The following is a 121,345-nucleotide window of genomic DNA, read 5'->3' as shown; positions in this document are numbered from 1 at the left end:
CGCGTAAAAGTTTCACGCGCACACGTATTACCTTTACGTGCTCACGTAGAACAACTCTTAGGCGCTCACTTAGAAGTTTTACGTGCGCACGTAAAGGTTTCACGCGCGCACGTAAAAGTCATTATAAAAGTCATTATATAAAACAAATCAGATTTTCCGGGATTCTTTCCCCTCATTCTGTCTCATTCTGTCTTTCTTTCTATACAGTAAGGAGTAAGATTGTATGGACCAGTCAGTCAACGACTTGTACTCAAGCCTCTCTATTCTCTTACCTGTTTGCTGTGGTTCAATGTTGTGCTGGGGGGCTTTTTATTTCACCCACAGCCCAGATCACTACCCTTTGGTGAAACCTTGATGGAAGCTACCCCCCTGTATTTGGCTGCATTGACTTTTAAGGTCACGGTGTTTCACCTCTCCCCACTGTTGTACAAAATCATGGCAGCACAGCATGCTTTACTGGAGCCATGTCATAAGCAATGCCAACAATTGCAAGGATCAGGTAATTGTTTTCTTCTTACTCTCATAAATGGAATTTGGATCATCGATCACTAAGGGTTTCACAAATGTTAAAGATTTCTATGAAAATAACACTCTGGCTCCTTTCTCTCACCTGTTACAGAAGTATGTCATTAGAGGAAATCAGTTTCTAGAATATCTTCTGATCAATTCATCTATTCAAGCAAAAATAAACAGCAAACATCCAACCTCCATTAATTTCAGCATTAATACAAATGTGAAATTTTAACCAAAATTTACAAATTAATTAATTCATTAATGAATCAATTCATTAATTAAATAATATCTGTCCCCTCAAGTAAATGGGAAATATTTAGAGTTTAAATCCAATGCTGACTTCTGGCCCCAAATTTGTAAAAACATATTACGAATGCAAATTTAGAACTTATACAATACAAAGTAATTCACAGAGTTCAAGGTACAGCAGAAAACATTTTTTTAAATGGGCTTTAAAGACACAAAAATCTGCACACAGTGCTTGCAAAATGTAACGTACACTACTTACATGCTATGGCATTTTGACCGAATCTGTAATAAATGTACTACATCTTTGAATTCATGATATATATCTCACCCCTCAACTGATCTGTAACATTGGATTTTACTATTTCTATTGGGGGAAAAAACAAAGTAAACAACAATTATAACAAACTTGTACTAACTTTCCACTTTACTCCTGTTTCCCTTGGGTACAATCAGCATATTGTTCCTCCACTAATCCACTGATCTACTGTATATCCATGAAGGTGGGGGGAGGGTCAAAAACCTTTGTGGTTGTTGTCATTATTGGTATCATGTTCATACATTTTCTTTCCCCCTATGTTGGGATGTTTTCATGCTCTCCCTGCTGGCCATTGTCTGCCGGCCACCTGCCTCAGGACGGGGGATGGGTTGGTGCTGACGGAACTCGCTATGTCACATATATATCAACACTGCCCTCCCTGTCCCAATACTTAATTATACCCACAGGCCTACATGCATCCCCAACACACTGCACACGCACTACACACGTCACACACAAGATAATTCAATAATAAACGAAATAACCCCCCCCCCCCTTTTTTGTCTATCCCGTCCCACTTATGAATACCTGTCTGTCTTATGTCTCTCTCTTTCCAAACACAACACATTATACATTTATTCACACACACTACAACACACAGATTCACCAAACTGCACCCATCACTGTCTTGTCTTTTCTTTCATACTTTTTCACATTCCACTTTCAGAAAACTTAGTCCATTAATTATTTTACTTTTTTTTCTCCTGTACTCGAGGGGACAATAAAACATAGTAGACTACCAGGAGGGATTGGTGAAGGAAACACACTCATGCACGCGCACACACACACACACACACACACACACACACACACACACACACACACACACACACACACACACACACATACACATACACATACACATACACATACACACACACACACATACACATACACATATACACATACACATACACATACACATACACATACACACACACACACACAGACACACACAAAACCTTTTGTTTGAAGATTAAAATGCATATATATGCTTTAGGTTTTACCAAACATGGTATTAACCAATAATATTTACAGTATGCAGACAAAGGAAAAAATAACTAGATAAATAGAGTTTGGCTAACTCCACCATATCTGTTATTATATTTCTCTTATAGCTGTGTTTTCACTCACTCATTGCAGCGAAAACCTGTGGAGGGAACATTATGTTCCTGGTCATTTCATTTTCCGAGGCCTTTCATTCTCAGTAACTAGGTTTGGCTAGACATCCAACAATTAAAGGAGTACCGTTGGTTACAAACTTATTTTTTTATTTATTCAGGCACCTGTGCTTGTGGGAGCAGTCCTTCCCTGCTATAGAAACTTAACATAATATTAAATATTATTACTATAATACTATAATATTAACAAGATAAAAAGACTAAATACTATAATATTAACATGATAAAAAAACTTGTATTATGTGAGATGTTCATCCTTTGTCCCCTTCTACTCATCAAACTGTAATTATACTGTGACTCAGCAACACTCCAAAATTATTAGATGTAATAATTGTGTTTCAATGTTGCATTTTAAGTGAGCACTGACGCGCTCTGCCAAGATCATTACAAAAATCTGTGTCATGTACCATAAAAAAGTGAAAGGGGGGGGGCAACAAAGGTTGATTTGTAATAATTACAGTAGTTACTGACACTATGCTGCAAACTTAAGTCCAAAAGATGAGAGAGGCGTGCTGGGCTGGGAGGAAATGAAAAGACTGCAACTTTGTATGTAATTTTGATGATGATTAAAATAAAATGTTTCAAAGCATCAGCAGAATAAGTGGGACATTTTGAGCTACTTCATTTGAGCAGTTTATTCTCTGAATTATCTGAATTACTAGGTACATTTTATGAGGAAATTAATGTGACTTTTTGCCAGAGGTGAATCATTATAAGAACTGCAAAATGAACAATAATGTGTTCGTTGCAGAAATGAAACCAAGTTGTTGTACAGTAAGTCGAGTAGTGAGTGAGTCATCACTCACCCAAAAACCCTGAAAACTGTAAAGCTGAATCCCTGACTTTTCAAATAAACATGTCAAAATCTGCATGATAACATCTGATTTACATAATTATTTAATTTCTTATCAGTGAGTATAAATTATAATGTTGCGGCTGCAATTAACTTTAGAAGACACAATTATTTTTCCATATTATTGTGGAGGCAGCAAAATATATTACCTCAAGGAGGTTGTTTCAATAAAATTCAACTGATATTTGAAGTTCCACATTTTAAGTTGTCACTCGAGCAAATGTGGATTTAATTCAGGCCCTGGGAGGAAGTATTGTTCTGTTAAGTTTGTCTTTCACTTGGAAAGCAGTTAGGTTTGTTGCAAGAGTCTCTGCTGTCCAATCCAACCTATCCTAATCCCAATAACCAATTACAGCAGTGCATCTTTTCTCCTTCCCTCAACATTTATAAGATGCTCTGGCACTGAGGATACCAAACTATGAGGGATTTCCATTGTTATTTTGTTGAATTATTTCTGCAAATGTGGTAATAAATAGTGTTGGATCATTGTTTCAGTTTTTCAACACTGTTTTCTGTTTGGGACAGTTGAGAACTCCCGTTATGCCAGTCCAGTGCCCTCTTCTTCCTTCACCATCTCTTAGTAATGCAGATAGAATGTGGATTTGAATCGTCTAGTTGAAACATGGTCAGACATGACTGTCCTCAGTTTGAACTTTTTACCTTCCATCAAGGGACATGTGAGAAAAAAAATGTAAAACATCTCTGCATATATTTTTAACCTTCAGGTCACTATAATTTCTGAGTAAGACTGTAACAATAACACCCAAGAAATAAAGACTTGGCAATAGCTAGACTTCAGTAGATTTAATTACCATTGCATGCAAATGTTCAAAGATACATCTAGGGGGATTAATGAGGGAATAAGACAGATAACCAATAGTAGAATAGTTTTAACAGATCAGAACAAAATGCCTTAGACAAAATAATATGGTTCTCATAACAAATCATTCCTGCGTCGGACAGCAGAGCCCAACATGTCAGACACAATACTATGCCTGTTAACAGGAACTGAATGTACTCGCAGTGAACTCTGTAGTAAAGAGTACATGAATTGAGGATGCCTTCTGGAGTGAAAGATCTTCAAGAACAAAGAAAAGCCAGTGTAACTGTGAGGTTTCCCAACATAGTCCCCTTACCTTTCTTGTACCCTTACCATGTACACCTTGAAGCCACTAGGAGCCGTCTCAGTGCTGCTATCAAATAATGTCAATGGGAATAGTCATGGGACTCAATGGGAACTTGGTGGTTTAGCCTCCACTCTGCCTGTTTTCAGAAGTGTCCTTCAGTAAGACAATGGATCTCCACAATGTATCTTTTATGAAGTATGGTTTTCAAGAGTTAGTTAGTTGGTACTCTTCTACCTCACTGAAACAAAGTTTCATCTGTCTTTGAAAGTGATTCAATTAAAATGAATTGTTTCATGTCCACCTGTCATCCAGGTAGACTTGAAACAACTCTAACACTACACCTGCAGCTAACCCAAAAACCTACACCTAACTGTATGCTACATGAAAACATAGAAAAAAAGTAGCTTTTTTTGTACATAACTATTCTATACAGATTTGTTGTTACTCCTAGAAATTATCCATTTTAAGATAAGATAAGATGAGTTATTATTTTGTTATTGAGCTAGCATCCCGACACCACGACATACGATTCCAGTAGTCCTACAGTCCATCCAAAAAACAAGACAAATGACAACATAGAAAATCGGTACACAAGTGCCTGAGCTGCAGCCATGGTAGGCGCTGCCCTTATCATTAGCTGAGAAAGGATGACACTGGGAAAGAGGAGGGGGACCAGTCTTGGTTTTTTCTGTATCAGTTCCACAGGTGTCATGAGGGGAAAGGGGTGGGAGCAAAGCGTCTTGTTATCATAACATCCAGGGAGGGGGAGGGTTGTGGCTAGACCAGGCCGCCAGGGCCAGTCTGCTAAGGCTAATTTGATATATCAACAATTGTTATTTGGGTCAGGCCGACTCCAGTAATTTTCCATCCGCCTTAAAGTCTCTGGTTCATCTCAATGGCAACTCAAAACAGTTGAATTTGTGGTCAGTTTCCGCCAAGTCGAGCATCCAACTTCGTCAAGGTCTTTCCCATCAATGAATTACAAAACTCTAGCTAGTCTATGATTCTGTTCATGAATCTCGTCCAGTTTGCGATTTTGCTCACACAATGTTTGAGTCTGAGTGTTGATGACACAACCTTTTGCACGTGCCAGGCAGCCTTGTAAGGGCCTAAATAGCCGTCGATGTTTTACGAATTTGTCGATATGCTAGGTAACCGCCAACTCCAAAAAGCAGAAATCCTGTTATCAGAAATCCAATTATGTAGGCAGTATTGACAGACACACGATTTTCCACTTTTGCCAGGAGTCCATTATGTATCCATCAGCAGTCCCGTCGGGGCAGAGGACTAACCTTTGCCCTGTATTCTCATTGAGAAAATTTGGTAATTTGCATTTAAAGACCAGCTAACCAATTACATGATTTGAAAAATTTCAGGGATATGCAAAGAGAGGCTCCAAAGTGCAGCAGCAGGGCAGAAGGGGAGGGAGCGGGAGAAGAAAAGCGTCCACCTTCACCGAGAGCAGGGTGGATTATTGCCATGTTTCAAACTCATTTCTTTAATTTAACTAGTTTTACTGATGTGCTTAATAATTTTATTAGTAATCCCATAAAAAAAAACAAGACTGTGGGTAGATTTGCACATAAATCACCTCCTGACCAAAAACATAATCCTGATTCATGATTGCTGTATAAAACTACAATTTAATGATAAGAATATGTGTAAATTTGTGAATGGTAATCACTTTGAGATTGTCAGCACTAGTGAGGCACGGGTCTGAAAGGGTGACTTATGCAGTTAATGGTTTGTTTTTCTAGCAAAGCATCCAGTAGTTGAAGTGAAAATTGTTTGATATAAAATTGGACAAAAAAAACCCCAAACCCAAACAAACATATTTCTTTCCATGGGAAAACTTTGCTGCAGACAGTCACATTGCCTATTTAATTGGAAAGATCTTTTTATCAGGAATCATACCTGATTGAGACAGACAACTCCACATGAGTCAACAGCAAATTCTGAGGGTAAGCTCTGACCTAATATATTTTAAATGCTATACATTGTGGCTGCTTTCACCATTCCTGTTTCTCCTGGCAATCGACTGGATCATGAGGGAAACAACTACAGGCAGGAGATATATAATCCAGTGGACAATGTGGGAGCAGCTGGATGATCTTGATTTTGCGGATGACATAGCTCTCCTTTCACATACACATACACAGATGCCAGAGAAAACGGACAGACTCTCACAAACTGCAATAAAACTTGGTCTCAACCCCAATATAGCAAAAACACAGGTAATCAAAATCCATGCCAAAACCGCCAACCCTATCCTTATGAACAATACTGCTCTAGAGGAGGTACAATCTTTCACCTACCTAGGCAGTGTTGTGGACAACACCGGAGGGACAGATGCTGACATCAAAAGCAGACAAGGCTAGAGTGGTGTTCAACATGCTCAGGAAGATCTGGAGCTCAAATAACATCTCCTTAAACACCAAAATGCAAATCTTCAACTCTAGTGTGAAACAGGTGTTGCTGTATGGAGCTGAGACCTGGAGGACAACACACTCACAACGCACAAGTTGCAGACTTTTATAAACACCTGGCTCAGGAGAATCCTCCACATCTGGTGGAGGGACAAAATAAGCAATGTGGACCTGTGGAAAAGAACAAGCCAGGATCCCATTGACTTACAAATCCGAAAGAGAAAGTGGAATTGGATTGGCCACACCCTCAGAAAACCGGCGACAAACACCACCAGACAAGCCTTGAAGTGGAACCCCCAAGGAAAGAGGAAACAAGGTCGCCCCAGGAACAGCCGGAGAAGAAGAAACGAGGCAGAAATGGTAGAGAGCGAGCTCAACTGGGGAGATCTCGAAAGAACAACTAAAAGCCGAGTGAAATGGAGGACATTTGTCAACGGCCTATGCACCCTAGAGGAGCAAAGGGCTTAAGTCAAGTAAGTAAGTCAACATTGTGGCATCCTTGGGATCTATTTCTTTGAACACACATTTTAAGAAACAGTGGGTAGAAATAAAATTGATAGCGCAATCATTTCCTTAACTGTAGTCGTAGTAGTAGTAATGACTGTAGTAGTAGTAATAGTAGTAATGACAGTAGTAGTATCTTCAGGTTAATTAAAATTGTTGGCCAACAAACCTTGTATTCTTTTTTTTTTTTACCTCCAATAAATCAGTCTGCAGGAAATGCATATTTTACAAATTATTTCCAGTCTTAAGCCTAAAAGTAAATCACCTACATGTGCTGGACAAAACATTCCACTTACCATAGAATCATTCAGTAAGTTGCTGATATGTCCAATCAGCTTCATAGGGGGCATCATGAACTGATTTTGCAGGCAGGTGCTCAAATATATTGGTGGCCTCCAGCACTGGAAGGCTGAGTTTTATTACATGTTGTGCAGGAAGCAGCAATCCAGGATTATTTTTCAAACCTTCTTGGCTTTATAGAATAGGGAGCCTCTGCTCGCATTCAAGCACAGCCATTCACTTTCATGACAACACTTGTCCAAGTTTCTGTATGAGTCTGTCAGCATGTCAAGTTGATCAAATATATATATATATATATATATATATATATATATATATATATATATATATATATATATATATATATATATATATATATATATATATATATATATATATATATATATATATATATATATATATATATATATATATATACCCATTGACATTTTAAGCTTAAAAATGTTAAAGAATAATAAAACATTGATAACGATTGTGTAACATTTATAATTTATGCTCATGTTTAAACCATGTTTTTAAAGGTATCTGAATATTTTAAAATAACGGCCCATATAAGGCATTAACACTGTAAAGTCTCAGAATGACAAGCAAGATTTAAGGATACTTTTCAATGAGACGAGATCTTCACAAGGTCAGAGGCAGAAGAAGATTTTGTTTGCACCTACAAAAGGTTCGGAACTACTAACATTTTTGTGAATGTCAAAACGTGCAAATTTCACTCTGCAAACAGTTACGCACAAATTCGTTCCGCTCACATTTCATCAATGTGTCTTAAAGGTTTTACGAATATCTCCAAGCAACAGATGGATGTTAGACAATGAAACAAGATTGTGTTCTAAGACTTTCAAGCTGATGGCCGACGTCAATGTATCTAATTTTGGTCGTACCATCTGTTGCTTTTTGACCAACAATGAGCTTCATGAAATAAGATGTACTGTAAGAGAACTCAGCTACTTTTTAAAACCATGGTTGATCAGGTGCCCAGTGCTTAGGCCTAGGCTTTGTTGCAGTTTGAGTCCTCTGCTGAGTGTCTTCCCCATTCTCTTTCCACCGTCCTACAGTCAAAAGATTAAGTACACTACAGCCCCAAAAATGCATGCTGATAGTCCACAAGCTTTCCAAGGGAATATCCTTTGGAGTTTTTTGGCAAATCACATTAGCTCCTTGTTCAAAGAGGATGAGGTAAAAAAAGTTTTTTCTTCATTTATGTTTCCCCAAAACACATCCAAGGAGATTCACTTATGTTTTGGTGCTGGTTGTTTCATCTGGCATGAGGGGTTTTAATTCTAATAGGACTCAAGAAAGTCTCAAGATTATGAAGGCATCCTGGAGTGAAACATACTGCTCAGTGTCAGGAGTCTCAGACACAGTTTATGGTTGTGAGTCTTCTAACAGGATAATGACCCAAAATTCAAAACACTGTGTATTTTGAAAACATTGGACTCTGCGGTTAGCTCAGGCAGAGCGGGCCAAAATACCCGTCTGTCGAAATACCTGTTAACAGATGCACAGCCATTGAATTCACTGGTTGATAGTGATTCCTGCTAAAAGGTGTAGAATACAATATTAAAGGAGCATGAGGCTCCTTTTAAGAAATGAGACTCTCCAGCGCCACCCTTCGCCACAACGGCCGTCGGGGGTACTGCAGCCAACAGCGAAGCTGGCACGGGAGAACGGGGAGAACGCGCATGCAGCGTCATGTGACGTCACATCCGCAGGACAGCGCGGGAAATTCAGCCTCCGAATTGCAGCACACAGCCTGTTTAAGGCAACGGAGAGATACACTAGAGGGCTCATTCGTTTTGATTTGGAACGCTTCATCTGACATTATTACTAGAAAACTTAAAACGTATACAAATCTTTTTCATAAATCCTGCCTCAATCCTTCCCCAAGCTCCTTTAAGTTCCAGGTCCCATCAGTTTTATCTATGTGGTTTTATTCGTTTTATTGTGCAAAATATTCAGTTAAATCAGCAATAAAAAATTGATTTTGGTTAAATGTGGAAGAATTGATGATGGATGCCATTCAGCCTTTGTAAAGTTGAACTTATTTCAGAGATAGTGAACGTGAACTTTATGTATGAATTGGAAACTCTCTGCAAAGTTCTTCGCAAAATCCAATTACAGTTAAGATGGAGACATGATTTACCATTTCCATTTTGCTATAAACCAAATGGGCTTAATAGTCAAAAATTACATCCTTTAGATAAACCAGTGAAAGTCAAACTGCAGATCGGATGTTAATACAGTTGAATGCATTTGTAGCTTGACTGATGGTTATTCTTGCTGGTAAGAGCAGTAGTTCACTTATGTGGTTCACCTCTACAATGTTGTAACAATTAAACCCATGGGACTTAAATGTAGCATTGGGCATGCAAAAATACCTTAACCTGAGATATTTGGGCTCCACGAGACCTGAACCATGGTGTCCTTTTTAGGCAAGTCAATGGTTAATGGTGTGATTTTGACCATATTGACCAATCAACCGTGTTGACGTCCTGCACAAATGTAAAGGGATCCAATTGAGAAAAAAAGCCTATTCAATATATTCTGAATGTCACTAAACTAAACCTAATGGCAGGCCAATAAGGTTTTGGAGTCTCAACAACTGCCCTATGACACCTTTAACACACACTCCCTTTGGGTTCAGTGTATCTGTAAAAAAAAAGAAGAAAAAAACCCAAAAGATCAAATTCAAGGTCATTACAGGGAAACTGTCGGCCAAAACAAGAGGGCCTTAGAGCACATTTTTATCAGGGAATTCAATAATGCTACTACTTATTCATAATGTCAAAACTAATTCCGTCTCTCCCAGGAGGAGGAGCATGTCAGGCAGAAAGAGGATGGTGAAGTGCAGGAGGACATAGATTACTTTTCCCGCCTTGAGACTTCTATTTTATAGACATATTTTTAGATCAGAACTGCTAAAGAACACCAGGGTAGCACAAAAAGAGCTTTAAAAGAGTGTGTGATCATTTGATTTTGTCACAGTCTAACCCTGGAAGAGATGGATCAAAGTAGGGTATCAAAAAGATAGATGTAGCCACTATGTCTGAAATGTGAAAGCATCACAGATTTAGGTAATTAAAGAGATTACTCTTTACTTTCTATTTGTGCAAAATCTTGAATGCGAACATATTTCACACTTTAAAGTAATAATGTAGAGTTTGGCTTTATATTCATCCTGAGAAATGGGATATTTGTTTAACGTCAGCCATAAAAATGTAAATACCCAGAACATGTAACACAAGTCAAGTGCTGTGAAGACATTCAGATGGGACATACTGGAATAGTGTGCTTATTTTTGACTGCCGTGTTTTTTAAGATATCATGTTTCTTTGACAATGATTTATTTTTGTTAGAACAGCAACAGCCAGGATAATGTGAACGAGCTGTTGATCTGCTTTCCTATGAAGACAAGATGTAAGTCCCGTTTTGTTTTGTTTTGTTTTTTTCCATTTTTCAAAAAGAGAAATGGCTGTGAAAATAAAGAAATAAGAAATAAATAAATAAATAAATATCTGAAAGGAGTCTTCATTTTATCGGCTCAATTAAAGGAATAAAATTAAAGAGCAGAGGAAGGTAGAGCGCAGGCTGGGAAGCAAAGGTGGAATCAAGTTCAATTGAGCAGTTATGAGCTTTGTGAGCAAAGGATAGTTGAGGGGGGTACATTTAATGACTAGAACAGGTGCACACCCCTGCCCGAAGCCTCCTCATGTGCCCACACACACACATACGGCACATAAACAAGCCCCCCTGCAGGAGTATCTGCTTTGAGCGAGCTGTTGACAAAATGAAGGGAGGAGACAGAAGTAATGTAATGAGCGTGGACTCGACACAGCCCCGGCATGTCTCTGCCGCTTCACTGGTCATCACTACATCCCACAGAGAAACAAGAGAGGTCGCTTTTATCTGGCGTTGTACTCCACCCCCAACTACCCCCCCCCCCCCATACCCATTCCCACCCACCCCATTCCACTCAGCCAGTCGTCATGACAACAGGGGAGCTCCACCCAGGAAAGAGATGTGTACGCTGGGAGAAAGAGGATTATTGGGGTCAGTGGTCTCTGCGTCTGCCTCCGTCTCTCACGCACATCCACTCACAAGCTTTCCCACATCGTACAACATGATTATGCACGAGCACATACCAGCACAATACCTCAGTATTTGACAATAATAGAGACAGACGTTTGTGTGTTTGTTGTTTATTCTATTAATCGCCACCCTGGAGGCATGCTTTGTGTATTAGTGATCAAGCTGTGTCATTATTTTCACATTATAATGTTGTTTGCGATGGAGGTTTTGCCACTTTTCTTGAAATTAAGAGTAATAATTAGTTGTAATAGGGCTGTCTGGGGTCCTTTTAAAGAATTTCTTCAGTGATTCACTTTTTCACAAACATAAAGTTTGAGGGTTTCATGATTAGATAAAGAATAAACATAATGGAAGCAGCGGAAAGATTTACATTTATTCTAGTAATTCGTATGGATCAAACTCCTAAATCACTGTCAAATATTTCATAAAGCAAGTTAAATCTCTAGCAGCGCCATCCTTTTGCAGTAAACGTCTTCATTTCTCATTTCATTCCTGCTGTTTGTAGAGTGTCTTCATTTGTTAACTATGCACCAATTTACAAAAGTTGCCACAGAAAGGGCATAGTCACATGAATACTTATGAGGAACAAATAATAGACTATGCTAAATAACCATTATGATGATAGGATGACTAATGGAAAGGATATGATGAAGTAATGGTTCAATAATTATGTCTATGTCTGTTTGATGCTTCTCTTTATTTTAGGGACATGAAAACTGTTGCAAAACTACTTGTTAGCCATTATGTACTATCTATCTTTATTATGAAAACAATATGTAACGTTAAAAAACTTTGTAATATAAGAATTGTTTTCCAATTGTATTTGTTGATTAACAAATATTCAGAAAATAAATTACTGTACAGGATATAGAATAAGATAGTTTGGTCTTATTACGTACTCTGCTACAGGGATCACAGAATCCGCAAATGAAAGGCATGTTTTGCAAGTAAAGATATGTTTTATTTTTGACCCAATGGTTCTTTTGTTCAGGTTGAAAAAAAAATGATGCAAGTGACTATTTACAATAGTGATCGGAAGCAGTTTACAAATTAAATCCAAAGAACTAAAGTTTATATAAAGAAAATGACTCCAACGTAAACCAAAGAAACAAGCATAAGAACTGGACCCTAACCTTAAAATAATAAATCCACTAACTAAACCTAACCTTTAACAAAAACAAAAGTACAACAAAATTACCTATACTAAACTGACTATTCTAAATCAATCCTCCAAAAAAATTAGGCTTTTACATAGTCAGGCGTTGGAGCCATCTAGTATTGATCCTACTGCTTCCATTCACAAGTGCTTCAACAAACAAGATTTAGCAGGAACCAAACTTAAGGGCAGAAAGGCTGAGGGAAACCAAACATTTAGCCCCAAAGCTCACACAACCTCCAGGATGGACAGCACGTCTTCACACATGGGTTTGAGTGAGACGACTGCCAACGAGCACTGCTCCAGCAGCAGCTTTGTAGGGGGAGAGGTTCCCTCTGGTTGGCTTCCGGTAGAGGTGGGCGTCGCTCTTCATCAGCACACCTGCAGCAGCTCCAACTCCTCCCACACCAGAGGACCTGAGCTCACAGGTGATTTAGTGATGGCCAATTAAACCTCTGCACCCCAGTAGCAGACACTCATAAATGAATAAAAATAGTAAACAAAAATAGTACATTTACAGGGACGTAACACCCCCACCCTCAAAATCAAACATATGCCCTCAAAAATATGTTTGATATGATTTAACACCAAGCCCGAGATAGGGCATCAGCCAGAACATTATCTGCTCCCCTCTTGTGTCGGATTTCCAAATTATAATCCTGAACGAGGACAGCCCACCGCATGAGCCGTTGGTTATGGTTACGCATGCGCTGCAAAAATACTAGAGGGTTGTGGTCGGTGTAACAGACAACTGGCAGCGGACTTGACCCAACATACCCCTCGAAGTATTGCAGCGCAAGTAACATAGCCAGCGCCTCCTTCTCAATGGTCGAATAATTCACCTGATGTTTGTTGAATTTTCGTGAGAAGTAACAGACAGGATGATTGACCCCACTCACAGACTCTTGCAGCAGCACAGCTCCAGCTCCCACCCCACTGGCATCCACCTCTAGAGAAAAGGGACGGGAGAAGTCAGGAGCAGCCAACACGGGCGCACTGCACAGGAGAGATTTAATGGACTCAAATGCATGTTGACACGGAGGAGACCAGATAAATGCTCTTTTCGGACTTAACAGACTGGTCAAGGGGTGGGCAACGGTGGCGAAGTTGGCACAGAAAGACCTGTAGTAGCCCGCTGTGCCTAAAAACTGGCGTAAGCCACGCCGAGTGGTAGGAGCGGGGTAGGCGGAAATAGCAGCAACCTTAGCCTCAACAGGCCGAACTTGTCCTTGCCCCACTTCTTTGCCTAGGTAAGTGACCGTAGCCTTACCAAACTCACATTTAGCCAAATTCAGAGTCAAAGAGGCTTTCGCTAAACGCTCGAACACAATTCTGAGGAGTTTAATGTGCTCCGCCCAGTCCCCAGAATACACAATTAAATCGTCTAGATAAGCATTGCAGTTGGGCACCCCCTCCAACACAATGTTAACGAGCCTCTGAAAAGTGGCCGGTGCGTTGCACATACCAAAGGCCATGACGTCATACTGCATGAAATGATCAGGAGTAACAAAAGCAGATATTTCAGAAGCACGGCGCGTTAATGGCACCTGCCAGTAACCCTTAAGCAAGTCTAACTTAGTCACAAATGCAGCAGAACCCAAGTTATCGACACAGTCTTCCATTCTAGGGAGAGGATAAGAATCTTGCACAGTGACTGCGTTAACCTTCCTGTAATCAGTACAAAACCTAGGGCTGCCGTCTGATTTAGCCTGTAATAGACAGGGAGAGCTCCACGGACTCGAACTCGACCGCGCTAAACCATTAGAGATCAAATACTCCACCTCTTTTTTCATGAGCGCTCGTTTGGTGGGATTGACGCGGTACGCGTGCTGTTTAATAGGCCTGGCGCGCCCCACGTCAATATCATGCTCTAGCACAGTAGTGCGAGTAGGAACATCCCCAAATATTACAGGAAAATCGGCAACTAGCTGGACAACATCACTCCGGTGTTCGGGAAGTAAGTGACTTAAGTGATCTGGCAATTTGGCAATCATTTCCGAGTTGCATAACCGAGGATGTTGTGTGGGAAACGCACGCAACCTTAACCCATCATCCTCTGGCACCTGCGAATCAGATTCACCCCGAACATTAGAACCAATAGAGGTGGTTACAGGCTCTGCCGCTAATAACCCTACCTCTCTAACATGGAATGGTTTCAACATGTTCACGTGACAGACACGGCTCTTACGTCTTCTGTCGGGAGTGCCAATCACATAATTAGTGTCGCTAATCTTCTCCAGGATCACATGTGGCCCAGAGAAACGGGATGACAAAGCGGAGCCAGGGATAGGCAGCAGCACTAACACCTGGTCTCCTGGAGAGAAAGAGCGTGCAACAGTGGCCTTATCATAGTGCTCTTTCATCTCTTTTTGAGAATCACTCAAAAACTCTCTGGCTAGGGCGCATGCTTTACTAAGACGCCCGCGGAACTTACTCACAAAGTCAGACACATTCATCTGGGGAGAGACGTTCGCGTCCATAAATCTGTCCTTGAGGACCTTGAGAGGACCGCGAACCGTGTGGCCAAAAATGAGCTCGTTCGGGCTGAAACCCAACGACTCCTGCACAGCGTCTCGAGCAGCAAAAAGAACAAATGGGATCCCCTCATCCCAAGAACGTGAAACGTCGAGACAGTATTTTCGGAGCATAGACTTCAACGTCTGATGCCACCTCTCCAGCGCACCCTGGGACTCGGGGTGATAAGCGCTGGACACAACGTGCTCAATGGACAGAACTTGCATAACTTGTCTGAACACTTTGGAAAGGAAGTTACTCCCCTGGTCACTCTGGACTATTTTAGCAAATCCCCAAGTAGCAAAAAACTTAGTCAGAGCTTTGATCACAGAAGTGGCGGTGATTTTACGCAGAGGAACTGCTTCGGGAAATCTAGTGGCCGCGCACATAATAGTCAACAGATATTGATTACCTGATTTGGTGCGCGGCAGTGGACCCACACAGTCTATGATAACCCGCTCAAATGGTTCCCCTATGGCAGGAATCGGATGGAGCGGCGCAGCATGAATCGTCTGGTTCGGCTTGCCAGTCAGCTGGCACGTCGGGCAGGTGCGACAATACTGGGAAACATCTCTCTTTAACCCAGGCCAAAAGAAGTGTTTAAGAATACGGGCATACGTTTTTGTCACACCCAAATGCCCTGCCCAATTGTGATCGTGAGCTAATGACAGAACCTGCCGCCGGTATGCAGTTGGGACCACAATTTGGACCACTGCGCTCCAGTCAGATTCCTCACAGCCAAAAGGACACCATTTGCGCATAAGCAGTTCCCCTTCACAGAAATAACCCATTTGTTTTGTCTTGAGCGCATCAGCGCTCACCACCGCAGCAAAACATTTTTCCAGTGTAGGATCACTTTTCTGTGCCTTAATGAGGCTTTCCTTTGTAACCGGCAGATTTAAATTCTCTTTTGGGATGCCGATTACCTCCCCCCCCTTAATGTTAACACCCGATCGCTGTGCCGACACTTTAGGAGCAGAAGGCAGGTCGTTCCCCGCAAGGGCCTGCATCACAATGGAATTAGAAAAATCATCCTCACTTACTCTGCGTGCTTGTGCACGAGTGATCGCACACACCGCAAAAACGTCAGGATATCGCTCTCCCAACTCGTCCTGCTGAACATCACCAAAACCAGGATTATCAAGTACCTCAAGCACAGGATAGACCTTTTCACCAGCAATGTCATTGCCCATGACAAAAGAAATGCCATCAAAAGGCAATGCATCGCGCACTGCAACTTTAAACTGCCCCGTAACCAGAGCAGACTTCACATGAATAGTGTGCAGCGGTGCCACGATGAAACCCATTTCCACCCCCCGTATAATGGCACTCGACCCGCAGGCAGTCTCTACACCCAAAGGTAAGACCCCTGACAGTATCACGCTCTGCTGAGCACCAGTGTCTCTCAAAATCCGAATAGGAATAGACTTCTCACTGTTAGACACAGAAACAAAACCATCAAAAATGAACGGTTCATAACTTGGATCAGGCCCGGGGCGGACACACACAGAGGAATCAGAAAGTTTTTTCTCTGTCTTAATAAGACCCAAACTTTTAGAACCATTTTGCATGTTTTTCCACTCTCTTTTCCTGCACTCTGCAATTAAATGCCCCGGCTTCTTGCAGTAATGACAAACCCGCTCCTCTTTTTTCTTTTCTCCGCCGTGCTCAGAAGGAGCCTGGCCTGCCTGCTGTGCGCTATTACGCACGTACCCCGATTTACTCTGCGAGCTTGAACCCGCTGGCTTCACATTGAAAATGCTTTTGTGGGTCAGAACAAACTCGTCGGCAAAAACCGCGGCCTCGGACACAGTGGTCACTCTCTGTTCATTCAGATGCATAGCTATACGCTCAGGAACACATCTCTTAAATTCCTCTAATAACATGAGCTCACGGAGCGCTTTGAAATCAGTTACATTGCTGGCCACACACCACCTGTCAAAAAGGCTCTCTTTCTCTCTAGAGAACTGCACAAAAGTTTGACTCGAGCCCTTGACATGCTGTCTAAACTTCTGTTTATAATGTTCAGGAACCATTTCAAATGCTCTCAATACAGTGGCTTTAACCACATCATATTGCATACTTTCCTGAACAGAGAGTGTGGCGATAGCCTCCTGCGCCTTGCCGTGCAATTTACACTGTAACAAAATGGACCAATCGTCCTTGGGCCAGCGTAAGGCAATAGCCACACGCTCAAATGCCCCAAAATACGAGTCAATTTCAGACTCACGGAAAGTAGGAACAAGGCCAATATTTTTGGAAACATCGAAAGGGGAAGCTGTACCCAGATTTGGGCCCGGGGTAGCACTGGTAACGGGACCGGCATAGAGCGATGAGGATGATGATGATGAAGTTTGTGTGACTGCAGCCGCAGTCACAGTGGTTGCGGGCGGGGAGAGAGAGACACCAGACAAGTTAGCGGACATAGCAGCCCGCTGATTCTCACTGTCCAGCTCCAGCTGGCGGATGCGGATTTTTGTCTCCGATTCTATTTGGAGCCTCCTTAGCTCAACCTGAAAGGACCGCTCCCGGTCTCTCTCTTTCTCCCCTCAATCTCTCTCCCGCTCTCGCTGTTCGGTCTGAAGGCGCGCTATGCGCACCCTCGCCTTAGCCCTTGCAGAGCTACTTCTGGAACTCCCAGAGTTGGCCGAGTCCGAGCTTGATTCTAGGCCCGGTGACGCCAGGCCGGGAGTCAGTGTTGCCGCCGCTGCCACGACTTTTTCGGGCTCCACTGTACCTCCCAATTCGGGCCTATCCTCTGCATCACCTCTTAGCGCCACATTCGCCCCCGTCTCGGCCTTCTCCTCCTTCACCCCCTCCTGCTCAACCACTGCCGGAACCACCAGTACCCCCATGTCCACCAGCTTCACAAAAATCACATCCTTAATTTTCCGTTTAACCAAGGCCTCATTCACTACAATCCCGTAGTTATTCGCAATGATTATTAAGTCATCTTTGCGACAAGCTTCAAATTTGCCAATGGTGGGATCACCCACAAAATCCTCCAAATCAAAGACCACCATTTCTGCCTTTAACCCACAAAAAAGCGTTTACAAGTCTTACCTTGCCAAATAGAAAAAAACAAAACACAACCTTACTCACCAACCATGCCTTTTAAAATAGACGAGCCCCCATATTACGTACTCTGCTACAGGGATCACAGAATACGATAAATGAAAGGCAGGTTTTGCGAGCAAAGATGTGTTTTATTGTGACCAATGGTTCTTTTGTTCAGGTTGAAAAAAAAATGATGCAAGTGACTATTTACAATAGTGATCGGAAGCAGTTTACAAATTAAATCCAAAGAACTAAAGTTTATATAAAGAAAATGACTCCAACGTAAACCAAAGAAACAAGCATAAGAACTGGACCCTAACCTTAAAATAATAAATCCACTAACTAAACCTAACCTTTAACAAAAACAAAAGTACAACAAAATTACCTATACTAAACTGACTATTCTAAATCAATCCTCCAAAAAAATTAGGCTTTTACATAGTCAGGCGTTGGAGCCATCTAGTATTGATCCTACTGCTTCCATTCACAAGTGCTTCAACAAACAAGATTTAGCAGGAACCAAACTTAAGGGCAGAAAGGCTGAGGGAAACCAAACATTTAGCCCCAAAGCTCACACAACCTCCAGGATGGACAGCACGTCTTCACACATGGGTTTGAGTGAGACGACTGCCAACGAGCACTGCTCCAGCAGCAGCTTTGTAGGGGGAGAGGTTCCCTCTGGTTGGCTTCCGGTAGAGGTGGGCGTCGCTCTTCATCAGCACACCTGCAGCAGCTCCAACTCCTCCCACACCAGAGGACCTGAGCTCACAGGTGATTTAGTGATGGCCAATTAAACCTCTGCACCCCAGTAGCAGACACTCATAAATGAATAAAAATAGTAAACAAAAATAGTACATTTACAGGGACGTAACAGGTCTCCAGTAATTCATCAATTATCAATTATTAGGTTGCCTTGATTTGTTTGCAGATTGTCTCATGTTTAACTATCAGTGTATTAATTATAAACCAACCATTAGCTTTGTAATGGAATTTGATTAGGAGTTCACCATTGTGTAAAAATTAATTAGGAAATGGAAGTGGGTGGAAAGAGTAGGGTAGGAAGTTAGCTGAATCATGCTTAATTCAGTTACTGCAAGTCAGCAATTATTACTTGGTTGGCTTAATTCATCTATGCTTACCTCAGATAATCTATGATGCTAGCTACCTTACATTCATTCTGATTAAATCTTTTCAAACATCCCAATCATTTTCAAAATGTCAAATAAAATCTGAAACGAAGGCTGCAGAGCTGAAACAACAAACTTCACTGGGCAGTTCACAAAGCTAGGCTAGTTGCAGGGGCCTGCGTGTCTGGCAAGCCTACCAGTGTAGGTTCACAATCACAAACCAAGTGTCTGCAAGTCACGGTTGACCTCCACTTCTCGTTTCAGCTCTAGTAGGACTTTTTTAGTCCATTAGTTGATTTGGAATGATCCTGAAATGGTCTGAGATGAAAAAACTCAGAGTAGAATCCAGCTGCTGCAAATTCTCGAAGAGAATGAGCTTGAGACAGTCCAGCTAATGCTCTCTGGTTAGTCATGGCCAGCAGCCGTCAACTGGAAGTAAAGGTAGCTGGTAAAGGTTTGCTTCACCTCCAAACCCTTGTAGGCCAATGTGACAGAGCAGACTGTGTCAGAGTAGCTTATATTATTATTTTCATGAGCAAGTATTAGGAGTTTGATTTCAGTCCCACAGAAGGTGCACATTCTGCTGTGACATGTGATTTAACTACTGTACTTGTGTCTATCCATGCAGATGCAGTAATTTGGGAGCGGCCATGATTGCCTGAGAGCTCTGATTGCTTTATGGGGAGCACCTTGTGTCTATTGTTGTGATTTGCTGATTGCTTAGCCAGGGGTGGAGTCAGGAGAAAATATAAAGGGGAAATGGTTCAGTACAGAGGAGGCTGCCATGGGGAGAGGTTGATGCCAACACCTCTGCTTAATTATGATTTCTGTTTTTTTGAGTTGCTTGGTTTTTGTTGAAAGATCTAAGTTGTCCAGGCCTGGAACCACATTAAAACTTTACTTTTTTTTGCAAGCCTGCCTTCCGTCTGTCATTAAAGGGTATTTTCTTACTGACAAGTAGCCGTTTACAATCCACTCGGTAACAGCCAACTCACAACCTCTTTCAGCAGTTCTACAGTTAACAGTGCAACAAGCCAATTTAACTTTAAAATAATCATGATTATGCTCTTTTAACTGTTAACGCTAACAGTGTTGCCATATATTAACAACTCAGCTTTGAAAGTATTCAATATTGCGTAACATTATTTAGTACATTTTATTAACACTGCACCACTTGAAGACACATAGGCCCGGTTTCACAGACAAGGCTTATATCAAGCCAGGATTAGGCCTAAGTCAGACTAGTAAAGCTAGGTAATTTAAGTGGCTTGCATGAGCGTGGCTTACATTTGTCTTAGTTAGTCCCAGACTGTGGAGTCCTGGAGTAAGCTTAAATGAGAACACCTCATTAGCCTAAGTGGGAGCACAGTCTGTTAGCTTAATGGTGCTCACAAAAACCTGGAATGGAATTGAGGACAGTTTTGCTGGAGGGAATTTTGACACCAAACATGGCTGAAGCTAAAAGAACACGCTCAAAGAACTATACTATGTATGAAAAAACTCTACTTAAACAAATTGTGGGAAATCATGCTGTTATTGAAAGTAAAGGTCATAGTGCTGCTATTGAACATAAGAAGAGGAGTGCTTGGGCTGCCATTTGCAGTGAATTCAACTCAAATGAAAATGAAAATCTAATAAAATTAGAAGAGAGAGCTGTTCAAATAAAGATGCAAGAGATAGCTATGTAATGTAATGAAATATGTTATGAAAATAAATGTTTTCTCACTTGACAAGAGTGTGAGTATTGTAGTCACCACAACCTACATTTTAGAACAGCCTTGGTTGAGTTTCTCATTTAATTTTTCAGCACACTATTTATATATGTTGTACACAACAAACACTATTAAGGCAAAAACAAGCCATAATCAATGCATTCCATGGTTAAATGTATCTTTTTTCTAACTGAGTGCTGCAATGTGAAAGCAGTTCTGAGTGCAAGTCCTTGTTGGTTATTTTCTGCCACCGGCATGGGCACATCTGGATCATTCTGGTCTTCCATTGGAGGGTCAGGACAATTATGCTGCTTCAGGTAGTTGTGCAGAACAGCTGTAGCAATGATCACCTTGCAGCATCTTCTTGGCTCAAAACGAAGTGCATTGCGTAAACACTGGAATCGATTTTTCCACACTCCAAACATACGCTCGATCATCCCTCTAATGCGAATATGAGCTCTGTTGTATCTTTGCTGCTCAGTTGTTGTAGGATGTGGCCAAGGCGTGAATAAATAGGAGCATATCCACTGTCACCAAGTAGTATTCCAATATGTTGCCCTCTCTCAAACTGAGCACACAATGAAGAGTTGTGAAAAATCCTTGAGTCATGTGTTGCTCCTTTCCAACGGGCAACAATGTTTGAAAACTCTAAATTTGGAGTGCAAACAGCCTGAACATTGATGGAAAACCAGTTCTTACGGTTCCTGTACTCCTCAGCATCATGAGTTGATGGACACTTGATTTCAACATGACATCCATCGATACAGCCAATCACTCCTGGGAAGTTCCCATATTCGTAGAATCGCACTTTATAGTTGGCTTGCTCAGCAGCATCAGGGAACTTAATGTACAGATTTCTCAGTTCACAAATGGCACTGCAGACATTGTGAACTATTCTACACACTGTTGCTTCACTGACACCACACAAATCACCAGTTTCACGATGAAAGGTTCCAGATGCCAAGAATCTCAAAGTGATCAGAACTTGGAGAAAACTGGGTACAGGCCTTCCTCTTTGAGACATGGAGGAAAGTCTAGGCTCAAGCAAAGTAATTATCTCCAGTACATCTTCTTTGTACATACGAAAGCGGTCTCGGAAAGTTATTTCATCAAACTGATTCAATGGATTATTCCTATCCACAAGTATTTGTCTGGCTGGCCTCTGTAGCGAATATTGGTCTTCATTTAGATATTCCAAATACCCCATGCTCCCAAACCATCTGTGCTCCCTTTCACAAACAGGACTAAGCCGAAGTTAAACCTGCCTCTTTGCAGGATTAATATAAACTTAAATTTAGTCCTAGAGTAGCTCTAATCCACCCTCTTGCAATTGGCTTTGTTAAATCCAGAACAGACTAAATCTATGACTATTTTAAGATATGTCTGTGCAAGTGACTTAAAGTTAAGCCAGCTCAAACAGCATTTTAGTCTGAGACTAGGCTTAAGCCTTGTCTGTGAAACCGGGCCATAATCTATTAAAACGACATGCCAAACTAATGGAGGTTTCTTCTCCACTGACATGGGAGCCATGGTGTCATTTATCTCCCTTGGTATTAATAAGAACATTATCGCATATGTGACTTTTGGAGATTAAGTCAGTCAGTAGAGAGTAACAACTACTACTACTACTGTCATTTAGCAGAGGCTTTTATCCAAAGCGACTAACAACTGAGACACACACCATGGAGCAATTATGGTTAGGCCCACCTCTGTAGCCACTAGACTACCACCCCCCAACAGGTTTTGCTGTCATTCTTATTTTCAAGAGTTGCACGAACCATCTTTTTTCTTATCTCTGACTAGTTTTAGTGTTCAGACTTACTAAATGAATACTAAAAATAGACAGAAAGTTTTAGATCTCCTTAATTTTGGTAAAGGGTTTTGCATTTTTTCACAAACCATAAATAAGCACACAAATAAAACTCAAATTAATAAATAAACAGCATTTTTGGAATTATGCCAAAGCTTCTAATCACTCACTTTAACGTTGAGTTCACTACAAACAACTGAATAAAGTCCAGTAATTCCCCAAATAAAATGTGAAAACAGTCCAATAGAAAAGGCCTTTCATTCAGAACAGAAGTGAGAGAGCTTCCCAGGCTGGCAGGGAGGATTAGCAGGCACATTTACTGCTATTTCACGTCCCTGTCTGGCTCAATTCGCTGCTGGCCAAAGAATCCGAAAAGCTCTGGAAGGTCGGCGTTAATAACAGCTCTGGGTCCTCTTGGATAGATCAGACATGTCTGAGGGGGGTTTTCAACATAATTTCTCATGAATGACTGGGCAGATTTTCAGGCCCAGGAGGTCTCTTTTTTTTCTTCTTTTTCTTTTCTTTTCCTCTTAAGACCTTCAGTACTGGGTAGACACATCCCATCTTTTGCTTTTGTTTATCACCATTTTACATAATTTACACTTCCCCTGTGAGTATACTGTAACAACACTGCTGTTAAATGTAACATAAAAGTTAAGATATTCGATATTTCAAACTGTATAAATAGTCTTGCCTATATACATATTTTTCAAATAGTGGATACTATTTTGTGATTTGATTGACAAAGAATTAAACTTGTCAAAAATTATGGATAACACTATGACAAAGGCTTTTTGTTTTGGTTTTCAAGACCTTTAAATTTGGCTTAATGAATATTAAATCTCTCCTGTCTAAACCTCTGGTGGTAAATGACTCGGTTTGCGAACGTACTGTTGATTTATTTTGAATTACAGAAATCTGACTGCAGCTGGAGAATCATGTTAGCAATAAAGAAGAAACAACTCCTGCCATTTGAGTTTTCACTTTCCTCAAAGCACGGGCTACGGAGTAGGTGTGGTAGCGATCTATCGCTCTAGTCTACTAATCAGCAGTATACCTAAACTATACTATATATAGTTGAATATTGTGCCCCTTTTTTCAGATAGTTTTATTCCTGCTTAGTACTGAGTGCAAATAAAATAATTACAGTGGAAGGCTTAAACAGTCATGGAGATGCTGAATATGTCTAAATAATGCCTAAACTGCATTGGTCTTTCCTAAAATGAGCATCAGCTTAGTCATTTTCTTTTCACATATGGCATAGGAAGTGAACAACTAACAGTATCCCCTCCCAACCCACTGTTATCTGATTATTTTAAATAACCTATGGATTTTCATCAATTCACAATACAGCATATGAGAGCACATTTGATCATAGTAGGTGTTTTTATCAGAGAATGCTATAACTAAGTTTAAAGAAACCATTATTTCATTTGTTTAATTTTGTTTAAAGGAAATCTTCACAAACTTAGTCCTGCATGGGCAGAGTTCCTTGTCAGTCGACAGGTCTATGACCTGAACGTGGCATGCTCCATAGTTTAAGTCAGAGCTGCATACCTGAAAGCAGACTTTGAGAAGGCAGGACCGGTTATGGTGTTCTGCTAAGTTAAAATAATGTCTAAAACGTAGTCCAGAAAGAGAGCTTTTTAACATAAAGAAGAGCTCTTCACATAGTTGGAACAGCTTTAATTGAGGATGATAAGAAAACCCCCAAGTTACTCTTCAGCCCTGACTCAGAACCATAACTCAAGGGTCACAGCTCTCTTGAGCTGTGTATTTCTTTCACTCTCAGTGGTAATTACTTTATTAGCTTTTCACAAATGAAAGAGACATTTTGTAGTAGCCCTCTCACTCCTGCCTCTGATGTACCACTGAATGGAGCAATTTGGGGGGGGGATTGTTGAACCGGATTTGTGTCTGGGCTGTCCTCTTGAACTTAACACAGCATATTTTCAGATTGGAAATAATCAATCAATCCTCATCACAGCCTCGGACAAAACAAAACAAAACAAACAAACAAAAAAGGTCTATACTCCCTAAAAAGTGAAGAAAATAAAGTCTGATTTTCCATGTGATTCTGACATATTCTGATGTGGGTTTATTAGTACGTTTGCTTCCAAATGTCGAAAACACAGGCCTGAAAAATCAGCAAAGAAATCAGACAAATTGAGCCAGACTAAACAAGATATTGAAAACGAGAACCCATTGTCTGAGGACAGATTTGAAAAAGCTGGACTTGTCCTTTAAGTAAAAAAGAGTATTACACCTACATGAAGCTGTCAGAAGAAAATCACAAGATCTTCCAAAATTTTCCAACCAACTCATCCGTGAATCCGGCAGTTTGGCTAATTTGTGTTCCTTCATCCGGTCTGAAGGAAGCACTGAGTGAACTAATTTGATTTAAACCTTTTATCTCAGAGTTGTTCCACAGTTTTTAACTCTCCGAGCCTTCCTGTTCACCTCCTGTAGCTTCCATCAGCTGGTATCTTCTGCCCCCTTGTGGTTATACCAGGCAAATACACACTTGCAACCTCCAAAAATGAAAGCTAATAACCCTGAAGCTGAACGCCCCGTTTCTCACTTGATTCTATAATATGAATGATCCATTAACACTCTTAATTTAATCAAAGAAATAAAACTACCTGATGTCATTTCTGGGGTTAATTGAATCCATCAAGCATGAGATTAAGGAGCAAGTGAATGGCTGCTGACTGCTTGTTACCAAACACTGCTGAAGCTTGGCAGGTGAAACCTGAGGCCTGGGGGGGAACTATTTTTTCTTTAAAGCAAAGTTAATTATAGGTTATGTGAATTCATGCACAGCCATTACGTTCCAGAAATGAAGAATGTGCTGAAGTTCCTCCACAGCGATGTGAAACTAATAATAATAAAATAAATGACTTCTTCAAGTTAATGCTGCTGAAGATATGTTGTTTTTTTTTAATCATTGGAGTCCTTTTTTCCTTTTTTAACTTCTGCACTGTGGAAAATAAAGATTCTACTTGGTAAGGAGGCAGACATTCTAAAACATAATCATGAAAACTGTATCTTTATGGTTTCAGACATCTTCAGGGTTTCCAGGGTGTGAAAGTGCTTCTCTATCTTCCTAGTTCATATCCCTGACTCTCTTCACCAGGAAGGACAGCAGTGACTCCAGTCTGGAGCCATTACCAGGTTACCAGTTTAACTGCAGGTCTGGAGCGACCGGGTTCTTCTTATTTTATCATGTGACTCGGGGACGGTTTGATACAAGCAGCCGCAGGGAGACGTCCTGCTGGGGGAGAATGTTCAGCACAGTTTCAGCTGGGGTGGGAGGATAAAACTAGGTAAATAATTACCAATAGCTACCCCAGCATTTTAATATCAGTTCCCTTTACTACTTCATTCATTAAAAAGCACCATGGAAATAACTGCACTCAGACATTAATAGTATTTTTTAGGAATAATTTATTGCCAGTAGGAAAGCGTGAGCTTGTGGCAGTATTCAATAAAAACCTCAACAAGACCATAACGTTGCTCAGACACACACAGACACCTGAAGAAGTCATGTGTCCATGGATAACTTTGCACTATAAATATATTGGGTCCCATTATCTTGGTGAAAAAATAAAGAGGTTTCGAAGTCAAAATGTACAAACAAACAAATTAAAAAAAAGAAAATTACACAAGAATATGCAGTCGTTCATTGAAGACCCTTTTTGAAATGAGCAAGAGACAATAAACTTTACGAGTACACTGTGTTCAGAAAAGCCACGCTCTTCTCTTTTCTTTTCATGTTTATTTTTTTAGTGAATGTAAGCACAGTAAGGCTGATGTCACACCATTTAACTCTTTTTTTTTGTTGAAAATAAAAGCATAGAATATCTACAAAACCTAGTAAACTTTGAAATCAAAACTGTACATTTAAATTTACATTGAAAATGAGGACTTGTATAAAACACATTTTGCTTGGTTTTGTTTATAGAAACAAAGATATGTTCTTCTTTTTATCATGATTTTTTTTCTTGTACAGTGAAATGTTGGACCTTTTAAAAATCCTCTTCCTGTGTGAGATGAAGGGTATTTAAAGGGGACATATTATGCTCATTTCAAGCTGTCTGTTCATGCCAAGACAAGAGTAGCTTTGCTTTGCACGATTCATTCCCTCAGTTCATCCACTGCTTCAGAGAAGCCTTTAGATCCTGTCCGCCTCCCTAGCAGTCAACTTTCCTCTGATTAGCCGGCTTGGTGCACATCTTTAAACACGAGCACAGCCTACTTTCCTGCCAGTGTGAAAGGCCAGAGAACAAATTGTAAACATACACAGCAATAATGTATAAGCTTTGAGTGGAACTGGAACCTTATGCATCAGTTTTTAGGCGTCTCAATTTGACATAGAATTCAATTCAACCTTATTTAACCAGGACACTGACCTTTAAAAATCTCTTTTATAAAAGCTTACTGACTGAGATGGAAAAAAAAAATATCAGTTTGAGAGTGGGCAACAATGGATTTACACGTTCAACTGCAGCCTGTAAACAAGTTGTTAAAAATAAAACATGCCAGTTACCATTTCCATCTTTTATCTTTAAAGACCAACAATATCTCAGCCACAAACATGTTACTCTGCTGTCATCAAATAATTGCATAGTATGCTCCTATATTTGAATGCTGCAGTACTTAAAATGCTAGCTATAGTACTCAAAGAGGTTTCGTGGGAGCATGTACATACATTTACCAAAAAGACTAATTAGACTGTACTGGCACAGGCGACCATATGAGGAAATTTATGACAGCTGACATCAGCTGGACACTAACATAGGAAAACAATGGTTAGAAAAGTCTGATGCCTGATATTTTGGCCCAAACGGTATTTTTTTTGGTTAGTTTTTTTGTTATTTTTTGTATTTAGGCACCACTTTATATTGACTTCTGACACAAAAGCATAATATTTCCCCTTTAAGGTGATGGTACCGCCAACTCAAAGGGCGCTGATTTAAGCAGATGTAAAGAGACTCCAGAATCACTCCCGAACTCAGATCAACCCCTCTGCATGAACTGAAGTGTGTCGTACCCTTCTGTGTGTGCGTGTTTGGTGTTGGTGGTGTGTCAAGGGCTACCGTCGGGTGTAGCTGTGGGTTCAGGCACTTTTTTGGGGAGGGGGGGTCCAGTGTCAGACTTCAGTGTGCTGTTGGGAGTCCAGCGCCGGGATGGCCAACTGATCAAAGTTGCCTTCATCACCGCTCTCGTAGTCGCTTATCATCGCCTCCGACTCCTCGCAGCACGCCGACATGTCTGAGCACGAGGCTGTGGATGTGTACAGAGACATGGACATGTTGTCCAGAGCTGAAGCGTCAAAGTCCCGACTACAACCTAAAGGGTAGCCCCCTCTGTAACCGCCGGTGCCCATGGTGGATGCAGGGGTGACGGTAGCAGAGGTGGCACCCTGGCCCTCGGTTTCACCCCCTTCACTGGGGTAGGAGTGATGCGGCAGATACTGGTTAAGGCTGTAGAGCTGGGGCAAGGCCGGGCGCTGGCGCATCACGCCGGGGCTGCCTGAACCGGGCGGATCCAAGTCTCTGCCGATGGGTCGCAGAGTGTCACATCGGTCGCTGTACTCTGGCAGAGGTGGTGGTGGCAGGTCGTCGTTAGCAGGAAAGTCTTCTGGCGGCGGAGGGAAATCACTCTCAATGTCAAAGCCGCCAGGATAATAGTCGGTGTCGATGGCGTTCGGGTCGTTGTACAGAGGGGCGGGCGATTCCACAACCTCGTAATGTGGAAACTCCTGGATTCCAGGAAGTTGAACACTTGGCATCCAATCAGAGGTGTCCCAGTGATATCCTGTTTATTACCAAGAGACCAAATAAAAGACACGTATATTAGTAGTCTGCAGTAAACTTTCATGCGTCACATCCAGCTCATCACAGTCACCTGGTTCCGTCGTGTTAAGGTTATAAACCCACATCATGCAAAGGGGACACTGGTCAAAGTCACACCAACACAAAACGCAACGACACTTTGTTTACAACGTTTTTAGACATCAAACACCAGTCACAAACTTATAAAACAAAATTAAGAAAAAAAACACACATTAAGAAATGCTATGTCCATTTTTTCTGCTTTCCTCTTTTTAGAATATACCAGAGATTTGTCTGAAATATTTTTTGAGAATTTTCTCACAAAATTCGATTTTTTTCCAATTAAAAACAAAAAAATTACCTCAGGCATAAATTTATTCAATGCATCCAGGTATGTGTTTGTACAATAAGATCGAAAAATTGAAAAGTTTAGCTTTTCAAAAGAATGTGTTCAATCTAACACACCTACAATATTATTATTATTATTTTTTTTAATGCATTTGGCTGTCTAACTGCCCCATTTTTTGGGGCCTCTAAGCCACACCTGGCTCTCACAACACCTGTCATACGAGTCGTAACCCAAGTTTGGCCCGATTCATGAACTTTTGGCTCACATTGCACTTGCCAGCGCCTTAACTGAGCCATACGTGTGAAAAGCATCCCAGATCGGGTTAAGGTTAAAACATTTAAAAATTATAATTGGGAACGCAGAAACACAATAACACGAACACTGACCGACGCTTTTGATCGCACAATGTAATGTCACAGCATCAAAATCATGCAAAGGGATAGTTTGAAATGTTTTGGGGGAGAGGAATAATCTCACAAAGACAGACAACACCTCGTAGGAGCAGTGCAGTGAAAAAAGCTCTGTGTCACACCAGCTTCACCTTACAGCCGAGGTTTAGCACACATTCGTTTAGCTTCAGGATTAGTGTTAGCGGCAGGAATCTGAGGGACAACGGGGAACACCAGCAGAAAAACAAAGATGAAAAAAAGTCACCTCTTGGGTTCTTGAGATCATGAGCCAAAACAGACTCTTTATGTGAGGCAACAAGGACGAGAAAGAGAAAGAAGAAATCACATTAAAATCTAAGTGGAATGAACAACCGACATGAATGAAATGACGACAATGAAACACTGAAGGGTACATTGTGACTGACAGGTTACGTAATGCTTAACAGCTTTGCCATTTTCTTAAACAGACTTCAGGAATTGTGTAGTCAAAAGTTAGACCAAACAAATGTGGATACTTGAAGGCAACAGTTTGCTTAATTTGTTAATTCTTTTTTAATTCTGAAGTTGGACATCCTTTGAATTTAAAAGTATTTAAATGTTAGGAGTTGGATGAGGTTTGTCAACATGCTGTAAGATAATGGCAGCTTTACAACCCACACATGAAAGGACAACACTACAAGCAGATGGAAGCCAGAAGAGTACCTTCTCCTTCCACCGTGTCAACAACGGGGTTGACAAGGTGGATTACTGTCACTATGGAGGCTTGTGAGGTAGAGGCAAGGAAGGGAGGGGGGTCGGGTGAAAGAGACCTTGCGTTAGTACAAATGCCCTTATCACTTATGAAAACATTTAAAAAACACACAAACATGGAATGCGGTAGGAGTGATGGCAACATACGTGACACCTCCCACAAATATTGCAGTCCTTGCACTTTTTAGTCTTTTCTGCATCAACAGTTTCAGAGGGGGTTTTATGGGTGGGGGTGTGACAATGTCAGAGAGTTACACACTGGTGTGTCGTGTGTGATGAGCAGGGGGGGGTATTTGGTTTTAATTGTGTAAGATAACACAACAACATCAACATACTGAGAAGCTACAGGGTGCCACTGACAGTACAGATGGAAGAACCGGTGAAATTCCCCAGGGACATGAACACTTGTTTGACATCTATTTTATGTCTGATTCACATCTTTTTTTTTTTTTTTTTTCTGTTTTAATTTGATGGTGTCAATGGAGGTTTTGATGACTTGTGAACAGGAAAATCCTAACCGTGACATCCCAGTGATGACTGCGGGTGATGAAATGGGAAATAGTAAAACAGGAGAACAGAAACAAAATACCATTGTGAAATGTCCCTCGATGTTTGCTTTAAACATTCGGCTGTTGCTACGTTGTGAAAAAGGACAACAAAAGATGGACAAAAATGGAGAAAAACATATAAAAAGGAGGAAATAGTATGCATTTAAATGAAAAATGTCAAAAAATAGGGTGAGTGATTTTAAAACAGGATATAACTGTTGTTCAAGGAAGTCATCAAAGTCATTTTGAGACACAATTGCAATAAACTTTGGAGTGAAAGAATTGTAATAAATAATCCCAGGAGAATTACACCGTACTACTGTGACTGCCTCCTTCTGTACCAGCAGTGACTGAGAACTTACAGGCTGGACCCCCTATTTAAAACCTTGTTCTGGATCTGTGGATTGATTTTATCCATATGGGAGCTGAAGCCCCGCAGCAAAAAGAAAGAGAGAAGAGACGTGACCCCACAGCCGCTACTGGGCCATCCAATACTGAACATGCACAGTGAAAAGTGTTAGAACGTAAATCAGTTCTACAACACAAAAGCAACTGCTGAACAATCCTGCAAGCTGATCACACAAAAATGACAAAAAAACAAAAATATAAACTGAAAGTGCTTAAATGTTAAATATAGAAAAACTAGCTTTTTTCAAACTATGCTGTCAGGTTTGTTTTCCTCAAATGCAGAACAGAGAAGGCTTCAACATGGCAGCGTACCGTTGTCGTCACAGGACTCTGACTGGAAGGAGCTGAGGGACTGGACCTCAGACATGCTGCCTCTGGTGTTGTAGGGCTGACAGGCGCTGTCCTCCACCGCCTTCTTGGTCAGACACGAGTCCAAGTCCACCACTTTAGCTGCGAGAGACAGCAGGACGGGACTTTAGTAATTAGTACACAGCCTTCCTACTGTCATGTGGAAATCAAGAGGCCCTACAATACTGATGCTGATCAGATTTTAAATACACAACCTTCCTTTGGCAGTTCTTGTTAGGAGTTGAAAATTAACAGAAATCTACTGCTCTAGTCATTTCCATGGAAACTGATATGGTAAAAATATGTGTGGTATTGTGTAAGACAGTTGTAGTCATATCATCATCATATCATAGTGATGTGACATAAAAGTGTGAGTCTGCAGTGTTTTATTTAACCAACAATCTAATTCTCTCTGCTATTTTTGTCTTTCTGATCAGCTTGGTAAAACTAACAATGCAAAATTTTATTTTTCGAATATATGCAGGAAGTCATGCAATAGAAAAACTGATTTTGGACTATAAACTTGCCTGGTGTAACATTTAAAGGTTAAAAAAGAAAATCTTTGGCATAAACTACCTAAAAGTGCACTAAGTATTATCTTCAGTTTCCTTTTCATTTATTCTAAATAAGCTTCCATTTTTCTGACATTTTTGAAGAACACAATTACAACTGTGCTGCAATTACTGATGGAGACGGTTTAGATATTTCCTGATCTGCTCCTGTGAATGTTTATATGGACTTTATTTAAGCAGCCTAGTATCTCCATCAGGGAACTCAATGACACCAAACGTGCCAACTTTAAAGCCAATTCATGGTAGAGCGTGCTCATTAAATGCAATCATAGTCAGCTGAATCCAACCGGTACCTTTGATCAGGGAACTAAAGCTGCTGCCACTTAGAAACAAACTTACCGTCATAATCATAGTCCCAGTTTGGCTTCTGGATGGAGTCGCTGTCTGACACAGAGTTGGAGGGAGGGGGAGGAGGGAGATTGGGTGCTACGCTGCAGACGGCCACTGTTTTGCGATGTCCATGCACAGAATCTGGGTTGAAGGTTGTGAATTCGGGATGCTCTGGGATGGCTGAGCCTTCGAATGAGTTTCTGTCCAAGTTGTTCCGCGAGTCGCTTGGAATGCTGGGAGTGTAGGAGATGGGACGCACTGGCACCTGGGGAGGGACGTCCGAGTAGATGTTCTTGTTGAGTTTGGCATCAAAGTAAGGTCTCTGGAGGAAGGAGGGGGGCATGTTTGAAGATCCTGGAAGCTTGCCATTGTTGTCTGTCTTTGACTTCCTGCGACAGGCCTTCTTCCGGATGATGATGAAGAGGAGGACAAGTATGAAGATGCTGGACACAAAGACCACGATGCCAATCACCTCCTCCAAGCCGATGTTCCAGGACGTGGAAACAAATTCGTTTCGGACCTCAGCCCGGATCTCACACATCTGCCCGTTGAAACCCAGTGAGCAGTTACAGTTAAAGGAGCCGTAAGTGTTCTGGCACTGGCCCCCGTTGCTGCAGGGGTTCTTCATGCACTCGTCCACGTCAGTCAGGCACCTGCGCAACAAATTTCTATTCAGTGAGCTGTATGTGCTGCAGGAGGAGGAATGGCTGGATATAACTGCAGATGCAAACTGTCAAACTTATCTAGCTGAAGAAAATTAAATAACTTTAAAACCGGGATACCTGTCTCCTTGGAAGCCTGCTTCACACTCACACACTGGACCATCCAGACTGTCGATGCACTTTCCGTTGTTTTTGCAGGGGTTGTCTCTGCAGTACGGTCCTAACTGGCACCTGCAAGCACAAGGTTACTCAACCAAACTGTATGAGATGCAAAATGATTCAGTTTCCACAACATCGTGTCAGTGTTAGTGTTGTCAACAAGGGGCAACCCCGGAATTCAGACTTGCAGTTCTCCACGTGACCACTAGGCTCCAAAAATGTTAAAATGTCCAACTTTACAGCAGAAATGCTTTTAGCCTCCAGAGCTAGATTTCCCATCCATGACGTACTTTATCAGTTTCAATTCATTCTATCAATTAAATGTCTACAAATTTCACAAGCCTGGTACATTCATTGAAACCACAGAAACGGCTAATAAGCAGGTTGTATTTTCACTGTTGTCTATGTTGTGACTCACACAATATAACCGTCCCCTGCAGGGCACCGATGTTCTTTTTATGAACGTGAAAGAAAGCATACCTCTGTCCTGAGTACTGCCCTCTGCACTGGCAGTAGAAGTCATCTGCACGAGGCACACAGGTACCGCCATACAGGCAAGGGTTGGAGGCACAAGGACTTATGGGAATCTCACAGTGTGTGCCCATGAAAGAAGCAGGACACTTGCAGAAGTAGCCTGGGAAATTCACAGAGAAAAGAGCTAATGAGGGAAAGAAAAAGCACTGTGCAGGTAGCGAGGGGACATTTTCTAATCATAACTCCACTGGTGAAATGACTTCTTCTTCCCCTTTTTAATTAGGCTTGTAGTTGGGAAACACTGCACAGGTATTTTACAAAAACCCTCTGGTGATGGTAGGTAACAATTCCTGTGCAGGTCTTTAATGAAAAACAAATGCAGATGAAATGAGTTTGTGTTCACAGCGGACGGTGCTGACTGCAAATTTCTGCAGCACTGGGACACTTGAAAAAAAAAAAAAACAAGCTGTCATGTCAAATTATAATAAAAGTATACAGAAAAGTCCAACTACATGCTTGACTAGAGTAGCTGGACTTTTGTCCACTTTTCAGTTTCGAAAGTATAACTTCTGAAAGGAACTTGAAACATGAGGTCAGTGAGTTACCTCCATTAGGCAGCGAGGTGCAGCTCCCTCCATTGGTGCAGGGGTTGCTGGAGCAGCTCTCAGCAGGTGCCAGTGCGCAGCCTGGAGTCACGTCCACAATGTCCTCCAGAACTGCATGGGCCCGCTGAGCCCTGGTGTTGAGAGGCAGCTCCAGGTTGTTCAGCGTGATCGCCTCGATGCAGCCGCGGAGCCCGTTTATGACGGGGAGGCTGCGTCCAAGGCGGGCGGAGGCGTGCTGGCGTACGTGTCCGCCAAAGTAAATGCTGTTGTCAAGGTTGAGGGTGCGCAGAGTGCCCGGGGCCGTGCCAGAGGCAGCGTGCACCCGGTCCAGCACCAGTTTGGCATAGTTTCCGTCCACCTCCAGGGTAACGGAGTGCCACTCCCCGTCATTAACTTGAGTGCTGTGGACCGACACCAGGCCGGGGCCGCTCCCACAGTCGAACTTGTACTGCAGACGGCCGTTCACTATCTGTGTCGGAGACAGAAAATACAGAGTTACAACAAATGAACTAAATATACAGCATGTGTCACAATAGGCCATTCATCTCATCTGCTGTTCTTTGTTCCTTCATCAGGATAACACTTCTCCTTATTCAAACTCAGGATGATTAAATCATTGTCATGAATCTGGCTCTGACACAGGGTGCGTTCACTAATTGGTATTTAATCAACTAATACTTTTAATAAAGCAATAACACAACTAGAATAACTGAGCAGCATCAGTTTTAAGGGGAAGACAACAATACAGTACATACAATACAATACAACTTGCGGTCAAAGCCTCTAAAATGCCCACACTGTAGATACGAAAAGCCTTATATGGCAGCCTGATAATCAAAAACCATCTCTTATCCAACCCGGGTCTTTGTCTGGCATGCAGACGGTTACACCAGACAGACTCACAAAGGAATGTGTGGAAAACTGCTATTCGTTTCCCTCCCAGAACTAAAATAGCTTGTGTGCTTGTTTTTCAACTCGCCACAGCATTCCCAGAGTCCCCTGTGTGAAATGAGCTTTAAAATGACTTTTTGAACCCTTCATTTCATTCACAGGCATGGCTGGTTGATCTTAAAAGAGAGAAAGGCTGGTTATATGTTGATTAAAGGCTGGATTATGGTTCTGCAACAAATCAACGCCGAGCCTACACCGCAGGTTGCACCGCGTCGCGCACCCCACGCTGCACCCCACGCCGCACGCCACGCCGTGCCTGTCGCGCACCTCCCATAAATTGTAACTACGCGTCAAGACCGAGAGGGCTGTGATTGGTTTGCTTGGTAGCAATGCATTTCCGGTTTCCAGTTCGTGAAGCAGTCGTGAACTTTCAGCGCTCTTTTCTTCGTGTATGTGTGATTTATTTTGTTTTGGTTTTTTGCACAATAGTTGTCCTTATCTCTTTGATTCACTGTGACCGGAAAAGTGAGATAAACCATTCAGGAAAAGATCGCAGCGCCCCCCCCACCGCGGCGAAATGGAGTGACGGAGAAGTCCGGAGGTTTCACGACGGCGTCACGGCAACGGCGTGTGCTCTGCGTTGGTGTAGCGCAGAACCATAATCCAGCCTTAAGCCTTTCTGATATGGAGATGTTGGGAAGTAATAAACGAAAAATTTCAGGTAGTTATTAAGTTACGGGATGGAAAAATAGGTTTACACAAACCTCAAGGATGCTGTAGTCTGTCCCTTTTGCATACATGACCGTGGCATGGTTGGAGAAGGTCCTGAGCCTCAGTGAAAGTTTCATCAGCTCCTTGTTGTCATTGTCCATCAGATGGTACTTCACATAACCGCTTCCACTGAACGTCAGCGAGTGGCCATCTGACAAGGAGACACAGGTATAAACTACGAGCCAGTACACAACAATACTTTCATCATCAATACACGATGCCAAGTTAGAGAAAGACCTTGGACAGAAGAGTCTTACCAGAGCATTTGCCCTTCTTCCCTTCAGGACACACACAGCTGTACACGGTTTCTCTGGGATTTGCGATGCACTCCATACCCTCCGGACAGGGGTTGTTGTCGCACAGGTCATTAAACGCAGGACATCTGCCACCTAAATATCCAAATACCTTATTTGAGAATGGCAGCTCCAAAAGATCAAACTTAAGAAGTATGTGCATCTGAAGCGTAATCGGCGTACCGTCACATTGGCAGGTCGCCTTCCTCTGGTGTCGCGGGGTGACAAAGCTGACGCGGGCCGTGCTGTAAGTGGTCATGGCTGTTTTATCCAGACTGATGACCTCATCGCAGAAGTGCAGCGGGCAGTCCAGACCTGCGCAGAGCTTCTGCACCACCCGCACGATGCGGACCCCAGTCATCTCCTCGATCACGGCTGCAGAGGAGTTCAGTTTCCGGAAGACGACCTAAGAAAAATCGTAGAGCAAATGACTCAATCCAAGTGTTTAGTGGCTATTATCAGATCGATTAGCTGTTAAACTATGAATCACCAACAGTTTGGATGTGTATTTTCTTAATCTCTGTGGTGTTGTTAATGAAAGAATAATCAAATGATGAATCAAGTCATTTTTTGCATGCAAAGTCTTGTTTCACAAAATGTTTTATACTAATTTTAACTGGAAAAATTCACAATGCAAAAAATAATTGACTTCAACTGTAGGAAAATACCGAGCCCAAATTCAAATTACGCTAACAACGTCATCTCTCTGTCCGGTATTGTTGATTGATTAAGCTGATATTACCTCCTGAGACTGGTACGGGCTGCCAGATCTCTCCAGGGTCAGCAGGACATCCAGATCTCCTTGCTCTGATGGTTGCAAGCTCACCAACTGAACCTCACTCCTCCTAACTCCAGCGATGTTTCTCAGCGCTCGCTGAAAGTTGCGCCAGTAGTCTCCGATGAACTCCTCAGGGGCGATGTTTGCAAAGCGCACCGCAACGGAGTTATCCAGGGCCTGACGAGCTGCTTGACGAATGTGCACAGTGACGTCAGCGGGTGTTGTGAAGCGTCCGTCCGTCACCGTCACATTGAGCGGGTAGTGACCCACGTCCAGCGGCTGCACGGCGATGACTTTGCCGTCAGAGGCGGAGACTGAAAACAAGGCACCGCTCTCATCCGTGGATGGCGAAGCTGAAGGGGCGAGGCTATAGGTGAGAGTGTCGTAGATGTCTTGGTCGGTGGCGTGGATCTTGCCCAGGACACCTCCGGGGTATTCATCACCGGCTATGGATACAAAAATGTCGAGTGGAAGCACGGCTGGAGGGTAGATGCTTTCCTCAATTATACGGACACTGATGAAGGCGGTGGAGAAGAGCTGGGGCTTCCCGCTGTCCGACACCTGAATGTGAGAGAGCAGGACATATTTTTCTAACAGCAGAGGGCAATCACTGCTCACATCCCAACAATTACTGCACATCTACCAGATAAAACATTTGCAAGATCAAACATTTGAACACACTTCCATATGAAGAGGCACTGGTTCAACAAAGAAGGACCCAAATTTGAGTGTGCATCTTGTGTACAAAACCACATAACACTTAACATTTCATATCCCATCTGCCTACGTGTTTTTTTTCTCAGTTCTTTCTTCTGAGGTGGCACACAATTGAGCCAAATCAAAGCAAATGTCTGTTTTCCAAGCTTCTCCTGTGAGATCCACTGTGAAGCACCTGTTTCGCTGTGCGCCTTCTCCAATTCAATCTCTTATATGAAGCTGCTTGCAAGACTACTACGCCATACTTTGAACACTGAAGGAAGGTTTAAAAGATGATATTGGCTGGCAGGGGAACAGACTGAGCACGCCGGAAGGGTATGGAAAGGGAAAAGACGGGAGGCAAACAGAGCAGGTTGCCACTGCTTGACAGTTAAATCAATGCATCCCTTAGATTCTTGTCTCTTCTCGGTTCTGTGACTCACCTGTGCTTCAAGTAGGTAGTGTTCTTTAGTCTTCCTGTTCAGCGCGCCCACAGTCACAAGAGCTCCCTGCTGATTGATGCGGAAAGCATCGCCCTCATTCCCATCCACAATGGTAAAGGTGAAAGGTGGGCCGTTGTGAGATGCGTCTCGGTCGCTTACGGCAAGCTGAAGAACACTCGTGCCTTGTGGCCGATTTTCCTGCGGGATAAAAGAAAAGCGTGTTGTGGTGAGAAGAGAAGATTCTTTACTTCTGCTTCACATCCTTCTAGAAGTTAAAATATGCACTGATAGAACAATTCTAAGCTGATAAATAACCCCTAAATTGGTCGCGAGGAACATTTCTTTAAAAAACAATTGTACCTGAATATATGGTTTGCAGTGGGTAAATTAAATGACTATTGTCATTTAAGGACAGAGTCTTGGGATGTTTTTATGTTTATGGAACTGCACAAAACTTTCATTCATGGTTCCCAGGTGATGATGCTAATGACTGTTGTAAATGTAATTAAATCATCAAGTCATAATAAATCTGAATTTCCTTGAACCTTCTGTACTGCGTCATAAAAAGATAAAATTCCTTTTGGAGTACTCCATCAATATCCATTTATGATGTCTTGACGCCAACGAGGCCAACCGAGTTAGCAGAAACAGCAGACAGCAGACGACAAACAAAGTCCCTCTTCTCTCCGCAGGCTTCCATTCATCCACCTCCTAGGCACAAGTCTGCTACTTACATCCTCGAGCACAATGACTGATCTTGATTACCTCCGACGGTGTGTGCACTACACGCATGATCTGTGTTCTTTTTCCCGCTCTCATTTGGTTGGTTTTTATGCTTTACATTGATAACAGCTTCATGTGAATAAAATAAAGTTGAACAGGAAGTGTTTCATCTTGACCTGCTTTAGAAGTCTGTCTTGTTGACTAACCATATAATTTATTAACAAAAAAAAAAGGATGGGCATTGATTCACACTTCAAAAACAAAAGTGCTGTTTTGGTACCATAAACTTGCATTTTATTAAGTTATAAGCAGCAGATGGTGGGGGGTCTTCTGCGGTTGCACGGTGATGTCTGTCCAAAGATATCTTGGAAAAACATATTTTCCTTGAAAATATGTTTGACGAGTGTAAGGCCTTAAGACCCTGGATACACATCAGCTCGTGCTACAGCTCACTCACAAGTTCTAGTTTCAAAAGATCAACATGGCAAAGGCTGGTGGGAAATATAACTGTGGATCTTTTTTTTTTTCCACATTTCTTCCTCCTGTCCCTTACACAATATCTCATACATTAATCTTTCTGTTATCTCAACAAACAGGAAGGAATCATCTCTTCGGCATTTAGAAGTTATTTTTTCTTCTTCAAAGCGTGACTTCAGGTGAGTCTCCTTTTTATTCTTCCCATCCTCCTTCCTTTCACTCAGTTCCTTTTTCAGCATCTTGCACATTCCACCCTCGACCTCCCTCGTTACAGTCCTCTCCTTCCAACCCTGATCTGCATTTCTACACTTAAGATGCAGCTTCTGTCTTTCACTCCCCTCACCCCCTCTTCCTTCCCTCTTCTTACCTCTGTTCTTGCTCCATCCTCCTACATACCTCTTGATATTCCGGTTGCACAGCCTCCCATTGTAACTGTTAATCCTTCTCTCCCTCCCCATCACAATCCCTCCTCCACCCCTTACACTCCATCCTCCTCACTGCTTTTTAATCAGCTATCTACACTGGCCCCTCCTCCCCCTCACCTGGATGATGAGACTGTAGTTGGCCTGGGAGAAAAGGGGTGGGTTATCGTTGACATCTGAGATGTCAACGTTGATCTTGGCACTGCTGGAGAGAGGAGGCACCCCGTTGTCTGAGGCGACCACCATCAGAGTGTATCCAGATGTCTGAAAGAAAGAGAAAGCTTGTTGGTAAAGAGATCACTGAACGAGCTTCTCCGTTAGATCCGTCATGAGTCTGCTTGGTTCTTGCACAGATCAGTAGATTATGCTGTGTACAGTCAGCGTCGCTGTCTGGCGTTTCTCTTACTCTCTCTCTGTCCAGCTGGCGGGCGACTTTAAGCTCCCCTCGTAGCGGGTCGATGGTGAAGGGGCTGCCCTGGTTACCGTCCACAATGGAGTACTGGATATGATTGTAAGAGGGCCCATCAAAATCCTCAGCTATCACCTAAAATTAAAAACACACAACACAATCAATCAGCGATCAATGAGAAAGGATTGCTTCGAAATTTAATTATACTTTTAGCTTAAAAACGCATTTTCTAAATCAGCCTCTAGACAGTTAGTGGGAGGCCAAATTAACGACTCTCGGATTTCACCGGGGAGACTTTTTATTTGTTATTTAGGCAACATTTGTGTTTGTGCCATCCATCACAGTACTTTGAATCGTTTTCGAGGTAGCACTCACAATTCATCAATATTTTAATCAGTCTTTGATTCTTATGTTTCTGTTGTTGAAAAAGCACACCTGCATGTTTTCAATGGTGTTAATCTTTCAAGTACAATGAAGAATAATGCTTTCTGAACCTTATTTTATTGCTGCTTATACTGCATTTGGTTGCATTAAAATAACCAATTATACACCTAATTTACAGGAAAGCTATATTTTTTAATTCATGGGGGTGAAATCTCTTCCAACCATCTTCATTTCTGACAATGTTTGAAGCTAGTTCTGCTAGTGGAGCTCTGATTCAGCTCCACTCGATCCCTTCACTAGCCGGTGTTTGGCTAACTGACTACAGTCTGCAGAACTGGCGCTGGCTAGTCGGGCTGCAACAAGCAACTATTCTGAAAATCGATTAGCCATCGACTATTGAAATGATTAGTCGACTAATAGGATTTTAAATCTCATAATTATTAAATGGCTCTTACTTAGCTCTCAGAGGTTGTTTAAATGATGTGCCAACTAAAATTAAAAAACAAGAAAGATGGACACTTCATTCAAAAATACATCTTTTAATGGACTGGTTGCTCTGGTTGCTGCCAGAGCCGGTGGTCAATGAGCTACAGGCCAAGCTCCAACTGTCTTTGAACGGGGCCGTCCCCGAACCCTACCGGCACAACTCAGAGCAGGTTGCAGCAGTCTGTTCGTATAATTAACAGCACAAAAGGCCATATTATCTTTAAAATAAGAATGATTATGCTATGCTGTGTCTTTATTCGCAGCTCACATGCCAAGTTCACCAAAAATGGCAGCTAGCTGTTTAATGGCCTCTATATTTTAGAAAAACTTTACACAAACAATTCAGTAAGTCCAATAAAAATAAAAAGCTGACTTTAAATTAATCTCTGAGGAATTAAAAAAGGCATTTTTTAACATATTATCAACAACTGATCAACTTGAAAATATGTATTTTTTCCTTGTAGCCTAACTCTTCTAAGATCCACCCTCCTTCAAACACACCCATACACCCACACACTGCGCATGGTTTTAAAAACTACTGTAAAACCACTATTGAAAGGGTTCCCCAGGGAGAGCAGCAGACAGAGAAGATTCATACGTACAAGACAATGGCAAGTATTCATTATCACTCTCATTTTCAGGTGCATTTGATATAAAATCTATAAGGAGAGTTCTTTCGTAAGAGGAGGAAAGAAGAGGTGGACAGAATCAGAAGAAGAAGAGACTTTAAACATATCTCATTTTCCCTGAGAAGACCTAATGAGTCAGATGCGTTTTAATTACAGTGTTTGAGCATGTGTGTCAGATATTGCACAGGAACAAGGGTGCAGTGGGCCTGAAGAGCATTGGGCCCAATTTAACTCCTCCACCAGATGGTGGTTTGCCACAGGTGCAGGTATGTGATAGTGTATTCAGTGAATAATGGGCAGAGAGCAGACATGCTGCAAGGGAGGAAACCAACAACTGAGTGAAAAGGTGGCTGAACGGACAGATTTCACTGGAGGGAGAAATAAAACGTGTCTGACCCTGCATGTGGCTTTGGAGTAATTATAAGTTATATCCCCGAACCAAACATCTGATGTATCCAATACAAACATTTCCCCACGGAGAACACGTGCATCCTCACCACCAAGACAGCCTTTCCAAGCTCGATGTCCTCGCTGATAACGACCGTGTACACGTCCTGGTTGAAGATGGGTTTGTTGTCGTTGACATCAGTCACGTTGATGTTTACGGTTGCCATGTCGCTGAGTGGGGGGGAACCGCCGTCTTTAGCCTCGATGGTAACGTAGTATTCATGGGAGACCTCGTAGTCCAACGGCTCAATCACAAAGACGTCACCTGAGAAAGAACATAATATGAGGTTTTTGTAAATTCAGCGCAAATTAAGTTGTATAGTGTGACAGCCAGCTACAATAACCTAAGTATGTTATTCACGGACTATTCTATCCACCCCGGGTCTCTTACCGGATGGTCATTAATGTAAACTTTTGTTTACGGTTATAACTGAAGCAGTTTTGAGTCAGAACAGAATATTTATTTGGAGCAAAATAGATAATTATGTTAGCCAAAGGGCAAATGGCGACGCCAGAATAAATGGCGATTTTAAACCTCTGACAAGATCTCAAAATGTCATTACAGATAAGTGATAGCGTGAACAGGGTTCCTGCAGAGAGATGCTTTTTGCATTGGTGGACAGCACTTGTCGTGACATCAGTAGCAACTTGTACAGTCTTGTGACAGTTTAGCAGCGAACAAAAGGGCATTCGTATGCAAAAGGTTCTTTCTGATGCATTTTTGATACACATATATATCTCCAAACTGCATCGATACACACATAGTTTTGCTGCTCCATCTAGTAACAGACGTAGGGTTAATTTCACTCTGGAATATTTCTTTAATGGTTCCCTGTGGCTTGTACTCCTACATGTAAACATTGTCATTCCAAGCTTTAATGGCAAATAAAAAGACAGCCTTAATGTAACTTAAATCAAAAGAATATAGTCTATGATGATAATTATAGACATACAGCAAGCACGTCTAACGAGATTAAGCTGCTTTTTGGTGCTGATGCCAAGTAGCCATTTGAGGAACTGCAGCTTTATGTTGGCTTCATGTTTCAGCCCTGAAGCTGGCATTATTTCTGTGCTTGCAGCAGGAAAACAAAACCACATCCCTTTTTTCCCCCCTTTTCTTCCTTTTGGTGTTTCATTACACTGATTCAGCAAGCCAATTACAGCCCAGCCCGAAACAGATTCCCTGCTAAGTCCCAGACAGCTAAGCATTGTTTCTAGTGAGTTCCAAAATAATTTCATTTGTTTACGAGGCTGTGCAAAAGTCTCTGGTCCCCCAGTGTTGTTGTTTCATCAGTTTTAATGACCATATTTATCTTTCAGTCTGTTTCTGAAAATGCAAACATAAAATACAAAAATGGATCAGTTGGCCGATTATCAAATCTGCATCGGGTGACCACCACCTCCCAACTGGCCCACACTTGGCATCCATGGCAGGGATTTTTCTAGGCCCCTGATAAATTCCCAAACACCCGCGACTGGTAATGGAGACACACGCTAATGCTGGAGGCCCCCAAAAACTACCAGGGGCACTCAACTAGAGTAAGGAAGAATCAGAAAGTCCCAGACATGCATACCTGTGCGTGGATCAACGCTGAACATGCCGTGCTCATTCCCACTGATGATGCTGTAGGAGATTTCTCCATTGGCATCCGAGTCGCGGCTGGCTGCTTGCACTCTGAGCACCTGAGTGCCCACGGCCACCTCCTCAGACACGGTTGCTGCGTATTCACGATGCTCAAACACCGGTGGGTTGTCGTTGATGTCCAGGACGGAGACCACCACCTCGCAGGTGGAGGAGAGGCGTGGAGAGCCCTGGTCGGTGGCGCGGGCCTTCAGCTCATACACTGACTGCACCTCGCGGTCCAGTGGACGCTCCAGACTTATTACACCGGTGTGCTCGTCAACTAAGAAAAATCCATCAGCAGAGTTGATCAGCGAGTAGAGGATCTCGCTGTTAAGACCTGTAATGACATACAAAGGACAATTCAGGGTTTGTTCTTTTCTATTTTTGCAGCATGGATGGTTTTATTGCACTTGGGCAATCATTACTGCTATTGTTGACATAGCAGCTTTAAGTTTCAAATGTGCTGGAGCAAGTTAACACTTTTGGACAATTTATCACTTGTGTTCACATGTGTGTCCTACTCTGTGAAGTAGAAAAGGTCAGTGACTCACTCATCTCAGATGTGTTCATCTGTATCTTTCTGATGGCAGCCACATCTTCTGTACTGACTGGAACTAGCACTCAACTGTATAAATAATACTTCTGCTATCACTTCAGGAGCTCTTCTTACTGTCCAGCTTTGACAGTGTCAAGATGCTCCCTCATGATGCTCCCTCACACATAAAAAAAAAGAAGTGCTTGTTCTTCAGACTCACTTTTTCATTCCTCCAAGACTGGGGTTCAATTACAACAGCAGTTTGGGTATGTGGCTCCCCTGCTGCCTCAGCAGACAAGCCGGTGAGACTGTTATTGTCAATGATAAAACTGATGACTCCGTCACAGAAGTCTCCTTATTTAGTACAGGATTTAAAAATGAGGCATATTGAATGGAGTCCTGGTGTGAATTTAGAATTACTGAAGTAGTACTTCCAACACTGAGTCCAAAACATCCATCTTTGACAGAGTCGCTGATAAACAGGAGCTGTAAACATCTAATCCACGCTTTCCTCATAACTCATGTCCTCCCACAAGCAAGACAACCCCAGAAACAAGACAAAGACTGATCACAACAATAATCATAATGCATTTCCACGGGTGGTCCCCATTTGGAAAACCCTATTATTGTGCCATTAATAGGTAAGTGCCGCCCGATCCTCTCAGGATCTCATTATTATGCTGGACAGACGACTGCGGGGAACCCAGCTTGTACGGTGTCTCGTTGCTTTCATATGGTCTGATCAAATATAAAACAATTGCTTAACAATGGTTTAGAGACCTGTTTTGAATAATTATTGCCCATACTCTGGCGTTCATGTTGTTGTCTGTGTTTCCTGAAACATTTATTCTCATCTGTTACTCCATCAACAGAAAATGAATGGGCAGCAGTGCAGCTCGGCGAGCTTTAAAAACAGAGTAGTTTGTAGTTTAAATGTTTGATAATTGGAGCAATTTAAGAACAAAGAACAATGGCAGCTCATTAATTTAAAGGTAGGTAGATATGTGAAACAAAACAGCAAAAGAAAAATCGAGAGCTATCTCTTCCCCCTTCCCTAGGACATTCAATGTCGTAGGGAATGTCCCAGGGACATTCATTGAAGTACATTATTTCCTTAGGACATTCAATGAATGTCCTAGGGAAATAATTCCTGTGGAAAATCATTTGAAATAATCATGATTTTAAAGTTGATCAAAATATTGGGTATTATGATTTTTCTCCATTGCTGGGTAGCTTAAAAAGATGTTTTGTCTAAAGATATATAAATAAATAGCCACACCATACTAGACTGGACTAGACTGGACTGGACTGGTTGGTGTACATAAGCTAAAAGATATTTTATTGTAAAGTAAAATAATTAGGGCTGTCAGTTTAGCACATTAATTAGATTAATTAATTACACAGCTTATTAGCGCGTTATGAAAATTAACGCAATTAATTATGAGTGGCAAAATGCACGAGTATTTTAAATTTGGCCCATTGAGGGAACCTTAGGCCACTTCGCAGTAGCAGGTGACAGACCTGGACGCGACTCAGGGGAGCGAAGCCAGCAAATCTTTGCTAGGGCCTTTGAATCACCGGAGCTGCTCCAGCCTGAATGATCATTTAAACGCTAAACACGTCCGGACAAGTTCCACTGTAAACGTTACAGGTACTAGTACTTGAATTGCTGTATTGAGTCAGCTTTAGTTTTAATTTTGAATTGAGAGTCTGCTTAAGTGCCTATTTGAGACTCAGCCTTATTTTATTTCTGAATTGTATTTATTTAACTGTATTTGCATTGCATTTTTGAATAATGCACCTGGCCTAATTGGTTTGCTGATGTGCTTGAGCTTTTTCTTTTGAATTTAATTTATGAAACACACATCACCAATAAAAATGTGGATTTCAAATCTTATCTTCTTAGTGTATTCAATTGATTAGTCATGCACTGCAATTTTGCATTGTCCTAGAATTTGAATTCTTTGTTTGGGGACCTTTAGCAGATATGAGATTAAAATGTGATTAATTAGATTAATTAATTCTAAATCCTGTAATTAATTACACACATTTTTTTAATCGCCTGACAGCACTAAAAATAACATCAAGAATATCAGCTCTACTCAGTGCTTTAAGTGGGCCGGTACGCACCGGTACGGAGTACCCCCACTTCTCAATATTAGCCTCTGGCGTACCGGGACTTTTTACGGCATACCGGGACTTCTCATGAGCTCACAGTACTCTGTTCTCTCCTTGCGATTTGGCTACAGTGGCGTCGCAACGCGACTGCCCCTCGTGAGACGTTCACTCGTAAAGCCTGATTTATGGTTCCGCGCTAAATCGACGCAAGGGTAGGCTGCGTACCCTACGGCGTAGGCTCTGGGTTGGTGTAACGCGGAACCATAAATCAGTTTACGGAGGGCCCGCGAGTCGAGAGGAGGAGAAGTATTCAAGGATTTGGGGAATACAAGGAGCTGAGGGGATCCCGGACACCAGAAGCTCTGAAGCCTCTGCTAAAAGCTGTCCATACATTGCTGTGTATACCAGCAGTACTGGAGATGAGGGGGGATGAGGGGGGATGAGGAGGGATGGCATCCCTCCTGAAATAAAAACGGTCAAAATCATCCCCCCTGTAAAACTGCCATCCCTCCTTTCCATCCCTTATGTCATTTCATCAATGAATGTGGTTTTACTGCTATTTCAACATTTAGAGTCATCACCAGAACAATAACAACAGAAAAATAACTTATTTGACAATTTTCACCTGTTTCAAGTAAATTTTCACTTGAAATAAGTAGAAAAATCTGCCAGTGGGACAAGATTTATCTTCTCATTACAAGAAAAAAAATCTTGTTCCACTGGCAGATTTTTCTACTTATTTCAAGTGAAAATCTACTTGAAACAAGTTAAAATTGTTGTTTTTTCCAGTGATGAGTCTTGTTTTAAGTGTAATGAGATTTTTTTTACTAAAATGAGACATTTTAACTAGAAATAAGACAAATATTCTTGTTAAGATTTTGAGTTTTTGCAGTGATCCATTTTACTTATCCTGTGAAGGACAGAGTCATATTGATAAGTTCAGAAAACTGTTTTTTATTGTTGTGTTTTGATGTATTAGATGTAAGCCCAGTGGATATTTAAAGCTTACAGAAGGCTGCATTTAACTGCTGCTATGTCATTCCTGCAGTATTTCTGCAGGTGTTTTGGTCAGTGTTATTATTTGTAATATATTATATTATTTGTAATCAGCACAAATTATCTGTCCCCATATGATAAAATCCCCCCTGACTTTTTTTTACAACTCGAGTACTGTCTACCAGTGAATGTGAGCGTTTTCTTGTGTACACATAATTTGTTTGGAAAATTCAATAAAACAAATTTCTTTTTAAAAATCAGGATCATGTCCTAGTATTTAAATATATCACTTAATAATCTGCTGTTACCCACTGCCTAATTTACCTGACATCAGTTGAATAAGGGGAGTACCGGCACTTATTTTTGTCCACTTAAAGCACTGGCTCTACTAGAATAAAACACAGTCTTTAGAAGGCCATATCTTTAAATCATCTTTCGAAAAGTATTGTAACAGAAGCTGTTAGAAACATTAAGTAAGGTAAAGGCTTCAATATATAACGGGAAAAAATTAACAGCTGAAAATATAGTAAAGCACAGGTACGTACATATTGAATTTTATTCCTGGTCTGAATGAAAAAGTACTATTTTTTGCATTGCAACATTATTCAGGGGGGTAATTTTGTGATTCAGACTTCACGCAGCCTTCAACCATCCACCATCGCTGTTGAGGACCTCCATCAATGCTTGTAATGTCAAGTAAATTTGATAACTGCAAACTAATCTTCATCACAGGTGGATTTCATTTCATAGGCTAGTGGGCCGCTCTTTCGATATGTGATAAAGGACGAGGTAGAATCAGAGAAGGAATTTAGAAGTTTATCACAGATCAAAAGGGCAGCAGTCTGGTTCGGTTCCTCCGTCTGGTTCATAATCACTCCACGCTGATAAGTGCTGCTGCTCAGAGATTGTAACTGAAGGCTGAAACGGCGAGGGGCTATGTGGGTGAGTGTCAGACATCGCTGTGCGATCATAGAGGCTGTGGCGCACAGCAAGCAATGAAAAAATGAGTCCACTTTGAAATATGCAGAAAATATGGGCTGGTTTTTTTCTCCCTCAACAGGACGGTTACATCAGGTTTTGAAATGTGATGGTTGGCTGCAAAGACAGCTGATTGAAGAACGGGTTCACTTGGTCAAACCTAAATTGCCTACTTTTTGAGCATGCTGCCTGTTTCTTCAGGACCAGCTGGATGTGCTCCAGGCTTGAAACAAAGCAGGGAAAATAGCATCTTGATAAGTGCATATCCACATGTGTGGGAAAAATACTGACGAAATCCCTCCCCGCTTCCACTCACAGTGACTACTAATTATTTCTTCCAGCTTAACTGTAGGGTGCACCTTGTTTTCTGTGGCCTTTCTTAAAAGCGCTTGCCCCTGATATTTAAAATTAAAAGCTCATTTGGAGCCAGCAGAGCACATATGTCCCCATTTAAAGGGGACACACTGTGAAAACATCCCTTTTTCTCTGCTTGAGACCATTTATTTGGGTGTTTGAAATTCCTAGCAGCTAAAAAAACTCATGCATATTACAGCCCTATTGCTTTGTGTTGGGCAGACTTGGTGTGAACATTTTGCATTCAGTGAGCTGTTCAGACTTTCAGGGCTGTTGCATCATGGACCCTGGTCAGGGTACAATTATCCAGTCTCACCAACTTTATCTCCATTCAACTCCACATCATTTGCGGTGCCTCAGACAAGGCCGTGATCTCTAAAGAGTCACACCAAACACAAGTGTGGACTCAAACATCTGGCTCCGCCCCCAAAAACCAGCGGCTATAAACGGAGCTGTAAAGACAGGGTTGAAAAGGAAGCTGTTATACCGCTTCTCATTGGATCTTCACCCCAAATAATTGTGTCAAATATGTCACAGATGTTTCATTAAGACCTCAGGAAGTTGTGAAGATCCTTTGAAAAAACATATGACGTCCCTCTGTAAAGCATCTCTTCCAGAAAAGGACTTCCAGATTTACATCGGGGCCAATTTCTAACTTAAACCCCTTTCTTTCTGTTTCATCTCTGAGTAGCTCCAGACCAGAAAAAAAGGTGTTACAATAGCACCAACTCCTCGACCCTCGTGAAGAAATAACCACCCGTGTTCGGAGCTGGTGGTGGGTTTATGGTAACAGACCAGACCAGCAGAAACTCGCTCTCGGTTGATGAAAATCAAATCAACTTTTATAACTTTCTAATAACAATTTTAGAAGGCTTTCAGTCGCGCCCTCCCTATCATCTGAAATGGCTCTTCAAGCGAAGATGTTCTGGTTCACTAAACTCAGGAGTGCAGTGTGGAACAGCAGGCCCACCAGTGTCTTAGGGGGAAAAAAATCTCAAGTAGTCCAATTACTAAAATGACATAGTTTAAGCCCTCAGACATTTCCATGTGTGAGCGTCTTACTGATTGGCAATGTTTGCTGAAAGGAGGAGATGCCTGAGATAAACATGTGGCCCTGTGGTTTTGTGCCAGGGAAATGGAAAATTGCAATAATCCCTTTTGAGAATTCAGCTTTAAGGGAGAGGAATTTCATTAGACTGTAAAGGAGCTTTTAATTTGAGAGGTTGATCATTCATAAAATTTCACATTTGTTATCCTTCCCTCTCTCCAGTTAGTGTGAAGCAGCTCCACAGTGAAAAGATAATGTGAGCATAGTGTGTCAGCACAGAGCCAAGATAAATATGCAAAGGCCTTAATGCTAAAGACTTGGAAGATTTACTCCCGAATCACCAGACCGCAGTGTTTTATTGTGAACAGGAGGAATGCATTTGGGTTGCCGTTAGCTTTTCACAAGCATCTGTTTAACCATTAACTTTTTACAGTCCCGTATAAATCTGAGTCAAAAACAAATATACCTGAGAGTTTTCAGTGTCTCTAAGGTCAATCTAACAAATCACTCTTATTATTTCAGAGCAATATTCAATAGGCAAGGCATGGAAAGTTGATTTATACAGCACATTTCAGCTACAAGGCAATTCAAGGTGCTTTATTTTAGAGCCTCTAAAATCCTAAAAAGGATTAAAAACTCCTCAAGCAGAAGAATACTAGTAAAATAAAGACTGAAATAGCTGTAACCCCCGAGACTTGTTTCCCAAAGACACCTGCCACTCTGTTACACATCACAACACAGATTAACCTGATGCCGCAGGCTTAATTAGCTTTGTGTTGACTAGTTCTTGAATGTAGAAAATGTTTGTTTATATGTAAAAGTTTCACAAAGAGGGTTAAAGGGTTGAACTGCATTGTTTCTGAATAACAATCATTTACCTAATTGACCATTCACCAAAAAAATGTGTTGAACAGAGCTGTTTACCTCTCAGCATGTTGACCCAGCGTGTGGTAACAGGGACCAATACTCATTTAAAGAGAAGGAGAATATGGGTGGTGGCTTTTGTTCTTTCTAAATCTTTAAACTGAATTCGGAAGAACTAGCGATCAGGTCTTCTTCATGGATCAATGAACATGAATATGCTGACTTTTGCCTGGGATACGTTTTCATTCTTGTTAAAAAGCATTTTCACCGGCTTCTTGTTCTAAAATCAGTCAAGTGTGAAGACTAAAACCTGAGCTGGATACAGAGCTTCAAACCAGCTCATGAAACGAAAGTCGGTTCAGCTTAACATGAGCCCCGTAAATGCTACTTTAATCCAGCAAATAAACAGTTAGTTGATAAAAAAAAAAAAGAAATGAGTAACCAAGCTTTGTTTTACGGGGACCCCTTGTATAACTGACAATGTCTTTTTTTTCTTATTTTTAATGCTTTAATGGTTTTTATTGAGCCAGAAAATGGGGCAGAGATGCAGCAACGGGTAACGGCTGCACAATAACCTGTTTTTCTCCAAACAGGGGGCACCTGCTCAACCCAAAAAATGTCAAGTTTGGCAGACCCAGAGGTTTGCCAAAGAGTCAGTCCACCTATTGGAGTCCATTAGTAATCAGCTTTGTAAATGAAAGGTTAATCGATAAAGTAAATCTACAAATATAAACTCAGCTGAAAGAAAATGCAAAGCAACAGCAATCCAGCTGTCCAATTTCTCTAACGGGCCTCTGGCTGACTTCCAACGTGAAACAAACTATAAAATAAATGATGGAAAATCCTGTGTAAGAGGTAATGTCTCATTTAGTTTCTCACAGGAGTGCATAGTCATGTAAAAGTTGTACTTAAAAAGAAAAACTCTCACCAGCGTCAATGTCGTTTGCCAGCAGTTTTGCAACAAATGTGCCCGTCTCTGTGTTCTCAAAGACGGTGATGGTGTAGGGATCGGATGAGAACTGCGGAGGGTTGTCATTGACGTCCTCGACCGTTATGTGAATGTCAGCTTCGCAGTACCGCCCTCCTCCGTCCACTGCTCGCATTTTGAACCTGTGCTCTTCCTGTTCCTCGCGGTCCAGGGGATGCAAGGTCTTCAGTTCCCCTGAAGTGATGACATAAATGTTCATATAGCTCAGATATGTGCTTGTAGCCAATACGTCAAAATAGTTTAAGAACAAACCATGATGTAGTCGCCTGTGCACTGCCTTATCCAGTGCTGATTAACCACATAAAAAACTTCCAAACTAATGGCTTTCACAAGAGAAGAGAGGGGAATGAATAAGTAATTGATGCACAAGAGGGGGTAGAAAAAGGCAAAGAGAGAGGGGCGATGACGGAAACCATCAGAGTTGGCAGCCTAGAGCAGCTTGTAAGTGTCCTGGGAAGTGAGGCAGCCAACATTACCACAACATCTTTGGAAAACTCCAGAGCCTCTTGGCGGTCCTAATCAGCAACACTCCCACTTGTCCACACTAAAAAAAAAGAATCATTCCTACTCCATCGCAGTAGCGCTGCTGCTGGAAACTCAGTACAGAGTGCTGCCAAATAAACAGCTTTGCAATATTGTGCCTTATTTTATTTGATTTATTTTGATATAAGAGCAGATGTGCTCTGTAGCTGCGAAAAACTGCCAGCTTAGTTTATAATCTACTGGTTTAGTCTTTCCAGTGTTTTTATTTTGCATTAATTAAGAAGGTGGATGGGGTTTGATCAAGTGGGATTGTGTTGAGTTTTCAGTCTTCTTTCTTCATCTTAGCAGTCGCATGAAATGTCTGATTTAAAGCATCTCCCGGGGGAAATAATTTGCAGGCATGTAGTAAAGCAGCCATTAATTCAATAAAAGTGTGAGACTGTGTGCTTTAACGCTACTGTGAGGCTTTCGGCTGCCCTGCAGGGAAATGTTCTTGGCTCTTTAAAAAAAAAAGAAAAAAGAATAAGTAAATAACTGGGTAAATCTTTCAGCTTCTCTCTGGCTGACAACAATTCTCATATGGAGAAACTCACTCAAATACATGCAAAAAAAAGGAAAAGATAAAACCAACAAAGTAAGCAAAAACATTCTGCAGAGGGATCACAATTCTCATGTAGAATGTAAAAGCGCTGTCATGCCGCGCAGCCTTTTTGATTTTTGCGCCTGAGGGCTGAGGGCCAGGAGCACTTCACGACAGGCTTTAACACCAGTGTCCCACATGCTGCTCCCCAATAATCCCAGTAACATCCAGCACAGATTGAGTGAAATCCCAAAAGGCTTGCGAAAAGCAAAAAAAAAACAAACTCTTCATTCAAAAAACATTTCAAGTAGAGACACGTTTTCCCTCTTTGCACTAAACACCAAACGGTTACTGCTATTCTTACTGTTGAACATTTGAAAAAGCGCCGGTTAAACTGCATGGAAACACACCTGTCTCGGAGTCAATGATGAACAATTCGGATCCAACTCCCTGGAGCTCGTAGGAGATTTGGGCGTTTGAACGGATGTCAGCGTCTGTGGCAGAGACCTGCAAGATGAGCCTGCCGCTTGCGGAGTCCTCGGGGACGCTTTCACTGTAGAGGGACTGGAGGACAGATAGTGTAGCAGGGAAATTGGAAGAATAGGAATGATTAAAGGGAATGCCAGGAAGAAAGTAGCACAAAAAAAGAAATGTACTGAAATTATAACCAAGTACCTGTTCGCATACTGGGTCGTTGTCATTGGCGTCGAGCACCTTGACCTCCACCACAGCCTTGGCTGTGAAGATGCCGTCACTGGCAGTAATGTTGAGGAGATAATTGTCTCTCACTTCACGGTCCAAAGGTTTCCTGACAGACACCTTCCATTCATTCTGGATATGTTCGATGGCAAACTGGCCGAGTGGGTCTCCTCCTGCGTATCAAAATAGATACATAAATAAATCATTATAGTACGAATAAAAAAAACGGAAGCAAGAGGCAGCCTGAGTAGTTTTAAAGCTCTGTTCTCTAACAATTCAACCACCAATTACTCAATCAATCAATCAATCAATCAAACAATCAGTGAAGTAATCAAACTGTCACTTCTAAAGCACACAGCGCTGGTACACAAGAATTCCTGTAAACCATGAACAACAAGCATCCATAAAACAATAATATTGCCTATTCTTATTTCCTCTTGATAGTTCCAGTTTTCCACACATGCTAATTGGAATTTTCCTCTATTTAAAGGCATGATTGAAATATAATGGCTTGTATATTTGCCTACATCTTGAGCAGATTAAGCAAGACTGATATAATAGAGCTTTGTTATGTTTGATGCATGAGATCTTATCATCATGTTAATCAAGTAGAATAAGTTGATCATCCTTGCCTCCGCTCTGCATCTGGAAAGCTGTTACACAAATAAGTAGAGTAAAATCTGGGCTAACTATTTGTTTAATAAAAGTTAAAAAACCCACCCGTGATAAAGTAGTTCACTTGTTTGTTAATGTCTTCAGAATCGTCATCTGTGGTGCTGAGGATGGCAATCACGCCGCTGGGGGGCGGGTCGTCTTCACTGACTGTTCCCTTGTAGATCTCTGCAGTGAAACGCGGGGGGTTGTCATTCACGTCGGCCACCGTTACCTCCACCGTGGTGCCGGTTACGTGTTGAACCGCCTCGCCTTGGTCAGTGGCGAGGACGGCGATTTTGTATTTGGCCGTTTGTTCACGGTCAAGCTCTTTTAAGGTGGTCACCCATCCTGTTTCACTGTTGACTGCAAACAGCTCCGATATTTCCTGCGAGTCCTGCTTGGGGTCCAGGCTGTACACGACGTTGCCGTTGGTTCCCGAGTCGAGGTCGGTGGCTTTCACTTGAATGACTTGAGTCCCACTTGGGAGGTTTTCAACAATCAAGGCTTCATACGGGTCGGCCTCAAAAAGCGGCTTGTTGTCATTGACATCTTTAACTTGGATGTTTACATTTACAGAGGAAATGATCTCATGATTCTCATATTTGGCTTCTGCAATCAAACTGAGTTGATACCATTTGGTTGTCTCATGGTCAAGGCTCTTCTGCAGCTTCAAGGCCCCACTGTCTCTGTCTACAACAAACACTTCATCCCCATTGCTCTCGGGAGTGTCGCCTTTCACGAGGCTGTAAAGGAGCGGTTGCTTGCCTCCAGCCTGAATCACATCTATCTCTGTGCCGATGGCAAGGTCCTCTGCAACAGTGTGACGGTAATATGGTTCGGCAAATTTGGGAATTAATGTCTCTGATGAGACGATCCTGATGTAAACCTGGACAACTGAATGCTTGGGTGGATTCCCAGTATCCTTTGCTCTCACAAAGAATGCGTAGAGCTCATTTTCAAGTCCAATAAGGCTTTCTTTGGTAACAATAACCCCAGAGGTTTTATGGATTTCAAAATTCTCCACCACATTTTCCACATCTGCTTCCAGTGAATACTCGATGTCTGCATTACTTCCCTCGTCCATGTCAGAAGCAGCAATTTTAAGCACAGAGGTTCCCCTTGGGACATCTGAGGCAACGGTAGCTTTGTATTCAACTGCTCTGAATTGTGGAGCATTATCATTGGCATCTGTGACAATGACATTGATGATACAAAACCCAACTTTTCCACCGCCATCTTTAGCTATCAGGGAGATGGGAATAACCTTTTCATCGTTTTTTTCACGATCGAGGCTTTCAAGGGTGAAAATCTCTCCTTTTTCATTGATGGAGAACTTGTCTTTAGCAAAGTCGTTGACAATGTGGTATGTTATTTGGCCATAAATGCCTTCATCTTCATCTGTTGCCTGTGCTTCTGCTACCAAGGTCCCCACAGGTGAGTTCTCAACAAGCTCTACTAAATAATCCGTCTGGGAGAAAGTGGGATTGTGGAAGTTGGCACCAACGACTATTACCGTGACGAGGGCCGAGCTCCTGAACACACCGTCAGACACTGACACATTCAGGTTGTAAAAAGGCTGCATGTGTGGCCGGCGGTGGTTTGAAACAGTGATGGCACCAGTTAGTTTGTTGATGGCGAAGTTCTGCTCTTCGTTTCCAGATAAGATTGAGAACTCCAACTTGTCTGCATCTGAGCTGTCGGCATCAGATGCCTGGACTTGGCTGATGAAGTGTCCACGGGGGGCTAATTCGCTGATAGTGGTTGTGTAAGTGTGCTCTGTAAACATGGGAGCATTGTCATTCAGGTCAGTCACATCTATCGTCACAACGACGTCACTGGAAAGGGCTGGAATTCCCAAATCCACTGCTCGGACTCTCAATCTGTGCTGCTGGGTCTCTTCATAGTCAAGAGCCTGAGCTGTAGAGATTACTCCTGAATCACGGTCGATGGTAAAATAATCGGAACTCTTCCCCTGTTCCTCAACTAGCTGAAAGAATACTTCTTGGTTACTGCCAGTGTCAGAATCTTTTGCACGCACCTGCAAAATAGATGTGCCAATGACGGAGGCCTCGGAAATATTGGCATAGTAGGCCCTTGACAGGAAAACGGGGGCATTGTCGTTCACGTCCTCCAGTATGATATCAACAAACACCTCAGAGTGTGCTCCAGTCAGGGAGTCTGTGGCTCGTACGTTTAACTTATAGGCGGGATGTTTCTCAAAGTCCAAAGGTCGAATTACATGAATGACTCCTGTGTTGAAGTCAATCGAGAACTGTTTGAAAGGATCTCCCTCGGAGATGGTGTACACAATACGGGGGCCTTCGGAATCATTGGCCTGCACATGGAGCACAGGGGAGTGCAGCTGAATGTTTTCAGGGATTTCAATGCTGTAAAAGGACCTTTCAAACACAGGCACTGCTTTGTTCACCACTCTTACTGGCACTTCTGCTTCTGCTGAGAGAGGCGGTTCTCCATTATCCCTTGCCACTATGACTATGACAAAGTCTTTGTTGAGAGAGTCTTTCTCAAACTTCTTTTTGAGCGAGATTTCACCGGAAGGGCTGATTGCAAAGTTCTCCTGATGCTCTTTTACGTAATAACTTATATCTGCATTTGAACCTGCATCTTTGTCCACTGCTGCAACCTGTCGGATAACCTGGCCTTCCTCTGCGTCCTTCTGAACCAGGCCGTGATATGGAAGGTTGACAAACATAGGCTTATTGTCATTTACATCTTCCACAACCACAGTTACTAAAACATGAGCTGGATCTTTATCTTTGTCTTCTCCTGAGACCTCAACAACAATATCGTACGTGTCCTGTTCTTCACGATCAAACGGGATCCCAGTGCTTGATACAACCCCGGATGTGCGGCTGATTTTAAACCTGCTGTCTGGGTTCAAAATTCTGTAGAACAAAGGCTCATTCACTTGGTTCCCAACGGCAGCGACGACTGCCAGTGTTTTCCTGTCCGAAGAATTTTCTTGGACGTAAGCTTTGTAGGACTCCTGGGTGAACTTCACCTTGCTCTCCTTGTTTTCCTTCACACTGATCTTCACCCCAGCGATGGAGGCAAACCTGCCGTCAGAAACTCGAACCTTCAATTCATATCTGCTCCTGAGCTGCGTGACGTTCTGTATTGAAATAATCCCTGTCACTGGATCCATCTTGAATTTATCCCCGATATTCCCCTCGGAGATGGAGAAGAGAAGCTTGGAGTTGGGCCCAGAGTCTGAGTCTGTTGCGTTGACTTGAATAACTTCAACACCTTTGTATGTTGGGACAATGACTGCTGCCTCGTACAGCTCTTGACTGAAAACGGGCGAGCAGTCGTTAACGTCGATGACCTCAATGGTCACGTTGGCCGCCGTCTCTGCAAACAGTCGTGGCATCCCGAGATCGTGGACCTGAACGGAGAAGTGGAAAACAGTCTTCTGCTCGTAATCCAAAGCTGTTGTGGTTCTGATGGCCCCAGTGCTTGAGTCAATGGCGAAATAGTTAAGAGCAAAAGGTTCTACGATTTGATAAATGAGCCTGGCATTCTGGTCACAGTCAGCATCAGAGGCATGAATGACAAAAGGGGTGTTTTCGTGGGTCAGAACAACACTGTTGATGGGGGCCGACTCGCTTATCACTCCCCTGAATTCCCTCTGGATAAAGACTGGAGGATTGTCATTTTCGTCTTTTAGATGAATGAGAAGTGTGGCATTGCTGGCGAGTCCAGCCATGTTGGTGCCCTGGATGATAAGCTTGTACTGGGGAATGGTTTCATAATCTAAAGTTTGCTGCGTTACAACCACTCCAGAGTTTGGATTTATATCAAAAGCGCTGTCGATATTGCCGCCTTTTATTTGATAGAAAACAGAGGACTGGCTGACGGCTGCGATGGAGCTCACAAAACTTCCTGGATTGGCCGATTCACTGATTTCTGCAGAGAACTCCTTTTCGGTAAATCTGGGGGCTGCGTTGTCCGACACTGTCACCACAATGTTCACGGTAGTGGTGGTGGACAGCGGGGGTGTTCCACTATCGGAAGCCTTAACAATGACTTCAAACGCTGTCTTGCTGCCGCGATCAAGTTCTTTGGCCACTGTGATTGTCCCAAGCACAGGATCAATAGCAAAGGAGTTTGCAACATTCCCTGCAAGACAGAAGAAACGAGGAGGTTATATCATAGCAGGGTTTATACAGCAATCCTTATGTTAAATGTAATACCATTTTAATACTTTTTTCACTACCTTCAGATTTTTTTAAAAAACTGTCACAACATTAAGTGTTAATCACGGACCTTTTAACATTAATACAGATTTTGACCTATAGAACACTATACAGAACAGATTTATAGACTCATTGATGTTGACCAGATGTTTCACATTTATTTCACTTTGTGAATGACAATAAAATAGACTGCTTAAAATGTAAAAGGTAAAAAATAATACCAATTTAAAAAAGAAATAATACCTCTGATAGTGAATTTAACACTTTTAATGGCCTTAAATTTGGCAATTTTAATTTATCACTTTTTAATACTTTTTAAAACCCAGCGGAAACACTGCATAGTTTTCCGCATGTTGTACCATCAGGACACGTTTAAAGAACAACAGAAGTCATCTGCCATTCCAACCCACGGAACAGACTCTAAACAAAGCACGCTACAACTCACCATATAGTAATCTCTGCTATTTAAAATATGCTTTTCTAGACAAAAATTTGCAGCATGCTTCTTGTAGCTTGTAGTTAGTGAAATCCACTCATCTCCCACATACTGGAGACCTTACAAAGTCCCTAATATATTCCTACTCTTTGTCAAGTATTTCATTCACGATCCGGATTCCAGTGGGCAGCGCTGATGACTCATACATCTTTAATGAGCTACTTCAATTTGCTTTTCTTTTTTTAAATCAATGAAAGCTCCTAAAAAAAGGGGGGAACTGTGTATCAAGTGAGCAGAACAGTAACTAAGCAGGAATTTACCCGATTCAATGCTGTAAACAACTTCAGCGTTATGACCCTTGTCTTTGTCGAGGGCAGTGACCTGCAGCACGGCTGAGCCCACGGCCGCAGACTCGAACACACGGCCGGAGTAAGGCGTGCCTATGAACCAGGGGGCGTTGTCGTTTGTGTCGTCCACGTTGACAATAATGCGTACAAGATTCCTCTTTACTGGAATGTCCTGATCTCGAACCTGGAGGTGAAGATTTCAAAAGAAGGCTTCCTCTCAGAAAAAATTCATACTTGAATGCATAATCAGTTATCATAATAGTCATATTTCCGCTCCTACCATGACGGTGAGGATGTGACGATGCATAGTCTCGTGGTCGAGTCGCTCCGTGGTGTACAGAGTGCCTGTTCCCGGGTCCAGTCGAAACTTCCTGAGGCTGAATGGATCTGTGCTGCTCAGGAGTGTGAAGGTCAGTTTGTTTTTCTCATCCCTGTCCATGGCGCTGATCCGCAGGACCTCAGTCCCAGCTGGCTCGTCCTCAGGGACGTTTACGACGTAGACGTGGTGGGAGAACTCTGGCCGGTGGTTGTTGGTGTCAATGACGCGGATAAGCACCTGAAAATGAAGATGAAAAATCTGTTTTTAAACAAATATCTTGTGCCATTTATCAAATCACCCATCTTATTCCTTTCACACCACGATCAACACATCTGAGTTCTGCTGAAATAAAAAATGCATTATGGTGACATATGAAATCAATACATATGATAGCAAAAGCAATAATTGAACTCAGAGACCACTTGATGAATCTAACAGTAGCAAGAAAAGATGGAGGGTGAGAAACAGCAACGTGTCTGACTCATCTGGGAACATTTCTGTGATAAACCAAATAACAGCAGACTGTCAACTGTGGATGAGTGAAAAGGATACTGTCATTACATTTATGATAGCTAAACAGGCCTCAGTGTCCTTGTTGGGAAGACTTAATATTCTAACCATCAATTAACAGAGAAAGAGCATGTACTTTTATTTTCTCTGCTACACACAAAACAAAGACTTTAACATCCCCAAACTGTAAAATTCCACTGGGAGCATGTTTTATCAACACCAGCCACTCGTCTACTGGACTTCCGACAGAGGATTATGGAGAGCTGCTGGAATGCCATCTTTGCTTCCCGGGCCAGCGAGGGACTTCTACCATTGCCAAACATGGGGAACAAAGGGATCAGCCCAGATTAGACACCTGCATACCAGGCACCAGGGGGTGATGTCCCACAAGGGAATGCTTGAACCAGAGCTGTTCGGCACAGAGCGACTGAAGAGGCTACAGACACAAAAGCCTTGACCAGGTGACGGCTCACTAGCTAACCGGGGTTCGTCAGATCTCAAGTCAAAACCACTCCCCACTTGTCTTTGTGTTCATAATGGTGTTTGTTGAGCAGAGTGAGCTGGTATGGGAGGCAAATATAGACTCAACCTGACAGGACTGATAACATTTACAATCTGCTGTGTGCTGTGATGTTGGCAATGCTGCTGAGGCTCACAGATGACATCTTGCAGGGGGAGCGCTGGGATGCATGCTGCCTATCAGTGCCTTATTCTGGCTCTTTTTTCCATCGCTCTTGTGTCACGAGTAACTCATATCACATTCATAATCAGGAGGTGTAAAGTAAAATAAAGTAACATTAACAGTCCCCAGAAGCAGCGCGACAATCTGTCTCATTCCAAGCCTGTCTTCTTATGCCAAGCCAGACGTTACATAGCACCGACTCCCTCATGTCTCGAGATCCGCCATTTACACAGAGGCACATATGCATGTACTCAATCTCCCACACACACCAAAACAAGCAACAAAACAAGCCTATAAATTGTGCACCTTATTGTGTACATCCAGACAAAGAGGTTTTGCAATGTGTCTCAATGTGGCCAGCGTCAGATAACACACCTTTTGAATGGCTAGAAAGGTGGAAAGAACTGATAGTTTTGTAAAAAAAAAAAAAAAAAAAAAAAAAAAGCAGTAAGGAATGGAATCTGGTCAGCGGTATCTACGTCTGTCTGCAGTGCAGTGTACTATTCTAATAACCAAAAAGCCAACAAAAGGCTATTTACCCCCACAACAGTGTATGCACACAAACGTGGCGTTCCCTTTGCAAAGAGACTCTGCAGCACTTCAAAGGAACTTTGCCCCAAACATAACAAAGCCGCATGATGCTGCCCAAACTCGGCAGAAATACTGTTGTGGAGCAAAACTCAGTATTCTTTGTGTATGGCTTCCTGAGGGAATGCTGAGGAGGAACAAGACTGGAACTGAAACACACATGACAGATGGAGAAACTGAAGATAAAACGGCACAGTCAGGGTGAGAAGAGACTAAGAGAGAAGTGACAGTGGAAAGAGAAAAAAATTAAGAAAACTCTGGGAAATGGTTAAATTAAGAAAAACACCGGCTGGGGATTAACATTAAAGCAATAAACAAACAGAACCTTTGGCTAAGAGAGAGATGCAGGAGCCTAGATACAAGAATCATCTTTGATACTCGAGGCAAGAAAATGGTGAATTATGGTTGAAGAAAATGAGCCTTGGAGTGAGACATAAAGAGATCCTTTGTAATGCGAACTGAGATAACACGAGAAACAGGAAACCATGAACAGATTGTGAGCAGAACAGCTTGAGGTACTTCTGCATGGCCAAGGGAGGATGTCATGTAGCTGGAGAGAGGTATGGGAGGGAGGCTGGGCTGCATGCCGAGGCCGCCTTATTGGCGCAGTTTCCGGCTATGAGGTGCCCGAGCTGGAATGCAGCATCAGCTGATCCTTCAGAGACGCCTTCAGAAGACTATGCTGGTCAAATCGGAAACAAAGGCCAAATATCTTCCTTAGACCCAACCCTAAATCTCTTTATCGCTTTCATTTTAATTTACGGAATATTTTCAAAATCAAAAAAGTGAAACCTCTTCTGTGTGGTATCCAGAACAGGACACGAGGGAGCGGCCTTTGTGTTTGCCGTCCTCCTGTGCCATGCGTAGGAGAGGAAGCCCCCTGCCAAGTGGCAGGTTCTGGGCAGAGGGAGGCCACTGGCGCCGAGTGATCCATCATGTTCCCAAAACAGGATTAACACTGCCCACTACCCACAGAGGTCCGAAACTCTTGTTTGCACTTTATTGTACCAAACAGAATAATCATCAGTCCAGTATTCTGGGCCAATAAACAGAGACTTGGAAAGAAAAAAAAAGAAAAGCTGAGGAGACAATCTGAGAGAAATACCAAGGGGACTAGAGAGCAAAAGAGAACAAAAAGAAAGGAAACATTCCTAGCAGAGAGAAAATAGGCCAGCCCGTCTGCCAGCACTGCCTCCACATGACTTTGATTTGAGGAATAGATAAGTCCAACTTTCAGTGTTCACAGGGTGCACTGTGTCTCTGTTTGGCGATGTAAATCTAATTAACAGTCAAAACACCTGTGAGTTCTTTCAAAGTAACATACACAAAGGAAACAAATGTATACTCAAGAGCAATTGATGATAACTAATTTGCCCATACATTCCTGCTCCAGGAATATCTTGAGGTATTCGCTGTATTTTGCAAATACAAAAACAAAAATATAAATTATAATCCTGTATTTGTTCAAGTGCTTGCTGTTAATTCCCAGTACCATAGTGCAGAAAATGATGAACTACAAAGGTTTAAAGTACTTTTGTGTTTTAAAAAGCAAATTGATGGAACTAGTGAACTTTAGCTGTGTGTTGGTGACATCCACATGTGGCAGTTGCCCTGTCTCGACCTGGTATTGACATCTGTCCTGAGTGATGCCACCCCAAGTGGAGACTGGGCATTAACATGCATCACCACATTCTCCACACAAAAAAAGCGAGAACATGATTTTTGCTTGCACAGACCATATGTGCTGTTTCTTGTTTTGTTTTGGTTTTTCTCTGCGGGAGACAACAATGCTCTACACCATGCCTAAATGCCAAGAAAATGAAGGCAGCCCCAGTGTGTTGTTGTCAGTTATGAAGGCTTGTTGTTTTGCACTTTTAAAGGAGCTTGAGGCAGGATTGAGGCAGGATTTATGAAAAAAATTTGTATACGTTTTAAGTTTTCTAGTAATAATGTCAGATGAAGCGTTCCAAACCAAAAAGAATGAGCCCTCTAGTGTATCTCTCCGTTGCCTTGAACAGGCTGTGTGCTGCAAAATGTGCTGCAATTCGGAGTCCGAATTTCCCGCACTGTCCTGCGGATGTGACGTCACATGACGCTGCATGCACGTTCTCCCCGTTCTCCCGTGCCGGCTTCGCTGTTGGCTGCAGTACCCCCGACGGCCGTCGTGGCGAAGGGTGGCGCTAGAGAGTCTCATTTCTTAAAAGGAGCCTCATGCTCCTTTAAGTTACTTTACTTGTTTTGCAGTTCAGTTATTTTGGGTGCTTGTTGTAAATAGAAAGGACAACAGCTAGGAAACAATTCCAAAGAGTAATCAAATTGTCCTTCAAATTAAATACTAACTGCTATTTTAACTGAAAACAACTCCTTTGTCCCATGTAAATATGTACTGAAGAAAGAGTGCCTACTTTAACCTGCATACAAAATGGCAGTTACGTAAGAGGACCGTAATTCGACCCAGGACACAGTGCGCCTACACTGTTAAAATAATGAGTCTCCGACCACTTCTGAATGTTTAAGTGAACAGATTTCAATCCGTACTCAAATGCATCCTGTGTGTGTTTATACCTGTATTTAAGGCTGCCCACTTGCGGTCGGCTCACTCTAAACGGATGTTAATGCCAGGTCTAAACAGGGCAAGTGAATCTGCAACCAATTTGAAAACAATCCTCAACATCCTCCATTTCTAAATGTGTATGAGAATCTGTGGTAGCCACGAAAAATGCAAAAAAGGCAAAACTTTAGAGACAATATTCAGGCTGACTGTACTGGGTAGCTACAGAAACGGCACTGTGGATAAGAACCTGTTACATGGCAAGATATGAGTCACTTGCACTATAGCAAAGAAAATACGACAATTTCTAAGTTTAGATTATTCTACACAGATGGAAAGAAAAAACATTTGTTATTTCTTCCAACAGTCTCCTGTAAAATGTCATATCCAGACTAAACACTAGACACATATTCTTTCATAATGGAATATAGAAATAAAAAAAATATCAATAAAGATTGTTTTAGCTATTTATTTATTTATTAGCTTAACCAATGTTAATAGTATCTGTACTTTTCAGTCAACATGCCCCAAGCAGCAAACAATATCATTAAAGTATAGTTGTGGCACATATAAACTCAATAAATCAATTCCTTTGACAGAAAACAGCTGATCAGCAGTAATCAGCTGGCTCTGCAGTATCACGTGCACAAGGACTCGTCTGCAAAAGAGCAGGTTAGAGCTCAGATAATATGCACAAAATATGCTCATTTGAAATCTGAGCACAGTAAACGTGAGGCTGCTGCTGCAACGGACCTGATGGGTATTAAAATCAGATGTCTTGAGCTGAGCATCAACAGAATAATTATCATTCTATTGGCTTCCATTGATAAAGAAACATTTTGCCAGCTTTGGCAAACAGTGCAGTATTGATTCCAAAATGTGTCTGATGAGCTCCTTGGAATATCACAATTACACACAACATGTATACAAAAAAGTAGCCACTGAGTTTTTAGAGCTAATCTGACTGAATTACCACCCATTACTGTGACAGGCTTAACAATCACAGTTTTACTCAAAAATAAGCTGCACTGAAAATAAGACCTTTTGAGCAGGTTAACCTTTAAATGTGATTAATTTCACTTCAAAATGTCACTGCATGCAGTAGCGTGAGGGGCTTTTAAAGAGCACTCTGTGGACAGAGCTTTTAAGAAAGTATTTAAGGAGTGAAAATTACAAATGAAGAAACTGCAACTTTTTAGCTCTTTTTAAGGTTCTGCACTAAGCTAAAGGACATGCTGCTTCCGCAGATGAGCTCCAAAATGCCAGAGAAGGCAGTGCTTTTTCCAACGCTCAGTGGAGCACAGCAGCCAGATGATGAAAGGCTTTATTCATAGGGAGTGACAACAAATAGATTCTTTTCCAGCTACAGTTCTCTGAAGCTCTGCTTTGAGGACAAAGGACAAAACATTTTGAATGTCGCCATCCTGTATGACCCAAACTACCATGTAAAAATCTTGAAAATCTAATGGACAAGGCATGACTGTCTGAACAAAGGCCAAAGACAGCTTGCCTGCTTAAAAACGTTTTTATCGCAGCACTTGAGCTTTGGTATCAGCCCGGGCACAACACAGCTATTCCATATTTAGTTATCTCGTCTCTTTGGAAAAAGCCGTGCCGGTCCGGTGGGTTCAGGGAGAGACGGGGCAGGAGAGGGAGGAGTTCAGAGCGCACAAACATTCACACCTGGAACAAAAAACGCTCCAGCTTGATCGCGCCATCACTCCCACAGCTCAGCATCAATCATACTGGTGATTTTACTGAATCCCCATGTGACGTCAGCCAATACTTTCAAATGTTTTTGCAACATGTAATCATTCTTAAAGTTGAAACAAAAACAGCTCATGTGTGCGTTCAATCAGACTCAAACCAAAGGAATGGTATTTCAATTTCGAGCAGCGACAGTAACGCCAACGCAGAGGACAGTCTGGCCGCTCCTTCACTCATTACTCTCCTTTTAACTCCTCGCATTTCTCGCATGAGAAAAACAGAACGACGACAACTGCCTTGTCAGCCTCCAACTGTTTCATTAGCGTTTCAATTACCTGAGTGCTGACAGTTCGTGTCCCATCTGTGGCTTCCACCGTCAGGTTGTAATTTGATTTCTGCTCGGTGTCCAGGGGCCGTGCCACGATCAAGGTTCCACTGGCCTTGCCCACGTCAAATCGGCTGTCGTAATTACCACCTGCGAAGTTTGTGTGTGTGTGTGCGTGCAAACAATGGAAAAAGGAAAAAAGATTAGAGACATCATCACATAGTTGTGCGCATGTAGCAAGGTTACGCAAACACTGAATGAGGGCGTATAAACATCAATTTTCTGCTCTGAAGTAGATGAAGATAATAATGAATACACTTCAGAGGATGTTGTTGACTTTTTCTAAATATTTAACACATAATGGCTCTTTCAGGCATTTGAACATAATAAATATGTAACTGTACAATACAGTATATACGCTGAATAAGTGAACCAGACGACAGTGAATACAAAATGATGCTATGAGCACACAAAGTAATGTGACATCAAAAATAAGTGTAAGGCAGGAAAAATGGAGCCCAACATCAACCCCATGGCACAACACAAGGCAACCACAACCAGCAGGCAGCACCGACAGACAATGGCAGATGATCTCAATACATCACAGCCTGTTAGGAGATCCCAGCAGCTACCTTCAGCTGTACAGTTGTGGTCACAAGCCATCTGAAGGATGTAAAACATCTCAGAATCCTCTATGCCGTCTTGCAAAAATCCAACCAAACAGAACATTCCAGAGAAAACGGGAAAGCAGCGAAAGATCACAGAGAAGAAGAGAAGAAAAAGACATGTGTCAGTAAGAGATTGATTAGTTGGAGACAGGGTGGGAGGAAGGAAGAGGAGGGAGGCATTTTCAAAAGGGCGAGTCGTTTTAATTCCTCACAAGCACACAGTTACTGCCATGACTTAAAAACGGGAGACGGAAAAGAGGGAAAGTTATGTTTGAACATTATGAAGCACTGCTGCTTATCAATACAGGGAATATTAAAGTGAAGCTAAAAAGATACTGACTATCAATATAAAAATGATTGATTCTGAGCAACTGATTTAGCTCAGCTGCTAAAAAAAGAAATAGAAGATTAACTGTTTATATCATATATTATAAATATCATTTTTAATCTTCTTTATTTAGACTAAAAAGCCATGGCTGGCACAGAAAATACATAACTCTAGGGTTTAGGACTTCAATTGCTTTTTTGATGACAAAATATTAAAAAAAAAACAGTCCTATTGTCTCTTATATCAGCAACCAAATGTGAGGGTTTTATCAACAGAGAGATTAACTGAATGGATTCGACAGATTAATGACATCATAAGTCCTGGCTGACTGACTTCCAAATTTGGTCTGAACTTTTTTTCTGTTGGTCTGATAATTTGGATCTGACCTTCAGTTTGGCTCTTGCTTAGTCTGAAGTCGGCAGCTCGGGGCAGGACTCCTACATTAAATCAAAATAAGCAGCATGCCTCCCCTGAGAGATGTTCTGCACCTGTGGACCTCTGAGACTAAACTGGCGTCCTCCTATCGAGAACAAAATTTCTTTCTTGCATTTTTGTGTCACCAAAATGTTGAACTAGTGGCTGATATGAGCACGGCAGAGGCCCCAAACCCTGGCAGATGCAGCAGGTGAATTTAGCCTTGTAGCTAAGCTGGTTAGTTTTAACAGGTTTAAAAAAACTGGATTAGCTTAAGCTCATGTTATGTCTCCATGTTGCCACCTAATTTAACCTCAAATAGTCTCTGCTGCTTTACTAAAGCTGCTTTAAACAAGTTTATATGGTATTTTCCTAAAATTATGGTCATGATATCCATTATATATTTGGCAGATATGTTGTTACATTATTTAGAATCGTAAGGCAGTCCTTTTAAAAGCCAATAATCTTAGCTTTTACTGTACTAGTAAAAAAAAAAACAATCTTGTCTCCATCACTGTCTGTTGTTCACATGCCGGCCCACATCACACACACACATGTTCACTATGTTAGTCTAAAAGAGGTTTTCTGGCTACAAAACAAAGCTCTAACACTGAGTATGTATTAAGATTGCATGCTAACAGTGACAAATCTGCAAGGAGCAGAGGCAGTACCTGTGATTTCGAACCACACGGGAACATCGGAGGACTCGGTGGCGACGACGCCCACCATGTGTGCCACAGGATCGCTTTCCATGACAGAGAAGGTGAAGGGAGACTCCTCGAATCGAAGGGGAGATGCATCGGCCGGCACTTTCGGTTTAACAATCCATTCAATGTGCAAGCGACAAGTGGAGGATCTCTGTGGACGTCCGTTGTCAACAGCTTTGATCTGAGAGACAGGGAATAAGTGTCTGAGTTACATTGTATTGTGTGGTGGTTTTTTTTGTTGTTTTTTTTTTTATCATTAATGAGTTTCTGTGCAACTCCAGCAGATCTGAAGATCCCTGAAGCTCTGAGATGTCCACGCTGGCTGACGTTCTGAATAACACAACTGAATAACAAAACAGTGTTTAATCGAATTTGGTTGGGATTCAACTTTTTGTGAGATGTTTACTGTGATTCAAACAGAGCTGATCAACGTATCCCTGCAACAGAATACACGCTGAGACACATAAATTTGGATAAAAATCACTTTGACTGTTTGTATCACCATCAACTGTATCGCTGTCATTCTGTCAGATATGTGTGATGAGTGAAGCGGAGTTTGAGAAGTTTTTGGCTCCCTGCTGGAACACTGACACATGCGCTAGCATTCATTTTCACCCACACCACACATTTCCTTCTCAGTTATCCATGGATGAAGCTGCCGCAGCACTGTGCTACTGTGAAGAGACTGACAAAGTCTGATGTCAAATCAAAACAGACAAAGACTTACTGAAGGTTATTAAAACAGCTCAACGAAGCTCAACTGCATCAGAAAAGGAAATAAACATTTTTGTAATCTCGTTGTCTTGACTGGATTTTGTTGAGAACACACTCCCAACCACCACATTTCTTCAACCCCATAGCAGCTGAAGGAGTCTGCGTCATGTTTAAAAGACCTTTCGTATGGCCTGTGATTTCAAACCACACTGTGTGTTAGTTTTTTATTTTCTTCTATGTATCACTCTATATTTGCTTCTGCCAAAGTCCTGGGTGGGAACTGTGGAGCATGTGTGGAGGCCAGTTCCAGTCCAGGTCATTCTTTTGTGCAGAGATTAGCTCAAACTTTGACAAATTTGGTCTACTTCGATTTCAGTTGCAGTAATCCAATAACGTAATTTTGATAAGTCTTGTTCATAAATCATGTAAATGCCCTGATAACCTTCAGCACCTGGTTGTGTTTGAGCTGCAGCTTCTGCTCTCCGACTTCCTGCAAGTCGCACCTCCATCACACTTTTTCATTAAAGAAAGTGAATGGACAGATTTAAAAAGAAGAATGAATACAAAGACATCTATTTAAGTCAAAGACGTCTTTGGAAAACGTTAAGATTTTGAGTCTTTTAGTTCTTGTTGCTCTTAATAAGTGCTTTTACATTGCCGTGGTGGTCACTGTATGATGCCCCCCATGATGTTCATTATGATCTCTGCAGCTCCAAATGAATGCTGTCATAAATATCTCAATGAAACGCATGCTGATATAGTCTTTCATATCTGCCTCCACAGACTACGCATATACACATATTACGGTTGCTAAATGGATGGAAATGAATAAACACTCGACACAGGAGGATATCCAGTCTCAGGTACTGTTGTAGAACTGTGATCTGCAGCCCACACTGTGGTCGCTTCAACCGCCGTTAAATGAAATGTGTAAGTGCTATGCTACGGATTAATAAAAGTTGGTTGAAGGGAAAAAACACTGGGACTATTATGTAAAATAGTCAGAATATGTGAAAGGGAGAAGAAATGGTGACAAAAAAAAATCAGTGAAAATATCTGACAGGAAGATAAAGAAAACAGTCGTCTGCAGGGCTCTAGAAGAGGAGAATAAGGCAGTAAAACAATAAAAAAAGCATCTGCTGTAAAACATTTACTGCTCGCTGGAAGGCTCGCAGGCACAGGCCAGTGTAAAACTCTGAAATGAGATACTCACTGTAAGAATGTCATATTCTCCAGCAGAAGAGAACTTCTTGGATGACACCACGCCGGTCTTGGGCTCGATAAAAAACTTGCCCTGTTCATCTCCGTCTTCGATGCTGTAAGAGATTTCAGCGTTTGGCCCCTCATCACGGTCTGATGCAATCACCCGATAAACCGGGTCTCGCCTCATTGCCCTTTCCCTTTCAGGCCTCTCCCTCTCGGGGATTTGAATCTTGTAGATCTTCTCCAGAAACAATGGCCTGTTGTCATTTTCGTCGAGAACCTGGACTATGACACGGACGGTGGTGGATTTAGGGGGAGTGCCATGGTCGGTGATGGTGATCTGAGGGGGAAAGAATGAGTGTATTAAGTGAAAGGCTTGGGAATGGCAAAAACAAAAAATATTATCTGATTATGGGCAACTGTAAAAGCACCAAGTCTTATCTCTTTGATCCACAAAGCATTCTTTGTCCTCATTCAGTCATAATTTTTGTGAGCAGAAACAGTGAATAATATTAGAAAGTATCATTAAATAGTATGGATACTATACCTGGACTTTGTTAAGATCAAGACACCCTGTGCTAAAAATCCAAAGCGTCAATTAATTAAAGAAAAAAGTCAAACAGAATCCCTCTTCACTCTCAATCCTCTTTTCAAACCAGGTCATTCTCGCAAACTTGGAGCCAAGATTACAGGAAACTCCCTCAAAGACTGGCTGACAGGAGGTCTTTTCTAAAACAGATTTGTCGCTACCAAAAAAAAGAAACCAAAACCAGACAGCAACAATAGCAGGTCAAGCAATCTGATGAAAAAAGTTATAAGGGGCGTAAGCTTTTCCTGCCTAAAAATAAAATCTGCACGTTTTCATCTGGATTGTGTTGAACACATAAGTGCCTGAACTGTGCAAATATAAATTGTGTACTATATTGTTAATTAAGTACTATTAATTCTAACTAACCTGAGCTGCACTGATTCTGCTGCTTCGTGTCTGCACAAGAAGATTCCCAACTGCTAATAAACATTTACAGTGTTCAACTAAGACCAGGGGCTTTTCTTAAACCTCCAAACTACTCGGTATAAAACACAGCATCAAACAAGTGTCATTAATATAACCTTGGTTTAGAAATGAGGCATGATGCTGAGTGTTACTGGCCGCTCTCACTGTTTAAAAAATAAATTAACCCCAACCCAACCACCCCATGACATCACACAATCGGTTTTTGTGAAAAGTGCTTTTGAAGCGTCACATATTAATCCAAAAATAGGCCAGAATGGACAGGCCGGGAAGCCGGCTGGATCACACCCAACCGAGCTTGGTATCTCAAAACCTTTGTCTTAGTGTATATGATCCTAACTGTTGAGACCTCAGGTTCATTCTGATCAGATTTCTTTAAACATCTTCATTTTGGATTGTTGATACCAAAACGAAATCCGAAATAAGCAGTGCCGGAGTTGAGATGAGGACCACGCCGTCTAACCATTGCTGGCTGATAATCCAAATCCTGTAATTGTGCATATATTCGTGGGTTCATATATTTTAACCTGATGAGATATGTAAAATGCAGTTATCATGGGTTTGAAATGGACATACCAAGTTGTAAATATATGTATTTTATCATGAAGGTTAATAAAGATGATTTAACTTGCCTTTGGAGGCAATTCCCCAGTGGTCAATCAAAGAACTGCACATTTCAAGGGAGTAATCCCTTGATTGCACCAACTAGCAAGCCAAACATAGACTCAAAGGCTTTTCTTTATTCTTTAATCTATCATGGATTAATCAGTATAGAGGACAAGGTGAAATTTTGTCTAAAGAAAAGAGCCACATCCTGAATTAAATACATTTTGTTATTGTGTAAAAGTAAGACAGTTAAAACTATGTCTGAGAAAAAAAAGGCAAAAATGTGAGTTTTAACATGAGGTTAAAACATACAATTGAAAGGCAGGAGAAATGTCACAGTCATTTAAAACTATCTGCTAAGTGCTTCAAGAAGAAACAACCGCAAGTGCAGGGCCTGGGGCAAACCATTTGGTACCATGCCTTTCATCAAGTAAGGTGTTTTGCTTTCTTAAGCTCTTGATTCACATGAGCAGAATAAATGAACAGGATGACAAGAAACCCGAGTCTCAGTGTCTTTTCATGGATGATTCAGCATGTTGTTGCCTTTCCCGTGAAACGCAACATCTCAAACTAAACAAATCAGTAATTAGGATCTCTCATGCCTTATTGTATAAAAACCTAGAAAACTCCCCCCTGCTTATTATAGATGTGTGAAACGTATTCAAATGAAGTACATTGAAACTACCATGTATGTAACTGACTGTACGCACACTGTAGCTGCACAGCTGTTCATCACTTGGTTGATCTATATGTAACATTCTTATCAAACATATTTATCTGATTACAATGCAAACTGCAGAATAGACAAAGAAAGTCTAAAAGTGTAAAAGATAAACGGACACAATCCTTTATGTTGATTTTCAGTGTATACTATAACGCAAAGACCAAATGAAAATGTTGTTGTATAAATGAGATCAGTGTTCATTAAAATAACCTGTGCAAAAGGACAGACTGGGATTTTCCAAGACTGCTACGATGAGCATGAAAATAGGACATTCATTGTGAGTATGTCATAGTTGGGGAACATGAATGTAATAACCGGTCCAAACACAACCCAATCATAAGAGGCCCACCCTAATGCACAGCCTAACACATTCCCAGATGGATTCAGATTTGATCACTCAGGACACAGTTGAAGGTGGTCTGGGACCCTTCGAAGTCTGAGTGCAAAAGCACCAGGACAAATTTACAGGCTACTTTAAGAACATCATCATCATCTTAGACGATGGCTCTTTGATTTTGCAAATTGCCTTTGTGATTGTAAAATAAAGCATGCGCTGTATGTAAGTGAAAATGACAGGCAGGGGCATTTGCACATAAAGTGGGAAGGTCAGATCCTCAAGACTAGGCACACATTTTAATACCAGGTGTAAGCACATGTGCCAACCAACTGGACACTTGCCATTGCACGGATGGATGGATGGATGGATGGATGGATGGATGGATGGATGGATGGATGGATGGATGGATGGATGGATGGATGGATGGATGGATGGATGGATGGATGGATGGATGGATGGATGGATGGATGGATGGATGGATGGATGGATGGATGGAATAAGAAAAGTATAAAAAATGACAATGTTCTTTTAAATGTTCCAGTGCTTTAGGTGCTTTATTGACATGCAACCTGCATGTCATCCACGACTGCAGCATCAGTAAATATCAATTCCATCAATCATCCAGTTTGTCTTTTTAGCTTACTGAAATAGCACTTTCTTCTGTTAGTTAATACATGTTAGTTTCACTTCTCTGTATGTTACACTTCTTTCAGTCGATTTGTTTGGCAACACAGCAACTCTTTAGTCTCCCTTTTTTTAAATTCTTTTTGTTGTGCATTTACTATGTTCAAAGCATTCCGCTTTTTCTTTTCTGCCCTGATGTTGTGATGTCTTTGTGGGTTGACCTGCATGTTTCCCTTTTCTGACCTTCCCATTTTGTTAGGACTTGCCCCAAATGCTAGACAGGTGGGTAGCTAGCTGGTATCCGGTGACCAGTATAATCCTTTCCATTCTTGAAACTGACAACTCTCTTGTTGGGGCCGTGTCTCTTGTCAATCAGTCAAGTGCAGCTTGTTAAGATGCTCTTTTGACTGGATATTTAGACATACTTTTGGGATGATAATAATACATATGAGTAAATGGAAAGTGCAATGTGATTCCATATATTATTCCTCACAATTAAGCTAAGAAATTAAGACTTTTGTCTGTGATTTTTGTCTTCTAAAAAATGGAAAAACAGCTGAAACAACCGGCTCAGATTATCCACCTTTTGTACATTTACTGAATAATCATAAAAAATGAACTGAGTGGGATCTTATTTCTGTTAAATGGGCCAGAGTGCATGCTGGCATGGGCTCTCGGCGGCAGATGTGAACAGCCCATTCACCTCTGTTTTAACATTACAATGTGCTCTCTACAGTCCCAGGCCTGAATACTCGGCATGTCCTGGCATGTCCCACTTTTGCTATTTACCCACCCCCTCCTTCTGCAAACCAAGGCCTCTGATCCTACCGCTAGAGCCCACGCTCAGATGGACAAGAGTAGCTTTGCCGTTTCTCAAATTCCCCCACTGCTTTTAGCTCTCTCTCTCTCCTTTTCACACACAGACACACGACAATTACCAACCCCCATCCATCTCATCATAAAAGCCGAAGGGCCTCTGTGCTCCCTCCACCTCTTCTTGGCATTTGGTGCAAACAATGCTGACACAGCCCTCCCTCTAATTGCTCCACATGTTCCACATGGCCCCACATGTTTAGTTTCCTCTCCCACAACAAGGTACTAAAAAACCTGAGCAGTAGTTAAGACTTTGGTCAGACTTGCCCTGCTAGCACCCAGGTGTTAACCGTGGGGTTTAAGGAACTCTAAAAATGTGAAACTTATAAAGATCTTTCTGTTGAATAAATATGTTACCAACAGACACAAACTTCATTAGTTGTCTTTTTTTATATTACTCTAAAGCTAGTGTTCAATCATTTTCTTTTTATTTGAAACTGCCCTACTGAGTTTTATTAAATAGAATATGAACATTCTCCTAAACTCCTAAGAGATATTCAACTCGGCTATTTTTAGCTATTTTTCCAGAAGGTTCTGTTTCTTTGTGCTTTGAATCTCAGCATCTGATTGAAGTTTGGTAATAAACTGACAGAAGACTTGCTTAAAGGCGATTTTTTTTTTTTCCCCCCCACAACTTGACAATTTCCTGTGGTCTTAACTAAATGTGTGTAACATGCTTTGGTCATTGTATTAGAGCTTTCAACATCCATGTCCGCCACCTCCACTCCTGGTAGCTGGTTTTAGGGGCTTGAGTGAGCCACTTCAAATCAAAATCACATCGTAACTCCTTCATCACATACTGACTATGTAAACCTCGAGCTTCAGCATCACTCCATTCCTCTGTTTCTTTTAGGTTAGATTCTTGGAGGCCGATGTTAAGAACCGGTGGTCATATGGACCACATTTCACAGTTGTTTACAAGGTTGCTTTTGAAAAGGGGCCACTTCTGGTTCTGTGCTACTGATGAACTCGATAAAAAAACTGAAATTTGAAATCGTTTTATTTTTCACAGGGGTAAAAAGAGGCCAACTTTTTTTTTTTGTTTGTCTCTTCAAAATATAAGTCACTTAATAAAGTAGTGATTGGCCATTAGAAGCTAATTTCTTTTTTATTTGAAGTGAACTATGTATCCTCTGAAGAACATTCGCTTTTAAAGGTGAAGTGGCTACATCTTAAATGTCCAGCCTTTTCCTTGAGGCTGGTACAGCCTCGTCAAACAACCCCTTCAACATTAAAACCTACGATAGTCTTTCATGTCAAATGAGACTGATGAACAACAGTCATAAACGAAGCTTAGGCAGGACATTTTTTTTTTATGAAAAAAAAAAAAGATTTTGCATTACACAAACTCAAAATTTTTGTACCTTCACAGATTCTGGACGAAGCAATTTTACACCTACAGAAAGCCACTAGTTAGAGGAGGAGATTTGGGTTTTTGTTCCTGGTATCCAATATGCTTCTCAAGTTCAAAACACAGTATGTGGTAGAATGCTACTATTCTACCATACTGAAACTATCGGGGTTGACGATGCAAAAGTAGATTTTATCGGGAACTGGAGTGAGTAGCCATTCCTTATTCCTCGCTTTAATCGCTATCATTTTAACACCAGTCCTATAATATAGATACTTCAGGGAAATATACAGTACAAGCAAAATATAAACACTGAAAAGGCTCTGGCACCAGATGCAGCAGCACCAAGTGTCATTTAAGGATATCCAAACAAACTTTAAACAATCATTAAAAGGCAATCAGTCTGCCCCTCTGTCATGATCAGAAACAAAATTCAAAAGCGATTATCAACCTCAGGTCTGTGGTGTGAAAGAGGGAGGGAAGCATCCAAAGGAGCACAGGGCAGAGCTCAATTAAATCCCACAAGTTTAGACATTGGCATGTTGGTTTGACAGCAGTTTCCTGTCTCTGCCTGCACCATCAGCGTGACGGAACACTGAGAGAGAACAAAGTAAAAAGTACCTAGGACCTCCAAACCACCTCTGCCTTCTCATCCGGAAATCGGTATGAGGACAAATTATTCCAAAAAAGACCTTTGATGCGTACTGTAAACATGAGGAGTTTTCTGTTGGCAACATGTGGCAGTCAGGAGAAGTTGGATCCTGACTGCCAGGTTGCAAAACAAGGCAGTTAAAAAATAAAAAAAACAAAATTCAGAATAAGGTCTTTTACCTCAAGAATGTGCTCATCTTGTTGCTCCCTGTCGAGTTTCCTTGAAGTCGTTGTAACCAGACCTGTCAAACACAATCAAAAGAAATAAAATAAATCATAAAAATGAATTACCTGTGTCAACAAAGTAACATATTTTACATTTCCTTGGTTTTTTTTCTTAAGAAGATAAGTCATGAAAATAAATCACCTAAAGATGCCAGACAAGAATCGGGCAGCTGAAAGGGCAAAAACTTCCTACGGTTACCTTACTGAACTAATACATGCCACATGACAAGTAAAAATATTAAACATAGAAACACAATTCTTACAAACTGTCACGTTTTCGTGAAAACTACTGGAAATTAATGGATTCTCGTAAGAAAGGGCTCACACATCATCTTTTGAATGAACAGCTATCAAATACTGAGACGCCTGAAGGAGAAAGAAAAAAAACTATGTTGGGTAACATAATATGAACGCTGCTGGATATCTCATCAGTCACCCATCAGTAGGTGTTTTCATCCTGTTCAAGGTGGGAATGATGTGCCTTCATTGTGCAACCATGTTCTGAGCGTAAGAACAGCCTGGAAGGCTGATATAGAATATCTCTGACCTGCCAACAGAGATCACCACTGAAGCAAATTGGCTTGTATGTGGTAAGCACAAGGACTGTACAAAAATAACTGGTCAAACCCTCTGGGATGTCACTTGGGTTTTTTGAAGAGTACTTTCTCTGAATAGTTTAGTTTAGAGACTCTGGTTAATACCATATAAGCAGGAGCTGCCTCTGCCCAACTCCAGTTAACCCAAAATAGGCAGAACGATCAACCCTGGTATCTTGAAGGAACACGTTACCGTAGTTACAACAAGCCAGATATTTAAGCTAAGCTTGGCTCATGCTAACCCATGATGCTAACTAATGCTACCATTTTAAATGATAGTTTACACCCTTTGCACAGTGAATTTCAGTTTCTCCCCTCTGGACAGAGGTTGTCAGTCCCATTTTGTAAAACAAAACGTTATAAAAACAGCTTTGTTCCAGCTGCAGTGACACTGGTGAACAAGCTGTAGTTTGCACAAAAGTTGCACAAGTCACTTTTCGGAGCACGATGTATTTTACAATGTTTTTATCTTATTGCTCTTATCCATTCCTAACTTGGAGGAAATTTTGCTCTTGGTGTTTTAATTCTTTTTTAGCCTCATGTCTTTTATTTCTTATATTTATTTCATGAACTGCAGCACTTTCTGTCGAGCCGAAGCTGTCTCTTGTTTTATGTGTATGTGTTCTTCTTAAATGTCTTGTTCCTGAACTGATTGTCTGTTTTCTGCTGCTTGTTTAACTCTCGACTGCAAAACCAGTTTACCCTTGGGTATCAATAAAGTAACCTGAACCTGAACCTGATACATTCATCCTGAAATCTTTCCATCCATCTTCATATTAGACATCGCTACCAAAACAAACATCGTATATAACGGCTGAATCTAAAACAGTTGTGGCAAACTCTGCTGGAACCATGGTTGGTTATCCATAAGCTGAAACGTTTGCCCCGGTTGGAGCAGCCGGCAGATCCAGCTGGCAGCCTACAAGCAAGCTGGCCATCCTTCAGCTTGGACCTCAGATATGCTCCAGGCCTGAGCCATTCCAGACCAACCCCAAACCAGTCGTGGCATTCTGTTTGTGTAACTAATTACCATTAATTGAAGTCTACCCTTGCAGTTATTCAAGGAGCTGGATGTTTTGGCACTTCTACATCTGTTTGGCAAGTACGCTGGGGGCTCTATCGTGTTACGCACCATACTTGCCAACAATGCTGTTGTTACAAGGCTGACTCTGTAACAGGGGCTTGCTCTTTGTAAGAACACATAAATGCAGTCCTTTTTCAAAATGTGTGAATGAAAAAAATGGAACAGTGGCAACTTCATGAGGAGTTTATGGCACTCCTATTTTGTGAAAATGGCAAGGCAAAAGCCTAAATCTCAAGTAACACTTTTCCCTGTGGTCCTCCCAGTTCCTGGTTTATGCCATTGCCAGACAGTCCTCCATACTGCCTGACATATGTGAAATATCACAAAGATCTGCAAATAGTACCCAAACAGCAGTGTAGCCTTGACACCCTACTTTTAGTTTCTCCACAAGCTGAGTAAATAGACAACCAGTCAGACATCAGCCACAGGTCTGAGCACTTTTTGTCACAAGGAAAGGAAAAGAACTGAAGTGTTTCGAGGGTCTTTTAGAACTCTATCGTCCATTTTAAGCATGGGATTTATGTCGGGTGACATCAATCACCGAGACAAAAGTAAAAATAAACCTAGCTGGAGTCTTGAGTCTTGAGTTCCTGGCTAATGTAATTTTGCATCAAACTCAAAAACAAGGCAAGGACTGAGAAAAAAAATGGGGGAAGGGTATTGTTACATTTCTACATTATAGGCAACATTGTGCTCCTACTCCAAGTGTAATTACAACTTTGCAGAAACTGAGTGTAGAGTAGACATGCCAACTTCGACCGCACCAGAGCTTTCTGCTCGCCACACTGCGTCTGATTAGCATAAAGAAAAGGATTTCGGAAACCCAAACCCATCAATGGCACATATGCCTGCAGCAAGAATAGCAGGCCACAGCCTTCAGGTCCACAGAAATAGCTATACTGAGCACTGAGATTGAGGGAGATTGAGGCGCGTGTGCTCCAGCTTTTCATTCCCTTTTTTTTTTTTTTTTTTTTGCTTTTTAGGCTTTATCTAATCTTTAGCTGCCGGTCGCACATTTAACATTCGTTGTTACTTAAAAATATGAACTGAAAAACCAAAGTGAATACTAAAAGAAGGAGCTCTCTTTTTTTCTTTCACTGCAATGGTACATAAACACAAACTCTCCCACCGCTGCTGAGTAAAAAGGATGTTCAAACGTGGACAAAATATGATTAGTAATTTTCTTACGGCCACCTATGATTATCTTTATTATGTTTTGCATGCTGGCTGAACAAGCGTTATCATTGAAATAAGCCACGCTGACCAATAACGCATATGCCTCAGCAAGGCCGGCGATGATGGATAAAAATGTTTTTGAGCTTACCTGTATGAAACTCTCCTTTGTACGGTAAATGCATTCAACAGCAGAAGCTTGCATGTGAAAACATTTACCACGGCAAGGTCTGCTTGTCAAACGTATAATTTCTCTGCAAATAAGCTTCCAAATAAAAAAAACAACCCTCCGTGCTGTGCCTTTCTATAGCAACAAGTACAACAAGAGCAAAACAATTAAAAATAACAAAAATGACTTGCACCAGCCCAATCTGGGGAAAAGAAAAAAATCATTTGGGTTTAACTTAGCCATGTGAGGTATTTGGAGAACTCCCACTTCTTAAACATAATTTACACCTCAATGCTGAGACAATCCTGCCACAGGATAGCATGTTAGTGTTTTCTTTCTGTTTATGGCAGTGTTTAAGGACTGAAATTTGTTAAAAATATGAGTTAGACAGAGTGCACGAGACAAAAAGTTGGCAAGCGAGAGGGCAATAAACCGGAGTGGAAGATTTATTTGGGCCACACCACACTCTCCTTATTTGCTGAAATAAATATGGAAACAACTAAAAGCGCTTTGCAACCTGGATGATTATTAGTTAGAATTATTCACATTATTTAGATCATCTTAAATCTGTCCAAATTGATGCAATCTGCCAGGTGGTATGGACAAGTCACCAAGGACAAATTGGGAAGATGTTTTCTTGAAGCATATACCTGAACATTCTCTCTACAGACTAGGGCTGGGGATCAATTCAAATGTCAAGAATCGATTTTATTCCGATTCTTAAGATTCAGAATCAATTATCACGATTTGATTCGATCCGAATCCGAATCCGTATTACAGTAGAACGCGCTCTCCTTGCGTGGTTGTCTGCACAAACAGACATGAATGCAAGCTCATATTGCAGCCTTAACAGTCCTGGGGAAGTTGCTCTGCCCCGTACCTGGGAGTAAACCGGTGGCTCTGTAGCTTCTGCGCTGCTTTCTCAGGCGGCCGCTTCGACAATTTTGTTTTGTTTATGAGGGCAGCGGGGGCGGGAGGGGCAGAGAAGAGCGCAGTGTCCTCCGCTTATAGTAACCCCTTTTGCAGCATTTTTTCTCGAAAAGAAAAGTTTATTTAGTCCAAGAAAAAAAAAAACTTTTACGCAAATCTTTAAGCCTTTCATGAGTTTTCAAATCCAGTGCCTTGTTAACGCTACGGCTACTCTTCGACGCCATGTTCATTGTGATACGCGCATGTGTGAATTAAATTACTACTGGGATTTAAGTTCACCAGGCGAAAATGTAATTGATTTTTAGTAATTAATTTGAGAATCGATTTAGAATCGGAAAATAGTTGTTTTTTTTCAACACAGGCCTACTACAAACTGATCTCAAACAGTTTATTAAATTATCTTATATCAAAACTAAATAAATTAATCATCTGTATAAGCGACAGGGTTTCGAAAAACACCACCTAATTTGTTATGTGTGAACCAAGCCCGGTCACTGGACCAGTGGGTCGTCTGTCAACCTCTTCTCCTTCAATGGACGGGTGTTGCGCTTTCATGTGCTTTTGGAGCTGTGGCTTTCGAGTCTGGTCTGAAGGAACAGCTTTGTATTGTGTCTTTTAAAACTCTTGCTGACTCTTACAGATATAAACCTTGATTGGATGTGGGCACGTTCAATTAATTCTGCACCTCCACCAAAACAGATCCAATTGGATATAAATCTCTTATTACTGATAATTTCCTGTAGGATAGTGCGCTGTGTTCGGGCCAAGTACTTAAACATTTTAAAGAATCTCATCACACTTGATCTCCTTTTATGGACAAAGCTGTTCTGTTGTGTGTTTTATTGGGCCTCACGTCCTCTATTTGCGTTTGAGCCGTAATCGGCCGTTGTCAGCTCACTACCAAATTTCAACCATGTGACCTGCCACCTTCTCTAATATTCAAGCACTAATATCCCTTTCAGAAAATAATAAACAACTTCTTTCCGGAAATACAGACTTTCAAAGATGTGCATCTCCTCACTCATCTGCCAATTCAAGTCAGCCAGGAGTGGTCCCAGAACTCTGCTGGCACCAGCGTTCAAGTCAATGGAGGTGCATACCTCTCTGTCACTACCTAAACGTTAAGGAACTGTAAAATAACTAGTTGCTAAACCAAGGCTGACCAAAGAAGAACACACACACACACACACACACACACACACACCAACACACACAGAAGCCATTCTCAGGCGTGGGCTGAGCTGGGCCGACAGTAATTACAGCCACGCTGTTTTGAGAGGGGGAGTACAACAACAGCAAGGCAACAGTGGTACTCTCAACAATCTCCCTTTGCGCTACAACCGCTGCTGCAAAATGGGGGTCTGAGGTGAATTTAGGACTCTGGGACGTTTCTGGTGAGGTTCATTCCTGGGTACTGCTGCTGTGATTAGCAGTCTTGAGTGTGACACACATATTTAGCCTTGACAATCGCGAATGTTCTGGCCCCGAAACTTCAAAGTCCTTGAGATATTTAGAATTTCAGATGAACTGGATGAGTGTTGGAACATTTGTAATCTAATTGCTCATTATGTTTCTCCTGGGAAGAATATAAAACATTTTTTTAGCTTTCCCTGAAGCCCAAAGTTCAAACACTGGTAGCAGTAACAACACCCCCACGGTCATCTTTAATTATGTGTGCCACTGGAGCTAAAAATTGTCAGATCGTGGTGAAAACAATCAAAACTAACGGAAAATTCTCTTTTATTGACAGGGAATGTTATGCTTGACATGTCATTTAAGTCTGTGCCCTCCAGAGCCGAAAGTGAACAGAAAACCATGAGTTGCCACGGCTGCTGCAACAGCTCAGACAAAGCCTTTCTTACATGTGCGGTCCTTGTGGAAATGAATAAAAACCACTAAGGGGGGCTAATGTTTACTTTAGGGCTGAAATATCTCAGCACCTCACAGTTGGGAGGCTTATTCGTAATCTGAAAAGACAGCTATGTCATGGAAGAGTTGATAGTATGGGGGACATTTAGAACCATCGTAGAAGAAACATCGCAACCATGTTCAGATACGCACATATGCAATCGGACAAGCGAGAAATATTGTAAGTATTAAAAAATATATATATATCACATGAGGAAATTGCTAGTGACTTGATTCTTAGACAAGTTTAGCATGAATGCTCATAGTTAAAATCCAAGCCCTGCACGGTTTGGTTCAGAACCCCAGAGCTTCAGTGTCGTTGGATCACTGTTTGCTTGTCTTGTGATCAGGAGTTTTGACGTTGCTGTGGGTTCACACTTAATCCCCGATTTACTACGTGACTCCTGACTCATCTGTCGGGTCTTTATCAAACAGTTGAAGCTGTCGCGACAGCATTACAGACAAGTCTCTCTTGTCAGCAGCATTAAAATATAATTAAAGGAGCTCCTGGTGAATCAATCTGTTTTGCCAAGTCTGTTATTGAAGAGAAATTGATGTTTTCTTGATGTCTTGTCCTCTCTGAGACTGTCACAGTAATGCACAAGAAATCAAATCAGAGCGAGAGCCTTTGCCCATGATCCACCCAGTCTTCTTCAGAGAGCCCAGGAAGTCAGCCTGTGGATCTTATTACGCTATTTGATTCAATTGCAATATTTGATTCACTACAAATGGGTACTAACCTCTGTGTATCTTTAAGTCCACTGTGTATGCAGGTTACTCAACTTTAACACTTTCTTCGATAAAATCATGTAAAGTTTCATGCGAAATTAAATTGTGCTGGATCCTCAACTACCAGAGCAGGAAAAGGTTAGTACTCAGTTATTCATTAATAATAAATAATATCTCCTCTCATTACTAAATGCATCAACTGTTAACCTGAAATGACATTCTGTGCAACCATATTATTTTTTTTATTATTATCATCATTTAAGTGATCTGAAATGTAGACAAGTATATACTGTATGTACCATATAGGCTACATAAAGCCAACAAATAAGTGATGCAGTATTTGCTGCATTGACTAAATAAATAAATGAAAACATTTTGCAAACAGGTCATGTTTTTAATCAATGCTTTAACATCTGCTACTTCTAAGATTGTTTAAATGAAGTGATTCTGTACACTCAACTCTTCATGAGGAGCATCTTGTTGACTGTAGCAATACTATAAACCTGAAATTTATGAATAAAAAAAGCGTCTAGAGACAACTCTGTTGTATTAGACGCTATATAAATAAAAAAAATACAAAAATTGAATTGAATCTGCTCTATAACCTTACGAAGACGTTCTGGTTCACTTCCATCAAGTCCCACATTTTGCTTTTTTTTCTATTTGTACTTTTATACTTTAAAGACAATTTGCCTGAAAATGTTGGTAGAAAGAGCCAAATGTATAACTTTTATGCCAAGACTTTCACTTGAGCTGGTTTTTGGCTTTGTTGAAAGTTTACACACATATGGTAAACTAATATGTTCCTTTTCTTTTTTTTTCTTTGTCAAATAATTTGATGTGACAAAAGTTTACTTCACAGGATTTAGTAGTTTAGAAGAGAAATACATTTAATATTAACTGACACAAAATAACACTTAAAACAAAAACATTTCCATGTCCATCCAATTTTCTGCGCATATATCAATGGACAACCGTCCCCATCTCTTTTGGGGGCTGTGACAATTGTTTGGCCTAAAATTGCCGGAAACATCAGGAAGTTGTTGGAAGTATCCGTTTCCTATCTAACTTCCCCTGATAGTGGCCGGGGCTTTGGTAAAGTACTGATAACACCAGCATGTGTGTGTTTTCCCTCCTAAACAGAGAACACATTAGTAAAAGTTGATATGCCCACCCACGAGTGGGTGATTTGTTGCTGCGGATCCCATTGTCAATTTCCCTTTCCTTTTCATCCAGTCCCCAGGGATGGCCACTGCTCATAAAACCTCTTGGCTGCATCCATCCAAGCGTCCCAACAACACTTGAGCAGATGTTTTCACCCAAGAAAAAAGGCAAGGCTACAAATGTTAAATACGACTGCCAGGAAAACCCCTTAAAGCGTTGAGATAGTCACAAATGTGCAGCTTGTAAAGCTATTTCTGATTAGAGCAATGCTCACGTCAAGTGTGACTAAACTGTGGCACAAATCCATGGTGAAATCTCATGTGTTCCACTCATTTTAAATTCAATGATAATCTACGTGCACAAGTCAATGTGGGTCGATTAAGAGTAGCTGTAGAAGGCGCTGATACAAGACATAGCTTTCTATGGTAGGGCTACGACAGTAGTTGGGTAGTAGGGGTAATGAAGTAGGGTAATGAATTCAGCGAGATAAGATAGCTATCAAAATCTTTTCTCCAGTTCTCCCTCTTTATGGCTTTGGTATGGAAAACTTCCTGTGTGTTGTAAGTGCGTGTGTGTGTGTGCGTGTGCATGTGCGTGTGGGTGCATGCGTGTGTGTGTGTGTTCTGACTACTGTTTCTGCTCGGTTGCTCTTTCCTAACACACATATGTTCTGGCATAAAGCCTCTGGTCAAAGTCCACAGCCCAGCAGAAGAATTCCAGAGAAGACAGGAAGTGATTCTGCAGGTAATAAAAACAGAGAAGCTGGGTAACTTGTGTCAACAATCTCAGATCAACTGACTGAGAGTGCTGACATCTCTGTATAAAAAGAAAAATAAAACTAGGCAGGGAGTGGGCTGGCAGTCTTCTGTGCTGAATGTGTGCAAAAAAAAAAACAACATAATTGTTGCAAATTAACATCTAAATAATAAAGACCCTTAGATTATTCTTCCATAAAACCAACTGACGTTTCCCGCAGAGCACATTCAACACGTGCATTTGTCGATTTCTTTTTTACAGATCTCCTGACATGGAGCCCGTGAGTCTTTATCCGAGGGAATCCAATTCTTCTTTAAAGCTTTAAAATGAAAGCTTCAAGAGCCTCAAACGACTGCTGTCACGTTTGTGGGCGGGTGGGGGTCTGAGTTCACAGACAAGTGAGGATCAGCTCATCTTTTGAATTTTTAAATCTGTGTTATTCAAATTCAACTGTATTTTACTGTTTATGGGGACATAATTCATATGAACTTCCCAGGAAAAACCTTCTCTATGTAGGACTCCGCCAGCTTTCCTCTCCCTCCTTCAGTGCTTTCAAAAGCAAGCCGTTAAGGTCTATGCTTTTAGATGTTGCTGCTGCAATTGTGACTGCTAGACGGGAGAGCTGGCCTTGCACTTAAATGACAATGTAAAGTCAAGGATCATCCAAAAGAGGAGGACTTGTTTACTTGGCAGAAATAAAGTAGACCTAAGCCTTTTATCCTTGGCTTTTCTGAACTAGTGTGAGTCTGTGTGGAAAAAGGGCAATCAACACCACCCAAGGCGACAAGTGAAGCCTTCAGACTGTGTATGTTTGAGTGTCTGAGGCTGAGTAGACGGTACAAGGCCGAAGCCCATGATAGAGCAGGTTCGATTTAAACACATGCCTATGAAGTTTCGTAACCCACACAAAAACACAGACCTTAATGCCCCTTCCTTTTTCCCACCCCGTTTTAGAGCTTTGTAGATGTTCCAAAACATGGCCGATGTTTCCAATGCAATTTTAGAACATGTAATTACAGAGACTTGTGTATTGTAAATTTAAACATTTTCAAAAACATGTAATATGCGGTGAAAATGTGGCATTGAGTTGACGTGTGAGATATTGGTCTATTTTGAGCAGAGTTTAATACCGCATTTCAATAAAATACTAAATATGTATAATAGGGGTGTCACGGTACACACAAGTCACGGTTCGGTACGTACCTCGGTACAGGGGTCACGGTTCGGTACGGGTTCGGTACGGGTTCGGTACAACGGGAAAAAAAATACAAAAAGTCCCAAATGTATAAGACGAGTTTTTTCTTCCTTTATTTTGATCATAGCATTTGAAAGTTAAAGTTTGTTCAATTGGCTACAAAACTAAAAAGCATCTCTTATTAAAGTGTAAAATAAATAGAATAATGGGCAGAGCCGTCTGGGGGCGGAGCATTCTCCATGGGCCCTTATGATAGTCATTTTAACGTTCAACAACATCATCCTACCCCTCAAACAACATTTATTCTCACTTTTATTGAGCTAAGCCTATAGGCCTATGCTGCAGAAAGCAGAGGAAAGTCACAAACTTGTTCAGAAGAACACACACACACACACACACACACACACACACACACACAGACTCAGTTCCATCTTTGATACAGCTTAAACACAAAAAAAAAAACATAACTGGTCTAAATTACACATCTATTTAGATAGATAGACACAGCGGTCTATAACATCATTTCTGAGCTCTATAACAGAGAATAGACTCGGCGGTCTAGTTGAAAACAACACAAGCACATTCAAATAAGCAGGTGGTCAAGAATACCACAACATTCTGATAAATAAATTATTTAAGAAGGTTAACTTCTCACCAATGACAGTTGACTCTTCCATAACCCAAAATAATCCAGGTAACGTGGAAAACGGGGTAACATTCAAAACTTTGTAGGTTTTAAACTTTAGCGCTAATCTCCTTCACAATTTGCTGTGACTGTTAAGGCTGATTTATGGTACCGCGTTACACCAACGCAGCGCCTACGGCGAAGGTTGCGCGTCGCCGCATAACCTCGCCGTAGACTGCGCCGTACCCTACGGCGTATGCTCTGCGTCGATTTAACGCAGAACCATAAATCAGGCTTTACAGCCAACCCGCTTTGGCTCACGGCCCTGATGCGTTCAGGACAGTTGTAAATTAAGAATTAGAACATTCTGTCGTTATTATAGCCTACAATTTATGATGATATATGAATTGCACATATATTTATTGATATGCACAGACTAGCACACATTTAGGTCTGTAATGGAACGTGACTGTTGATATTTATAAGGGGAAAAAAAACGATTGATTTTTTTTTTTTTTTTTTTTAACTCAGTCAGACGTATTCGCCGTATGACTGCGTGAACCGAACCGTTACCCCGAATACAAATACCGTTACACCCCTAATGTATAATCATCACTGTAATAAAAAACTTTTTTTTTTCATTGGAATTCACTCCATTGCCTCCTTGTTATCGCCTCAGCTGTAAGACTCATATGACAAAAAAAAAAAATATATATATATAATAACTAATAAAAAAGATGAGAAAAAAAATTCAAAGCATAGGAGCCGTGATTCAGCTGAGTTTTCTTTGTTAAATCTAGTCTTTGTTGAACCTGACGCAAGCGGCTCTGGTGCCCCACTGATAAAAGTTTTAGCATACTTTGATATGCATGAATGGGTCTTATCCTTCAGCTTCTGTGTAATCTTTTTTCCTATCCTTTCCCTTTTTTTCTTCGTCTACTGTGGGCTCTTTTGGCAGTCGGGAAAAAAAAGGGGTTTCGCTTACAGTGAACTTTTACACAAGCTTCACTGAATACTCTGTAATCCATATGAGGCATAAGAGGACTTTATCTGACTGCTAAATAAGTGATGAACTGTAATTTTACACAGTTGTTGCACTCAGTTTAAGATCCGCTGCATGAGTTTCATTTCCAGCTATGGTCCCATTTTATCCCACCTTGATCATCTGCAGATGAACAAAAACCATAATGTGTAACAGAAAGCACTGTGTCAAACTTTCTCTGCTGTATTAATATCTTCCTGTTCAGTTAAAACACTATCATTTATGACTCCTCTGTTGAAAGATGTATAGGATTAATTAAAAAAGACACGTAATATAATAGCAAGTCCCTAACCCTTTTCCTTTGACATCCCAGGCCAAACACGAACCATATGTGCATGCCGAACAGCTCTCCTTCTCTTTTATCATTTATTTTCTTTCTTTTTTTGTCCAATAGAGTGAACGCAGGATTACTGCGAAGTTGCTTGGGAGGCAGCTTTGCATGATGGGACCCTTATTTGGTCAGAAAATTCACATTGCCACCTCCTACAAAAATAACCCCAGTTTGTTGATGCAACTACGTCGGGAAACAAGACCACACACGCAAGTGAGGAAAACTGGAGAAACTGCTTCACGACCCCTTTCTTATTTCAGTTTACTGATCTGCACGGCCATGTGGAAGCTACGTAAGAAAAAACTCCAACTCTGACACAGATACTGAGTTTAACTCCTTCATAACCATGACCTATTAGTTACACAGATAAAAATCAGATAAACTAATTTCCTTGATGTTTTTCACATATTGTATATAACAAGACAAAAGTAGAGGATATTCTTGTTCTAGGAATTGAATTTTTATAAAATGTCCAAGTTTATTTTTACATTTATGCTCGAAGACAGCTCTGTCAGCACACTTTGCACCTATCACAACCACTTTTTTTCCTCCTATAGCAACAAAGACGGCTGGCTCCAGCTACTTTAAAAGAACCCAATGAAATATTAATCATCACACCACTTCCAGAGGACCATATGAAAAAACACTTTAGAGTGTTAGAGTGCAAACCCCCCCATAGGCTCAGCTCATTCTTGCTCTAGGGGAAAATATGGCGTTTATTCTTCTCTTCCTTTATAGGGAAAGGAAAGAGAAGCCTCACAGAAACGTCTCATATTGCCAGCCAAGCATTATAATGTTCAACCATCTTACACATGCCAAAACGTATGACCTTTAAATTAGGTCATGTGTTTAGGTGAATAATATATGTGTTGGTTAACTCCCTTTTTATCGTAACTACATTTAATCTGTCAGGATATCTCAATTGCTGACATAAACAAGGATACATCCGCTGATAGCTGTTAACGATTTACCACTTTGTAGTTGTTAATATTTAATCTTTTCCATCGTTGTATGCAGCTCATGACTCGTGTGACTTTCAGCTGCAAGGATGCAACTTGAACATTACATGAACTGACAGCAGTCTTACCTGTCTTGGTGTTAATGGCAAAGAAACCCTGTGGATTGCCACTCGTGATCCTGTACGAGAGTTTATCGCTGGACTTGCTGTCTGGATCAGCTGCGTTTATCTGAATGATTGACACATCTTTGGGAGAGTTCTCCATGATGGAGGGATAGTAGACAGGTTCGGAGGTTTGCGGTGCATTGTCGTTGACGTCCTGGACTTCGATGTAGACCTCGACAAAAGCAGACTGCGGCACCACACCGCGATCCATCGCATAAACTGTCAACCAGTAGTGCGTTGTTGTCTCGTGGTCCAGCAGTTCTTGTGTTCGAATGACACCTAAGAGAATACAAAAAAAAATAAAATAACATGAATAACATGAATTCTCAAGTCTGCATTGTGTTAGAGAAAATTTTAACATGCAACAAATGACCTGGGAACCATAATTTTTAGGGAAATTGATTTCTGGCAGAGAAGAACAATGAGCAACAGCTGGCCCTCAACAGACAGCCGTCTCGGTTCGTTAAAAGGCCCCTTTTCCTGAAACATGTCAAGGTGCTACATTAACACAAACCAGTCACTGCTGTCCTGTTTACACGTCAGTGTCATGCGGGGGCTCTAACCTTCAGCTGAGCAAATAAAAAAGCTTTCAAACATGTATATCTGAGTGGTGGAGATGACAGTGGTTAAATGCAGTAGTGAATGAGTAGCTCCTGCAATGTCAAAAAAAAAATATGTGGCCATGTATGTCCTTCCATTCGACAGACTGACTGATGCACTCCATTAATCATCTTGTATCAGTCACTCTCTATCCCAATGTTCGAGGTATGTGCTTGCAACTGGCCAGCGGTGTGAAAGTGGCTTGTTGATCTTTCTTAGGTAAAGCCAACAGCAAAGTTCACCTCAGTAAATTTGCTTTGTTTGGGGCTTTTTTTCTCTGTCAGATTCCACTTACAAGCTCTCACCAGGTGCTCAGGGTGTGTAGCTGCATATGGATAAGAGTGTTTTGTTCTGTGTTAGAAAACAGATGCTTTAGCATGTGCAGATTAAACGGATAGCTCAAAAACCTGTATTGAACAATTTTACCTAATTAGCTACGTTGGAGAGATTATTACATATTTACAAATCTACATGATCTATCTTTCTACTTTTTGATAATGGTAATGTGTAGTTGTAGTTCAAAAAGTTAAACTGGTAGTGGGCAGAGTTTCCAGCTAGAATGATTATATATTACTGTGGACATCTAGATTGCTGTCCTACAACAATGTATGTAGGACAGGATAGGATTGGTCCATTTGGGATTTCCGACTGTGTGTTTTTCTCTACTACTTCTTTTACATCCATTTCAAGCCAGGTGGAAAGCTAAATTGCTCCAATGTCAGCAAAAATGACTGTTGCTCAACATTTATCAGCTACAACAAGCATAAAAAAATACTTTATTTGCCCGGTTGCCATGTTTGAGGAACATAAGGGAAGTAAGCAAAAGGAAGCTCACGGTCGCAAGCTACAGTGATGCAGATAAAAACAACATCACCACCTAACAATTGGTGGTGTAATTGCAGTGATTCACCGTTGCTATGAGAACCATAAATCATGCATCATAATGGACGTCAGGTTCCTGAAGACTGAAGCATGAAGACTATAAAGACCATGAAATTTAAGCTGACCATTACCCTGGATCAAAAAAATGCCACAAAAATGCAGTACAGTATCACTATAATTTGGACATACTTTTCCGTTCACCTGAATAGAAAGATAACAGAGAAATTGACAAACACTGGACCTTTACAGCCATATTTGACGTTAGCTATCCAAAAGAAATAAACGTTAATCATTGTTGGGCAAGTACATAACCATTGTCAGTTTTCTACTGCGAGTCATAATCTATCAGCACCATTCCAATTAGCGATGGCTCAGACTAGAAACCCCCAGGAAACTATAAAAGCACATTTTCTTATAGTTTACCAAGACCATCTTTGTGCTGCTCTTCCCTTTGTTTGCTCACTGTAACTTGAGAGAATGATGTCAAACTTTCTGCCTTGGGTAAAAAAAGATATCTTCGAAAAGAGACAGAACCCGAATGACTTGTCACAAAATTCTCAAATTCACATCAGCTCATTTATTCTCTATTCCCGCTTCACTTTAGCTTCCCCACACACTCGCCCTGGGATCCCGTGTTGCCATCAGTCATCATTACAGCTCTCTCAGCTTATCTTGAGGCATGTAATAGGAAGAGTATTCAGGCAAGGAAATAAAGGCGGCCTCCAAAAGTTTTCTAAAGACAAGAGTCCCTTGGTAAGATCAACACCCAACCAAAAGTCTAGTATACAAATGAGATAACATGAACTATAGTGAAAAGTGGTCAAGTTCAACACAAAAAAACCCAAATCAGTGTGTTTTTTTCTTTTATGAATGACTTTTCACAAACAGCATTGGGAGCCATACCAGTTGTCTCTTGTGAAATGGGTCTGGTACCCCTACTGTTCACAGAAATGTTCACTGGTACGGAACATACCGAACCAATCACACCAGTGTGCGGGGAGGCTTTATGCGATGACTCATTCAGAACTGTTCAAGAGTCACGATTCAAAGCAACCAAGATGGCTGCAGAACTGCCAAGAACATCTTGGATCAACACACTTTTTGTAAAAAAAACAAGTAATTCACCAGCTTTCCTACTTTACAGCACACCACTTTGGATGTCTTTTATTGATACTATTATTGTTGTCTACCCACTTCACATGGTTTGTTTTTCTCTTGCTCGTAGTGTGCCTGTCCCAGAGGCCGCTTTTACTGCACCTTGGATTTCAAGTCCAGCAGAACTAGAATAATTCTTTGAATCAAAGAGGCAAAGATTTAGGATGCCTGGCCAGGCTAATTTAAAAGTGTATTCATTTAGAGCTGTTTATCTACTTCAGTGTCCATATCAAAGAGTTACAAACAAAATACATCTTTTAAAACTCAGAAAATAAGATTTAGATTAATATGGTTATTTTTTAATAATATACTTTGAAAAAATACTTCATCTGAGATACCATCTTAGAGTGAATAATTAAGCCGACTGCTAGAAGAAAAGAAAAGACATGACAGTACAGGTGGAAAATATTTTCCGACATGTTGAAGGGCGTTAAGAGGGAAAGGGAAAATAAAAAATAAAAAAAGAATGCCAAAATGGAGTGAATTAGGAGGTGCAAAGGGGAAGAGATATTGGCTTGAGGAGGTGAGGTATGGCTGCGGAAAGGTAGTCATGTGTGCACATGCACTTGAAGTAAAAAGACAAAGAACAATAGAACATAAAAGAAAACTAAGTATATATGAGTCATTTAGTATTACTGCCAAACAGATGGCCATGCCTGAGTGCTCAGCTATTTGAGTGGCAGACACCAGCATAGCGCAACAATTCCACTTTTACCTGGGTCATACTCTCTGCCTTACAGCTGTCAACACACACATGATAACTCTGTACTCCAAAGAGATATGCCACGGATATTGTCAGGTTAAACCATTTCTATAATGCACAACAGTTTATTGTTCATATTTAATCAAAAACATGACCTTAAATGTTTATTTATTTCAAAAACGCATAAAACAGCTATCTGCCTTAGCTTCTGGGTGACTGGTCTCTAACAAAGCACATGAAAGATGAATCTGAAGAATTTTGTCGCCACACCCCTCCTATATACCTAGCCTACCCAGTAAGGCAGGAACAAAACCTGCCCTGGGGCCACAAGAAAAAAAAAAAGAAAACAGACTGTGCAACCGACTCTGCCAGATTTGCTTTCCGCTTTTTTTTCCCCCTTTGCTCTTTTCTTTCCCCTCTGGCTTTGTTCTTCAAAGCTACTTTAGCGCTGTGGCAGTGCAGTTGAGTCCTCAGCCATCCAACAGATTTTCAGCTAACAAAACCAGCAGGTATTTTATGTGCATGTCTACCAAACCTATGGTTTTATTCCATAAAATCTCAAGAGCGACAGCAGATAGAGTTATCCTCTCTGAGTATGGTGACATTCACTTTGAAAGAGTTCACTGCATGTCACGAGCTAGTGGAGCACAGTAAAGTTACAAATAAGATATGTGCTGTCAGTACAAGAATAAAACACACACAAACTTGTTTGTCTCTTGTAGAGTGTGGTGTGAATATTTCTGAATTCACCCTGGCAATTTTGGAAATCAACAATTAAAAAGACCAATAAAGTTGTGACCACATACAGCTAATTTAGAATAAACCAGTACTTCTTTGCTCATTCTTTGGCTGAACGGTGACGAGTTTGCTTTGAACAGCCTATGTTAATTTAGCACACCTCTGTCTCACATTCCTCACCCTTCTCAGGCCTTTAGCTCACATGCTTGCATAAACTTTCTCAGTGCGCCCCCCCCCCCATAAAGCCTCTACAAAATGCTTCAAATTCCACAAGCTCGTCGTTGAGGCTCGTGCAACAGAAAAAAGCTTTCTGTTACCCAGCAAACTAAAATCAGATCATCCCAAAGTTCCCAGACATCTATGTCTAAGATCTGTGTTTTAAGGATATTATGTCTGTAAAATGCCAAAAATGGCTGAAAAATTCAAAGATCTAAAGCATAGTCCAAGAATATGAAACACATTAACAAGAAATATCAGTTAAAAGGGGGGAAAAAAAACATTTAAACCGTTTATAACAATAAGCTGCTTTCTGTTTTGTTTTTTCTTTAATGGTGCTTTCGCTATGTCTGAGTCTCACTCAGTCAGATAATCATTCAGCCTTGTTTGAATATAAGTTGTGAAAATAAACATGACATGAGATAATAAAAAAGTCCTTTGAAATATTCAAATACAGTATGCACCAGTAACTTTCTGTGCCCTCTTCAATTATATTCAGGGACAAAGAAGATGAACCTTATCTCAGGTGACACCATGCGAAAGGCAAAATACACCCTGGACAGGTCACCACTCCATCACATATTTATGTCTTCTGACAATTAAGGATTACCAATCGATATAATATCAGAGGGTCATAATTACATTAGCCAAACTAAGTCAACATGGGCAACTCAAGCCTCGTTTCCACTGAGCAGTTCAGTACGGTGCAGTATTTTGTTTGTTTCCATTATAAAATGGTGCCATTAAACCAAACCATGACATACCATTTTTGGGCCCCCGGTTTTTGTAGGTCAATAGAAAAATGGCACGGTACAGTATAGGCAGAGCTACGTGTGTAACACAATACACACAATGCGTTGATTGGCAGACTGAAAACGTCACTACCCACGACAAAAGCAAATGCAAAACCAGAACGAGCATTTGTAAACGCTCTTCACCAGCCGCAATCTTGTCTCAAACAGCATGGCATGGATTGTACATATGAAGTACCAAAAGCATAACAAAAACGAGCTGCTGAATGACCTCCATTGTTGCTGTTGGTGGCATCTCTATGGTAGCTTTGCTTTTGTTCTCGTTGCACTACTGTGACGCCACACTAAGCATTTGGTCTACACCCCCCACGCGCAGTGGTGGTCAGGCAGTGGAAACGCTCACCTGAATAGACCATTCTAAACCGTTGTGACTGTACCGGACCATACCAAACCGCTCAGTGGAAACGGAGCATGAGTTAGTTGGGCGTGTCAGATCTGACTATGAGACTTGTTCACTCCGCCTATTTTGGTCAGTTCTTTTTAAATAGGGCTGGGCGGAGTCAGTTTTTACTAAGCACCAACTATCTAACTCCCGGATTGAAGCTCATGCGGAACTAAAATTTGTTGTGATTCCTCGACTGACCAATAGACCGCTCCAAAAACGAGCTACAATCTTCAATGACTCATGTTAAAATTTCCAACTTTAGAGCAGAAATAAACGTATTCACAGCCTTGTTCAATAAACCATTTGGTCTAAACCGTTTAATTTCATAGCCATGACAACTCTGAGGGGGTGAATTTTTTGCACCATGCTAGGATAATTTATATAAAACAATAAATTTAGTTTTAATATGTTTGATTGAAAGGTGGCTCAGCCAATGGCTAGCCGCTATCAATGCCCCATCCATAATTTGGAATTTTTGATTTTACTGAGAACATTTTAAACGGAATATTCTGCTGTGAACATCTGTCGGCAGCTCTGGAACTACTTTGGCTGGGATCCACTCAAGGAGCCGGTAGCCAAAGTTAACTTTGAGCCAATCCCAATGTTCACCCTACTCACTACCACTAGCCCTCAAAATGAAGCCACAAGGGGTAGGGCTTTGTAATCTTCCCTAGGGATTGGGACACCACTTGCTACGTCACTGCGTGGTTTACGTTCGGGTACGTAAGCGGTCCTGGGCATTAAACGGATTTTTGTGAGATCAGGTTGAAAACGTTGCAGCTTCACATTAAGCCTGAATTATGGTTCCGCGTTAAATTGACGCAGAGCCTAAGGTGTAGGGTATGCGGCGACGTGCACCGTACGGCGCGCGTCTTCGCGTACCCTACACCGTAGGCTCTGCGTTGGTGTAAAGCGGAACCATAAATCAGCCTTTATTCTGGCGAGATCTGAAAAAACTTCGCAAGAACAAGCAAGCGAGTGATTATGTACATTCACTGAGGGAATATTATGAAAGTAAAATATATATTTCTCGCTAGAAATGTAATGAAAACGCATCTTTATGCAGAAACTAACTCAAAATATTGATTTTATTCACTAAATTCACTAAGAAATGTCCGCCATGCGAGTCAGCATCTGAAATCCCTCGCTCTGAAGGGCTAGATTCATACCCCCTACCCCTCGTTATGCCCACTACCCCTATATGCAAAGAGTAATTGGGACACCACTACCCTCACGGGAACATGCAAAATTTAGGGGTAGGGCTAAAAAGTAGGGGGCGAGGGGGTGTATTGGGACTGGCCCTTTGATTGACAAACGGTGGGCTTGTTCCCTTCTGCTTCCAGAAAAACATGGCTGCACCTCGTACAAAGAAAAGGAGGCTTCAGAAACCAGTGGATCATGTGACCGAATGCTACGTCCATTGTTTTATACAATCTATGGTTCTTACCAATATGGCTTCCCCTGCTAAGTGGCCTCAAAACTGCTGCTCAGAAACCTATGTGACATCACAGAGGGATTGTCCAGTTCTATTTATTCAGTGTATGTGCAAGATGAACAGTCAAGGTTCAGCAAGTTGTAAATCCAGCAGCTTTTGGGACAAGAGTGGTCAAAGGTTATAACTGTCACTTCCTGTAAGACTACAGCTGTAAGTATCTGAAATAAGATAAGATAAACTCTGAAATAAGTTTACTTTTACATGAAAATGTGACTTGCTGTATTTATATTTAAAACGGCAAAGACATAGTTTACAGTTTGCAATATATCTGTATTTAGGCATGGCAACACAATATCAGCTGGTAATTTAGCACAGTATATAAAGGTTAAGCTTCATAGCAAACTAAAAGCCCCAACCATCTTATAGTCCTTGGTGTTTCTACTGGAGAGACTGCTGATCAAAAATCTACGCTAAGCAGATCTACTACTTTAATACATGCACAAATGAATTACTGTAATATCATGAGCAGGCTTAAAGCAAGTACAATGACTTGCATAAATTCCTGTGGTTTGTTTGGAGGACGCACAAAGGTCAGGCTATTGGGATCGGTCCTCAAGATAACCGTATTAATGATAAAGTATTATATAAAACCATGTCTCTCATATCTCCCTCAATATAATGGACAAAATACTAAAGTCTATTCGGCCAGTGAGAAACTTTCAGATCATGCAAGCATTGTTGCTTAAAAAATATTGCTGTTAACAGCTTGGAGCTGAAATGTATTCCGGTGCGTATGAGAGCTTGAACTTCAGCTGCAATGAAAAAAATGGCAAAAAATTCCAAAGAAAACTTGGAAATCATTCATTTGTACATCTAAGTAGGCAGAAAAAGAAAAAAATATATATCTTCCATACAGTTATTACACATTTGTGACAGATGACTTAAAAGAATTTCCCTTCCCCCCCAAAAATCTACTGGTTCCAGCTGAGAAATCTGCTGAAATGTAGGTGATGATACAGAGCGGCCATTGTTACTGGAAATCCTACTCAAAGGTCTTTCAAAAAGGCCCCAGAGTACAAAACTCCATGGTTCATAAACAAAGAATATCTTGGAGTTGTTGCCATATTGTATCTCGTTGCCCTGAGGAAGTTCCAGCTTTGGCTCTAAAACCAAAACAATAATCTACTGTTGTCTTCCCAAGCATAAGGCATAGCCAGTCCGTTAAAATATTTTTAAAATTGCTAAGAAAACATGACTCGAGCATTATTCTGGCACTCTTAACAGTGGTAAAAAAAAAAAACAACCAAAAAACAGTGGTAGTTCTTTACGTTGATAAATATCCTTTACACTTTACATTGTTTACAATTTGGTCAAGAAGATGGACGGTAAATATGGAATTACACCCAGCTGCATACTAATTAGCATTATTAGTCACGAGTCTCTACTGGTTGCCTGGCAATGTCACAGGGACAGCAGGGCTCAAACCATTTCCACGCAGCCACAAAACAGTCCAACACATAATTATAAAACCATAAGTCATTAAGTCTACGTTTTAGTTCTGCAGTGGGTTACAAAAATACGATATATTGTGTAAACAAGATAATTTGAGGAGACAGTGAGGGGTTTCTCTTTTAGAAAAAGTTTTAAACATTTTAAATATGTTACCTTTGTCCTGTGACTCAAGGCCTAAAACCAATAATACACATTTTTGGACAAATAAGGCATTGTACTTTTGAGCCCCTACTTTGATTTGTGTGGTGTATTTGTAGTCAGGGTTGCCACTTGTCAAATACCAGACAACATGAAATTGAAGAATGCCTGGCATGATGATGGATCCCCAACAGTTCTTTCCAAATTTATCAAGAAAAGACAGTGATTCAAAAATGTGAATTCTGCAAGACATTAACAGACACAAAAAGCATTGATTCATTTAATAAGTGAATGCTGGTGTGACATTGAATCAACACATAATGAAGCACGTCCTGTGCACGAGGCAGTTCTGGGTTTCTTTAAAAAGATTTAATGGGCTGAAAGAACAACATACTTTTAACTGGGGAAAGTGTGTTTTTCATTTAGCAACCTACAATCAACTTTGTCCTGCTGCACATTCCTGGTCCCATCTCCACAGTAACAGCAGTCAAGCACAGACTTTTGGAATCATGTGCCACTTCGCTGTCCAACTTTTATCTCAAACATATGGAAAATGAGGGACAGAGTGCAACAGTTTCCAATTTTGAACCCATACTTGATGCCAGAGGACTGACCTTACTGTACATCTTTTTATGATTGCTAAGAATCTGTTTACTTTATCATGACGGTGATGAAAAAGGAAGTGAAGCACTGCCGACTTTTGCGGGAATACAAAAGTACTTTGTCATAATGCATCAAACTGTTTCATTTGCTCTCACAAAGAACGCTTTCACAGCACAGGCTGCAAACAGCTTCAAGTGAAAGGGCAATGCATATTTTTTTCAAGACGAAAGGGCAATGCATACATTATACACTTAGCATCTGCTTTTCATGAATGCTGAACTCACTCCGCTCTGCTTAACTTGTGTGCGAGATCACTTCACTTCAAGCTGAGACAGAAATTGGCTTGAAAACATTTTCAAAATAGATTCTCATCAGATGGCAACAGAGGGCTAAAGTGTTATGCTTGAAGGATCATCCCGGTGCAGTTCTGCAGCAACGTGACTACCTGGGACTTGGTAACATCTACGCATCGCTGTGATCACGACACAAGTCTGAACTCCTGCAACTAGGGGAAGGACACACCAAGTAGCAGTGGATTAATATGGAATAAGACTGGCTTTTCAGTGGAATTTAATGGTTCACATCCTTAAATAAATACAACTGAGCTTAGTTCTAGCTTTCCAACTTTTCTGTAATTAGTTAACAAGTTTTTACAGAATTTCTGAGCCAAATGAGCAATATCTGAAACTTCGGCTCTATGATGATGTCTATGTCTCTAACAGGTGCCTGTAGCTATTTTAATTAACAATCTTATGGCAAAATTAGTTATTTTGGGTAAAGTAAACAGTAACTCTAGAATGATCTAGTTTTATGTGGTAGTCTCATCTGACAAGTGATGGTGGAGGCCCTGTCTTCAGGCGAAGTAGAAACGTTCAGTTGAGCTGTATAAAACTGTTCAATAAGCGCAAACACATACAAAAATTATATTTTTGTTTATCTGCCTCCATCTACCATTACTCTGCTGTATGTGACCACTGTATATTTGACAGACAAATATGAACAGGGATGTCAATATGAGAAAAAACTTTAATGATGTATCCAACTTGCTTTAAAGTCCAATATCGCATAATTCACACATCATGGGTAAAATTAGCACCACAGTTTCAAACATCTGGATGAATTCATGTATGAATGAATGTTGTTGCATGCATTTTTTGCATTGCCTTTAATGTCACGTTTGAAATGGTCTGAACTGAAAAGGATACCATAATTAATATCAGTTATATATTTACTCATCCTAAATAATAGCATATGTAGTCACTTAAATGTGTGAGAAAAGTATTTTCTGTATCTCTATACTCAAAGTGAAGGACAAGTGTAAGCCTTAATATATACATCCACATTACTTGAGTGCAGTCTAAAGGCTACATTTTTTTATACACACCTAAGATGAATGTGAAAGCAGGAGTATGCCACTGAAAGTTCTGCTGTTAACAGGTAATATGCCTTGTTGGCAGAAGATTGCTAAATCTACCACTGATTACTGACCGTTTTGAAGTGTGAGCACCTGAAAGGGTTATATGATGAAAGTCTTGACATCAAATTATTATGGGTAGATTGAATCAAATAGAAAAGGATGATTGACGGGGGAAGTTGCTCCCACTAATAAGATATTTCAATGTTGCAAGTTTTTTTTTCAGAAAAAGACATCTTTGTAATTGTGCTATGGGATCTTCAAACTGCTTTCACTTCAAAGGGATTGCAGAAAGAATTTGGTATTGACAAAAAAGAAGAAAAAAGCAAACTTCAGGGAAATGCTGGGATTTCGTTGTCTAATTACAGTTTATTGTTAATCTGGTGTGTTGTGCAAATTAAAGTTTAATATTTTATTTCATAACAGATTGCCTAATTTGAAGTAGAACCCATTCTATTTGATAAACTCAAAACTGTTCTCAAGAAGTAAGCACATAATAATTCAAAGCCAGATAACTGATGACTGGTGAGGATGTTGGGACTGGGTACACAAGGACCATCCACCAAAGACTGATTCTTTCCAAGCAATAATGGGTTATGGCTGTTACAAAAATGCATTTTTCGCTGCAAAATTGTAAATACCTTATTTACAGCATTTACTGTGACAGATATTGTTAAAAAAGACTCAGAGATTTGAGGGAAATCACAGCACATTAAGGCCAAGGCTGGAAACCACAGTTACATGCACATGATCTTCAAGCCCTCAGGCAACACTGCACGGGACATTGTCACGCCAACACGATCATACAAGCATCTGCAGAACCTAGGAAAACCTTTTTCATCATGAAATGTAACCTGAAACTGTATTGTGCAGGCAGGAAACCATATGCCATTTATACACAGTTATGCCAACTTCTCTGGAATTTGGTAAACACAAGCTCATTTCAGATGGACAGAAAGAAAGTGGTTCATAGTAAAGCTTGCTTTTGAAGAGAGAAAAAAAAAGACATTGGGTTTTATGTGCCATATACTATCAAGACAACATCTTTCCTGGGTGGTCTGTGTTAGTTTTCCGCAGGACAATGTCAGACCTAATTTTGCACGACTTACAGCATCATGGCTACAAAGACTTCTGGGCTGGTCTGCCTGAAAGATTAACCTGTCACTTCAAACTATAAGGTACACCATGAACGGGACAACCGGACAGGAACAACCACAAACCCTTGAGCAGTTGCAGTCTTTATCTCTGCCAGATTAGACACAGATTCTTCTTCCAAAACCATAAAAATTATTATCCCCCATGTCCCAAATGACTCAACGTGTCATTAAAAGGAGGGGGGATCTGGCAAAGAAATAGTCCTTTGTAGTTGGTTCATATCAAATAACTGGATCAAAAGCATTACAGACCTAAGCAGTTTACCATTTTCAAAAATTCCAAACTTTTCTACAAATATGGATCGTACTATGTTTGGACAAAGCACCTTGACTTGCACAATCACCTTTCGTTATTCCAAACAAAGAACACCTCTAATATACTTAACTTGTCCTGACTGTGTAATTCTTGTACTGTTTTTATAGGACTGTCTTTGTTTAATAGATTAAGTATTTATTGCAGTTTAATGGATCTAAAGTTTCTCAATGTTTCTCCCTTCTTACTTCTGGTTTTTCTTACTGTACTGAAGCTTGGATATTGCTCCTCACCTTTAGTTTGCTTTGGATAAAAGCGTCTGCTAAATGACTAAATGTAAATGTAAAAATGAACAGACGAATTGCTCACTAGAGAAAACCTTGGCTTTTTTTTATCTATTGATTATTGCCTGATGTAAGGTGTGTCAGGATGAGTCAAGTGCACTTTGAGGAGTGGAAACTTGCTTAGGCTTTCTAGATAAGAGCTGTTTTATTGCAAGTCTGTATCAAGCAACACCGGAGGTTGACCTGAAATAAGTTCAAGGGTTCTATTGTTATCTTAATGCCATTAACTACTTATTGAAATTGCCGATACTGTTGCTAGGCATTTTTTTGTGAGTAATTTACATGATCTTAAAAAAGTGTGTAAACACCATAGCAGACTCTTTATGGTCACTTTTTTGTATCATGATAACAGGAATTAGGAACACAAACTGCATACATAAAAATAAATACTGAGTAAAAATAAAACTAAAATATACCACCAAGACATTTTAAAATCGCACCATAACAGTGGAAACTTTTTGCAGAAACCATTTGCTGCATTTTCAAAATTGGCAGCAAAACTTGAAAAACCTTCAACTTCCCTCTTTGAAAATCAATTTCCACCTGCTTATGGCATGAAAGCCATCTCTAGCTAAGAGAAAGGTTTGTTTCCTTCCAAGCACAAAATGGTGTCAAGAAAGTCAAGAAAAAGGTAATATTGTTCCTGGACTTAACAGTAGGATGTCCTTTGTGCTATGTAACCATGTTAAAAGCTTTTATTATCCGTTGCTCTCAGCCTTTCTAGCCTGGTTAGTCATCACAGGTCAAAAATCATCTTTAAGCAAACTTGCCGATGAAAGGACAAGGAGGTATATATTTGGTTTCCAGAATGGAAAGGGGCCCAGTGAAGAGGCTTGATAGGAGTGTGTTTAAATTAACGTGGCACCATTCCAGTGACCACAGAGCTTTTAATAACATGGAGAATGTCTGGAAAAAGCGTTGCCATGAGCCTGAGCTGTCTGATTGCAGAAAACAATAGATGAAGACAAAGATGTAGCTTACAACTTATTTTCACTCCATAATTTGAGAACTGAAGGAAAATGCAAGTGAAACACACGGAACCAGCAAAGCGCTGCATCAAAGATAAAGACCGTACTGCAGACACACATACTCTTCACAAACACATGTATATGCAAAGCAAAGCAGAAGAAAGAATCTGTAGATTTTGTTCAACTCTTTACAAGCTGTTTTCTAATTTTGAAACATTCTGGTTAAAATGCACAGCATGCAGCTGCAGCCCTGAGTATATAGCAGGGTGTGCACCCGTGCCTATATTTTTCTTTTGGACGCATAATATTCTAAACACATGTGGTCACTTAACAAACCACACCCTTCATCTAATGAAATCATGGGAGGAGCATTGCCACCTTGGGTGTATTTAGTTGTCTACTGACCTCAAATGTAGTCCATAATAACAGGACCCAACCCAGGACAATCCTTTCATTGCACCTTTTGATAATCGCTTAATAAAGGCCTCTGGGATTGAACAGAAGATCCAGAATCTTGGCCCTATACTAGATTTAAGTGAGACATGGACAACAGTCACAAACATTCATTTGGGCTCCATTAAAATTAACAGCTTGCTGTGACTGCATGCATCAGGGAGAACGAGATGAAAGGACTAGAATTAGTTGCGACTCGAATGCTGCAAAACTCAAAAAAGGGAATCGCAAGAAAACCCAAATGTGTCACTGTGATTTATCTACAAATCTACAAGTAACTCCTCTCTCATAAGATGATCCGATACACATCTAGACACATGGAAAGATATGATTCAGGGACTATGTGTATGTGTATATATGTATGTATATATCATGCATTTGGTTGCCGTTTAAATTTGTTCTTTACTTTTACTTTTACTTTACTTTTGACTTATTGACTTCCCACTTAATCATTGCCAGCATGTAACAGGGTAGTAATGGTGGGAATCCTCTCACACCGATGCAACGTTGATTATGGAAATCTCACACTGACGCTGTGTCAAATCGGTCACAAGGACACTTTATAAACTTTAAAATTGATAGTACATCTTTTATTCATTCCAGGGGTCTGCCAATAGACATAACTACGCTAGAGACGCACACAGCAATAGGCTGGTGATTGGAGTCGAACTTTCTTCAGATTGATTCTAACTGGAATCAGTCAATTTATCACATGCAAAACTTACATTTTCCTCTCAGTAAGCACATCACAATGTCAATCACTGGGCAGAATGCTGTGCAAGTTTTTCAATGTAAGTACAGAATAGCAAGGAAGGCAATTTGCACAACTCGTGAAGCAAAGATGTCATGTGGAGGAACAACAACAAAAACAGAACCTAATACAACACCACAGACAGCATCACCCTGTTGAGCATGCTGAATGTTATGAAGCCAACAGAGGGTACGTCACTAAACCTAGAGGAGCAAACAGACAGCAGCCTCCATTCAGAAATCAGAATCGGTAAAAATATTGTAACTTAATTAAAGATCCACTGATAGCGATTTTATTGGCGTCCATGCCATTTCAGATTTCTTTTTTTTTTTTGGATTGAATGTGACCTGCCGAATCTGATTTTGTCAATTCCGATTTTTCCAATGGAAAAATAAAGGGTTTAACCCCTCCAAAGACCTGAAAAAGAGACTGTTTTTTCTTCTAATCTGCCTTTTTCCCCTCTTACATCTCAGTTCAGTTCAAAAAAGCTTCTCCCGCCATGTAATCAGTGCAGTCAGTTACTTGTTCAAAGTGTCACAGCATCCACCATCATAGCAAACCAGATAACAGCAGCATGTGCCTTTTACAAAGGTTCCACTCTTTACGCTAAATGTATCAGTCAAAAAAAGGAAGTATTTGTCAGAAAGGTTCACTGAAGAGCTTTTGTGTCAATTTGTTGAATAATTCACATATATAACACACTCGATAAACACTAACCTAAAGCTACAAGACAGTTCTTAAAAAGGAAAAGCTGCAGACTGATTAACTGCATTTCCAACATGGGGTTTCATGTGCCAAGTGGGTATTATTATATATACATTTTTGCTGCTTTATTTAGACGTTAAATGTGTATAACGCACAGAAGAATTTTCATTACAATTGGGGAAAAAGAAAAACTTTAAATGCCAAAGTATGACAAGCCAGTACAAATATGAGGGCACCAATATAGGTCAACTGCATCCAACTCAGGTGACTTCTGGACCTTCAAGAATTCCAGACTGCTTAATTTGAGCTAATTTGAGTCAGCTGTTAAAATCATTCAAGGCAGCTGAGTATGCATTAACATATTTCTATTAGACAGGGAATCCACAAACAGATCCTTTCATCAACATTATAATTAAAATGTGTTTTTTAAAACCACTAAGAAATGTAAAAAACTTTTTTCTAAAAAAAAAAAAAAAACACAACATAAAATGTGTATTCATTGTGAGAGCACAAATGAGGAAAAGAAAGATTTAAAATCACACAGAAATGTCTTAGTACCATGGTAACTACTCAGGAATGTCTGTAAAGATCTGAGAAACAGCTGGTCCATCTGTTCCTACCATCATTTCAATCAAAAAGAAAATGATTGGAATGCCAGAGTCAGTTACCTGTACATAGAAGGTTTTGATGCAAGCTTTTCAACATCATGCATAATTATTTCAAAACAAAGCAGTTTTATCAAATACAGACACTTACCAGTTTCCTCATCAATGGAGAATTTCCCCAGGCCTGAACCATCTCTTATGGAGTATTGGATTTCTCCATCTCGACCTGTGTCCTCATCTTCAGCTGAAACAGTCATCACAGAAGTCCCAACAGGAACATCCTCTTTTATATATCCCTTTTCCACAAACGATCGGAACAAAGGACGGTAGAGATTCTCATTCACATCCACCACGTCCACCTCGATGAAGCAGGTTGTAGACAAAGATATTGGCTTCCCTTTGTCTTTAGCTTTAGCTGTCAGATTATACACCTGTTTTTTCTCATAGTCCAGATTCTGAACAATCCGAAGAGCACCGCTGAGTTTGTCCAGCTCAAAATTTCCATCTCCATTATCAATAAGGCTGTATCGTACTTGACTGGAAGGTCCGACGTCAGGGTCATGAGCCTCCAGCCACATAATTACAGTACCAATAGGAAGGTCCTCCCTCACCTTCACGCGGTAGTTGGGAGGAACAAATTTAGGTGGATTGTCATTCACATCTTCCAAGATGATTTTAAGAGGTACCGTGGACACTAACTGAGGCTCGCTAACTGCCTGGTCACGTGCTGCAATCTTCAAATTATAATATGGATAGCGCTCACGATCCAATGGTTTTGTCACAGTCACCACACCAGTTCCCTCATTGATCACAAAATGATCCGTGCCTCCCAAAATTGAGTATTTGATGATTCCGTTATCACCTTGATCCTTATCTGTTGAATCTACCTGGATAATATCTGTCCCGACAGGCGTGCTCTCGCTTATTTCAACTGAATACGAATTTTGCAAAAACTGAGGGCTATTATCATTGGCGTCTAAGATTTTCACATCCAAGAGGCGTGATGAGGATTTCTGTGGTATTCCAAGATCATAAACTGTGATATTGAGGGTGTAGTGGTCTGTCGTTTCCCGATCAAGAGGGGAATAAACCAAAAGCCAACCTGTTTCCATGTCTACAGTAAAGCAGCTTTCTGTGTCCCCTCCTGATATAACGTACACTAATTTGCCATTGAAGCCGCTATCTGAGTCTGTGGCACTTAAATGGACAATTCGGGCTCCAACGGGGAGGTCCTCTTTAACTTCGATAACACTCGGGAAAGCATCAACAAACTGAGGAGCATACCGGTTAATTGAGTGAAAGTCCATAAAGTTATCATCCGGCTCAGTTTGGGTGTGTATTTTGCTGCCCTGAAGTAGTTTTTCAGCCAACATAGTAGCAACACCTGTTTCGACACATTTTAGCTGGACAGGCTTGCGTGCAGTGATGACGGTTATGTTCATGATCATTGGCTGAGTCTCGTGTTCGCCATCAGTCGCTACAATCTGTAAATGATGAAAGGATACTTTAGCTGCCTCTCCCTCACTCAGCGGGTGTTTTAGTGAAAGCAGGCCAGAGTTTGGGTTCAGTTCAAACAGATCAAGATCATTTCCAGCTTTTATAATGTAGCGCACAAGCTGCAGCTCATCAGCATCTATAGCAGATACTGTTGTTATCTGCTCTCCCACGCCGTGATCTCTGGGGACAGTCACTTCACAGTCAACATTTTCAAACAAGGGCTTATTGTCATTCAGGTTGTTGAGCATTATGGTTACTGATGCCTCTACCTCCCTGCGGAAAGGAGAGCCCCAGTCTGATGCCCTGACTTTGAGGTTATAAATCCTGGGCATGAGCTCATAATCGAGGACCTCTGAAGTACTGATGACACCAGAGAAGTAGTTGATGACAAATGGCTGGGGAGTGAGATTGGTAATGCTGTAGGTCACATAACCATTCTCCCCTCTGTCTAGATCAGTGGCTTTCACTGTTACCACACTGGTCCCAACAGGTACATTCTCATCAACACTGGCCTTGTAAGATGTCTGCTGAAACTCAGGCGCATTATTATTTACATCGATCACATCAACAATCACTTTTGTGGTTGCTTTTCTGTCACTAGTGATCACTTCTATTTCAAATTGTGGGGGGGAAGTATTAGCATTGATTGGTCCTGTTGTGCTAATTAAGCCAGTATCTGGATTGATGGTAAATCTGTTCTTGTCGGGGCTGTGTTTAAAAGCATATTGTAGATGAGGATACTTGGGCACAGCTGTTACCATAGTGACAGGTGTGTGAAGCGGGGCAAATTCACTCAGATTGACTCTGTAAACTGCCTTTTCAAATACAGGAGGACCCTTTTGGAATTGAGCAGAGGTAACATGTACCAATTTAGCTGATGAGAATTGAGGTGGGGTGCCTTTGTCTTTTGCCTGTAATGTGAGGTTGTAACCAAAAGGTTGGCTGTCCCAGTCCACATCTTTGACGGCTTTTATTTTGTACTCCTTGCTCCCAGGGCTGGTTCTTACAGCCTTGAACTGCTGAAGAGGGTCACCGGCCACAATACTCAAAGATGCTATCTCTCCGTTTGGTCCTTGGTCTTTGTCTTCCACCGTCACAATGGCATATGTAGGGTCATGGTCTGCATCAGAGGGCGCCAGGGTTATTGCCGTGATTACAGGTGCATGCTCATTGGCCTGCTCCACCCTAACGGCAAGTTTGGCCATACTACTGAACCCACTGCTGCCGTACAGCTTCATCCCTCTGTCCACTGCCAGGATTTCCAACTCGTACAGCTTTGTCTCAGAGTAGTCCAGTTTGCCAGTCAGTGTCACCACACCACTTGTTGGATGTACAGCAAACATGTCCGTCCACTCCCTGAAACTGTAATAGTATTCTCCGTTTGTACCGATGTCTGCATCAGTTGCCATGACCTTGGCCACACTTGAGCGTATGGCTGTGTTCTCTGGTAGAGAGATGCTATAGGACGTTGGTGAGAAGAGAGGCCTCAGATCATTGGTGTCTAGTACCTGCACCTTCACTCTAGCGCGACACTCCAAATTGGTGTTCCTCTCTGAAGCTTTAACAGTAAGCATATAGTGGTCTTTAACTTCCCTGTTCAGAATGGCTGTGCTGCCTCCTTTGGTCCTTATACGCAAAAAACTGAAGTCTCCTAGTTGGTAGTCCTCTGCTTTGAATAAGTTCTCATTGTCTCCCGAGATGATTTTGTACCGTATCTCCCATGTTGGGTCTGCGAAATAGATCCCCATCTTGGTGTGACTCTCTAAGTAAGTCTTAGCTGCAGAGTTCTCATATATAGTGGTATTGTAAACAGAGTGGGTAAACTGAATGGAGGCGGCCCTTGCAATCCTTTGGTTCTCCACACAACTATAGAAAAGCTGCAGGAGCAGCACAAGTAGCCGCTTCCCCATTATCGTACTGTGATCTTCACCGAACCACCTAGAAAGAAAAAAAAAAAACAGTTGGAATTTCAGTGTTTATATCAGGCACATGCACATAGGAGATTATATCAGCTGTGATTACAATTAAGAAAATAACTGCAAACAACAAGACTGCTCTGAATGTCATGGCAAGTGATAACCAGGTTGAAAAGTGGCTAAATTGGTTCCATGTGAAAATAAGACGCAGTACAGCAGGAGGTCAGGTGACGAGATCTAAGGCTGCCCTGCTTAGATATCTGCACAATGCCAGATGTCACTTATGAGCAATGCCTAACACTGAAACACTTAATGAGTTTGTACTAGCGGCACTGGAAGCATATAAACAAATAGATATTTAATTTGTGTGGGTGCAAATGTGCTTACATTAGTGCTGTAGAATATATCTACAATGTATTATAATCATGAGATTAAGCCATGCAATATTGATATCACAAAAAAAAATTGCTATAGGGGGTGCATTATTATATGTTTTAAGAACCACTCATTCACATTGTGAACATCAGTAATACATTTGACCATTCAGATAGACATGCACAGCCCTGTTTTTATTTTTATTATTCTTTCTTAAAATCCCACCAATACTCCAGCATCAAAATACTTTCTGGTTTAATCTGGTTTAATCAGAACATTACAACACAGCAAGGCACCCTCTTTACATCCTCCTGTTTCAAGCCAATGGATAGTTATGTGGACGATGCTTTAAACAGGTAAATCTTTTCTGGTGTGATTTTTTTTTCCGTTTCCTTTCCTTTTTCTCCAAACATCCAAGTCTAGAATGCCCAGATTTAAAACCAGGTGTGTACCTAACGATCGGCTATCCAGATATTCAAATATTTGGATCAATGCATAAATATGCAGGATTGTGCTTCATTTTTAGGCAATCCAAGACTTGTTGATATTTATTGAGTTTATATCTTAGGATACAGGGAGAAAAAGCAGCAAGAATTTTAGAGTTACACCAATTAATCAGTTGGACAATTATTGGACAATTCTCCAATAATATGCATCACCAGCCACAGAAAAATCCATACCAATTGACTTTAAGATAATAAGTACATAGTATGACACTACACAAAATAAGTACCCAAGGAAAAGTCGGTATTTAGTGCAACCTCCTCCAGAAACAACCATTAATTTGACTCTTCCTAATGAATGTCCTACACAGATACATTATATATATATATATATATATATATATATATATATATATATATATATATATATATATATATATATATATATATATATATATATACACGCACACACACACACACACATACACATATATTTCTTTAGTTTAGTATTTCTATAGTTATTACAGCTGTTACTGTACCCACAAAGTCCAATGAGATGACTGTGGCTTCAGAGTTTTGTGAAATTATATTGAACAGAAAGTCACATTTAAAAAAAAAAGCAGGAACACTAAACATAAGGTTTGTCTTTACAATCTCTCTAAAGCACAAGATCAGCACTTAGATTACTGTGAAACTGCTTTAAAATGACATCTTCATTCGTTTACAGCCGCTTTACAGCGCCTGGCTCGCGGTGCTGGTCTCCATACAAAGACCAATAAAAGCAAGACGTCGCTATGTCTGCGCACCAATGCTTTGAATAAAATGCTAAATTATTTACTTTGGGTGCAGCATAATGACCCGAGCAGGGCTTAGTTATTAAGTTTTATGTAGGGTTAATAAGTAACACGGTTGTGCCTACTTCACCTTTAACTCTCAAACTACTGCCTGCAGGTACAAAAGAATCATCTCCTTGTGGGCAACCATTATAAAAATTCAAACTCCACACACAACTTGTAGCTCATATTTTAGACACGCAGAGCGAAATGTGCAGCCTTTTTTCTGGCAAGAAAAGCAGGCAAGAAAAGCTTAACGGGGGTTTTCATAAAGAAAAAACAAAGTTAACCGTCTGTGAAAAAATAAGTTAGGAGGCTGGAGAGCGTTTCGTTTCAAACCCCATCCCCCAACTAGAACCGTTCACATCTTGAAACGATGGCAGCCGAGCGCAGAGCAGAGATTCGCTCTGAAAAGCCACCCGCACCTTTCAACTAAAATAAAAAAATACAATTAAAAAAGTATTAACTACTCATTGAATGATATGCAAATTGCCGTGCAGTTGAAAACGATAATAAAACGCAAGTTCTGGTTGAGAATAAACTTCCCCAAAGAGGCAGAGAAAGCACGCAAGCTCACGGTCGGAGTCCTAACCGATCTCAACTTTTTTTTTTTACGCGTTACAGACGTGCCAGTGCGCGGATAACTTAAGAAAACCAGCAAGAATCCACGAGAAAAACGACTCACATACCTCTACTGTTATTAGTCTCGTAGATTGGGAGGTTTTGCATATGTTTTATGTAGTCCAAATGTCGGCATGGTAATACGTGGACTTGTCTCCTCTCTGCTAGTCCATCTGCCAGCAGCAGCAGTCTCTTCTCTCCGCTTCTCTTTCTCTCTCACTGGAGCGCACCGTATCTCTCCGCGCTGCGCACGGCCGGATCTACTTACCGGCCGGCAGCAGGAGAAACCACGACCAGGGACCTTGACTAGAGTTACTTTGCATTTTCTTTCTTTCTTTCTTTTGTATCTTTCATGCTCAAGTGATGCCCTTCCAAAAACCTGCTCTTTCCTTCATACTATTTAATTATAAGAAATTGAAATCGCATACATTTACCTTTTTGTTTGGGACGGGGACCACACTTATTACACATTTTGTAAAGAATACATCTCCGACTTTTATTTACCTTGAAAGGTGACTCTTTCTGTGTTTTTTTCTATAGGCTGCAATTGTTGACATTTTGTTTTCCCCCGTTGACTTTGCGTATAATCCCAGTAGGAAACCCATAACAATAATGTCACCTTCCAGACAAAATTAACTTGATCAATATTTACCCCTCCGGCACTCAATTAAGCTCCCTCAACGTGTTATTGTGCACGACTTCCTGGCGTATGATAAACAATTTAATCTCCACTTAGCCAAAAATGTATTCAGCCTTTGCTGAAAAAAATGGCTGTAACGGGCATCCCCAGTGATGATCAATTTGCTAATGATAAGCGATTGGTGAAGCGGTTTAATGGTGATTTGTTTATTTGTGTATTCGAACTATTGATATTATTATTATTATTATTATTTTATTTTAATTTGTTTTTAATTATTTTATTTCTCTCTTATTTTATTGTATTTGTACTGAGCTTGTACATTTGTACAGAAGCTGTGGCAGCGTCTGTGCATGAGCGCAGGAGTGTGTCTGCCGTGCGACTGATGGCGCTGTCTGCCTGCTCTGGTCCGGACCAGCTCCAGCTCAAGCGCCTGCAGGAAGCCCAGGAAGCCCAGGAAGCCCAGAAAATCCAAGAAGCCCAGAAAGCCTGTGCCGCTGCTGCTTAAGCCTTAATTATGGCTCCGCGTTAAATCGACGCAGAATTACGCCGTAGGGTACGGCGTAACCTACGGCGTAGGGTACGCGGCGACGCGCGCCGTACGGCGCAGGCTTACGGCGTAATTTCTGCGTTGGTTTAACGCGGAACCATAAATCAGCCTTTAGGTCTTGACAACTTGTCAACATGTACAACTCCTGCGCATTTGCGTCCTCTTGCTTCGCCACCAGTGCGCAATTATATTTTACTTATATCTAGAAGTTGGAGGGAAACACTCTTTGACACCTTCCCGAGTTGAGTTGATAAAAGTTTGTTTGTTTGTTGTTTTTGTAAAAAAATAAAAAATAAAAAAAATCCCTAAATACATCAGATTTGCTGAATATCACCCAGGATTATACTCACCAGATCAAACTGCACTAATCCCGGCTGTCGCTCCAAAAGTTTACTTCACATAAATCCAGACAGTTGTTTGGTAAATATTTCTTGCAACCATCTCTCAGATAAAAGATCCAGGGAGAATCGGGGAGAATCGTTCACTTTGTTCCTCTTCAGTCCCTCACGCAGACCTGTCTGGAGTGATCACGCATGGCTGTGCGGAGCGCGGCTCCGGGCTGCGGTTTGCGCTGCGCCTTTTCCTCCACAACGGGTACAGGTGGGGTGGCATCGCTTTTAGTGTCCTGTCTGTCTTCAGGTGATACCGGAAATATCGCGATCATTAGAGGAGCCCGCAGGCGGACTGGAGTGGTAAAGACATAGTGATTTTCTTGCCCGTTGCTCTTCCTCGGGAATAGTAAAAGAACGACAGAGGGGGCGGAGTGAGATGAGATCACACCATCTGCTGAAGGTGAAAGTGCTGTCTGCACTTCTAAGCTTGTGTGCTTTTGTTCTTACCCTCTGCTTATCTGATAATTTGATAAATTCCTCAGTCTGACGAATTCATTATAATGGTTTCCTGCATGTTTTCTCCCCAAGCGTTGCTGCTAATGCAATTTTTACACAAACAACTTATTTGAGAAGATATTTTGACACATGCTAAGGATTCATTTCCATGCCAAAAGTGTTTGAAAGTCATCAGAGAGTTTGAAAGTAGATGAGAGCTCAAACCCTGACACCTGCACCTTAAGAAATTGCTCACGCAGCAAAGATCAATTGTCCGTATGTGCACAGCTTAGTGTATTGTATTTATTCTGACTACAATATAAACCACCACCTCAAAGAGCACGTTTTTTTGTATTTAAAAAAAAAATCTTCCTAAGTTCTCATCCTGTTTATTAATCATGCTGTCGTGACCCTCACAAAACCATCGATGTAATGGTGATCATTGAATGCCCTTCAGAGAAGTAAATGTCTTCATTTGGCTCCTGGAACATGTGGATAACAGCTAAACTCCACACCATGCTGTGAAGTGGCTGCCAAGAAATGCCAGAGTAGAGAGGGTGGTTGGAGCCAGTGCAACAGCGTGAGAATTTCTGCCTAATGTCCATTCAGCACTGGCTCATTAAAGTAGCATATGCCCACAGGCTGAGTGAGCGGATGAGACCTTTGGGCTCTGTGTGTGTCATTTGTATGACAGAGAGGGCGGGGGCTTTTGTCTGAGAGAACAAATGTGTAAAATTTCATCTCTCGTCTTTACTCCAGTCTTTCCCTGTTCTCTTTCTCTCTGGGTTTGGTCCATTACATTGTTGAGTATCTGAAACTGTTCTTTACTTTCTTTGCTTGCTCTCTGATCTGCCTGTAAAGCTTTAATTGAATTCAGGTCAGGTGATGCCCAGGGCTGGTTCCACTGCTTTGATCTTACAAAGTGTTTGCAGTCCTGGTTGCTCGGGGTCAGGTCCTCCTGCCTCACAGACCTTATGGATGTATAGTGGGAAACTTCTCTAGCTTCTGAATAACAGATTAAATGAACCACATAGACATCGACACTTAGACATCAAATGAAAATCGGTAAGCACAATAGAAGGAATTATGCCTCTCCACACATGCACTCTAACATCTTTGCGAACCCAAGCAGAGCGAGGATTAAGGGGGACTGAATCCCGCAGACGACTTGCAGCAGGACACATGTCTCTCTTAACTTTTACTGCTTTCAGACACTAATCCTGTTTATTTCCCAGTTTGAAGGTATGTAGGAAATACACAATCAGTAAAAATAATCTAAGTATATGAAAAACAACTGTTTACAAAACAACCTCAGAAAACACAGTGCTAAACAGTGAGGAGAGACTATAAAGCCTTGTATTACCACTTTGTCCCACTACAGGTGCTGTGATTCATTGAAATATTCGGTCTACCTTTGTGCATTTAAATTTAGAAGTCGCTTTTGCTGAGAGTGGACTCTACATTTGACAATAATGCTGAAAGTACATCTCTTAATAAACAACTTAAGGTCATGTTGCACGATGGATGAGGGAATCAGAAGTCCAAGGTACTAACGCATTTGGGGGAGAAGGAGATAAGAGGAGAAAGGAAAGGGGTGGTTACGATACATATTAGTAAGTTTACGTCTTGAACGCCAGGGGCTAACACATGAACTCACTCATGATTAACTGCCCCCTTGGGTCTGAAGTGGCCACATTTACATAGGGTGCTTTTAAAGAAGAGATTGTAGATTCTAACGTGTCCTGTTTAGTACAAATTGGTCTGAATGATAGATTTTGCGATCAGCCTCTATAGGAGCATCTTTTGCAGAGGATTTCGGCAATTTTTTTTCCAATAGAAATTTCCATAGATTTTTTTCACAAATTTTTTCATAGATGTGCCTTGTATTGATCAAAGCATCACCTGCTCCTTGATTGAGCTTGTTGTCATTCCAGAGCCGCTGCTCTTTCACATTGAGAGGAGTCAGCCGAGGTGGCTTGGACATCTGTACCGGATCCTCCTGGACGCCTCCCTAGGGAGGTGTTCCAGGCGGGAGGAGACCTCGGGGCAGACCCAGGACCACTGGAGAGACTATGTCTCTCGGCTGGCCTGGGAACGCCTCGGACTCCCCCCGGAAGAGCTGGAGGAAGTGTCTGGGTTGAAGGAAGTCTGGGTATCGTGTTGAGACTGCTGCCCCCGCGACCCAGGAACAGATAAGCGGTGGAGAATGGATGGATGGTCATTCCAGTTTGCCTCCTATCTCTTTTTAGAAACTTTCAATTTTCCTGAATGATGGCTCAGATGAATTGTGATGATTTTATGAATCAGTGATAAGGTACTCAAGAAGTAACACATTTGTTTACATTACTGCACCAGCCAATCTCAATATATATATAAAAGGAAGTTGAGTTAAGTTGAGTTGATATGCTAAACTTGTTAAGTTAAGCATGCTAGGACCAGTTGGCTGAGTCGTGACCCATTCCCCCTTCAGCTTTTGGCAAACATTCACATAAAAGACCATAGCCCTAGATTAGCAGCTATTTGAAGCACATAAAATCTTTAACTTTTACCCTTGGGTGCTCCACGGTCAAATTTACCAAAATGACCAAATTTGACCAAATTAACTGGTGCCAGGATTGGGTATAAAAGAAGCATCCGCATATCAGAGTACAAAAAAAACACTGTCATACAATGCAGTTTACCAGTGAATTAAAAAGATAAAATCAAACTCAATTACACAAAAATGAGGCCTAGCATAATATATTCGGATGTGAGGAAAACAGATATCTGATTGTGCAATCCAAAGACTAGAGTCCTTACGGATTGCAGCACAATGAAACTGCTAATTACAGAATCTACTTTAACTCCGTGTTACTTATTATTCCCAAGTGCTATGGGCTACCTCAGCCTTCAGGTGAAGTTTCTTGCCTCCCGACTGAAACACAGCAGGCAGAAACAGCAGTGTTTCTGTAGAACAATTTCTCACCAGGGGTTTAACACCACTTGTGTGTCTTTGTGTAGATTGTGTTAATATGGCCATTCCTTTTGGTAGCATAGGTGGTATGGCACCATGTAAGCAAGTCAGATTTATCTTGGCAGGTGTTAATTCAGGTCGGAGTGGTAGGTAACATTTGCATGAAAAAGCGGAGACAAAAGCCATCAGGTGGCCTGTGGAGGAAGCCCCCCCCCCCCCCCCCCCCCCCCCCACACACGCACACACACACACACACACACAAAACAAGAGTTGTCAATTTTTCCCACTGACGCCTGTTTTTCTGCACACAGTGAAGTTTGCTGTCTGTTTGAAGAGTGTACATACTGTATACTGTATCTGTGTAATTTCTGTCTGAAGTACTTAATAGCTTTAATATCATTACTTTGTATCACACGTACATTTTGTTGAACTCATGGCTAGACTGAACCCCTTCTGAAATAGGCCTAACAACGTCCCTGATTTGATCACAGGTCTGAGGGTAAAGGTGTAAAGCATGGCCTTTGGATGCCTTTTTTAAAAACCTTTATTCATATCCAGCGCTTCATGGGGTCATAAGTGTTTCTATCAGATCATAGGTATCATAAGTGGTGCATAATGTTCTTGGGCTACTACTGCTTCATACAACGTCCCAAAATTGAAAATTAGCTCTGTTAATGAACTCTGGAACCTGAGTCATAAGTGTCTAAAAATAGTCTAGATTAGACCCAAATGTCTCTACTGTTTGAGATTTGTTTTATGTCTTCTTCCCTAGTCAATCAGGCTGTATCTTAAATCATGTACAACTTACTGGGAGTGTTGATGTTTTTTTTTTCCTTTCTCCTGTCCCCCGCAGGTGGGTCATCCATTAGCACACCTTTTTATTTCGAATGACAAATAGATGTCGAAGACAAAAAGTTATGTTAAATTAACTGTATCAGAGAGCATCAAATCATCACAGATTTGTTCTGAAAAATTTGGATTTCTCCCTGAACTGTATCTTACCCCATGTGTTTTGATACATATCGGACCCGTAACATGAGCATCACATAGAACGGTTAGTAAAATTCAGTTATTTCAGAGATAACATCCAGGTTCTTTCATTCTCTCTGTCTTTCACCAGAGTACAGTAGCTGCAAACAGCCTGAAAGCATGACAGCTTACTCGCATCTCTGCAACCTGTACCCTGTTGGTGTGAAACTCTGTCTCATACTTCAGTCTCAATGCTTCATAGTACCAGAGTCATATAATCAAATAATCCACTGGCAGTCTCAGTTTCCCTCTGAAATCATGTGAACTGGCTATGGACGGTCCTTGTGTTGCGTACAGAATTTCAGCTCGGGCACAAACTGGATTGCTGACTGGGTTACTCTTTCTTTGCCTGTGGCTAATGTTCTAAGCCTTGCGTTCACTGTGACTTGAAAGTGAATGGAGATTGGGAAAAGATTTAGATAATTTGTAATGTGCCTGCAGCAATAGAGCACCCAGGTATCTGTTTCTCCCACCACCTTATCAGTGTACAATCTGAATCCTGAGGCAAGGCTTAACTGTAAGCGAGATTGAAATAATTCAATATCCACCCTGCTGAAGTGTTTTAAAGACAAACACAACAAACCTCCCCTGAACCGGTAGCAGAAATGACCTCCTGCGCAACAAGAGACTGCATTATTTCAAAATGACCACAAAAAAAAGCAGAACTTTTCAGATTAACCTTTATTCTTTTTAGATATTGTAACAAAAACAATGGCGCATTTAGAAAAATCATGTATGAACTTATGGGAAGTGTAATAATAAACAATTTACATTTCCCCCTAAGCTGCAAACAAACTGCTGGGCTCTGAAAATAGTTTTCTGTTGCCCCTGGCAAAGTAGGAGATTAGCTCAGCAAAGCCCTACTGTTGTAGAAGCTTCCGCAATTACCTAAGAGATGATACAAAACATCCATATATTGCTATATCTGGAGAGTGAACCGCACTGCATTATTTATCGGTGTTGTTGCTTTAAGACAGCACGCAAGTAAAAGGTAGAATGAAACACCTCAAATAGATTAGTACACTTTTTTCCTTATGCATGGCAATTGAGAAGAAGTCTACTCTGTCCCTAGGGAAATCTATAAACCACTTTTCCTGCTTAGAAACTAAATTTAACTCGGATTGCCTTGCAGTTTTTAAGCTCTTTGTTATTCACTGGTTCATAATCCAAATAAGATGGCTGCCCCTAGAGATGTCCCCAGGTGGATCACAGCGGTGCATTCAAATGCTGTTGTAGACACACTGTTTTTCTTTATCAGCCCTGAGAACAGTAGAGATTCTGCATTTTTAAACGGGACCTTTCCTGCCTTTCTTTTCTTTTCTCTCTTTTTTTTAGTCATACTGTATGTTACTATGATGATTGTTTATATCGAACAAGATCAGATTTCATAAGCTGTACATAAAAGTGTGCCCATAAGCCAAAGCTTACAACATATAATACATGTTTTTCACTGTGACGATATTCTGTATTGCACTGCATATGCTGATTTTATGGTGATTAGTTCAAAACATACCGACTGAAATACCAAATCCACCATTTTATCACACAATGAAGTATAACGAGTCATATTTGCACAATATTTTTCATCTTGTTGTAAGCTTTAATGCTGTCTAGTTGCCTGCTATGCAAAGGATTTGGGTTCAAACTTGGATGAAAGGGTGAGAGAACAAAAACAATAAAATAAACAGATCAATGTGAACTAATTACATTACTATAATCTTTCCACGCTATCTTTGCATTAGAATTCTAGTTGTGCCGAGCTAAGAGATACAGAAAGAGATTCAATTCTTAGGAACTATATTGTAGTTTTTTCCAAGTACTTGTCTTTCCCTCTGTGATATTAACATTAAGACACCATTTCCCAGTGACAGAGTAGCTGGGTTTTCATAGCTGTTGCGCAATGGAAAGATGATCCTGAGTTTTTAATTTCTGCTGTTCTCCTTGTGCAAGTGTGAGTCATTGTCAGGCCCTCCAGCTTCCCATCAAAGTCCAAAAAACATGCATATTAGGCTGATATGTGATTGGAAATTGGCCGTGCAGTGAGAGAGTGCATGGTTGTTTGTCTCCTAGGTCTCTGTAATAGCTTTGTAGTGGACTGGCTACTCTGCCTCTTGCCAAATGAAAGCTTGTTTGATCTCCGATAGTTCTTAAAAATCCAGACAAAGCACAAATGCAGGATGAAACGGTTTGTTCAATTGGCCGAGGACCTGGCTCAACTAATTCGTCGAAGGTCCAAAACGTGTTCCACTGGAGCTCCAGCAGTTCTCGTTTCAGCTCTGGCAGCACTTGCTTAAACTGTTGTGGCTGTAACATCATCTGAATTTATAGCGACCGTACAGAAGAAATCAGAATAAATGCAAGGTAATGATAGTTAACATCCTAGGTTAGCACGCGCTAAGCTGATCTGAAAATGCTCATTCATGGTGACAAAGGTAATGTGGGCATGTTCCAGCTAGTTGCTGGGATCAATCATTCCTCGCATTTGCCCATACGATTAACACAGTTTGTCCAGTTCTTTTTTACATGAGGTCTTGTCAGCTTGCTTGTGAGTCTGTACCTGCAGCCCTGCATTCTCTTTTCCTTTGCCAGTTTGTTTGTCCATCTTCCTACTCCAAGCGCTGATCCCTGTGTCGATTCCTTGTGTTTTTCCATCCCACTTATTTGACTAACAAATCAAATCAAATCAAACTTTATTTATATAGCACTTTTCATACACTAATAACGCAAAGTGCTTTACATAATAATATCAACATTTTACATAGAAAAACTCAAACATTCATGGTTAGAAACACATCTGGTCATTTTCACACACATCCTCACTTTAATACCGACACAGCACACACATACCCCCACATAAACATTAAAACTTAATCATGAACATCATAAAAAAAAAAAAATTGTTTTGATTTTTTATTTTCAAGGGCATCCTGCAATGTGCAGCAATTTTTGCTATTCGTTTCTTGGTAAATAAAACACAGCTACATTACACTTGACTCCTGATCTCCATTTCGGCTCTATCCTCTGGAATCCTCACACAGACAGACAGCAGGCAGGTCAGCTGTTAACAGTTTAAAGCCTTGATCCTAAGCTAAGCTACCTTGCTACCAATCATAGTAGTATATGTAAAGATATAAAGATATAAGGTTACAATACCTCTTCTGTAAATTTTTTTTTTTAATCCTAAAAAGTATACCTGCCAATAGAGCATATTTTTCCCCTGTTCACAAAAAAAACCACCTTACATATGCTGCTCAAAGAGTCTGGTGTGCTTATTGATTGACTAGTAAAACAGATGCCTTGGGAAGATATTAACCCATCTTTGAGGAGTACTAAACCAATCATGACCGCTTATATATGCAGAGAAGTCTATCGATGCAGTGTAGAGCATAGAAGTAGCCTAAAGTAGCATAAATTCATATTATGTGGGGTCAAGACATTGAATCTGCTTTTACATGCCACTTTGGCTCTAGAGTGCACATAGGCAGCACATCAAAACAGAGCATTTGGTTAAAATATCTCTGAAGCAGGCCACCCCCTTCAGGAGGTCAGCGCTTTGATATGATGTGGCACATAAAGGCGGTGGGGGATAAATAACAAATTGAACACAACATTCACTGATACTTTTTGATGTACTGTATTCCACCAGTCATTTCTCCCTTGCTAAACCCTAATCCCACATAAATTGTGTCGGGATTATACACAAAAGGCACATTTTGGACAAGGATTTGCATAGATGGATTAGCAAGGGCTTGTAATAGAGGCTAGCAATTGTAGAGAAACCTCCATCTCCTTGTGGTTGCACATTAAAAATGATGCCGCACTCCACTTCATGTTAAAACACATTATCTCCTTCCCTGGGAGAGCAGATAATTTTGTCATTGCTATAAATGTTGTGAATTTGTATATATCAGCCAGAAACAGATGTCCTATCAGGAACATTCTGCTTCACATGGACAGTTTTAACACATCAACAAGCCACTCAAAACAACAAACACCAAATGCTGTATGTTCATTGGCAGCTGTGGGCTTTCAGACATTGATACGGAGGATTGGGAGTGCTTTGAACCCAAGAGGAGGGAGGGTTTTTTTCACGTTGCTTTTTACTGTCATGCAGCCTATATTTTTCCTGGAGAAAAGGAGCTAACTAAACGGAATATTGCAAATACAACTAATCCATTAAGTATTTACTGTATTCACAGGCTCTACACAACATTGCTCCACCATTAGGTTGCATTCTTTGTACAAAAACAAACTAATTGCAGCCTAGGGCAAGCGTGTATTATGTATTTACATTCACATTTGCTTATCTAATAGGCGCCATATTGACAGCTTAGAAAACACCCTGAAGCACTTACACTGTTATGAGCGGGGACGTTAGATCACTCCTGGGATCAAAGAACCTACAAGGACCAAAGTTGTTCCTCATTTCTGTTTCTTCCCATCTTGCACATGAAACAAAGAACATTTGAGTAAGGGCTAAAATAAAGTGTGTGCGTCCCTGGCACCCAGTGCTTGGCATTGCCTGCAGGCAATATATTTGAGTAATCACACCTGTGGTTAACAATCAACCCATCCGTCTCAGACCATATTCTTTTCCGCAGCAGTTACAGAGTAAATGTGTAATTATAGTCTTGTTGTTGCTGAATTTTGAGCTGTGAATCACCAGTTTGTTTTGTAACCCAAAACTTTTGGTCATTTTGTGACCGCTTGCCGAATCCTTTTCAGTACTGTGTCATTCCCTGATATTTATCTA

At 41.1% G+C, this 121,345-nt stretch overlaps 1 protein-coding gene across 8 annotated transcripts; it reads right to left on the bottom strand.

Moving 5' to 3' along the window:
• Positions 1-26,370: 26,370 nt before the first annotated feature.
• Positions 26,371-112,439, bottom strand: fat1a (FAT atypical cadherin 1a). Of its 8 annotated transcripts, none has more exons than XR_009782489.1 (31): positions 112,134-112,439; positions 105,063-108,346; positions 89,050-89,364; positions 76,216-76,277; positions 69,868-70,197; positions 67,905-68,121; positions 66,456-66,524; positions 65,834-65,973; positions 59,422-59,697; positions 59,115-59,325; positions 54,208-58,281; positions 53,464-53,660; positions 53,199-53,352; positions 51,666-51,899; positions 43,795-44,181; positions 42,271-42,485; positions 40,272-40,409; positions 39,986-40,129; positions 38,244-38,441; positions 37,069-37,665; positions 36,510-36,732; positions 36,291-36,422; positions 36,027-36,184; positions 34,372-34,840; positions 33,773-33,926; positions 33,254-33,364; positions 32,481-33,124; positions 31,534-31,671; positions 31,176-31,238; positions 29,781-29,816; positions 28,675-28,760 (listed from the first exon to the last, which is right to left on the bottom strand). XR_009782489.1 is itself a non-coding variant. In XM_061719005.1 (30 exons), exons 2-30 carry the CDS (start codon positions 108,316-108,318, stop codon positions 28,093-28,095), a joined length of 13,947 nt encoding a protein of 4,648 aa, XP_061574989.1. In that variant the 5' UTR covers positions 108,319-108,346; positions 112,134-112,435; the 3' UTR covers positions 26,371-28,092. The 8 variants fall into 8 exon arrangements, 6 of the variants coding, with proteins under 6 accessions (XP_061574989.1, XP_061574998.1, XP_061575014.1 ...); XR_009782490.1 differs by lacking the exon at positions 28,675-28,760 and adding an exon at positions 30,218-30,277 and having other exon boundaries at positions 29,783-29,816; XM_061719005.1 differs by lacking the exon at positions 31,176-31,238 and having other exon boundaries at positions 26,371-28,760; positions 112,134-112,435.
• Positions 112,440-121,345: the final 8,906 nt, after the last annotated feature.

This window comes from Cololabis saira, chromosome 1, assembly GCF_033807715.1.
Source record: "Cololabis saira isolate AMF1-May2022 chromosome 1, fColSai1.1, whole genome shotgun sequence".
Lineage (NCBI taxonomy): Eukaryota > Metazoa > Chordata > Actinopteri > Beloniformes > Belonidae > Cololabis > Cololabis saira.
Note: the sequence above shows the minus strand (reverse complement) of the source record. Positions and strands in the feature narration are given on the sequence as shown.

Coding starts and splice junctions, on each gene's coding strand:
- fat1a (XM_061719005.1), bottom strand. CDS start 108,318: ATGGGGAAGCGGCTACTTGTGCTGCTCCTGCAGCTTTTCTATAGTTGT. Junction 36,733..37,068: donor GCCCGTACCAGTCTCAGGAG/GTAATATCAGCT, acceptor GATTTTTCTTAG/GTCGTCTTCCGGAAACTGAA. Junction 29,817..31,533: donor AGAGTCCTGTGACGACAACG/GTACGCTGCCAT, acceptor CCTCACATAAAG/AGTCTGTTTTGGCTCATGAT.